The sequence below is a fragment of the Pseudorca crassidens genome, chromosome 9, assembly GCF_039906515.1.
Source record: "Pseudorca crassidens isolate mPseCra1 chromosome 9, mPseCra1.hap1, whole genome shotgun sequence".
Taxonomy (NCBI): Eukaryota; Metazoa; Chordata; class Mammalia; order Artiodactyla; family Delphinidae; genus Pseudorca; species Pseudorca crassidens.
Genome location: NC_090304.1, coordinates 21,036,412 through 21,180,590, shown reverse-complemented (window position 1 = coordinate 21,180,590; position 144,179 = coordinate 21,036,412).

Sequence of the window (144,179 nt, the reverse complement as noted above, 5' to 3'; positions counted from 1 at the left end):
CCCATTGTTGTCACAATAATTTCTGTGGGTCTATTCCTGGCAGTATATGTAACAATAAAATGTAAAATTTCACCACTGTAGAGAAATCACCCATAATAAGGAAGAGAAGACCACAAAGAGAAAAAAGGAACCAGAGACAGATATTTTAATTTGTTAAATTAGGAGCACCGACTCTCTGAGAGATGACATAATAAAGATTTGATATTTATGTTCAAGCAAGAGATTTAGATATAGATATAGATATAGACATAGATATAGATGTAGACATGGACATAGACATAGATATACATATAGACATTTCAAACATATAATTTTCTCCTGATATTTTTAATTGGTGTTACAGTTTTAGTAAACTCCTTTCCCCTTGACATGCACAGACATTTTTTTCCCCAAGTACTTCTTGTTATTTTATTATTGCTAAATAATGAAAGAAAAAATGGTCCTCATTTTTATCTTTTTTTTTTTTTACATTATCATTCTTGCAGTACTCTTTCTTTTTTGGCTAATTTTGTTGTTGTTCAGTCTCCTGTCATGCACAGACTTTTAACCTATCAATAAAACCATACTGGAGATCACATCATCTTGTAATTATGGGGCTAAAGAATTTTGTATCTCACTTTCTTGGCTTGGATATGTCAGGATTTCCTGATGGATCCTGTATGGGAGATGTGTAAGACTTTTGATAATCTAGCCTTAAGCATAAAACACAACTAATAAGTGAAGATGGGGAAGTATATTGGGTTGATTAAATTATAATGCTGTACAGCAATGTATACAGGCAAATAATATGTAGGAGATAAGAAGTGAACTATTCCAAAAGAAATATTCCACAGTCTTCTATTATTTTGATATGAATGTGAATATCAGCTGAGTCTTTTTTTTTTTTGCATGTTGTATGTTTTATAGATAAATACTTAGTTACAAGGGGACATATCGAGAGAGACTCTAATCCTACACATAAATGAAAAATTGTTCACTCACTAATTTTCATAATTTTATAGTTGAGATAAGATTGTTTAGACATCCTTACCTTAAAATTAGCAAGAAGTAATCTGTAGTGGAAATTTAAAAAATACACCAGCAATCTAATTCTAATAATATCAGAACCTAATCAAATACTTTCACAATTTGAAGGAGATGTTTAATTTGAAGCCATTCCAGCTGAGGTTCTGAATGTAATTTGAGCTATAAGAATCTCCCTAGGTTTTTATACTGAAGGCAACTTAAATACTGAGAATCTATATTTTAAAATATAATGTATAATAAAGTTAAATGAAAGTCCTAGGAACAATTTTTATATAATTTAGCAAATTTTATGCTCTCTCAACAGAAAGAAGGAAGTTCACTTTCAGTTTTCTACAAGTATGTACTACTTTTCCTTAATCAAAGGAACATTATAATGTTCAGGTGAGAACCCCCAAAATAATAAGTGGAAAAAGAGAAACTCTAAACTTAGTGCTCTCAAAAAAATAACGCCAATTCCCAGGGAACGTAGCCTGATATAAACTGCCTCTCTGCTAAACCGTATTACCCGTGCTGAGCTCAGCTGTCCGCATCACTGCTCCCTTTAAGAATTCTTGCAATTTAAAAAGAAATAAATAACTGTATGAATTATTTCATACACCAGCAAAATCCAAGTAAATATATTTTACACTTCTATTTTCTGATTTCAGAAATGTGTCTTCTCATATTCTTGCTTTCTTCATTCCATAGAATAAAACTAGTCGTGTGTATGTATTTTTTTTTTTTTTTTTTGCTTATAAGATGTGAATTTATTGTCATCCAGGTTTTTATAAGGGCTTTCTGTCCTGGATGATGGGAATTTAACTGAGCAGTAATTATGGACTGGAATGCCTATGGAGTAACAGAACCTGCTCAGCATTCATGAGATTGAATAGAGCCATAATATTCTAAAATGAATGGATTATTTCATTGACTTACATTCCAATTTATGGTCCAGAGACTCTTATAACACCAAGCATAAACACTTTGATCATTACTAAGTATAAATACTTTGATAAAAACTAGGTAGGAAAACATTGAGCACTTTCATGAACTATTGCGCAGATTTGTTTGGGAGTTTTGGTATATCCAATTGCCTCAAAAATAAATCTAAACCTTTACCTCAGAGAAAGAAAATAAAGTAAAATAAAATGTCTATGTAGAGTTCACTCCCTGCCTTATATTACATATTTCTAGTCATTTGTGTATACAAAAAATGGTATTCAGTCTCAGAAACCTTACCTATTTACACTTGTAAATCAAGATAGTGCATTTGAGTTCAGTTAATCAATCAATAATGTAAAAATAGGTAATGTTTATAAAGGTCCAACAAATAAACCTGCCTTCACCTTGCTTCATGTGAAGTCGGTTAGAATCAGAGTGGTTAGCAATACAAAATGATGTGCATTATGATTTCTTCTTCTCCAGCCTTTGCTGAAAGCTGATCTGGTTGACCAAATTGGATGGAATCTTTTTGTTTTAATGGAGTCTTCCCACCTTCATCAATCTCTGATGTAGTCTCAGGGTATATAGAACAGTCCACTTGTTGACACATTTGTGTTTGGTGAAATTAAGCACTAAGGACTATCTAGGCTAAGCAATACCTCTGCTCACCCTATTCTACCACTTTTCTTCTTGATGTATCCAACGCTTGGGGCTTACTATAGTACTAGTAGTTAGTTCTCTCACTTTGGTCACTAAGCTCTAGCCATACTGCACTTACTTCAAACCCTGCCAACTCTACTCCCCATTTTAGGGCCTTTGTACATCCCTGATTTTTCATCTTCCTAAAATGTGAGCCCCTCCCTCATGGTTTGTTCCTACTCAGTCCTTGAGTAGCAGCTACAGTATCATATTCTCAGATAAAATGTCCTTTGAACGCACCCCTAGCACCTATATTCTTTTCTTACTTCCTCTTATTTATTTCTTTCATAGCAATCAATATGATTTGTAATTATTTATTTAGAATTATGTCTATTTTTTGCTCTTTATATAAAAATACTGCATTTTGTTGAGTGCCTACTATGTATCCAACACTGTAAATTGTTTATATAACTATGCACATTCAATCCTTGTGTAAAAGCTTTATAAAGAAATTATTATTAACCCTTCTTTGAAGATAAGGAAAATAAGTTTAGACAGCACCTGCTCAAAATCTCATAGCTAATAAATAACTGATTGCAGAATTGAACACAAACTGTCTACAAATTTCACAAGGAAGGATGGAATCTGTTTTATTCCCTATTTTATTAATAACCCCTACCATGATGTCTAATTTATATTTGGTACTTGATAAATAAATGAAAGAATGGGAAATTTCATGGTTTTTTAATATCAGGAATCTTCTAAGTAGTGGCTACCCCTTGCCAACTACTAGAGGTATGCCACCAGATAAAAGATTTTCTCTCACTCTATATTTTGTCAAAGAGATATTTGACTTTTTCGTAAATGACTTACTTTGGTAAATAGTCTAATCTTCAGATAAATTATCAGAAAATTCTTCAGATCAAGTGAAGTTACATTTATTAGACTTGCTATAGTAATGGAGAACATCATCTTGAGAGTCTTAGTGGCTTCAGGGAGGAGAGTAAGGGGAAGTTATTTATGGAGTTTTAGGTCTACACTGGGTGATTCTAAGGTGTGTCTTACAAGGTGGGGAACTGATTGATTCTGAGGAAAGTTTATGACGTAAGTGTGATTTAGTCCTTATAGTGGTCCCCCCTTATCAACAAGGAATTCGTTTCAAGACCCCCAGTAGATGCCTGAAAGTGTGCATAGAACTGAACCCTATATATACCAAGTTTTTTTCCTGTACTTACATAACCTATGATAGTTTAATTTATAAATTAGGCATAGTAAGAGGTTAACAAGAATTAATAATAAAATAGAACAATTATAGCAATATACTGTAATAAAAGTTATGTGAATGTGGTCTCTCTCAAAATGTCTTACTGTACAAATTTAATGCCTTTTCCATCTTAACTAAGCACTTATCATGCACAGTGTCTGTAACTTTTGCAGTTTGAGGTGCGGCAGCATAACTAACAGATTTCTTTTTCACCCTTCACAATTTCACAAATAGAAGATTTGTTCTTACCATAGATCTTAGCAACCTCAGCACGGTTTTTTTTTTTCTTTCCTTATTAAGTCGAGAACGTTTACCTTTTCACTTAAAGGAAGCACTTTATGGCTTCCCTTTGACATATCACTAGTTTTGTGCTTTGGGGCTATTACTAAGTAAAATAAGGGTGACTTGAACACAATCACTAAGATACAGTGACAGTAGATCTGATAACTGAGTCACAGCTGCTAAGTGACTAATGGGAGGTACCCTGGACAAACAGATGATTCATGTCCTGGGCAGGATGGGGCAAGACAGTGAGAGATTTCATCATGCTACCTAGGAGAGAGCAATTTAAAACATGAATTTTTTATTTCTGGAATTTTCTATTTCACATTTTCAGATTGCAGTTGACCATGGATAACTGCAACCATGGAAAGGAAAGAAACGTGGATAAGGGAGGACCACTGTACTATAAAGCAAAGGTCTAGTCTTGATGCTAAACGTTAGCAGGATGTTAGACTTTTTAGTTGATTTATACTTTAATTTTCCAGAAACAAGTATTTTCTTGAGCAACTAGGTCAATTATTTTTGTTTGTTCTGAGTATTATTTAACATAGGTATGGGGAAATATACCTGGTCTCATATTGTTTAACGCAGGGATATGAAAGTATGCCTAGTCTCATTATTATTTAGCTTAGCAATTTCAAAATATATTGGTTTCATCTCTCCCCAGGAAATAGTGATATTATATAAAGACCAAAGGTCAAAGTATGGACAGATGCTATTTTTTTTTTCCCGACAAAAACCCAGTGTGGCATTATATTCACATATTTAGGCAGAAACTTATTTACCAGTGTGAGCATTAGGCTGTAGATGTCATACTGCTTCTAATTATATCTGAGGACTGCATGTTTCTAATTTATAAAACCAAATGGAAAAGGACCGCAAAACAAAGGAGCATGCACAGAGAGGTGTGATTCTGAAAACCGTTTCAAGGCAAGGACAATCGAGTTGTCCACTTCCAGTTTTATTGACTATAAGATTTACAAACATGAGGATAAAATGCTTCACAACACACTGAAAACAAAGGTAGTTGGTCTACTTTGAATCTCTTTGCAAAAGAATGTACTATGAATTTTAATTTAATTCAAAGAATGTACTACGCAATTTACCTCAAATTTTCAGATTTTCTGGAAGTTCAGATTGAGTTTCAAAGAAAAAGACCACCATGAAGTTTTCTGTTCGTTGGTTTCAGGGCTATAACTTTGTTTCTGTCCTGAGAGACACGAGTGAACCATAAAAAAGTCATTGCCCTTAGCTATCTTACAAGATTGCTTTCTGAAGGAATTTATTAGGCAAAGCCACAATTTAATTAGGCAGAAAATAATTGCTATGAATTTACTCTTCATAGGGGAAGTGACTAAAATTTATGTTGTGTGTACAAGAAAACTCAGACTATTACTTATTATGAGTATGACATTCAATTGATAGTTGCTTTAAAAAATACACTAATGCTGCTTTGAAGAAAATATTTTTTTAAAAAAAAACCTATTAAAAGGATCCACCAGAACGTATCAATATTATAGTGGCTTCAAGCACAAGCAAAAGGCCTTGCTGTCTGTAAGGTGAAGTTTTGAAAAAAGTTTAACTTCTACAGACAGAAACTTGATTTAAGCAGTTTTTCCATGTTACTACAGGTATAAGGTAGAGTAAATATAATCTTGCCTGTTAGAAAAGTTTTTTGGAAGGCTTCTGATTACTAATCAGGGAAAATAAATATACATTTTCAGGGCCAATAATCTTCAGATTTAGAATATTTTGGCATTTATTTTTATGACCCCTGGTTATTCCTGTAATTTACTTATTATAATGCATATACCCCTTTAAAATCCAGCCAAGCTTATGTCTCATACTTTTTTGTCTAGTCTGTTTATCCCTTTGGCTACGAAGCTCACAAATGGTAAGTAAAACCATGCTTTTCTTAGAGATAACATTGATGCTGTGATAGAAAACAAAGATTTAGAGTGCTGACAGCTTGTAAGACTATTATCTGGGTTGTTTATAACTCACAAGCCCTGTTCCAGAGCCAATGGAGTCATAGATTTTTCTCTAGCATCACTTGCTGTTCAACCATATAATCCTACCCACTAATCTCTAAGCATTTGCCAATCAGGCAAATCAAATTTGAATGAGGTCATGTTAGGAAAACCTGGGTGTTAGATCAAATGGTAATAAGATTTACACAGAAGTTTCTTCAACTAGGGATCATATTTTAACAACACCAAAGTGAAATAAATCATAGTTTCAAATCATACTGACATTTAAACTAGATGCTGGATCATTACAAAAAAATAAAAACATTATAAATGTGTCACACATTCATAAAAGTGACCTGAGAAAGAAACAGGTGGTTTATTTTAGATATGACTTTTAGAATTTATTTTCTGACATTAGTATTGCTATAACTATCATGGAGTAGTCATTAAATGTAATAGTTCACTTGTGCTGACATTTTTTTCCTGAGGGATGGTTATTGTTAATTTTACTGATAAAAGAGGGGAAAGCATGGAATAACGGGAAGAGCAAAGGGACTGAAATCAAACAGCCTGGCTAATTTGAGTCCTAGCTCTGTTTCTTGCTCCTCTGTGAGCTGGGGTTATGCAGTTGAAGTCTCTGGTCTTCAATTCCTGCATCTGTAAAATGAAGACAATATAAATCACAGAAATTGTATAGATGATTTAGTGAGACTACAGGGAAGAGGACATGTGAAAACTGTGAGGTGTGTCATGTATTGTTAAATTTTTATCATTCTTATTATCCTACCACTACTTTTACCAAAGTAAATCTGTAAGATCCCTCAAATCTTAATTTTAAAAAATACAGTGTCTGACACATGACTGTATGACTGAGCACCTTAGTTTCATTATTTCTATTTGTTTCTTTACAAATGCAGGCCAAAAAAAAATATATATATATATACACATATATATATATATATATGTATATATATTTATATATATATTGCCTGCCATTCCAGTAAACAAGGAATGTTGTCCTCCATCAAACCAGCAGCCACTCAGCCACTGGATATTGGCCCTTAGGTAGTTAAGATGCACATCTAAGGAATAATTTCAGTGAACCCAGAATCTTGCATCTTCCCACGTATAGAAAATCATTAACTTGAGATGTCTGCTTTTTGTGATTAGCAGTAATCTTTTGATGTTCCACAACCTGTTTTTTTTTTCCTAACAAAACTCCTACATATCCTGGCTCCTTCCTTACATCTTTAGACAAGTTCCTCAGAGCTGTCTCAGAGGCTGTCTCCTGGGCTATAGTCCTCAATAAGGTTCCTGAATAAAACATAACTCGCAGCTTTTAGGTTGTGCATTTTTCTTCAGTTGACACACACAAAGAAGACCAAAAAAATCCTAAACAGCCCTGATTAGATACTATCAAATCTCCTGTGACTGGATATCAGTGAGAAAGATCTAGAAGCAGCATGCTGGCCATAGAAATAATTAAAGATATGAATGATATCTCTTGATTGCCTATGATTTGAGATATGTGTGGATTTGCAGCTGATTCCAGGAGGTCAAAAGAGATTGTTGATTGGTCAAAATGTCGTACTGTAGAGAGAAAGCAATTATGGTGCCTGAGGCATCAGAGTAAACAGACAAGAAAAAAAGAATTTCGAATGAACAATCTTGTCTTAATAGCTGAGCAGGAGGTACTTAATAAATACTCTTGGTAGGACACAATAAATAATTACTAAATAAAAACATGAATGGGTTGTTATTAAAATCTATGGAAAGGTATTCTGAAAATATACACTATAGTTAAATGAACAATTTTCAAATTGTTTTAGATAAACTGTATAGGAAGATGAAGGAGAAGAAAACATCAAAGAAGAAGAAACACTAAAGGCTGCTCATTTGCCAGGTTATGTTCTAAGAATATTATGTGCATTTTAGTAATTAATCCTATAAAAAGTCATATGAACAAAGTATTATTGTTCTGACTTTACATGTAAGAAAAGTGATCCGAAGAGTTTAAGTAATTTGCTCTAAGTCAGACAGTTATTAAATGGTAGAACAGGGATTTGAATTCAAACAGCCTGACCCCAGTCTATTGTAAAAATATAAATTTTCAAAAGGTTAAAAAACATGATTCTCATGAATCTGTAAACTGAACACAGGTCAAAGTTTAAATTCAACAAATTAATTAGTGAGAGGACCAATAAGATGTTATGACCTGTTCAAAGATTATTTTGTGTATATACCTGAGAGCATGTGTGTGTATACACACATATATATTATATATGTATATATAACATGTTATATAATATATTTGTATATAATGTTTGGATAAAGTCCAATTCAAATAAACTGAAATTATTTGCATATTTTCAGACAAAATCAAGTTAACACATGACTTCACTAAATCTGTGATCTTTAATTAGTAGTAAACAGTTGAAGTAAGAACATTAGTCAGGATGATCCTTGGTTGGATTTTTCCTCAGTATGATATTGAAAGGATATGCTGCCCACCACTCTCTTTTATATTAAAGGTTCAGATCATTTTTCTCATCTACTATAGCAATATAATGCCTGCATATGTATTTCCTTTTAGATCCATACTCACTGGGTTAAGAAATTAATTCCTGTGTTATAATTATTTTCGATTTATAGATAAGGAAACTAATATTCAGAGCAATGAAATAGTTTCAGATCCATATGTTTGAGAGAGGATACAAACTGAAGGTTCTTCTATGAACTTCTATATAATTTCTTATATACTTTCCATATAACATCATATTTCAGCACATTTTAATGCTTTCCATATAGCATAATTCAGCACATTTTAATTATATTTTTCTTCATGAAGTTGTTTCCTTTCATACATTATGTTAGCAAAACAAAACAAAAACAAACAAAAATACCATTTCTTTGAAGTGTTCTTAGCCATAGGGAAAATGAAAGATGGAACAGCCTAGCCCCTGACTCTGAAGAACTCAATGTGCTGTATGCAGTCATTCCACAAAGCCTGTTTCTTTGAGATTAAGTACATAGAAACATAATACATTATTTAAATGATACTTTCTATCTAACCAATACTTAATGAGTATACATTTGTGAAAATTACTGTGCAGATGCTCCTAGGAATACAATGATCAAGAGGAAACATTCTTTGCCGTTAGTGGAATTTGCAGTCTACTGATTTGACATTTTAATATTTTTCTCAAGCATTTCTGTGATTACTGTTCTTGTCATTCAGGTCATTCAACCCTTACTTGGAAAGTGAAAATAAGTTTCTAAATAGTTTCCTTGTCTTAAACTCATCCTCTGCAATATGATGATATTTGGCATTGGCTTTGTGTTCTAAGATACAAGTACCATGCAATATAAACTAAGGTCTATTAATGGTGAGTACAAATTGATATGGAAAAAGATAAGTGTAGAAGACTTATTATGCTAGTGAAGTTAGGGAAAGAAACATAGATGCAAGGGACATTGAAAATAAGTTTGAAGGCAGAGTAGATGTTTGCCAGGCAGAGAATTCAGGAAAGGGCATTTCTGATATTGCAGTTAAGGACCCGAGTAGATATACATGGTAGCCATAGAGGTGTGCCGCTCAGAAAACTCTTCCCTAGAGAACTTGTAACAAGTGGAGCTGTTAGTAGAGCTTCCACATGCATCCCGCATGATCTCTGCTGTAGTGTCTGAGCTGAGGACATGCTCTTCCAAGACAGCCGAAGCGAAGAATTGCATATGGGCAAGGTACTAGGAGCTAGTCAATTTTGCTCAACATAGGTCTCTTCTTCAGGCAAGTTGTGAACTAGCTGAGACTTTCTCCCTTTCCCTGAGTTGTACAATAGTCTGGGGAATTCTTCCAAAATCCTGCCATTTCCTCTTCTTTCATGGCATCATAGTGTGAAGAATTTCCTTTCCTATTCCTGCTCTCCTTTACCTGTCATAGCCATTAACCCCAATAAAGCTCTTGGTCTTCTAACTCTGTTTTGCTATGTGCTTCCCAGAGGACCCAAACTAATACAGTGTATTAAGGTAAAGAACTCTGTAAAAAAGCACATATTTTAAGTGCTTTCCTGTAATTGGAGTGAAAATATCTACGCGCTTCTAATAAGTTCCTTGGATATAATATTTGTTTCAACATTTTTGTCTCTTGAATCTCTTCTCTGAGACAGAACAATTTTTAAGCAAAGGGGATACCTAAGCATGATACCTATGCTTGTGGAGTGCCTAGTGTAATGAATGCGACATTTGAGAGACATTGTTTATACTTTAGAAGTTGCTCCTGCCCTTGAAAAGTCTCCTGTGAATGGGTATGGTAGTCCCCCAAAACAGGTCACTGAGGCAAGAGAGATGTGTTGTTTGGACCCAGGCACCATCTCACCAGGAGTCGATCCCATATGCAAAGTAAGAGAAAATTATTATTAACAGTTATTCGTCTGCTCATCATCAAAGATAATAATATAGGATATTGTTACAGTAAAAGTAAAATGGGTTGAAGGTCCAAGACCTTAGAATATGGGGAAATGGTTAAAATTGTATACAAACACAATAATATTAAACAATTCTTGCTTTTAGCATTGGGAGCAATTCAACTCATCAGAATTTTTTTATTACATCATCAATGTATTATTTAATCAAACTATGATTAAGCATTGAGATTTAAGCAAAAATATGATTAATTTGCTCTCTCACTGTTACAGTTTCTAGTGAGCTTTTTAATATAGTGAAAGCTTCTGATGAATACATTAACATTGGATGAATTTATAAATAAAACCACATAGACTCCTAGAATATTAATGTCACGCCTGTAATAGAAAGCCAAAAATAATTACTAGAGAACATCTTTCAGAAACATGTGCAATGTTGTATGCATTTCTAATAAATTACTTACGGTCCATTACGGGATGATATGCCTTTGAACACTATTTAATCCATCAGCAGACGACTGTGTAATGAAATTACTTGAAGCAAACTTTAAAAACTGTCCTTACATTTTCCTCTGCCCTCCAAGATGCATTATATCTATGGATTGAAAAAAAAAAAAAAAAAGTTGACTCATACCAAATCCTTTTTCCTTTAGTTTAAAATGATTATTCTAAAGAAATATATAACGTAATTGACTTATCATTTGAAGCTTCTCTCCTTCTTCCTGCAAATGGTAAAATGATCCATTTGATAACAATGAAAGCCAATTATGTAGGATATAGATTTCGGTAAATCTATTAAAGATTTGTATGTTTATCCCTGAAAATCCAGAAAACCATTATATATAAATTAAATTAATCTATCCAGCTTTCAGACTTAAAACCTCAGACAGCCCAGATTTTGACCACCAGAGGATCTTAAAGCTATTTGAGTCATGAAACTTGGAAATAAATAATATCACATTTTTTATTGTTATCTTCTCCAAACTATTTTGTTTAATCTTTTTAGACACCAAACAGAAGTAAATTTAAAGCCAAATTGGGCATATGTAAAGGTCAGTATCTGTTTAGATTCCATGTATGTCACAATCATCCTTAAATCATGCTTTCTCTTTCCTAAGAAATTGACTTCCATGAATATAGCTGCTGCAGTGGCCACACAAAACATAGGAACATGATTTAATTCAGGGGGGCTTCTCAGAAAGCCAAACGCTGCAACAAAGACCAACAAAAAGTATATAAAACAATGCTTAGTGGACTTAGGGATGAATATTATCTTTGGGCTGTTTAAAAGTAGATGTAAAGAAATATAGTATATTGATTATTGTAATATATATAGAAATGTTCTGTGGCTCTAAATACTAAGATAGTCTAGTTGATGCATGTACAAAGAGGGTATATGATCAATAATCCAGTTTGACATTGACAGACCTACTCTTTACCTTTAAAAGAAACACATTTATTGATGCAGAAGTAATATAATATATAAATATGTAGTTTAAAGAATAAAAATCTTATTTTAACCCACCCCCAAAAGAATGTGCTCTGCATGTTTATTACTTATATGTTTGGTATGTATTTTTACAGATTTTGTCTTCTCTATCTCTGTCTCTCTTTTTCTCCCTCTCTTTCCCCCAATTTGTAGTATTTAATCTCTATTTTTCCTTTTGTTTTCTAACTTAGATGCTATCAGTTATGTTTGTTTCTTTAACATGATTATTTTGACTTAACAGTATGTCTTAGAAATCATTCTTGTCACTACATATACCCTATTCTTGTACATTTGCACGTGGTATTGTATGTCATGGCTATTCAGTATGTTTGTTTTCCTTCCCTTACTAATAGACCTTTAGGTTTTTTCTACTTCTTCTCTCTTATTTAAAATGTTTAAATCCATATCCTTCTATATGACTCTTGGAGTACATGCTGAGTTTTTTCTATAGAAATAGATTTTGTATTATACAATTAACAACAAAATCAACTATTTTGCAAATCAACTTAAATTGCAACTTTTGATAATTCATATAAATACTCATAAGCTAAGAACATTTTTACCCAATTTTTCTTTACTCCCTCAATGTTTAATCATTATTCACCTCACCACATATTCATTAATTTTTATCATCTCATTATTTTTACATTTCACAAAGTGCCTAAAATAGTGCCACACATAGAATAAACGTGATGTTCTGGAAAGAAAGCCTTTAAAGTCAAAGAAGTGTATAGAATCCCGACTTCATGCCATTAAATTGTCACTGGGTTTTAGCATTTCTAACATATATCTGGCCACCTAGAGTGAGACTTTTTTCAGCTCTGCATCCCCAAACCCCAGATTTGTGATGCCATGGCCCAATTGAGTCAGGTCTTCACCTCTAAACCTAGAACTGCATGTGAGAGTTAGGATGTTATTCAACAAATCAGCTTCTACTGTAGCCAAGTGGATAAAGGTAGAGAAGCTGGAGACAGAAAAGGGTGAGGTTGTGGGCAAATGAGTTCACAGATTCCTACAATATGTCCCAAGTAAAATGGGATATTAATGCCCTTCCTTTAAGATTATTGTAAAGACTAAGACAGAATTACAAAGGAGCCTACCATATATTAGACTATGAGACGCTCAGTATATTTTAGTCCTTTTTGCCCTATCAAGTGATTATTTCATAGGATGGTACTAAATGCATATGTGTGTGTGTTTGTGTATGTGTTTTTTATTCCCCTTTATTTTCAATAGAGAGTATACTACATACATTACGCTGCAACTTGCTATTTTTCACTTAACATTATATCCTGGAGATTTGTTTCCATTATCTGTACTCAGAAAAATGACTCATGAATTATATTTGATATTATTAACAGTGCTGCAATAAAAGGATATTCAACATCCTTAGCCATTAGGTAAATACAAATCAAAACCATAATGAGACACCACTTTACACCCACTAGGATAGCTGTATCGAAAAGACAGACAGTAAGAACTGAAGATATGAAAAAATTGAAACGTTTGTACTTTGCTGACAGGAATGTAAAATCATGTTTTAGAAAACAGTTAAACACAGAGTTATCATATGGCATAGTACTTACACTCCTAGGTATATAGCCAATTTCTGATAAGTTTTTTCAATAAACATTCATGGAAATGTAAAAAGTTGAACATCATAAATACACATACAGATTTCCAAGGGAATTGAAAAGATACCCACATAAAAACTTGCACACAGATGTTCACAGCAGCATTATTTATAGTATCCAGTAAGTGCTCAACACTTAATGAATGGATAAAGTGGCATATATTTATACAATGGAATACTATTTGATCATAAAAAGGAATGAAGTACTAAAACACTCTACAACATGCATGAGTCTTGAAGACATGCTAAGTGAAAGAAGCCTAAATCTAAAGACATACTGTATGATTTCATTTATATGTAATGTCTCAGGCAAACCCATAGAGACAGAAAGCAGATTAGTGTTTGCCTGGAGCTGGGGGGAAAGGGGAGGAGGAAGGAAAGTGGAATGAATATTGATGGTTATGTTTTTTCTTTTTGATTTGATGAAAACATTCTAGAATTAGAGAATGGTTATGGATGCACAATCTTGCGAATGTGCTAAAAAATTAAATCATATACTTTAAAAGGATAAATTTTATGGTATATTATTTATATCTTAATTTTTATAAAGAAATTAAGATTTCTGTTTTGAACATGTTGAGTTTACTCTCTGGATGTAAATGCAAGAAATCAGTTTCATTGATCCATTGGTACCTCTGGTTCATTTCCAGAAGCAATAAAAATAATTTTAACTGATTCTTGCACCAATTCCTCTTTGGCTGTGGTGGTGTTTGGGCTTTGTACCATGACATCTGCAAAGTTCTCCGGGTGCTGTTAGCCAACGGTCCCTAGAGTCTTACCACTGCTTTTACCAGTACTTCCAGAACTACATCATTCACAACCACCAGTACCGCAGTTATGATTAATAGTTTCAAGTAATTTAAATCAACTATGCACCAGGCACTTTACATAAATTAACAATAACCTGCAAAACTCCCTGCAAGTTACCTATTACTGCATTTTACAGATGAGGAAGCTAAGACTCAGAGAGTTGAAATAAGGTTTGCAAGGTTATACAGCTTGTGACTTGTGGGGCTACATCATGCTACATGTAACGTAGCATAGGGACTGTTCTCCTTTGAATAGATTAAACAGTGGTTATCAATCCAGGCATCCCATTAAAATCACTTTGAAAAAGAGTAATAATAGTTAGGTACCTCACCAAACCAATTAAGTCAGAATCTCTGAGGGTGGGGTAGTAATTTAATCTCTCTAGGAGAGTCTAATGTACTAAAACCTATTCTTTAAGAGAGACTTGAGATCTGACAAGTCTATTGAGACTTTCAGAAAATGCATGTTTTAATATGCCCTTAATTTCTATGATAGAAATTATAATATATTCCACTTAACCAGCATGAAACATATCACTAATATATTCCTTAGTGATGGAAGGGGACTCAAAAGATGATATATCTCTCCTCGTGGGTCTCTATGCTGAAAAGAAGCTTTCCTAGCAAAATAAGAAAACTTTCCTATGACTATACAATTGATTTCTTATTGTGGGTCACAGTAGTGTTAATCCTTTAATTCCTTTACTTGTACAGTCATTGCAATATACAAAGGCTCTCACAAATCATACATTAGCTCATTTGATGTGCTCATTAGGAAAAGGAAGAAAGCCACATGTTTAATTGAATTGTTTGATTTATTTTGTTAATTATTGGAATTAAGTTTATATACAGTCAATTTTGAGAAACTACATATTAGAAGTATCAACAGAAGAGTTTGATAAGCTACAAAGTTTTGATTGAAATAGATGTTTAAATAGACTCAAATGTAAAGGATAAAGGTTAATCTGATCTTTTATTGTACCCATTATATCTGTATCTTCACATACTACATAATAGACTTGAAATATATGGGTTGCAGATTAGGCATCTTTAATCACCATAAAAGGGTGTGGCCATATCTTCACGCCATGCTTGGAAAAAGAAATCATTGAATAAGTATTTATTGAGTGAATCTATTACTATGTGCACATATATGTCTATATGCCTATCTATTCTTAACAAAATTATAAATTCCTGGAGAACAGAGAATATCCTTCTATCTTTTTGTATCTACTACTACTACTAGCGTAGATCTGGGTACATCATAAATTGTCTAATAAATATATACAGTTTTCCTTCTAAATGCAATCTAAAATATTATTCGATATTTTACTGGCTTCATTATTCAATGAAACACAATTGGTAAACTATAATATGAAATCAAATTTATTCTTTTTCAAGAAAATATAGAAGTTTTTAAATTTTTTTCATTCTCATTTCTCTCCTCTTCTTTTCCCATAAAATAAATGGTTTGAAATGTATCTCCAAAATTCAGGAATATATTTTTAAGTAATTTGAAAAGGAATATGAGAGTAAAATGTCCATTTTTGGAGAGATCTCCTTGAAATACCTGCAAAATCACATCTTGACCAATAGCCTTGCTACTCAAATTGTGCTCTGCACATCAGCATCAGTGATATCAGCTGAGTGTTTGTTATAACTGCAGAAACTCAGAGCCCACTGTAGACATACTAAACCAGAATCTTCACTTAAATTTGACAAACACTAACATACACTGTATTCTAACTTCTTCTTTGCTTGATTTTGTGTTTCAAAAAATTGGGGGGCGGTGGTTATATGTGTCCTCTCAGAGTGTTTTCTGCCTAGGTCATACTCCCAAGAAATATACTTTAATATTAAAACCTTTGTTTATGCATGAGCTAACAGAGCTTCTAGAAAGTGAACCTGTTGTGACAAATACAAATCATCTGTGTAGGCTGGTGGAGAAAGGCACCATCCTGCTAACAATCTTGGTAGCCATGATTTCTATGATGTGGAGCTTCATAACCTTTCCAGGGAATTTGAAATGTACTTCTCCTGTCTGCTCATCTGATGGCCAAGCAAAAGGCCACCTGCATTCTCTCTAGAGTCATGGAGAACTTTTCTTGAAGCCCAAGTGTTTTCCTCTATTTATTGCCTTGTTTCTTCTATTGATACAACAATGTCCTCCATATTCTTGGTTCTAAAGGAGGGTAAAACAAAAGTAGGACAAAATCAAATATTTAGAGAGACATAACCCTCAGACTTCTTTCTCTTTTTTGTTTCTTTTTAAAATTCTAGTTGCCTTCATTCTTCATTCAGACCCTTAATGTAAAAGTTGTGCTGCAGCAAAGAAACATAATCAGTTGACCAGATATTCTTAAAATCAATATATCAAAACACAATTAATTATGAATTCCTTTCACGTTTTCCTCTATGTTTTTTTTAATGTAGATGTATGTTTTCTTTCTTTTTTATTGAAGTATAGTTGATTTACAATGTTGTGTTAATTTCTGCTGTGCAGCAAAGTGATTCAGCTATACATATATATGTATATGCATTCTTTTTTTACATTCTTTTCCATTATGGTTTATGATAGGATACTGTATATAGTTCTCTGTGCTATACTCTTTCTGTGTTTTAATGTACGATAATTTTCAAGTATTTTTTGTAGTTTGGTATATTGAATGATCTTTGGACTAGAAGTAATTAAGGAACACATGTCCTAATGCCAACCTTGCAATCACTGGACATATGACCCTAAGCAAGTGATCAGTGTCTCTGGGCTCAGATTGTTCTTCTCAGAAATGATGCACTGACATAGACAGTCTCTGGAACCTTCACATTCATGATTCCATGACATCATATCAGCCTCATTTACATAAAGCTGCTGATAAATCTAATTTAAATCCTCTTGCTTATGATACTACATCAGAAAAAAATAACCTTGTTTTACACAGTATACAATCATGAAAAAATAATAAGAACAGTTAAGATGTCTATCCCATTTGCTGAGAAAGTTTGATCTGTACCAATAAACATTTGCAGGGGAGCAGTAACTAATGCACAAATGCAATACTTCTATAAATTAATCATCCTTGCCTCTTCACAGCAGCAGACTGTTCAGTGCTTTATTAGGGCCCCAGCTAGTTCTCACTCATAGACTCTGTTTCTGAGAGTACAGTTGATTTTTGGAATTGACATTCCCAATCCCAGGACATCTAACTGAGCAAGAGGTTATGAATGTTATAGGGAGGTTTTATTTTCCTCAAAGCCTGCTCTGAATTCAGAATTTTACTGAAGGGGAAGAGAGCAGTGAGGTAATGCCAGTTTCAGCCCAATGGGGAGGAAGGAAATGAATAGGAGGCAAGTAAGAATTCCAAGGGGAGCTATAAACAAATCTGTCCCACTTACATTAAATTTGAAAAATCACATTTAACATCTCCAGAGTGCTTCACTGATCTTGATTTCTCAGTTAATTATTGCCTCCAATTGTAGGGTTGAACACCTACTCTAAGTTATGAACTGTATTTGGTAATGAGGATACAAATATGAAAGATATAGTCCTGGATCCTGTGTCACATCTCTGTCTCCAACACTGCTGTCTGAGTCATGGGTTTTCTAAAACATAAATCACTCTGCACTGAACTTTTGTCATCAACTCTCTCATTGCTAAGAATAGAAGTCCAGACATAGAAGGCCCTTAACTATATGGTTACTGCTTACTTTTTTCTGTCCCATCTGTGTCTTTACCTACTCTTATATCTGGATTCTACTGAAATCTCTGCATCCCACTCCAAGTTTGACTTCAGTAGATGGACCATACTCTTAAATTTCATTGTCCTTACCTATTATTCCATCTTGCCAAAGTGGCTTTACTGACTTTCTTCACTTTGTTAGATCCTACTAGGTCTTCAAGTATCAACTGAGCTATCCAGCTTTTTAGGACCCATTCTAATGTCTAGGATTAGTGGTCCATTATTGTATCCATATAGGAAATAGTTCTTTTATCTACTGTAGAATGTTACCATCTATTTACCATTCTAGACCATAAAATTCTTTCAATCAACCTGCCCAGTGTCTGGCCAGTACATGCTCAAGTAAATTTTCATGTAAGATTAAATTATTACATAAATAACCCTAAGAGGTAGGTGATCATATTACTCTCTCCAACTTATAGTTGAAGAAACATTAAAGATCTTATCCCAAACCAAGAATCAGAAGGTAAAGCAAATTCACTTTTCTGACTAAATTACATGCTGTTTTCCACTGGAATGCCTTTTTATCATGCTGAACAAAATCAATGATGGGGAGAAATATCAGGACTACAGAAGCACCAACAGGGGAAAGAGAGGTGAATTTTATGGTTCATGGTTGTCTACCAACACATAGCTTGTTCTCAGGAGAAATGCAAGTGAAGGGGTTTGGGAAGTGGGATGCCCCTAAAAATGAATTTTTAATAAATGAAATGACAAGTCATTTTCTCAAAGGAATAAGAGTGGCAGTACATATTTTGATCAACTTCCATCATTTTGTTGTTGTTGCTGCTTCCAAAAACATGAGATTTGTCCTGGACACTTTGCAGATTAGAAAATAAGTTTGTCTACTGTATCTTTTTCACAGTCCTTTAAAGTTCTTCTTTTTTTAATCTTTAAAAGAAATAAAGCAGCTTAAGTCACAGGTGACTTTGGATAGGGTCATTTGCCATCTGTGTGACTTTCCACATTTGAAATAAATTTTATTTGAGCTGTTTTCTTTTCCTTTTAAAAGCAATTTTACTTCAGTTTTGTCTAGGACATATTAAAGGCCCTTAACTAATAAGAGCTTAGGCAATATCTCATTGGCTTACAATTATCACCAAATATTTTTCCAGCTCTTCATTATTAAAATTTCAAACATACAGAAAAGTTAAAAGAATTTACCACTTAGATTTAACATAAATTTGGTGCTTGTTAACATTTTCCATGTGTGTCTCATGATACTTCACTCCTAAATATTCCAACATTATCTCCTAAAAACAAAAGCATTGTCTTTATGTAACTCCAGTGTTTTTATCCCACCTAAGAAAACTAACCATAACACCCTAACTTCATCTAAGATATACAGTTTACGTTCCAATTTCCTGAGTTGCCTACAATAAGCATGTTGCAATTGCTTTTTCAGATTTGGATTCTCTTAAAGTTTATTAATTACATCTGATTCTCATCGCTTTTTAGCATATTTTCATCTCTAACAGTTCTACTTTCTTATATTTCTTTATTTTTCATAATATTGAATATTTTAAGAATCTGGGTCAGTTATTTTATAGAATATTCCCAATATTTGCCATGTCATTGTTTTCTTATAGCGTCATTTAATTGTTCCTCAATCCCCATGTTTTTTTATAAACAAGGATTTGGAAGTAATGCCTGAATTAGATTCAGGTTAAATGTTTTTGTCAGAACACTTCACAGGTGAGACAATGTACTTCACATTACAGCACACAAAGAAGCACATAATATCAATTGGTCTCCTTAGCAGAGACTGTGTTTGGCTACTTGGTTAAGATTTTGACCAATAGGTATCTTCAGTATAAAGATTAGTTTCCTCTTTGAATTTAGCAAACAGTAGTTGGGGGTGTGTGTGTGTCATACTTTAGCATATGAACATAATCCTCCTAATTTGAATTCAGCTAATGCCTTTTGCCCAACAGTTTTGTTTTATATATTTCTTTCTTTCTTTCTTTCTTTCTTTCTTTCTTTCTTTCTTTCTTTCTTTCTTTCTTTCTTTCTTTCTTTCTTTCTTTCTTTCTTTCTCTTTCTTTATTATAGTGTTAATTTTTTAACATCTTTATTGGATTATAATTGCTTTACAACATTGGGTTAGTTTCTGCTGTATAACAAAGTGAATCAGCTATACGTATACATATATCCCCATATGCCCTCCCTCTTGTGTCTCCATCCCACCCTCCCTATCCCATCCCTCTAAGTGGTCACAAAGCAAGGAGCTAATCTCCCTGTGCTATGCAGCTGCTTCCCACTGGCTAGCTATTTTACATTTGGTAGTGTATATATGTCCATGCCACTCTCTCACTTCATCCCAGCTTACACTTCACCCTCCCCATGTCCTCAAGTCCATTCTCTACGTCTACGTCTTTATTCTGGTCCTGCCCCTAGGTTCTTCAGAAACTTTTTATTTTTTCTTGGATTTAATATATATGTGTTAACATACAGTATTTGTTTTTCTCCTTCTGACTTATACTTCGCTATGTATGACAGTCTCTAGGTCCATCCACCTCACAACAAATAACTCAATTTCGTTTCTTTTTATGGCTGAGTAATATTCCATTGTATATATGTGCCACATCTTCTTTATCCATTCATCTGTCGATGGACAATTAGGTTGCTTCCATGTCCTGGCTATTGTAAATAGAGCTGCAATGAACATTGTGGTACATGACTCTTTTTGAATTATGCTTTTCTCTGGGTACATGCCCAGTAGTGGGATTGCTGGGTCGTATGGTAGTTCTATTTTTAGTTTTTTAAGGAACCTCCATACTGTTCTCCATAGTGGCTGTATCAATTTACATTCCCACCAACAGTGCAACAGAGTTCTCTTTTCTCCACACCCTCTCCAGCATTTATTGTTTGTAGATTTTTCGATGCTGGCCATTCTGACAGTTGTGAGGTGATACCTCATTGTAGTTTTGATTTGGATTTCTCTGATGATTAATGATGTTGAGCATCCTTTCATGTGTTTCTTGGCAACCTGTATATCTTCTTTGGAGAAATGTCTATTTAGGTCTTCCACCCATTTATGGACTGGGTTGTTTATTGTTTTGATATTGAGCTGCATGAGCTGCTTGTAAATTTTGGAGATTAATCCTTTGTCAGTTGCTTCATTTGCAAATATTTTCTCCCATTCTGAGGGCTGTCTTTTCTTCTTCTTTTATGTTTTCCTTTGCTGTGCAAAAGCGTTTAAGTTTCATTAGGTCCCTTTTGTTTATTTTTGTTTTTATTTCCATTTCTCTAGGAGGTGGGTCAAAAGGATCCTGCTGTGGTTTACGTCAGAGTGTTCTGCCTGTGTTTTCCCTGAAGATTTTTATAGTGTCTGGCCTTACATTTTGGTCTTTAATCCATTTTGAGTTTATTTTTGTGTATGGTGTTAAGGAGTGTTCTAATTTCGTTCTTTTGCATGTAGCTGTCCAGTTTTCCCAGCACCACTTATTGAAGAGTTTGTCTTTTCTCCATCATATATTCTTGGCTCCTTTATGAAAAGTAAGGTGACCCTGTGTTCGTGGGTTTATCTCTGGGCTTTCTATCCTGTTCCATTGATCTATATTTCTATTTTTGTGCCAGTACCATACTGTCTTGATTATTGTAACTTTGTAGTAGAGTCTGAAGTCCAGAAGCCTGATTCCTCCAGCTCCATTTTCCTTTCTCAAGATTGCTTTGGCTATTCGGGATCTTTTGTGTTTCCATAAAAATTGTGAAATTTTTTGTTCTAGTTCTGTGAAGAATGCCATTGGTAGTTTGATAGGGATTGCATGAATCTTTAAATTGCTTTGGGTAGTATAGTCATTTTCACAATGTTGATTCTTCCAATCCAAGGACATTGTATATCTCTCCATTGGTTTGTATCATCTTGAATTTCTTTCATCAGTGTCTATAGTTTTCTGCATACAGGTCTTTTGTCTCCTTAGGTAAGTTTATTCCTAGGTATTTTATTCTCTTGTCACAATAGTAAATGGGAGTGTTTCTTTAATTTCTCTTTCAGATTTTTCATCATTAGTCTATAAGAATGCAAGAGATTTCTGTGCATTAATTTTGTGTCCTTCTACTCTACCACATTCATTGATTAGCTCTAGTAGTTTTCTGGTAGCATCTTTAGGGTTCTCTGTGTATAGTATCATGTCATCTGCAAAAGTGTCATGTCATCTGCAAAAGTGACGGCTTTACTTCTTTTTTGAATTGGATTCCTTTTATATCTTTTTCTTATCTGATTGTTATGGTTAAAACTTCCAAAACTATGTTGAATAATAGTGGTGAGAGTGGACAACGTTGTCTTGTTCCTGATCTTAGAGGAAATGGTTTCAATTTTTCACCATTGAAAATGATGTTGGCTATGGGTTTGTCATATATGGCCTCTATTATGTTGAGGTAAGTTCCCTCTATGCCTGCTTTCTGCCCGTTTTTTATCATAAATGAGTGTTGAATTTTGTTGAAAACTTTTTCTACATCTATTGAGATGATCATATGGTTTTTATTCCTTAATTTGTTAATATGTTTTATCACATTTATTGATTTGCATATATTGAAGAATACCTGCATTCCTGGGATAAACCCCACTTGATCAGGGTGTATGATCCTTTTAATGTGCTGTTGGATTCTGTTTGCTAGTATTTTGTTGAGGATTTTTGCATCTATGTTGTCAGTGATATTGCCCTGTAGTTTTCTTTCTTTGTGACATATTTGTCTGGTTTTGATATCAGGGTGATGGTGGCCTCAGAATGAGTTTGGGAATGTTCCTCCCTCTGCTATATTTTGCAAGAGTTTGACAAGGATAGGTGTTAGCTGTTCTCTAAACGTTTGAAAGAATTCACCTGTGAAGCCATCTGGTCCTGGGCTTTTGTTTGTTGGAAGATTTTTCTTTTTCTTTTTTTTTTTTTTTTTGTGGTATGCGGGCCTCTCACTGTTGTGGCCTCTCCCGTTGCGGAGCACAGGCTCCGGACGCGCAGGCTCAGCGGCCATGGCTCACGGGCCTAGCCGCTCTGCGGCATGTGGGATCTTCCCAGACCGGGGCACGAACCCGTGTCCCCTGCATCGGCAGGCGGACCCTCAACCACTTGCGCCACCAGGGAAGCCCTGTTGGAAGATTTTTAATCACAGTCTCAATTTCAGTGTTTGTGATTGGTCTGTTCATATTTTGTATTTCTTCCTGGTTTAGTCTCGGAAGGTTGTACTTTTCTAAGAATTTGTCCATTTCTTCCAGGTTGTCCATTTTATTGACATATAGTTGCTTGTAGTAATCTCTCATGATCCTTTGTATTTCTGCAGTGTTAGTTCTTCTCCTTTTTCATTTCTAATTCTATTAATTTGAGTCTTTTCCCTTTTTTTCTTTATGAGTCTGGCTAATGGTTTATCATTTTGTTTATCTTCTCAAAGAACATGCTTTTAGTTTTATTGATCTTTGCTATTGTTTCCTTCATTCCTTTTTCATTTATTTCTGATCTGATCTTTATGATTGCTTTCCTTCTGCTAATTTTGGGGGGTTTTTTAATTATTCTTCTTTCTCAATTCCTTTAGGTGTAAGGTTTGGCTGTTTATTTGAGATCTTTTTTTGTTTCTTGAGGTAGGATTGTATTAATATAAACTTTCCTCTTAGAACTGCTTTTGCTGAATCTTGTAGGTTTTTGTCATCGTGTTTTCATTGTCATTTGTTTCTACCTATTTTTCGATTTTGTCTTTGATTTCTTCAGTGATCTCTTGGTTATTTAGTAGTGTATTGTTTAGCCTTCATTTGTTTGTATTTTTTACAGATTTCTTCCTGTAATTTATATCTCTTCTCATAGTGTTGTGGTCAGAAAAGATACTTGATACGATTTCAATTTTCTTAAATTTAGCAAGGCTTGATTTGTGACCCAAGATGTGAACCATCGTGGAGAATGTTCCATGAACACTTGAGAAGAAAGTATATTTTGTTGTTTTTGGATGGAGTGTCCTATAAATATCAATTAAGTCCACCTTGTTTAATGTATCATTTAAAGCTTGTGTCTCTTTATTTATTTTCATTTTGGATAATCTGTCCATTGGTGAAAGTGAGGTGTTAAAATTCTCTGATATGACTGTGTTACTGTCGATTTCCCGTTTTATGGCTGTTAGAATTTGCCTTATGTATTGAGGTGCTCCTACGCTGCATGCATAAATACTTACAATTGTTATATCTTCTTCTAGGAATGATCCTTTGATCATTATGTAGTGTCCTTCTTTGTCTCTTGTAATAGTCTTTATTTTAAAGTCTATTTCGTCTGATATGAGAATTGCTACTCCAGCTTTCTTTTGATTTCCATTTGCATGGAATATCTTTTTGCACCCCCTCACTTTCAGTCTGTATGTGTCCCAGGGCTGAAGTGGGTCTCTTGTAGACAGCATGTATTTGAGTCTTGGTTTAGTATCCATTCAGCCTGTCTATATCTTTTGGTTGTAGCAGTCAACCCATTTACATTTAAGGTAGTTATTGATATGTATGTTCCTATTACCATTTTCCTAATTGTTTTTGGTTTGTTATTGTAGGTCTTTTTCTTCTTTTGTTTTTCCTGCCTAGAGAAGTTCCTTTTGCCATTGTTGTAAAGCTGGTATTGTGGTGCTGAATTCTTTCAGCTTTTGCTTGTCTGTAAAGCTTTTAATTTCTCTGTCAAATCTGAATGAGATCCTTGCTGGTAGAGTAATCTTGGTTGTAGGTTTTTCCCTTTCATCACTTTAAATATGTCCTGCCACTCCCTTCTGGTTTGTAGGGTTTCTGCTGAGAGATCAGCTGTTAACCTTATGGGAATTCCCTTGTGTGTTATTTGTTGTTTTTCCCTTGCTGCTTTTAATACTTTTTCTTTGTATTTAATTTTTGAAAGTTTGATTAATATGTGTCTTGGCATTTTTCTCCTTGGATTTATCCTGTATGGGTCTCTCTGAGCTTCCTGGACTTGATTGACTATTTCCTTTCCCATATTAGGGAAGCTTTCAGCTTCAAACTTCAAATATTTTCTCAGTCTCTTTTTTTTTTTATCTTTTTCTTCTGGGACCCCTATTATTTGAATGTTGGTGTGTTTAATGTTGTCTCAGAGGTCTCTGAGACTCTCCTCAATTCTTTTCTTTCTTTTTTCTTTATTCTGCTCTGTGGTAGTTATTTCCACTATTTTATCCTCCAGGTCACTTATCCATTCTTCTGCCTCATTTATTCTGCTCTTGATTCCTTCTAGAGTATTTTAAATTTAATTTATTGTGCTGTTCATCATTGTTTGTTTGCTTTTAGTTCTTCTAGGTCCCTGTTTAATGTTTCTTTTATTTTCTCCATTCTATTTCCAAGATTTTGGATCATCTTTACTATCATTACTCTGAATTCTTTTTCAGGTAGACTACGTATTTCCTCTTCATTTGTTTGGTGTGGTGGGTTTTTACCTTGCTCCTTCATCTGCTGTTTTTCTCTGTCTTCTCATTTTGCTTAACCTACTGTGTTTGGGGACTCCTTTTCACTGGCTGCAGGTTTGTAGTTCCCGTTTTTTTTGGTGTCTGCCCCCAGTGGCTAAGGTTGGTTCAGTGGCTTGTGTAGGCTTCCTGGTGGAGGGGACTGGTGCCTGTGTTCTGGTGTATGAGGCTGGATCTTGTCTTTCTCGTGGGTAGGTCCACGTCTGGTGGTGTGTTTTGGGGTGTCTGTGACCTTATCATGATTTTAAGCAGCCTCTCTGCTAATGGGTGGGATTGTGTTCCTTTCTTACTAGTTGTTTGGCATAGAGTGTCCAGCACTGGAGCTTGCTGGTCGTTGAGTGGAGCTGGGTCTTAGCGTTGAGATGGAGATCTCTCGGAGAGCTTTCACTGTTTGATATTACATGAAGCCTGGGGGTCTCTGTGGACCAATGTCCTGAACTCAACTCTCCCACCTCAGATGCACAGGCCTGACACCCAACCAGAGCACCAAGACCCTGTTATCCAGGCGGTTCAGATGAAAAGGGAGAAAAAAAGAAACAAATAAAATAAAGTTATTAAAATAAAAAATAAATAACAGTTATTAAAAAACTTAAAAAGTAATAAAGGGAAAAAAAAGGACAGACAGAACCCTGGGACAAATGGTAAAAGCAAAGCTATACAGGCAAAATCCCACAAAGAAGCATACACATGCACACTCACAAAAAGAGAAAAAGGAAAAAATATATATATATGTATATATATAAAAAAAGGAAGAGAACAACCAAATCAATAAACAAATCTACCAGTGATAATAAACTCTAAATACCAAATTAATATAAACATAAAACCAGAAACAAATTAGATGAAGAAAGCAAATCCCAAGTCTACACTTGCTCCCAATGTCCACCGCCTAAATTTTGGGATGGTTTGTTGTCTATTCAAGTATTCCAGAGATGCAGGGTACATCAAGTTGATTGTGGAGATTTAATCTGCTGCTCTTGGGGCTGCTGGGAGAAATTTCCCTTTCTCTTCTTTGTTTGCACACCTCCTGTGGTTCAGCTTTGGATTTGGCCCCACCTCTGCATATAGGTCACCTGAGGGCGTCTGTTCTTAGCTCAGACAGGACGGGGTTAAAGTAGCAGCTTATTAGGGGGCTCTGGCTCACTCTGGCCAGGCAGAGGAAAGGGTACAGGATGTGAGGCGAGACTGCGGTGCCTGAGGCCAACATGACGTTGCAACAGCCTGAGGTGCACCGTGTGTTGTCTCTGGGAAGTTGTCCCTGGATCACATGACCCTGGCAGTGGCAGGCTGCACAGGCTCCTGGGAGCGGTGTTGTGGGTAGTGACCTGTGCTTGCACACAGGCTTCTTGGTGGCTGCAGCAGCAGTCTTAGTGTTTCATGCCTGTCTCTGGAGTCCATGCTGATAGCCGAGGCTCACTCCAGTCTCTGGAGCTCGTTTAGGTGGTACTCTGGATCCCCTCTCCTCACACACCCCGAAACAGTGGTCTCTTGCCTCTTAGGCAGGTCCAGACTTTTTCCCAGACTCCTTCCCGGCTGGCTGTGGCACACTAGCCCCCTTCAGGCTGTGTTCACTGAGCCAACCCCATTCCTCTCCCTGGGATCTGACCTCCGAAGCCTGAGCCTCAGCTCCCAGCCCCCACCCATCCCAGCAGGTGAGCAGACAAGCCTCTCAGGCTGGTGAGTGCTGTTTGGCATGGATCCTCTGTGCAGGAATCTCTCCACTTTGCCCTCTGCACCCCTGTTGCTGCGCTCTCCGCCACGGCTCCGAAGCTTCCCCCTCACCAACCCCGTCTCTGCCAGTGAAGGGACTTCCTCTTGTGTGGGAACTTTTCCTCCTTCACAGCTCCCTCCCAGAGGTGCAGGTCCTGTCCCTATTCTTTTGTCTCTGTTTTTTCTTTTTTCTTTTGCCCTACCCAGGTACGTGGGGAGTTTCTTGCCTTTTGGGAGGTCTGAGGTCTTCTGCCAGCATTCAATAGGTGTTCTGTAGGAGTTGTTCCACATGTAGATGTATTTCTGATGTATTTGTGGGGAGGAAGGTGATCTCCAGGTCTTACTCCTCCACCTTCTTGAAGGTCTCCTCTGCCCAACGGTTTTATTGTGCATTGATTGTCTATGCTGCAATCAATTATATCATTGGATTTTGCAAAAAGATGATACTTCTAATTGCATCATTTATTTTATATTTATTTTGCATATTTATTATGCATCATTAATTTGTGAAAAAGAGTTTTCTCTCAACAACCAGTAATGAATTACAGACCTTTGTTAAAAAGACAGAAAAAAAATGGTCAGATCTTCTCTTTTAATTATTACTTTCAGAGTAAAGCATTGACGTGATAGTTACCTCCTAAAATGAAAAAAAAATTTTTTTTTAAATTTAGGGTTAACTTAAGGGTAGATTTTTTTTTCTATAGATATAAAGCTGTACTGCCTCTAAACATAGGGGAGTATAGAGGGGATTAGCTGGAAAACATCAGATTCTGATTTAGGTCTGCAGCTTATAAGTCTTTTTATCAAGAGCAACTGCTTAAACTTCTTCAGCCTCGTTATTTATTTACCCATATATTTTCATGGACATCTAATAAATGGTAGTATGTGAATCAGTTCTTTTTTATGGCTAGAATTCTATTTGGATCCTCACAGAATTTATTAGGTTACAGTGCCTTCTAGGTTTTTGTTTGAGGCTGTTGTTGTTTAAAAATATTAATAAAACTTCCATGATGACTTCAGTGCAGACTGAGTCATATTTTTATTAAAAATTAAATTGTGAGTTTTAATTTTCTATTCTTTGGGAAATGTCACATATATTGGTGAATTTTTTTTTTAAGGGATTTCTCTCCTGTTTCGGCAGCCTTTGAAAAACAACCTTTTTCCTTGCAAATTATGATGTTTTTGATAGACATTTATCAACTGTGGGAAAGTAACCACATGGTTGTTATTTCTTAAAAACAACACACTCGTAGGAAAGAAGACACGTGACTTATGGCAGAAATTTTTTCCAAGGAATTAGGAAAGAGAAATTGTCTATATTTTCAAGTCAGATACATGTGAAGCAAAAAAAGGGATCCCCATGTAGAGTTTTATGAGTTTGCCTTCAAAAAATTTGGCATTCCTTTAAATTATCTCATGGAATTTTTGCTGAAATTCTGTAATACATGAAGTCCACAGTCCACCTTATGTAGATGAAATATGAACACCTGTTTAGCTATTAACATTAACTAAACTGTCTTAACCTAGAATGGCTTCATTAATGCTTACAGCTGGATCTCCACATTTCCCAGAAAAAAGAAGATCACTAACCTTTTTTGAGAAAAGTATTCAAAATATCACAATTTCAGCATCAGTTATCCATGTACAGTGCTCTTGATGCTTATTAATTAAATTTTTCCAATTAACTTTTTGAAAAAAACACTACCCTCTTTTTGCCTAAAGTCTTAATTAATTTGTTCTTTTTATAATGTCATGTGTGAAATGGTCAAACTGCCAGGAAATCAGTCAAAATGGATTTATAAAATTCTAATTATGATAATATTAATTAGTAACTGTACTTTCACTGGCTTCTTGGCAGTCTTCTGGTAAGACTTCCTTCTTTAGTTTTTTTTCTGAAGTATAGACTTCTTCCATCTTAGGAAGAAGGATGAGAGAGATTCAACTTCAATAGAACTTTGTGACTATACTTTGGTCATTGTTTCCCCCACCGAATTTGGTGATCAAGTCTCCCTTTTTTATGTGTGAGAGATTGAACGAATTATTTCCAAGGGACAAACATGCAAAATTATTATGACATATATTTTTTTAAATGTTTAATATATCCTGTGCTTTAGTTTCCTACCCTTGTTGCAACAAATAAATGATGTTTGGGGAATGTAGTCTAAATCATGGAGTATCATGAGCTTCTAGTGGTGTATGTTCAAATCCATCTTTTTCCCTCATGAGAGAAGGATCATCATTTAAAAAAAAAAAAGTCAAGAACTTCCACTTTTCTGAGACAATATTACCCAAAATTCCCCAGGCACAAAATTATATCATGTTTGGATTCCATAAATGTTGGTCAAATTTTATGAGTGAGAGAGTTTAGGGCACATATCTCTCCTTTTGCTTTGACTTGTAATGTATAGGGGTGTCCAGGTCCATCAGCTAAGATCTGTCATAGCTGCAGTGCAAGTTGGGCTCAGGTGGAGATACAAAGGATTAGGTGCAACCCTAGTCAATCTGAAAATACACGAGGCTGAAGTTCGAATGGTAGATCAGCTTATCTACAAACAGCAATCTTGGACCAGTGAGTTTATTCTACTTAAGAATTATCAGGTCAGCTGAAAGAACCAGTTGCTCTCAGGTCAGACTGCAACTGCTAAGCATATTAGGTGTATAGACTCGGGTTTTTCAACTTGGGAATTACCAAATACCCGTAGAGCATAGTGATGTAGGGTATTGATTCTGGACAAATACTACTAGTCGATCAGTTTTTCATCACGTAAACTTTGTGAAATTTGCTTAACTTCTCTGTATGTTCGTTTCCTCATCTGTACCATGGAGGTAATAACAGCACTCCCTTAAGAGCGTCTTATGAGGATTAAATGAGATAATGTTTTTCAAGTGATTAGCAAATGGGCACGTTCAATGAATGTTAGCTATTGCTATTGCTGCTGCTGCTCTAAGGTCTATCAAAAGTAGAATCTACCTAACCTTAAAGGCTACAGTTTGTTAACACCTGAGAATGGTCCCAAGATCAGAAGGTGTCATTTCACTATAACAGTCACTGCACTGTTTTCTGTAAATAATCTCATAACTCCAGGTGAGCTTCTCTTTTGGGGAAGATGCAGGCCTGTTTACAACCATTCCGCTCCTCCTTCTCTGCCCACTGGCTGAACAACCTTTTAATGTTTTGTCTTTCTTGTCCAGGATGCCACAATCCCATTCAGAAACAGAATTTTGTCAGAGTTTCCTGATTCAGGGCAACATGCCTTTCAGTTGATCAGTGAACACCCTTACAAAGCAATCTTGTCAAGATCGCTTGGTGCCTGTGCCTGGAAAGGAATATGAGTTATCATATAAATTGTTTCCTAATTGATTATATGCCCAGCACAATGTGAAAATTACTCTGTTGTTTGAGTTAAAGAAAATATTTCTTCTCATAGGTGGTATTTGCCTGAATTCCTTTTGTCTTCTTCTTTTGTATTGCCCAGTTGAAATAACTCTTGAATTTTCTCTAGACCATACTCAATATTCAAATACAGTAATGTTTTTCTATCTACACTCACTACTGAGCAATATTTACATATCTTTTCAAAGTCTTTGAAGCAGTGTCCAAATGGAAATGATTGTGGGGATTGAGTAACTTCAATATTTTCAATGGGAGGAAAGAAAATGAAATTACTGGCCAGATGTGCAGACAATTTATCATCTTACCAGAGAGAAGCGAGCTTCTCAAAAGAAGCTAATTTCTGCAATCTCTTCTGCATGTCAAACCAAGTTATTCTCTTGGTATTTGTATCCAATAGAGAACTGGAAGAGAATTACCAAGAGATAAATGGAGAAGAAGGTGGGAAATTGTAGTGTGTATACTCAAACTAATATTTTTAAATACCAAATTTAGTATGTAACATTTGGGCCTTTAATATGAAGAGGCAAACTTTAAATGTGTGCTAGTCAGTTTTTACAATGAATAGTTTCTTTTTACCAGAAGCATTAGGCTGTAATATTCTCTCTCTCTCTCTCTTTCTTCCTCTCTCACACACACACAAACAATTTCAGCACATGAACTTTTGAATAGGTAATACCTTTAAACATTACAAAATTTTAAAAAATTTAAAAAGGTAAAAAAAAATAAAAAACTAAGCCTTTCTCCCACTTTTTTCTTCTTAGACCCTAAGGTCCTCTTCAGAGACAACTATTATGAAGTTTCATGGGTATTCTTCTAGGCTATCTGTGCATAAACATATGCTCACACATTATGTGTGGTTCCATTACTGATGTCTGATGTGAGTCCACTATTAAAGTTCCCCTTGTATATCAGAACTGTCTATCCATGTCAATGAATATAAATTTCCATTTAAATCAGCAAATACTATATGTGGGAAGACTAAAACATGGGGAAGGAGGAAAGGAGCTGAAGGAATTTCCCCAGGTCTCCTCTTCCTACTTACAGTAGGAGGATCAGAGGAATCTCAGCTCTTGAGAGTAGACACAGACAGAGACACAGACACACACACACACAATTTGCATAGCTTTAAGATTTCCTTAGTCGCAAAGGCTTGGTTTAGGTTGGCCTCAAGTAAAGCCCAGTTTCCCTCTTCTAGTTAGATTCATAATTTATGGAAAATAGCATCTATTACTATTCCTTCCAATGAAGAACACATTAAATGTATTTTGTATATTTTGTTGCTTTGCCCAAGCCTGCTATTTCCATAGTCTTTATTTTTTCCCTTTTCTTGTCCTTGCACCACTGTAAAATGAGATTCCAGTGAATCAAATTACATCAATAACAAAATCTGATCTTTAGAAATTACAAAGCTTTCCAACGCAGACTTCATGTTTACTTCTTGTTGGCATTACTACCTAAAGCCAAAAATGTCTCACATAAACTTACTGATGTAAATTATTAATAGTGCTAAAAGCAAGACATTCATTTTACAAGCTCTACTAAGGTATAATAGTGGCAAATTGCCATTATTTCATTTACTTAATAATGCATTTATCTAAGATATTTATAGGCATGCTCTCTTGAAAATATGCATTATTTTAGTGATTAAGTTGTCCTGTCATTTCTAAAAATATGAGGCTTAAATAATTCTTTTCACACTCAAGTGAATGATATACTCAATGATTATGTGTGTGTGTGTGATGATATTCTCCAGTCCTGAAAACCACCTCATTTGCAGAGTGAAATCAGTGGACATTCCTGCTCCAATAAATTAACGTTCCCAAAGTGGATGTATCTTAACTCAAACTAGTTTACCAGGATCAAGTGACTCATTTAGCAATACCAACAAGTTCATTTTTAAGTGCAATAAGACAAGGAAAGAAAAAAATGGAGGAGAAAGAGAGAACTATTTGTGAATTTATTAGTGAACATCTATTCATAGTTCTTATCAACAACAAACAACAAACACCAATGAAGTCACTATAGTGTCTATTTATATTTATAAATCATGTTGTGAAAGGTAAAATTACATTGAAAAAATTCTTTTGTCTTTCTGAATATTATCTCATGCAGGTAAATTGTGAATCAGAAAAAAATTATTGTCAAGCATTCACTTTTACTTAATTTAGTCATTCACCCATCAATAAGAGTTACCATGTGCTGCTATCAACAGAACATTTAAGACAAGTGGTGCTAGTGCTATGGAAAATATAAAGCTTTCTCTATAGAAGATGCTATTAGATTACAGGGGGAGAAAGTAGATGAAATAATTCCCAGAAGCTGGCAGTTCTGAATTTTCAAAAATGTAAAGGATAAGAAAGCAGTGTACGCACATACACATAAACACCCACTACAAATAGAATAGACACAGAGCTACTGGACAATTTCATTTCTGCTAAATGGAAAATCTGAAATAAATGGCAACACTTGTTGGAAAACTTTTTTTATAATGTGAAGAATTTAATTTGTTCTAAAAGCTTCAATTTTAAAGTACTTAGAGTTGGACTAAAAATAAAATCTTGAGCTCAAGACCAAGTGCGATCAAAGACACTCATATGAAGTATGAATGTCTAGGAAAACTGTGAAAAAAGGGTTTCTAAACACCCTGAATGCTCTGGAGGTTCCAGACCCAAAGCCAAGGAGGGGTACTGCAGCAATCAGAGTTGCTGGATTACTAACATCTGAAAAACTTAAGAATGATGAAAAACCATGAACTACATCTTTAATGATTCATGTATCTCTAACATAATTTCTTATATAAAAGAATTCCACTTTCTTCTTTTTATAGCAGTTTGTTCTTTTAATGAAACTATCGGAATATCCAATGCAAATTTTGCAGATACAGTAACACTTTTAATAAATATTCCTCCCCCCATGCATAAGAAATTTGTAACAGGTTCACTTTGCTCTTCTTTTTGGTTATATAGTGTTTAATAACTCAAATGTCTTGGTATTTAGAGTAGTGTCTAAAGCACAGTATCTAGTCTCTATTCACAGTCTTTGATATTATGTAAAGTACTGAACTAACCCCTGTTTATCATTCATATTGCAAAGTCCAGTTCATTATCTGTAAAGAATTTTGCATTTGCCTAGGCAGCTCTTTGATGAGAATATATGGGAAACTGAATATGTACCATATGGACCCGAGGTAAGGAGGGCTTTGACTGTTAAGTGGAAACTTCTTGATCAAATTGAAACTAGTATTATATTTATATACAGGATCTCTCTTCTTTACCCATGTATTTCTCTACTCAGAGAATGAATAAATTTTAAAATATTTCAAATATCACAAATTACAATTTCTATAGGCATTTTACTGAGTTTAGAGAAAAATAAATGTCAATCAGCAAACCACATATTTAAAATTCAGAGTCATTTGGACAGGATTATAACTACCTGTTTTAAAGGGAAGAATGAATTGGGACAGGGCCATGATATGGGCAAATGATGTAAAACTATGTATTTCCTTATTAGTGCTGATATTCTTTATAGTGATCACTGAAAAAGAGATCACTTTAAGAGATCACTGAAGAAATCAAAGAAGAAATAAAAAATTACATAGAAACATATGACAATGAAAACACGACGACCCAAAACCTATGAGATGCAGCAAAAGCAGTTCTAAGAGGGAAGTTTATAGAAATTTAATCTCACCTCAAGAAACAAGAAAATCTCAAATAAACAATCTAACCCTACACTTAAAACAACTAGAGAAAAAAGAACAAAGAAAACCGAAAGTCAGTAGTAGGAAAGAAATAAAAATCAGAGCTGAAATAAATAAAATAGAAACTAAGCAAACAATAGCAAAGATCAATAAAACTAAAAGCTGGTGCTATGAGAAGATAAACAAAATTGATAAACCCTTAGCCAGACTCATCAAGAAAAAAAGGGAGAGGATGCAAATCAATAAAATTAGAAATGAAAAAGGAGAAGTCACAACTGATACCACAGAAATACAAAGGATTATAAAAGACTACTACAAACAACTATATGCCAATAAAATGGACAACCACAAAGAAATAGATGGAGTCTTAACAGCAAATTATTCAGTTCAAAGTTATTTCTCCCCCAAAAGGCATCCTCTGATATCTGGAAGTTTAAAATGATTGTAAGATGAATGGTACCATGCATGAGTGGAAACCTTAATCCTCCCATTTCTTGAGGGGTATGTCAGCCTTTACTATGTGCAAAATCAGCAGCTCCCAATCATTTCGCCCTCACCTTGGAAATGGGCACAGCATAAAGAAATTGATCTTTTTTCTATTAGTAAAATTTTAAATGACCATCTTGCTTTGATGTATAACCATGCTCTGCCATAGTTAAGTAGATGTACACTGAAAGCAGGAAGTGGCCTCCCCTTGGTCTTGTATTTTGGGTCCTAATACTCAGAAATTTCCTTCTAAATCCCTGTACACTCACTAAAAGGTGAAGTTTTAAAGTGGATTTAATAGGTTTTTTGAGGGAATGCCAGTCATCGCACATGTTTCTGTTTTAAATTTGTGTAGTGTTTCATTTTATGTTCTGATTTTATAGAATTGTATAATGTATGAGATGTCAGTCCTTTGAGATCAGCTAGTCCAACCTCCTCCATACCCAGATGAGAATATTGAGACATCACAGCCATATAACCAATGGTGGTGTCATGATGCCCTCTATCAAATGGAAAACAATGTCAAGCACCAACCCTTCTCACCATACCCACCATAAATCACTGACTTAGGAGTAAATCTGGCAAAGGCCTCTGAATTACTGATTTAGAGAACGATATCTAGCAGGCTCCCTGGATTTTTAAAGTCATGCAGATTTAAATCCTCTGTATAAAAAAATAGCCAAATATATTAAGAGAATATTTTTAAAATATTTCTAAATCCAAATTCCTAAAATCACATATTTAAAATAAATGAAACAACACCTGAAAATAACATATAGTATGTGGTGTTTGGTGAATGAAACTTGCATTTATTATTATTATTGAACATCAATTCCTTGGGTATAACATTCATTTATATAGGTAATTTTTTTAAAAGGAAATGTTTCTATTTGTTTTCATCACAGATTTTCTTTCTTAATTATATGTAGCTTAGTATTTTATCCATCCTTAATATATTACCCATCCTGACCTGTATTCATACTATCTGAAAACACAGCAGTCAAGTATTTGGATGCATGATCTGAGGTTAAAATGCTTAGTACATGGAAAAAGTAAAGTTCTTTTTTTTAAGGCTTTATGTCTTAAAAAAAAACTCACGAATTGTGTTTTACAATATAATAGCTAAAGAGTCCTATTAGTGACACGTGAAGGTTTATAGTAGCTGCTGCTTGCCAGTGATCATTAAGTGAAAAAATCATCCATCAGTGGTATGGAAATCAACCCTGTTCATAAATCATTCTGCTCAATCTTTTACCAAAGGTGAGCTAAATGAACATTTTAGAAACATCTATAAAAATTTAAGACCAAGAACAGGAATGATTTTCTCAATCTATTTAGTAGTCAGTACTGATAGAAGTCTTTTGGGAGAAATTTTGTCAATTTATTATTTCATTTTGCAGAGCATATGATCTAAACAATTATACTTCCCCTTGCATAGGCCATGACTTTTACACAGAGCAAATTTTCTTTCGTTCAACAGGTTACTTTTATGAGTGAGAAACGTGTTCACCTAGGGAGAAAAATAGCACGTTTCTGTCTCTGTCCTTGGGTTACTTTTCTTCTCCTTATTCATGACGTTTTCCACTCTACCCCCACCCCCATGCTCAGCACCCCAATGCACTCATGCACTTTTAGTTTGCTTAGAAGGCCCTTCTCTGGACCCTGGAAATTTCTATTTAGCGCTGTTTAGCTCTGCCTTGTATCATATTTTATAGAATTTTGGAAATTAAGCTCTTCATGCTTGCCTGGTCTGGATGGTAGAGCATATCTAACTTTGTGGGATAAGAAAGAAAGACAGCCTCCCTAACAGAGTGTCATTTGGAGGACATGGCCCCAGAAAATAAAACAACCCTGTTTAGAAATATTTTCTATTGTTTCCTTAAAAACATTCTTTCCCTTATTTATAGGCTGAAATGTAAAATAAGTGCATTTCAAAATCTGCAACAAGGAAAGAGAAGAGAATGTGGCTACTTTAATTGAAAAGTACTATTCAGCACTTTAAATAATTCACCATTTTCTGCTCTACAAATGGTGATTTTTCTCAACAGTATCAACTACTAATTAACGAGAATTTTATAAGACAAACATTTCCAATATTTTATTACAATGGTAAGGTGAATATGTTGATCCTCCTGGAAGAATCATTCACAGGAATTAGAACTGGGGCCAGTTTTAAATGCTACAGGAGAACTGGTTTCAGTTCAAATTAATAAAGAATTTGAAACAGATCTTTCCAAAGATGGAAAGTGTTGCTCTGGAAGATAGCAAATCTCAATCACTGAAGATATTCTGGCTAGACTAGATATCTATTTGGAAGGGACTTTTGTCATGAGGATTCAAACCATCAACTATATTGATGCTAGGTGTTTATGACAATATTAACAACTTGAGTAATCATCCAACTAGCTGGTTTATGAAGATGCTTGATGCTTTTCAATTATGCTAAGGTTCTAAACTCTACCATGGAGGCATCAAAGGTAATCTTCAGTCTTCTGGACTCAAATCCTCAACAGCTCTAACTGATCAACCTCTGTACCCCCAACTGTGTCTAACAGTGTCAAAAGCTTAGTTGGTATTCAAATAGCTATTTTCATACCACTCAATTCCAATTCCTTGCCAGTCTTACTAGAGGAAAAGGTCATGAAAATATCAAAGAGGTCATTAAAATATATTTGTCTCATAAAGAGTTTTTCTGTCCTTGTTTTAGAATATTAAGAAGTAGTAGTGTTTCTTCTTTGAGATCAACCTCAGGCAGCTGCTCAAGCCAAGTTGCCTGTGATTGGTTTCTGGTTTCACCACCTACCAGCTTGTGGCGCCACAGGAAATTAAATGTATTGGGCTGACCAAAAAGTTTGTTCGGTTAGTGAACACATTATGCAACAAAATTCCTGGTGAAAATGAAAAATGTGTCTTTTCCTTAAAACCAAGTGAACTTTTTGGACAACCCAATACTTGCCCCATCTGTGCTTTTGTTTCTTTTTCTGGAAAGTGGGGTGATATTTGTAATCTACTTTGTAGGGTTTTGAGAGATTTAAATTGTTAATACTTGCAAAGTGCTTAGACTGGTGACGGACATTTGTCGTTAATAAGTGTTAACTCTTATTTTTAGACTACAGACCAAGTATTTTGCAATCAGAAATTAGATACCTCCTTTATTCCCTACTTTATTCCTACTGAGAAGCTACAAGTCCATTTCTTTTTGTTTTGTTTCACTTTTCTGCCACAAAACTTCTGGGTTTCCTTCTTAACTATCTTAAAGACATCTCAAACAGAAACTGGATTAGTCCCAACCATTCTTAGACCATTTCAATGGTGATATAATTTGTTTTCATTTCTTTTCAACCAAACAATCAAAACTTATTCCTTACATTTCTTTTCTCCTATCTTCCATATTCTGTATCTCTTTCCTCCCCAGCTAAATCCCCTATGAGCCTCATCATTTCTGTCCACCAGACTTCAGAAGGAAGGATGAGACATCTTGTCACCAATTCTTAGAGAGCAGAAATCACAGGGTCAGCTAGGTTCTTTCCAATTAACACTCCAAATTACATTTGTGAGGTGTGAGCTTCAGTGCTACGTTCTCTGTTGCCAGACCTGGTTAAAAAAAAAAAAAAAAAAAAAAAACTTCTGTCAAAAATAGCCTGCAGAGATTCACATGACCTTGGGTATCATTGAAGTTGTAAATGCTTTTTAGGGTGTTTAAAAAAGAGTGATAAAACGCTTCTGTGACTAGAGCTGAAACTGGTAAATCATGATTTGATTTGATTTTTTTCATTTTCCTGTTGTGATTTTTTTCTAACTTGGGGAAGGAGGGAGGAAATAGCCCACTCCGAGGACAAGGGAGAAGTGACAACTGTGACTATCATTAATAAATAAATAAATAAAATTCAAGCATGAAGCACCTTTATTTTATGAGAGCAGTTTGGAATCTCAGTTTGAAAGTGAAATGTCTTCCTCACAAATAGGCAAAATGTTTTATGGAGTAATGAAGGGGAGTAGAGTCTCCTGTAGCTGTCGGATTGAATTACATTGCTCTGTTGCTTTACTGCTTTGAGGAAGCAGAAGTCATGTTTCTTATGCATGTCCTTGAAAATTAAGTGTTTTTTTTCCTTTACAATTACTGGAAGGGGGGTGGAAATAGAGAAGAGTGTGTATCCAAACATGGAGAAAAAAACAATATGCATGCATTTATTTAAATCTTATATATCTGTGACTAGGTCGTCCTATCAACCTGCGTGTGGTTTTCCAAGCATGCCTCACTCTCAGGCCCCTCCGTGTCTTTGCAGGTGCTACTCTCTTACTTGACATTGCCTCTTTTCATTGTGTGCCCTGTGTGTACTTTCTCTTTCTTGGAGACTGCACTCATGTATTTTAACATCTGTGAAGCCTTCCTTGCCTCCCTTCAATAAATATCCTGCAGCACTCCTTTTCCTGGACTTCCATAGATTGTTACATTAATCTCTATCAAACTCATTTACTGCACACTGTAATACTTTCGAATGTATTCAACTCCCCACACTGACACAAAGTTCCATGAGACCAGACTATATCATATTTTCCTTTATCCCTTCATAGGATGTTTAGCACATATTATACATATGAAAGATATAACTTATAGATATGTAGATTCAGACATGTCACGTGACCTCTTATATGTATACGCACACACACTTGCATGCAACCATAAAAGGAAGATGCTGAGATAGAGATATTAAAATACAAAAGTATCTTTATATCTAGAGGGATAAGGACAAAAGAAACACATATGAATAATTTTAGGTACATAATACTTGCTTAACTCTACCTTGTAAACATCTATCACAACTCAGAGCAGAATGCTATAGTTCAGAAATTTTGTAGCATCAGGTTGGTATTCTATTTCTTAGAAAATTAAATTTCTTTACATCAAATCAAGGAACTAAACACTTGGTTTTCTACCTCAAACATATATTTCCTCAAGTGCTGGTACTACAGTTTGTTACCACCATCTTTTCATTAACTTCTCTGCCATAAAAACACGTGTCTAACAATCTCCTTAGTAATGAAATCAGTAGAGAGTATGACAAAGAAAGAGCCAACTCAACTACTACTGATCCATGATTTCTTTCCAAATTCCACTTATTCTATAGCTCACTGATTATTTTACATTTGGTTGTATGCTCTGCTCCCTTGAGATGCCTTTATCCTATTTCCTTTGCTTTTAGTAGCTATCAGGACTCTTCATTTATCCCATCAGGTGTACACCTTACATAGAATACATACTGTAAAATTAACCTGGAATGTGTCATATTTCATTCTGAATTAGGAAAAATACCTTTGACCCTTACTCCTGTGTAGTACCTAGTCCATTTATATTAATTTTAATAATTGATGTTTTATCTACCTTTGTTCAAATGACTGTGAGGCAGAATTATTTCAATGGGGATATAAATTTATCAGTTCTAATAGTTGTTCTCATCTTGATTGTAAGGTTGATTCTTTAGGAAAATTGTTCTCAGCTATTTGCTTATGTGGTCTTTTCCTCTTTATCAGAGGATATAGATTGAGTACCTAGTCCAGTATAGGCAGCATGCTAGGAAATAGATGTACTAGCCCAGTTCCTACACTCCAAAAAGCTTTCTCTTCCGAGGGTCACAGGCCCACTGGTAAGTGGCTGTATGTAAAAATGATTATGCCGCTTCAGAGAGAATGTCAGCCAAGACTTCCTAGAGGAATTAATATTTCATCATTATAGTGTTTTTACTTACAGAGCATCTTGTATTTATTACATGGTATTCTTTCCCATACTTACTGTTACACACATACATACATCATGAAGGACAAAAAAAGTCAGTGGAACAATGAAGAAAAGCTAAAATGCTGAGAACTATACCATTAAAATCAGATGCTCTTTCATGCATTTAGTATATGGCTTTTTTATGTAAAGGTCCTCCAAATAACTTCCAAGAGTTTTACATAAATTGTTATTGAAAAACCACCTTTAGAAACTCTGATTAACCCACTGTATCTATATAATATAAAACAATATCTATACACATGTTTATACATATAAACTTATGCACAGATACATAATTATGCAAAGTGTTATTGATTATAAAATAGAAAACTAAATCAACATGTACTTAGGTAAATGTGTTGGCATTGTTACACATTTTTTCTAATGAAGACCAAAGAGTAGAAGAAGAGTCAAAGAATAGCATGAGCACATGTGCGCGTGCGTGCACACACACACACACACACACACACACACACGTACACATACACACATATACGTACATACACATACATACAGTCAATACCTGGGTACGTTCTATTTCTATCCCTGGCCATGCATCAATTTTTTTTTTTTGCCTATTTTTCTTTGTTTATTGTGGTAAAATATATATAACATAAAATTTATCATTTTAAGCGTACAGTTCAATAGCATTAAGTACATTCACATTGTTGTGTTACCATCACACTATCCATCTCCAGAATTTTTTTAGCTTCCCAACGGAAACTTCATACTTGTTAAACAATAACTCCCCATTCTCCTATCCTCCCTCTCTCTGGTAACCAACATTTTATTTTCTGTCCCTATAAATCTAACTACTTGAGGTACTTCATATCAGTGGAATCGTACAATATTTGCCCTTTTGTGACGGGCTTATCTCACTTAGCAAGATGTCCTCAAGGTTTATTCATGTTATAGCATATGTCAGAATTTGCTCCCTTTGTAAGGATAACAGCATTCCTTTGTATGTATATGCCACATTTTTTTAAATCTATTCATCTGTCAATGGACACTAGGATTGCTTCCACCTTTTTGGCTATTGTGAATATTGCTGCTATGAACAAGGATGTACAAATATCTGTTCAAGTCCCTGCTGCAAGTCTTTGGGTAAATACCAAGAAGTGAAGTTGCTGGATCATATGGTAATTCTATTTTTAATTTTTTGGGAAACTGCCATATTGTCTTCCACAGTGGCTGCAACATTTTATGTTCCCAAAAGCAATACGCAAGGCTTCCAATTTCTCCACAGCCCCACTGATGCTTGTTATTTTCTGGATTTTTGATAATGACCATCCTAATGGGTGTGAAGTGGAAACTTACTGTGATTTTGCTTTGAATTTCTATAATTATTACCATGCATCAATTTTGTTACTGATTGATAGAGATCATATTCCAATGCTAAAATGCTCTGATTGCCCTTGGCCTTCGTCAGTTACTATCCAATAATAATTTAATCATAACATGTTATTGGTCCAGTTTAACTTTGTATCATGTTATTGATTAAAGTCAATATTAAACAGATCCAAGGGCAAGGAAAACCTCTTATTGATGTTCTTTCCAATATCTAAGAGAAGTGAAAAGCAAGCTAAAATAATATTGAAAGATTACTGACATATTATACAAATTTATGTGGTTCTGGAAGAAGATTTTCAGGATTTATTGAGTGTGTTCTGTAAGATACCTTGTGCTATATTTGTAAATTATGTTAATGACCAATACTTCGTAAGATGTGCTAGTGTAAACTGTACTATACGGAGTGTAAAATATTTTAATTGTAGTGTTCTGAGCCACTTATGTTAGTTGGGACACATTTAATGGCATTATAAAGGAAATGGTTTGACACAGCTCACACATCTCTATTTTAACTTTGGGGTCCTGTCAGGTTAACTTTCTTCTCACAAAGTGTTTTAGCCCCTTAGCACTGTGATACTTGCTAAGAGAACAGAGGCGGCCTTGCTGAAGAATGGAATTCTTTAAAGAGAGGGCTGTACAGTGACCACATTATGAGGCAGATTTATATCATCAAGTAGCCATTACAGGCATCTTAAATATTCGGTGATCTAAAGATCTACTTTGAGTCAATGTAAAAACAAAATCTAAGGCAAAAGCAAGAAGGGCCTGAACGAATATGCTGACATTTTAGTCAGGCCACATGAAGCAAAAACAGCATGAGAAACAGATTAATATCCAGGGTGGACCACAGTTATCGCCAGACAGTTGAAATATACACCAGAGAGAAATAGCAGAATTGACAAGAAATTCTCTATTGGTAATTATCTATACCTATGGACAGTCAAATGTATAATAAATTTATTTTGTATCAAATGCATGAAGGTTTAACCAAACCTCTTATTTATTATCTCACATATAAATTTTTGCAGTAGATTGTTCCCACTTTCTTATTAGAATTGAGATTCTGGTGCTCATGTAAACAGGTAAGGGGAACCACTTCCAGAATTCTGGCTCAGTACTTCACATTATACCATTAGTTGCAATTAAAGCAAACAGCATGGATTCATGCTAAAGATGGGAATCTTTTCCCTTGTGGCCAAGAAATCTACTATAAATAAGGGAGAAAACTGACTTAAGGTTTAATAATATGACTAAGGAAGAGAGAAAAGCTGATTAGTCTCAATGGAGATCTAAACTAGAACACTTGATTTACCTGCTCTATAAACTAAGACAGCTAAGATAATTAGCAAAACGTATGTTAAAAATGCAAGATTAACGGTAAGAAAGCACATTTCTTTTGCTTATCACGTGGTTAGATTTTGACTGATAATTGATGTACAATAATGGAAATACAAAAAATTAGGTTAAGGGCTAGCATTCAGAGTTTAGGTATATTTCCTAATTAGGGATAATACTTATACTAATGTTATCCTTACATGTTTATGGTCCATATTACATTAGAAAAAATTGTGAAAGGTTTTGAAATGGGGTAAAAGATTACCAGATGTCCCATCTAGTATTCCAGGTTATCTGCATATTTCATTATATTTGAGCTATTTTAAAACCCTCTAGACTTGTAGAAAATTGATAGTAATGCCAGTGATTATTTTTCATAGAAATGCAAATGATGTGTCCAATTGAGGTATGATTGGTCCCCCTCCAGCCAGTTTTATATCCATAACCAATTTATTTCAGCATTCCTGATTTCCCATGTATGGTGCTTACTCTGAATTTTCCTTTGAACTAGCTTTAGCATCTTATTGGCTAACTAAACATTTAAATAAAATCTTTGACATATATTCAATTGATATTAATGAGAGTCAAGATTTACCTTTTTTAAAAATATATCCATTAACAGATAGTTTTTACGATCTGTTTTGAAATCATGCATTCCCTCAACCTTCAACAAATTATGAACAACCACTCAGTGCCAGAAACTTTTACAATTTTATGCTCTCATAGAGCTTATTTTCTAAAGGAGAGACAGACAATAAAAATGTGAATGTATACCACATTTTCATGGAGTAATAAATTCAGTGAGAAAAAGTAAAGGAATAGGAGTATGGCAAGTGTCAGAAAACATCATTAAAGACTTTGAAGTGGAAAAAGGATTACTGAGTTTCCTGTCCAGTGCACTTTTCCAAGGAATCGTTCCTTTCATCGCCTTTAAGCTAATTTACAACTCTAAAATGGAGAAAACTGATAATAACAAAAATTGAATTCATAAAAATTCAAAGAGAATGTGTCTGGTGGAATGTTATTGATCCTTGCCCTGTAGATAGACTGGTTTGGAATCTATTTATAAATTCACTTCAGAATTCCCTATTGCCTAAATATATGTATGAGTCTTTGAATTTTCCTTTGAACTACTTGTAACATTTTACTAGTCTCCCCATTAATTAATGAACTAAATATAACCTTTGACATGTTATTCTTTTATATGTTCTATTTCTGTAAGAGTCTTGATTTTTACCTTTGTAAAAAAGGGTAGTGGAGGGAGGGAGGCATGCACTGAAGATATAGCTGAGCAAGGATTTGAAAGACATGGGTGTGACTGTGAATTTCTAGGGAAAGAACATTCAAGGAAGAGGGGAAAATGCGGAAAGGCTTTAAAACAGAATAAGTTAGGTACATTTGAGGAAGCATCAAGAGAGTCAGTCTGAAGAGATGTAAGCCATAAAAGAAGTGGTAAGAGGTGGGTTTAGAGAGGTAAGTAGCAGGTAGACGGAGTCAGCCACAGTATGCCAAGATGAAGAATTGACATTTTCTAAGTGTGATAGGATAGAGCAAGGGAGGGATTAGATGTTACTTGCCTTTGAAAACAATCACTGAGAATGCTGTGCTGAAAATAGTTTTCAGAGAAGAATAGTGGAAGAAGAAGACCCCTAAGGAGACTATGTTTGTATTTCACAAGCATGGTGATTGTGTCTTAGCCTAGGGTGGTAACAAATGGAAAGAGGTGGTCTGATGGGTAGTATATTTTGAAAGAAGAGCCAACAATACAAGCACAACTTGTTTTATTGGGCTTCACTTTATTATGCTTTGCAGATATTGCATTTTTTTTTTTTTTTACAAATTGAAGGTTGGTGGCAACCCTGCGTTGAGCAAGTCTACAGTGCCATTTTCCAACAGCATTTGCTCACTTTGTGTCACATTTTGGTGATTCTCCCAATAGTTCTAATTTTTCCTTATTATTATATCTGGTATGATGATCTGTGATCAGCGATCTTTGATGTTACCACTACGACTCACTGAATGCTAAGTTGATGGTTAGAATTTTTCAGCTAAGGAATTTTTTGATTAAGCTATGTACGTTGTATTTTAGACATGACGTTGCATACTTAATAAACTACAGAACAGTGTAAATATAAATTTTGTATGCATTGGGAAACAAAAAAATTTGTGTGACTCACTTTATTGTGATTTTTGCTTTATTGTCGTGGTCTGGAACCAAACCCACAATATCTCTAAGGTAAGCTTGTTTTAATAAATCGGATGTGACATGAGAAGGAAAGAAAAAATGTGACAGTGATTCCTAAACATTTAGACTGAGTAGCCAGGTGAATGATGGTGATATTTATTGATTAATAGAAGACTGGTGAAGAACAAAAAAACTTTGAAGGTGCCTACAAGAGATTTCCTGGCTATGTTCAATTTGGGACGTGTGTTAGACTTCCAAAAATAGATGATAGGTAAATAATTGGATGTCTGAGTCTGGACCCCTCAGCAATGATATCCAGGTTGGTGGAAAAAAATGTAATAATCATCAATAGCATGTATCAGAAACATAAAGCTATGGGAACGTACATTTAAAAAGAAAACTTCTAGTCAGTAATTCTTATAGACACTAAATACTATGGGATTTTAGCTAAACTAAAAGCTAAATGCTGTAGAATAAGGACATTTTGTTACTCCAGACATTAAACTGAATTATAGTATTTATAAGCCAATAAGTTTTAAGGCTCCAATCCTAAATTAAAAGCTATTCCTTGCCACTGCTAAGTAAGGATAACAGAGAGGTTTTCTTTAATTGCCAGAATATTTGCTTCTAAAAATCAGAGCATATGCACTTATCAGGTGGTGGAGTTCTTGGGGCTATAATCAAGAAAATATATTCAAGAGCTAAGGCAATTTAGTACGTTGTGTGTCAGTCAAATCAGGACAAAGCATGGAAATGTAAAATATTCCAATGCTAGAGGTGACATAATGTAATTGTCAGGAAAAATTAGATTCCTGATGTGTTTTAGTCCGTTTATCATGCAACCGCATGTGTCTGAATTTAAAAGATCTGAAAACTTACCAAGGGTGGTAAGATTAAGCAAGATGGAAAAAGAATTAATGATATATGAAATGTCAGAAAATTCATCTTGCTAAAGGAGCAGCAGTTTGCGGATTAGGGTCAGAAGCAAAAAAGAGGAAAGTTGTCTCTGTAGGGCATTCCAGTGCTTCCTTGGGCAATGACTTATTGATAAAGTGTTCAGGTATTAATAGGATGTGGAGAGAAAATAATTCTTATAAAGTTCTTTGAAAATATAACTGAATTTTTTTCTCTTAACTCCACATTTTGAGCTTTCTAATGTACAACTATGTGTAGAAAATAAAAGGTCTGATGGTTAAGATTGTGATTTTTTTGTTAGGTAGTAAATTTCTATAGCTAAACAAATTTATTTATGTGAATATATATTTCATAAACTGGCATATTTCTTTATGAGTTATACTTAAGTTTAAAACAATTAGAAATAAAAGTGTATAAACCTGATTCAACAATAAAAATAACGAACTACACCTTATTTTGGATTTTTAACAAACCTGAAATAAATATTACACAATAATTCTATAGAAAATGTACTGGATAGTAAACTATGGAGCACAGAGAGATGTGCTTTTAATTAGATGAAATTAAAAGGAGATGGAGAAATTGAGAACTCGTAAGATTTATCTATGCTCTATATTCCCCAACTTTTCTCATCTAACAATTAACTAGTATTTTAAGAAGTGTTCTCACATTCTTAAGAAAAACACCACCATATTTATGTGTCTAGACATCTTTTCACACTCAATTAAAGATGCAAACTAATTGTGTTCTAAATTAGAAGAAAGTCCTACAACGATTCCCCTTAGCATATGTTGACACATTAAACAAACCACATATTATTTTATAAATATTAACTCCCTCAGTAGTAGCCACAACTGTACAAACTTTATCTATCTATAGTTTCCTTTACTTTTTATTCACTAGTTAATATAATGAGTATTTATTAAACACTCACTAAGTGCTTGGCACTCTTCTAGGCTCCTGCAGTACTTTAGTACAAAGTGAAGATTTCTCCCCTCTCTGTCCTAGATCCTGCATGGAGACGGATGCTTGGGAGTGCAGCCTAATCTGCCTCAGACTGTGACATGACCAGGAAATAAACTTTACTGTGATATTTCAGGGTAGTTTATTATAAAAACTTAGTGTAGCCTACTCTAGTTAATAGATAGATGAAAAATAATTTTTAACCTGTAATTTTATAACCAATAAAATTTTCTTTTAAATGTGAGAGTGTAATAGAAATATTCTCAGGCATCCTAAACTTCTGAATGTTTAGCAAATAGAAATCCATTTTGAAAATACTCTTCAATGAAGTGTTTAAAATGGATGATTAAATTCAGGAAATGTGAAAAGAGGTATGGGATTAAACGTTGATCAAAGAGCTTATAAAAGTTGATTATTGTCCAAAAGGCTCTTATTTCAAAATAAGAAATTATATCCATAACAACTCAGAAAATAAAATGAATGATATTTCAGTATGATAGTTACAAGTGAAATGAGAATGTATTCTAGTAAGTACATGGTTGCACAATACAGATTTTAAGTATAAACAAATCAGTGGGTAAAATGACTATAAGTATTAATTTCAGAAAATAACAGAGAAAAAATAATATGAATCTTAAGACAGGAAAAACTAGCATTAATCAATAGACAAGGGGAGAAAAGCAAGGTAAGGAATGGAAACAAAAATAATATTCAGACATAAGTCTCAATATAGCGTTACTTACAGAAAGATAGAATAAGCAAGTTCATGAAATCAAAATTAAAATGCTCTCCAATTAATTTTAAAAGATTCAACACTATGTTGTCAAAAAATGAAAAAATAAATTCACAGAATAAAATTAGAAAAAACTGAAAATTTGGACATAGGATAAAGATGGAAAATATGAAACAAAACAAAACGAGGTTTCTAATTGTATCATGTGATAATATTCCATTTAGATAAAAAAGAGGGGAAATCAGTGAAAGGAAATGAAACTAAAGAAAGCAAAAACTGAACAAGCATATAAAGCCATTATAAAAGTAAATGCACATTACAAAATTTCATTACTTACCTAAAGTGTCAACTGGCAGAGCTCCACGGAAATGCAGATAAATGAAGAGTTCTGAAATACAGTTGAACAATGTGTGGGTTGGGATGCCGATCTTCCAAGCAGTTGAAAATCTGCCTATAGTTGGCCCTATGTGGTTCTGCCATATCCGTGGTCCTGAATCCATGGATTTAACCAACTGAAGGTTGTTTAGTACTGTAATATTTACTATTTAAAACAAATCCAAGTATAGGTGGACCAGCACAGTTCAAACCCATTTTGTTCAAGGGTCAACTGTAGTTTGAAAATTTTAAAACTCCATTGTAAGAAACTAATGGATGGATGGAGAAGGAAAAAAAAGTAGAGAGGTTAAATTTCTGAATAGCAATACAACATTGAGAATTTAGGGTTTTTTTTTTAGAATTCTATACCTGATAATAGGCCTACTTTTGAATACCCATGGGGCATGGGTAAAAGAAGATCTTAATTAGTCTCTGATAAAATAACAGTTATAAATTGTAAATCAAAAGAAATCTAAAAGTCGCCTGTATTAGAAACCAACATTATACAGTGATGTAGCTTAATTATACAGAAAAATATTTTTAAAAATTAAAAATACGTAGAACTAAATGATAATGAAAACATTGATGTCACAATATTGTGGGATACAGCTAAAGCAGAGTTAGACAGAAATTAATGGTTTATGATATTCATCAGAAACAAGAATAGTCTTTTTTTAGTTGTTTATTTTTTCATAACCTATGCACTAAAATAAAGAAGCTAGGAAAAAAGCAGTATAACAAAAACAAAGAAATGAGAAGGAACAGCATTGGTATTATCTGTATTATTTATATTATCAATGAAATAAAGAACCTCCCACCCCTGAAAAATCGAGAAGATTAATAAAGTTAAACGAATCTGTATAATAAATACTTCAAATACATTAGATGCCAGAAATGAAGAAGAGAGAAAGGAGAAGAAGAAAGAGGTGGTTGAGTAGGAAGAGCACTCAAATAATGTAAAATAAAAATGATTTATTGAGTCACTGAACAAGGAGCCACAAAGCCACTGGAAGGCCATTGATGCAGTAAGATCTTTGAGAATATCCAGGAACAGGGATTCAACTGTCACCAGTATATTTTATCTTCATTTTCTTATTTTTAACCCTTCTCATATTATATTAAATTATTTTTGTAAAAGACAGACTATTTGGGGGAATGCTCTGGTGCTCCAGTGGTTAGGAATCTGTGCTTTCACTGCTGAGGGCCCGGGTTCAATCCTTGGTCAGGGAACTAAGATCCCACAAGATGCCTGGCATGGCCATAAATAAATAAATAAATAAATAAATAAAAATAAGTAAATGATAGACTATTTTGTACTTTTCAGAGAACTTGTATTCCTGATTTTTTTCCCATCCATGAGTCACACACCACAAAGAAAATAACTCCCTCTTTCTATTTTCTAGTTTGAAAAATTAAGTCTGATTGCTCTGGTAAGGTTCTAATAATTACTCCTGATGACTGTGGCCCAGGTTTTATGTACAGGGTGGCCTCTAAGTTAATCAGACATAAAAAATGAGAGAGAAGTTCTCAGAAGAAGAGAAGTAAGGGTGAATGCTGGTAAGATAGTCCTCAGATGTCCACTTGGGGCTTTTCATTTTCTATTACAGAAATTAAATTGGATGAATAAGAATAATAAGGATTATTCTTTGTATAAAACCATCTTGAAATAGCACTATCCACAAGCCTCTCTCATTCTCATTCTAACTCATTCATTTATTCTTTCAAATTGATTGAATATCTATTAAAAACATATTTTCCAAAATAGTTTAAATCATGACCTTATTTGTTCTCTGTTTTTATTTCTCTCAATCATTGAACGAGTTACTCTCTTGCTTGGGATTTAGCAGTCATAAAATTTCCTCACCAGGATGTTTGCTTATTCTCAGTCACCTTGAAAAACGTGCCCAACTCCCAATTATAACTGAAATTAGTCAATCAAGAGCTTTCTAAGATGCTGCAGTGCCTTCTAGCTAGTTCTCCTCCATCCAAAGGCTCTAGAAGCTCCCTGGTCTTGATGAAGACCAGAAAGTTATGAGACCCAAAAGCTTCAAACAGTCTCTTTGGTATCACCTTTGACCTCATAAGCATAAGAAAAAATGCAAAAGAAATGAAATGACAACAACAAAACTTTAAACCTTAGATCAGTTAAAATCCAGACATAAATTGACACAAGAATTGATTGGATTGGTATATCTCTGAAACTGGATGATCACTTTATTTATGGTTATTTTTACCTATTACTTTATTTTAAGCATGAGAATTTTGACATGAGAATTTTAAAGAGAAGTGTAATACAGTACCAAACGGGAGAACAATCATGGAAAAAATACAGCCAGTCAACTAATTTTGCTTTATATTGTTGATTATGTGAAACTAAGTTGCAAGTCACAGATATTTCAGGTAAGCACAAAAGTTGAGTTGGTAAAGTCAGTTTCAAACAAAAGCTAAGTTTAAGACAAATGAAAATGAAATCATATTTTTATCTCAATAAATGAACTCAAGGATCTTAAAAACAGATAGGGATGAGGGTCTTGCAGCTGCAATGTCTAATACTGAACTGAAAGCTAGGGTTGATTTTTCCGATTTAGCCAGTTTAGATAGCTTCTCATTATTCCTACATTCTTGATCCATGGTCCTCAAATTGTGCTCTTAAGTGACAAGAAAAATCCTCCTTCTAAAAACAACCGTGAACATGTTTTAGGATATATGTGGCTATGCTTCCAAAATATATATTGTTAAAATATATAAGGAAGCATGGAAGAGCAAAATACATCCTAAACATTTGTTAGAGAAGCTATAAGAATGAAAAAACTAAAAACACATTTCACAGTTTTTTTCTCTATAGAGGAAAAAATTAGCATTCATGTTTGCATTGTTTCAAGGTTTCTCACCATTTCTTTTCTGTGCTTGTTTTACCAAATAGAATACCACCCCCTCCACACCTCCTTTAAAGTACATGGAAACACACCTACAGACAGTTAGAAATTTCTTTACACCACCATGGAACAGCATCTGTAAACACTGGCTGTTTGAAAACCTCTTGAGCTGTCAGCATTGACCAGAAATTACTGAAGAGAGATGGACTGCAGGTGGGCTGAAGTACTAAAAAAGGAATAACATTTGGGTCACTATAATGTTTAAGTGTAGGGGTTTTGCCTATTTCCTTCAACAGGAATGACCACAATGTATGATTACTTTCTTTCTCTTTGTTGGCTTAGTTACTTACTGTCCCATTTCACACTAAAAATATTTAAGCTCCAGGAGAGTAAGAATTGTAATCCTCACTGGCCACAAAGGTAGGCATTCAATAAATAGTTTGGGAATAAATGTCTCTCTCTTATATGTTGCACTCCCACAGTTTCCTTCTTTTAGTTTGTCTTAAATGCCATTTTAAACACAACACTTTAAAAAATTTTAGAACAGTTTTAGATTTACAGAACTTTTATGAAGAAAGTATAGAGAATTCTCATGTGCCCCGCACCCAGTTTCTTCTATTATTAACATCTTAACATTACTATGGTGCATTTGTTACAATTAATGAACCACTACTGGTACATTATTATCAGCTAAGGTCTGTATTTTATTAAAATTTCCCCCGTTTTCCTCTAATGCCCCTTTTCTGTTCTCAGGATCCAACCCAGGGTTTTTTTTTTTTTAATTAATTAATTTTTTAATTTATTTTTTGCGGTACATGGGACTCTCACTGTTGTGGCCTCTCCCGTTGCGGAGCACAGGCTCCGGACGCACAGGCTCCGGACGCACAGGCTCAGCGGCCATGGCTCACGGGCCCAGCCGCTCCGCGGCATATGGGATCTTCCCGGACCGGGGCACGGACCCGTGTCCCCTGCATCGGCAGGCGGACTCTCAACCACTGCACCACCAGGGAAGCCCCAACCCAGGGTTTTATGTTTCATTAATAGTCACGTCTCTCTAGGTTCCTCTTGGCTGAGACCATTTGTCAGACTTTGCTTGAAAGTTCTGAGGAGTACTAGTCAGGTATTGTGTAGAAGGTCAGTCTGCATTTGTTGTTTTTCTCATGGTTAGTCTGAGGCTCTGGGTGTTTGGGAGCAAAACCACGGAGGTAAGTACCATTTTCTTGACATCATATCGAGTACACACTGTCAATTTAACTTATCCTTGCTGATGTTAAACTTGTTCACCTGGCTTGAGATAGTGTGTGCCATGTTTCTTTACTGAAGAAAGTTAGTCTCTAATTTTATTTTCTTCCCTTTCCATGCTGTAGTCTTTGGAAGTGTTAGGTAGTTAGTCAGACATTAGCAGCAAGGAGGTGACAGAGGCAAAAAGACACACCCCAACCAACTGAGGACCCTCCCCTGACAATAGCAGCAAGAAGGTGACAGTGGTGAAAAGACAAGGGGGGAGTAGTCCAGTTACACTCCAACCATCTGGGGACCCTCCCCTGACCCCACCCAGAATGGGAGAAACTAGGGTTGTGTAGTGAGCAAACTTATCCTGATAAAGAGGGGGCACGATAACATGAGGGAAGTTGCCTTGCTGCACATGCCCAGACCAGACAGACTAGTAAACCCAAACTCATTATACCATCATTATAATAAAATCTACATGTGGTTTTGCCCCCCCCCCCCCCGTGGGCGTTTCTTAGTGAATCAAGGGTGAGAGCACGTACAATAGTGAACTTGTTATGCAGCTCGGCACTGTCAGTCAAATAATGATTCCCCTGTAACTCACCCCGCCACCCCGCAGACTGTTCCTTAAAAATGTCCTTAAGCTTTCACTTCGCAGAAACAGCCCACTCTTTGACTCTGAGAGTATAACTATGCTTTAAATAAATTTTGCTTTGCATTTAAACCAAAAGCAGTCGTCTGTAGTTCTTTGCTTGTTGTCACGAAGACCGAGATTGCTGGTTCCCGGCTTCCGTTGTCCTCCTTGGTTGAAGCTATTTTGATACAAGGCACGCCAACCTGGTAACAGAAGGAGGTCACCTGCACTCAGGGAATGGAGAGTTATGCTTCACCTCCTTAAAAGCAAAGTATCTCCATAAATTATTTGGAATTCTTCTGCATGGGAGATTAGTCTCTCTTTTTTTAAATTTATTTTATTGAGGTATAGTTGATTTGTAATGTTGTGTTAATTTCTGCTGTACAGCAAAGTGATTCAGTTATACATATATATTCTTTTTCATATTCTTTTCCATTATGGTTTATCACAGGATATTGAAAATAGTTCCCTGTGCTATACAGTAGGACCTTGTTGCTTATCCATCCTATATATATACTAGTTTGCATCTGCTAATCCCAAACTCCCAATCCATCCCTCTCTCACCCCTCCTCCCCCTGGGCAACCACAGTCTGTTCTCTATGTCTATGAGTCTGTTTCTCTTTCCTAGATAAGTTCATTTGTGTCATATTTTAGATTCCACATATAAGTGATATCATATGGTATTTGTCTTTTTCTTTCTGACTTACTTCATTTAGTATGATAGTCTCTAGGTCCATCCATGTTGCTGCAAATGGAATTATTCCATTCTTTTTTATGGCTGAGTAGTATTCCATTGTATATATGTACACATCCAGTACATGATGTACCATTCATCTGTTGATGGATATTTGTTTCCATATCTTGACTATTGTGAATAGTGCTGGTATGAACACAGGGGTGCATGAATCTTTTTGAATTATAGTTTTGTCCAGGTATATGCCCAGGAGTGGGATTACTGGATTATATAGCAACTCTATTTTTAGTTTTTTGAGGAACCTCCGTACTGTTTTCCATAGTGGCTGCACCAATTTGCATTTTCATCAACAATGTAGGGAGATTACATTTCTATGCATGGGAGATTAGTCTTTCTTTTTTTCTTTTCTTTCTTTTCTTTCTTTTCTTTCTTTCTTTCTTTCTTTCTTTCTTTCTTTCTTTCTTTCTTTCTTTCTTTCCTTCCTTCCTTCCTTCCTCCTTTCTTTGTCTTTCCTTCATTCTTTCATTTATTCATTCATTCAATCCTTTATTTGTATTGGAAAAGATTAATGGATTTATCATTTGCATTTAAATGCCAATTTAATAAATAAATATATTTATATATATTTACTAAATATATATAATATATATATATATATATTTTTTTTTTCTTCTTGTCCCTGGAACTTTGCATAGGCTCTTGCTTTTGTCTCAGTATCCTGCTTAGTAAACATACAATGTTGAACTCTCTGACCTTAGTTTTCATCTTCTCAGGGAGGCATTTTCTGGATCATAGGATTGCTAAAGAGCCTAAGCTTTAAAATGAATTTGCATTTCAAAATTTTAGAATCAAAATTTTTATTTTCATACTCTTGCAGTAAGGTATGTAGCCCTGAAAAAGTTTGGACCTTTCTGACTAACTGATTTTTATGGCAATGAATAAATTCATAAAAGGCTAAGGAATTCACATATAACTTAAGCAAATACAACTTTTCCTCAAACAATTGCGTATCAACGACTAAATGAGGGATATAATTTGTGGTTTTAAAATGCTCTGGTGTGTATATAGGCATTCCTAGGATAATAATAGAAACATTGTAATTAACAATTGTTTATATCCAGGAAATAAAACCTTTATAGAGCCTTAAATAAGACCTTTTCCAGTCTGGGGTCATAGAATATAAATATTCTCTAAACTTACTTTACTTTTCTTACTGAAATAAATAATTAATCCTCACATCATATTGAATTTTCAGTATCATCTTAACCAACAGCACTCTCAAGATATACCATAATTTTTAAAAGCCCAATTGTTTGGCTCACCTTGTTTTTTCTTCTTATAAACAAGATGTGATTAACATCATTGGACTTACATTCTATGCAAATGAATTTTATGCAAAATTCATTTCAGAATTTCTAAAAATGTAATTTCTTGGTCATAAGTTTATTTATGCTTATGGTCACCATTTCCAAATTTTCAACCAGAAGCTTTTATTTCTATCAGATTGCTTGATAATGTCCTCCACACTGAATTATGCACTCCTCTGAACTCTAAGACTTCAGAGTAAATACATTTGGGGGGTTTCATTCCAGCTTGAATGCCCCACCTTCCCTTTTCCTCACCTGGATGGTCTCCTGTCAGGCATGATTGAGTGAGCCTGGTATTGACACCTGACTTTAACTGGACAAGTGAATTATCACTTTGGATAGCTGGAATTAAGATGAGGAAATTCTAATTCAGTTTGGTATAGTTTCTTGAGGAAACATGGGTAGGCTTCTTTTACCAACTCTGTATAAGAAGAAAAGCAAGGAAAATACATACTCTGGAAGAAACTTTGGAAGCACTGCAAAGAGAGGCAGAGTCAGAGCTAAAGATCCCTCCAATTCCAGTTCTCATTTTTAGGCCTTTGCTGGGATTCTGTTGCCATCCTATTGTTGACCACTAGGAGTCAGTCCCTGTACCCTTAAAATACATTCCTCTTTTCTGCTTCCACTTCATCAAGTTGGTTCCGTTACTTGCATCCAGAGAATCCGTTTAATGCAGACAACTATTTCCCCTTTACCTATGACAAATTTGTAGATTCTAGACCCTTATAAGTAACCCGAGACATATTAGCTTGTGTTCAAAATTCTGCCCCCTGAATACTACTCTGTACTCATCTGGTATTTTAAGACCTGATTTTTAATCCAGGATGAAGAGCTTTGTCTGATTCTGTGTAGTTACAGCTACCAACTGACCCTGCCTTGTTCATCACTGCCCTCAGTGGCTCCTTTTCATAACAAACATCTGTACCTAAAACACACTAGACAGAAAAAGATTTCATTTTCACATGACTGGCAAAAACAAAGCTTATTTACATAAACTGTATTTATATAAATATAGTTGAGTTTTCATAATAAAAAATTGCTGCAGGGCTTCCCTGGTGGCGCAGTGGTTGAGAGCCTGCCTGCCGATGCAGGGGACACGGGTCGTGCCCCGGTCCGGGAAGATCCCACATGCCGCGGAGCGGCTGGACCCGTGAGCCATGGCCGCTGAGCCTGTGCGTCCGGAGCCTGTGCTCCGCAACGGGAGAGGCCACAAGAGTGAGAGGCCTGCGTACCGCAAAAAAAAAAAAATTGCTGCATTAGGATTATTCTTAGGAAAAGATAGAAAATCATGGAGAAAAAAAGTTAAATGACAGAATTCCTGAAAGAAAGATGTGGGAATTAGCCTTTCCCACCAAAGAATTATACATCTTTGACTTTCATGATATTTTAATTTAATTTTTTGAAAATTGAGTCTCTGTTATTGAGTTAAAAATTGAGAAAGAACTGATTAGATTGTTGGTGAATAAACATATGGCACTGGAAAGAGTAAACTAATGTTTATTTGATAATTTGAAAATTTCTATGGTCTGGTTTCATATTCCCAAAGAAGAATACATCTATGATAATATTGAACTGCTAATAAAATATCAATTTAGTGACTTAGATATCATTAGAAAGCAATCACCCATGTTTGTTTTAAAAGTTGTTTACGTATTTTGTTTGACTTTATAAGAAAAATTAAATGATTAAATAAAACTGATGGGTCAATTTGAATAAATGACAAGATTTCTTATTCAAGCATATGGTTTCAGTTGCCCAAGATTCTCAGCCAAGTTTGGAAGTTTCCAATACGAGTAGGACATGTTGTTAAATTAATATGGAAGTAAAGACTAAATGACCTGTGACTTATTTGGAGTTTTCTAGCCAAATTGATCCCATGACATTTACCTTAAATCTTTTTCCTTTTCCTTCCAACTATAAGTGCTTGTTTAGGCATTTATCCACTGAATAGCTGTTTACTGAACATTTCATACAAAGCACTGTGCTGGTCAATTTCAGAGGAAAAACAACCTGAACTGAATCCACTTATCTGAATGCATATTCATAAACAATTATAATGCAGAGAATAAACTGAGATTGTTCTAAGGAATCTGCAGATGCCCGGTTTTAAGAGGTCAGAAGACTGACACTGCTGAGGGGAGATAGAGGCATGTTAGAATTGGTCTTTGAGTATGAAAGAGATTTCCAGGCAGGAATATGTTAAGACAGGAATTCTTGGAAGGCTCAATGTTCAAATACAAGAAAATGCAGTCAATACAAGGATGACATCAAGTACATCCTGTGACTAGAGTATAAGGTCATAGGAAGGAGAACAAGAAAGAAAAATAGGGACTTCCCTGGCAGTCCAGTGGTTAAGACTTTGCCTTCCAATGCAGGGGGTGCAGGTTCAATGCCTGGTTGGGAAGCTAAGATCCCACATGCCTCTGGGTCAAAAACCAGAACATAAAACAGAAGCAATATTGTAACAAATTCAATAGAAGATTTTAAAAATGGTCCACATCAAAAAAAAAATTTTTAAAGAAGGAAAAATAATGCAGATAAACAGATGTAATTTCATCCTAAGAACACTCTTCAGTTTGTAACTAGAATTTTAAAAGACTGTTTTACACTAGGGGTTGATAAAGTATGGCCCTGCCAAATCTAGCCCACTACCTGTTTTTGTAAATAAAGTTTTATTGAAACACAGCTCAGCCTATTAATTTACACATTGTTCATGGCTGGTTGGACACTATAATAGCAGAGTTCAGTGGTTGCAACAGAGACAATTTGGCCTGCAAAGCTTAAAATATTTACTATCTGGCCCTTTACAGAAAAAAGGTTGCTGAACACTGTTCTAGATTTCTGTGCAAATATGAATGATGGGCTTGCTATAGGTGTCAAAATAGCTATGAAGTATGCTAAAGTTAGAGCATATTCAATGCACTACAATAGTATCATATATCCCTCTGCAAGTCTTACTTTTGCAGTACAAAATACAAAGAATGATTTAGAAGAAGAATCACATAATTGTATCCTAATGCATTCTCAACCATATATGAAGGCTGAAAAGATGTCTTCTAAATGAAAGAATGTTGAAGTTTTACTGTCTGGGCTCCAGAAATAATAGAAATGCTATTTATTATAAATAGTTATTTTCTGATTTTTACATTAATTTAAAGGTATTAAATGAATATGTTTAGAAAAATAGCTCCTAGAACTACTCTCTGTCTCCTCACTTACAATTAGGTTAGGACTCTTTTTGAACTCTAGACCCTCTAAGGTATAATTTGTACTGTTCATTTTTACTTATACTTTGAAAATACATCCTTTCCCCAGTGCCATCAACTCTCTTTTATCAGCAATCTCACACTTCTGAAAGCTTCCATTCTCACCTTGTGGCACTGCATCTTATAAGCTTACCACACAGTTTGGGGGCAGCTGCAATGATGCCCTGGGGTTATTTTCTTTGTGATGGAGAGTTATAACTCTTGAGAGTCCATTCCAAGGTGAACTTGACTCCTGTGGTCATCCACCTGCCACCTTTAGAAGTGCTTCTAAGTCATACATATGACTGCTTCTGAATCCTTCTGAAGACCACTATGGGTTCTGCAAAGGGCTGGAAAACTAAAATAATGTTATAGGAAAATTTTTTTTTAGGAAACTTATAAATGCTACATATTCAGCAACGGACAAGAACGTTAAAAGACAAATCAAATGACAAACAAGTAAAAGTATCTGAGAGTGACTTGATGCTAGAGATAAATCTCTCTGAAATCTTAATTTAACAGAGTTAAATGATCCCATTGCTTCACAGGACTGATTTTCAGTATTTTGAGAATTGCTCCTTTGGCATTCTGTAGAATGCAGACAAAGGCTAGTAGGCAAATATTAGAGGCATGTATATGTATTTGGAGGTATATATTTACACATTTGTATATATAAAATGTGTAATATATATGTATAATATATATTAGATATAATATGTGTGTGTAGATCTATATAAAATCATTGGTGTATTTATCTAAAAGCATCTACTTAACTACACATTTAAAAGAAGAAACACAATATTATTAGTTCCTAAAAATACGTAACATCAGTAGTTCTGGCATATTTTACATTTCCTCTTTCTCTCTCTCTCTCTCTCTCTGTCTCTCTCTCTCTCTCTCTCTCTCTATATATATATATATATATGTGTGTGTGTGTGTGTGTGTGTGTGTGTGTATATAAAATAGTATTACACTATTATATATAGTATATTTTACATATATGACACATTTCGTTATTGTTCAGTCAAAAGAGGTGGTATATAGAAATAGTATAGTATGTACTTTTATTCCTTAAGGTATTCTAAGACCATTCCAAGAAATTTAACAAATATGTATTGAGAAATCTAAGTTATCTAAATCTAAATCTAAGTCAGAACTGACGTTAGGCATTTTTAGGGATAAAAAAAATCATGTCTCCTATTTCAAGTTTACAGTCAGGTAGATGAAATTAAATAAATAAACCAATGATTGAGATAATATAAAGTAAGTAATTCAGGAGAGGTTATCAGCCGAGCATTTAGAAGGTTCAAAAGAGGGTTAGATTGTATTTAGTGGTGGAGATCATTAATAGTTCCAGTAATCAATAGTGTTGATTAGAATGAGACTTGAAGGATGGAAGATTTCCACCAACCCTTGAGTAGAGGTGAACATTCAAGTGACATGCCCAGAGAGCTCTGGGAACTGCCTGGCCTCAGAAAAGCTGAGGACTCTGACTTTATTGTTTGTTGTTGGTTTTTTTTTGTTTTGTTTTGTTTTGTTTATGGCTCATAAAATAGTAGTCAAGGGTAGTTGTGAGAAATGACTATGGAAAGAATAGAGATTCAATGGTAGACATTGGAATTCGGCTGAGAGTCATTGAAGGGTTTTGAGCTAAAAAATTCTGAGTTGTACTTTAGAAGGATTACTTGGGTAAAACAAGAGAAAAAAGTGGAGAGGAAGAGGAAATAGCAGGGCTTGTTTAGTGAGTAGTCTATAACAGCACTCCAAGAGAGAAACAGTAATAATAAAAATAACAGTAGCCAAATACTATTGAGTTTTTTATATTATCTAGTTGCTGCTCTAATATTTATACGTATATTGACTTTGTTTATTCTAACATATGAGGATGTTAGAATAGGATGTTATTCTAACATCCTATAACATCCTGAGGATGTTATTCTAACATCCTCATCCTATTTGAGGATGTTAAAATAGTTTTAACTATTTTAACCACATTTTTATGGAGGAGGAATCTAAAGCATAAAACTTACACTGCTTTGCCTAAAGTTAAATAGCTTATAATAAGTATGTAAATTTGAGTGTCTGTTAAGTTATAGGCATCCACTCAATATTTGTGAATTGATTGAATAAAGTGACTAAAAATTGGAGTAACTTAAGCTACCTATTTTCCTCTTGTTGCCACTAAATTGCTCTTATTTATATAAAACCATGTTTTATTAATAAAAAATATTTAGATCACACTATTCTTTAAAATGTAGGGATAAGCTCTCCCTTGCAAAGGGAAAAACACTTTCTTACTTCAGTCTGAAAGAATATTATTGTCTACTTTTGTTCTATAACACTTTTATTGACTTTTTATAAATGTCAAAAATAATAACTTTTTTAAAAAATCCTGCCTATGTGCCCCCTGTAGACCAAAAAAGAACAGTGTCACTCATCATCCATTTAAACAAGGGTTAAGTCATAACCCACTACAACTGCCCACTTATAGTGTGGCCTGAGAAGAATTTAGGATGCAAAAACAGGATGAGGCATTCTGTGCTTTGGATAAAAGGATTCATAGATAGTTGAAAGATGCATATCTCAGGAAGAGTTCGGTGACTCCAGATTCTTGCATCTTCCCATACATAGAAAAGCACTAAAATCATTGACTTGAGATATCTGTCCTTTGTAATTAGCAGTAAGATGTATGCTTGGCTACATGTATTTCCCAGCCAAAAAGAATTCATATATATACTGGCTCCTTCCCTACCTCTGTGGAGCAGTTTACTCAGAGCTACTGAGCGGCTGTCCCCTGGGTGATAATCCTCAGTACAACCCTGAATAAAACTTAAACCCACAACTCTTACATTGTGCCTTTTTCTTTAAGTCAACACCACCATCATGGTGGTGTATTCTTAGCATGGAGGTGTATTTTATTTCATTTATTTAAACATTGAGAGGCGAATAGATTAGGGGAAAGGAAAGCTTTGTGTACAAATGAAATTGTTAACTGGATTTAAAGCAAACAATTTATTTAATAGGAGATTTAAACAGAGATGTGAAAAAGAGCTAGTACATAATCACCATAGACTGTGTTAATTCTCTTTTACTTTCCTCATGAATTAATGTTTGCAAATCCTGAAAGTTACCATGATAGTAAGTTGTTACTTTTTTTCCATTAAATCACTAAGTTCAGTGACTACTTTAGAAAAGCTATGTGATTTTAGTATTTTAATTCTGTTTATGGACTTTTCTAGGAAACTTAGGGATGATTTTCTCTTTTTTGTCAGCTTTATTGAAGTATAATTGACAAATAAAATTGTAAGGTATTTAAAGTGTAAAATGTGATTATTTGATATTAGAGGGGGACAAAATTTGCCACTCCCAAATGTCTCTTTGCCATGTGGATTATTTAGGGCCCCAAACTGCAAGGCTCAAAAGACTGAGAAGAAACTTTGACCTTTCCTCTAACTGCCTAAAGAGTGTAGATAGAGCACCTGTTCCAGGAAGGGAGCTATCACCATAGATAACTATAGTATGAGCCAGGTGTATAGACAGAAATGTACCTAGCAAAATTCATTCTTAAAATTCCATTCTGTATCCCATTGTCTCTGCAAGGTCCAGCAAACATTTATTCACCAAACATTTGCTTTTCCATCTCCATGTCAATTGCCTTCTTACTCTTTGAAGTCCCAAACCACTACCTGCAACATCCTCTTTTGTCTTAGCCTAACTACTTTTGTAGATATGATTTCTTTTCAAAGAGAATGCTGGTGAAGTTAGAGATAGTAATAGGGGGAAAAAAAATCACTGGGCCAAGTAGCATTTTGGTTACAGTTATGTTGTCAAACCGAAGTTTATGTGTATGATGCACAGTGAGGACAGACAAATTAAACATTGTATCAATAATTTGGAGCAGAGAAATGTTTATTACAAGGGCCAAGCAAGGAGAATGGGCAGCTCATGCTTAAATGACCCCAAACTGATGACGGTTTCCAGGCAAGAATTTTTAAAGGCAAAATTTGGGGTAAAGGCAAAAGTTGGGGTAAGGGCTGCAGGGTAAAGTTCTTCTGATTGGTTGATGGTGAGGTAACAGGGTGGTGCTCCACGAATCTCATACTCAGTCTAAAGTTACCATCCTCCCGCTGGGTGGGGGCCTTAGTTCCATAGAAAAACTTAAAGATATGTGTCAAATTGTTTTGTATACCCCTTATGGAGGAACTAGGACTCTGCTTTTTCCTTGCACTATTGTTTCTGACTGCTTTTCCTTTGTTTCTGTCTTCCCTTACTTCCCTAATTATAACTGTTTGAATCTGCCCTTTTAAACTCAGGGAAGGTCTAGGAGACCGAATCCTTTTTCCTACAAATAAGAAATGGGGGACATGGAAAGGCTTTTGTATGTAGGAGGGACCCGCAGGGTCCTGCCAGGTTTCAATGCCCCTTTTCTTTGGTACTACGTAATCTTGAAGGAAACAGATGTGGGACAAGAAAGGGAATAAAGTTTTGGATAGAGAGGTTAATCATAAACTCAGCAGAGGAACTCAGTTTCAGAAAGACTAGGCTTCATTAAGGTAAGTAAATGGTGTGACTTTTATCTGTGGTACTCCTGGTACCTTAACTTTGATCTTTAGCTAGAATAAAGAAGAAATAAAGAAGCACAGATTCAAGAAATGCAAGAATTCAACTTGAATATCAGAGAGAATTGAGATTTAGTAATAAACTCAGTTATCAGATGGATTCCTTTTGATCAATATGAGATTCTCATTTGTAGGTGAAGGAGATGGTATACCTTTGTGAGCCAGCATCAGAGCAGAGAATTTCACTTTGTCTAATTGCTTATTGTTATTTATTTTATGGACATGGACAGTCCTCTCAGAATATATCTCAGTGATGTTGGAAGTGGAAACGTTGCATCTTTATATTCTGACTCACTGAAATGAGCTGTTTACCCAGGGCAACTTCATCACATCTCATGGTAGGTAGAGACTTCCAATCATATTATGTGTTCTGTGATGCATCAAATCTACCCTCTGCTATAGGGATTCCTCTGAAGAGTAAGAGATGCAGGAAACTACCCATGAAAAGCAAAGGACAAGGAACATACATATTGATAAACACCTTGAATGTAAATGGATTAAATGCTCCAACTAAAAAACACAGACTGGCTGAATGGGTACAAAAACAAGACCAGTATATATGCTGTCTACAAGAAGCCCACTTCAGACCTAGGGACACATACAGACTGAAAGTGAGGCGATGGAAAAAGATATTCCATGTAAATGGAAATCACAAGAAAGCTGAGGTAGCAATACTCGTATCAGATAAAATAGACATTAAAATAAAGCCTGTTGTAAGAAATAAGGAAGGACACTACATAATGATCAAGGGATCAATCCAGGAAGAAAATATAACATTTACAAATATTTATGCACCCAACATAGGAGCACCTCAATACATAAGCCAAATGCTAACAGCCATAAAAGGGGATATCGACATTAACACAAAAATATTGGGGGACTTTAACACCTCACTTACACCAATAGACAGATCATCCAGACAGAAAATAAATAAGGAAACACAAGCTTTAAATGACACAATGGACCAGAGAGACTTAATTGATATTTATAGGAAATTCCACCTGAATGTGGAAGAATACACTTTCTTATCAAGTACACATGGGACGTTCTCCAGAATAGATCACATCTTGGGTCACAAATCAAGCCTTGGAAAATGTAAGAAAATTGAATTGTATAGAGCATCTTTTCCGACCACAATGCTATGAGATTAGAAATCCATTACAGGAAATAAACTGTAAAAAACACAAACACATGAAGGCTAAACAGTGTGCTGCTAAATAACCAAGAGATCACTGAAGAAGTCAAAGAAGAAATTAAAAAATACCTAGAAACAAATGACAATGAAAACACGATGATCCAAAACCTATGGGATGCAGCAAAAGCAGTTCTAAGAAGGAAGTTTATAGCAATTCAGGCTCACCTCAAGAAACAAGAAAAATCTCAAATAAACAATCTAACCTTACACCTAAAGCAACTAGAAAAAGAAAAATAAAGAAAACCCCAAGTTAGTGGAAGGAAAGAAATCAAAAAGATCAGAGCAGAAATAAATGAAATAGAAATGAGGAAAACAATAGCAAAGATCAATAAAACTAAAAGTTGGTTCTTTGAGAAAATAAACAAAATTGATAAATCTTTAGCCAGAATCATCAAGAAAAAAAGGGAGAGGACTTAAATCAAAAAAATTAGAAATGAAAAAGGAGAGATTACAACTGACACTGCAAAAAGAAAAAAGATCATAAGAGACTATTACAAGCAACTATATGCCAATAAAATGGACCACCTGGAAGAAATGGTCAAATTTTTGGAAAAGTTCAATTTTCCAAGACTGAACCAGGAAGAATTAGAAAATATAAACAAACCAATTACCAAGTAATAAAATTGAAACTGTAATTTAAAATCCTCCAACAAACAAAAGTCCAGGACCAGATGGCTTCACAGGCGAATTCTATCAAACATTTAGAGAAGAGATAATACCTATCCTTCTCAGACTCTTCCAAAAAATTACAGTGAGAGGAACACTCCCAAACCCGTTCTATGAGGCCACCATCACCCTGATACCAAAACCACACAAAGATATCACAAAAAAAGAAAACTACTGACCAATATCACTGATGAACATAGACCCAAAAATCCTCAACAAAATACTCGCAAACAGAAAGAAGACACATTAAAAAGATCAAACACCATGATCAAGTGGGATTTATCCCAGGTATGAAAGGATTCTTCAATGTAAGCAAATCAATCAATGTGATACACCGTATTAACAAACTGAAGAATAAAAACCATATGATCATCTCAATAGATGCAGAAAAAGCTTCTGACAAAATTCAACACCGATTTAAGATAAAAACTCTCCAGAAAGTGGGCATAGAGGGAATCTACCTCAACATAATAAAGCCAATATATGACAAACCTGCAGCAAACATCATTCTCAATGGTGAAAAACTGAAAGCATTTCCTCTAAGATCAGGAACAAGACAAGGATGTCCACTCTCGCCACTATTATTCAACGTACTTTTGGAAGTTGTAGCCACAGCAATCAGAGAAAAAAAAGAAATAAAAGGAATATAAATTGGAAAAGAAGAAGTAAAACTGTCACTGTTTGCAGATGACATGATACTATATATAGAAAATCCTAAAGATGCCACCAGAAAATTACAAGAACTAATCAATGAATTTGGTAAAGTTGCAGGATACAAAATCAATGCACAGAAATCTCTGGCATTCCTATACACTAACAACGAAAGATCAGAAAGAGAAATTAAGGAAACAATCTCATTTACCACTGCAACAAAAAGAATAAAATACCTAGGAATAAACCTACCTAAGGATGCAAAAGATCTGTACTCAGAATGCTATTAAATACTGATGAAAGAAATCAAAGATGACACAAGCAGATGGAGAGATATACCATGCTCCTGGATGTGAAGACTCAATACTGTGAAAATGACTATATTACCCAAAGCAATCTACAGGTTCAATGCAATTCCTATCAAATTACCAATGGCATTTTTCACAGAATTAGAACAAAAAATTATACAATTTGTATGGAAACACAAAAGACCCCCGATTTCCAAAGCAATCGTGAGAAAGAAAAACGGAGCTGGAGGAAGCAGGCTCCATGACTTCACACTATACTACAAAGCTACAGTAATCAAGACAGTATGGTACTGGCACAGAAACAGAAATCTAGATCAATGGAACAGGATAGAAAGGCCAGAGATAAACCCACACACCTATGGCCACCTAATCTATGACAAAGGAGACAAGAATATACAATGGAGACAAGACAGCCTCTTTAATAAATGGTGCTTGGAATACTGGACAACTACATGTAAAGAATGAAATTAGAACACTACCTAACACCATACACAAAAATATACTCAAAATGGATTAAATACCTAAAAGTCAGACCAGACACAAGAAAATTCTTAGAGAAAAACAGGAAAAACACTCTTTGACGTAGATCACAGCAAGGTCTTTTATGACCCACCTCCTAGAGTAATGAAAATAAAAACAAAAATAAGCTAATGGGATTTAATTAAACATAAAAGCTTTTGCACAGCAAAGGAAACCATAAATAAGATAAAAAGACAACCCACAGAATGGGAGAAAATATTTTCAAACAAAGCAACAAACAAAGGATTAATCTCCAGAATATACAAACAGCTCATGCAGCTCAATAAAAAAAAACAACTCAATCAAAAAATGGGCAGAAGACCTAAATAGACATTTCAGCAAAGAAGACATACAGATGGCCAAGTGGCACGTGAAAAGATGCTCAACATCACTAATTATTAGAGAAATGCAAATCAAAACAGCAAAGAGGTTATCACCTCACACAAGTCAGAATGGCCATCATCAGAAAATCTACAAATAATAAATGCTGGAGAGGGTGAGGAGAAAAGGGAACCCTCTTGCACTGTTGGTGGGAATGTAAATTGATACACCCATTGTGGAGAACAGTGTGGAGGTTCCTTAAAAAACTAAAAATAGAACTACCATATGACCCATCAATCCCACTACTGGGCATATACCCTGAGAAAACCAGAATTCAAAAAGACACATGTACCAAAATGTTCATTGCAGCACTATTTACAATAGCCAGGACATGGAAACAACCTAAATGTCCATCGACAGATGAATGGATAAAGAAGATGTGGTACATATATATAATGGAATATTATTCCGATATAAAAAGAAATGAAATTGGGTCATTTGTAGAGTTGTGGGTGGACCTAGAGTCTATCATACAGAGTGAAGTAACTCAGAAAGAGAAAAATAACTATCATATATTAACGCTTATATGTGGAATCTAGAAAAATGGTACAGATGATCCTATTCGAAGGGCAGGAATAGAAAGGGAGATGTAGAGAACAGACACGTGGACACGGTGGGGAAGGGGAGGGTGGGATGAATTGGGAGATCAGGTTTGACAGAAATACACTACCATGTGTAAAATAGATAGCTAGTGGGAACATGCTGTGTAGCACATGGAGCTCAGCTCCGTGCTCTGTGATGGCCTAATTGGGTGGGGTGGAGTGGGGAGGGAGGTCCAAGAGGGAGGGGATGTATGTATCCGTGTAGGGAGGGGATGTGTGTATCCGTGTGGCTGATTCACTTTGCTCTGCGGCAGAAACAATGCAACATTGTAAAGTAATTATACTCCATTTAAAAAAAAATAATGTCTAAGAGGCACTGTTGCCTTTGCCAACAAGTTTAGAATGAAAGGAAATAGCAGAGGCTGAGTTTGGAAATTTCTCTTGTGATGAGAGTCAGTACTTCCCGTGGGTCTCTCATGTTTCTCTTAGGGAACTATTGACTGAAACCACCCACCCTGTCTAGGCCTGCTTCCCTGAGTTGTCTCACAACAGGAGATCCCAATAAGGACCATGGTGCTGCCACTGAAAACTAACCGGGAGAACCTGGAGGGGCCAAAAGAGGGAGAAGACAACCAACCTCCCAGAGTCTTTCTCGCCGGAATCCATCTTGGCTGAGAGATGCGCATGCCACCTGGAAAGATCCTGAGTCAAACTATGGGCCAAGCAAGATGACTGGCCAGAGACAACCCGGAAACTAACACCATTACCATAAATACTGAGAATGCAAGCCACATGGCAGAGCAGTTCTCCTGGGTTCCCTTACCCTGCTGCTCTGTGCCCAGGCACCCCTTTCCAATAAAATCGCTTGCTTTGTCAGCGTATGTGTCTCCTAGGACAACTCATTTCTGAGTGTTAGACAAGAGCCCACTCTTGGGCCCTGGAAAGGGTCCCCCCTTCCTGCAACATTTCTGCACATAATCTTAGCAAAAGACATTGCTAGCTTTGCTCCAAACTATCTTTTCAAGGATGCTTTTATAGCAAAGAGCCTTGGAAGATAAGAGATAGTATCTCCCTCTGCAGCAGAGAGCAGATTTGTTCCTGAAGGTTATGATAATGTCTCCCTTTAGGGCAAAGGTTGGGAAGGTTTTCCAGGTGCTCCAAAGCTTCCATATTTTTAAACTGGATTCCTAAGCTCCCGTCTAAAAATGTCATTCTCTGCCTCACCACTGTGGAACGCTGGGGGCAAGGGAACCAATGTGAATGTGAAACTCATTGCCTGCGGTGTCATGAGTAATAAAGTCCTTTGCTTCTGACCCAGAATCCTGTCTTCCTATAGCATCTATGAAGCTGTGACAGGATAACAGGCTAATTTTACAAGTAGAACAAAGTCTTAGTTTTGACATTTTGTAGTTATTTTTTTTTAGGTTTTTTTTTTCTAAGAATAAAAATTATTTTCTTAGTGGAGGGAGTTTGAAAAGTAGAGGAGACATGAGGGAAAAAAAATCTATAATCTCTGCACACAGAGAAGGGTAATATTTTGATTGTAGCACGAATTTTAATACTGCTCTCCATGTATATATACATGATATTATATACTCATGCTAATGGCATAAATTGCATTTTGCCTACTGCTTTTGTCCCCTAAAATTATATGACGAATATTTTTGTGTCATTAATTTTTTAAACATGATCTTGAATAACTGCTTAGTATTCTCTTTTATTATAACTAAACCTTTATTTACATAATTATTCTTCTATTGTTGAACATTTAGGTAATTTAGAGCTTTTAACTATTAAAAATTATCCTACAATGATCATCTTTTCATACTCTTATTGTGCTTCTCTTATTTACATGTAAAAGAAAAAAAAATCCACAGGATGGAACTGCTAGGTCTCAACAACTTTTCTTTTTTTCTATGTGTGCTTCGGTTCTCTCACTGTTGAGCTAGAAGTTCCACATAATCAGAATCTGCACAGGAGACAACTTTTGTAATCCTTAACTTCGTTAGACTCTTTATCTGCGTGAATGGCCTTTGTGTTTTAATTCTTCCTGATTGGTTGGTCCAGAGGTGTTGACCTGTTTCACAGATTCCACTGAAGTTGTCCTTTTCACCCTTCAGTTAGGGAATCACCATCAAATGCACATGGGGTAGCAGATTTACTTTAGGGCCCTATCAAAATCTACTCTTTAATTCCTGAGTCTTTCTTAACATCTTTAAATAGCTGTCATTAATAGGTTGACTGTAGCAGTTTGTCTCATTATGGTGTCGAATGAAAAAAAAAAAGCACCAACTAAAAGTTGGGAGTTATATTTTATTCGGCGGACATTCTTAGGACTTCAAGCTCAGGAGGCAGTATCTCAAGTAATCCTGGGAAAAATGCTCCGAAGAGGAAGGGGGGAAGCCAGGAGGCACAGGAGATTTTGCAAAAACACCTGGGAGTCAGGACAAAGGATTACTGTTAATAAAAGAAAACCAAATGTCTCAAGTTAAGGAATTGAGCGCTTTTCTATGTATGGGAAGATGCAAGAGTCTGGGCTCACTGAAATCATTCCTTTGACATGCATCTCAGCTATCTGGGGCCAGTATCCTATGTTTTCACATCCAGAGTTTCCTCAAGCTGCACCTGTGGGGTGGCTGCAGTCTGACGGCTGCTAGATGGCAGGGATCGTTTGTTTCCTTCCTGAGTCCCCTCAGGACTCACCATCCGGGTGTGGGGGTGGAGGTGCAATGGCTGATGACTGTGACGTCCTTTGTCTACTGATACAGAAGGAAATATTTCATTTGTCAGTGGTTTTGCAATGGATTTGTTTGTTATCCTAGAATTAATGTCATGGTGAATGTGCCTTACCAAATTAAATATTTATTTACTCTCCATCAAAAGCTTACCTGGGGAGTGCTCTCATTTTGTACACCTCTTTGATGTCTGCCACATCCTCTACAGTAATGTCCATTACTTCTCTAAGCAAGTTTACCTGCCATTCTGATAACTGATGGGATATTGTGATAACTCAGGTTATATACTCCAGAGATAAGGTCTAGGCTCTAATATACATATCTAAAATATCTAATTTTATGGTTGTATCAAATTCAAAATATCAGTCACTTTGCTTCTTCCCAAATCAGTATGAATGGCCATAGGGTCAGGCGGCCGATGTTTTGGGGTAGCAGACTACTGGTCCATTAACACCCTATGAGGCAGGAGGTAGAGGGGTTCCAGGCTAGGCATTTACAATAGCCTCCTGTTTACATTTCCTGAGGAAGGAGGCAGGTGGGCTCCAGGCTAGATATTTACAACCAACCTCCTGTTTGCACTTCAAGATGGAAATAACAACAAGAACAGAGTAAATAGCTGGACTTTGCCTCCTGTGGACACTTTAATATAACAGTTATGGTAGGGACAGAGAGGGGCTAGACCCTGTCTGAGTAAAAGATCAAGAGGAAACGTATTTCTGATCCTCGGGGCAAGGGAGACACTGCACATGTGCAGAAAGGTTCCTTGGGGATCAAAAATGAGGGGTTGCCACCCCATAATAGGTAATGCCAAGGCCCCCATAGGCCTCTGGGCTGGAATCCATCTTGGAAAAGGGTTGTGCACACATGCTGAGGAGGGCCCTAGGACGGGTCAGGTGTGGAAAAAGAAACCAGGTAATTGGCCAAAGGTAAACAAAGACCTGGAAGAACTGTCCTATATAAATAACTTAACAGCTTCTTCACTGCACTCCTCCTTATTAGGGGGTCGCCCACACCCTTTCTCTCCTGGTGTGTATCTCTGCCTGCCTTCTGCCTTAAATAAACTGTTTCTCTGTGTGCTCCCTCACTTGTTATGCTGTGTTTCTAATAATAAACCTCGCACCTGTTTTTACCTCCTTGAAACGTTCTTGCTTTCAAACGGAGGCAAGAGCCGGGAAAAGTTGCTTCTAGCCTCTAACCCTTGCTGGTCCAGTGGCTAGTATTCCTGGTTTCCATCCAGCTACCCAGGTTCAATTCCTGGGCAGGGAACTAAGATCTCGCTTCAAGCCACTGCTCGCTGCTCCCTCTCCGACATCATTTACACATAAAACTTAAATTAGATCTCCCTCTCTAAGAAGTGATGAGAAGAAAGACAAAGCACCTATTCAGCTTTGTGTGTTTGCATGCTAATAACTTGAAGGAATACAAATGAAGCAAATGATTAAATAACTACAAAAAGAAATGAATCAAAGCTCTTCTACTGGTACCAAAATCATTTGAAAAACAAACAAAAAAACAGTGATCTCAAACTGCAGTTTGCAGCTTTGTTAAGAGGGTTTTGGTTCTTCTCAGGATTCCAAATTAGAGAAGACAACCAAGCAAAACAAATGAGCAAACAAGAGAAATAAACAAAAATAAACAGAAAACTCCTGGGTAGATCTTGAGTCTGGAGATTGGGTAAAAATCTTTCTCTTCCAAAGATATCTTTTCTTTTCACTTTTACTTTGCTAATAGAATCAAAAGATTTTTGATCATTAAAATATAAGGAGCAAAAATATTTCTTCTTTCTATCCCAAAGACCAGCACTTAATATTAAAAACATATTTACAGGATTAATGAATAAATTCATGTTCTGAATCAAGAATGAGTGAATGATGGCTGCATTTTTTTATGAAGATGCAGAATGTGGATGCATGCATGTGTAACCAAAGGCAGGTTCTGTAACTTGCCACTCAACAGCCAATAAATCGAGGGGCAAGCTTCAGTAGAGAAGACAGGTAGTTTATTCAGAAAAGCAGGCAATCTGAGGAGATGGTGGACTTATGTCCAGAGACCAACTCCAAAGATTCTGCTCAGCCATGACAATTTTTGTAGGGAAAAGGGGGAAACAATCTCAGTTAATTATTAAGGCAGGAGGTCAGATTCTTCGTCATTTTTCAGTTGCATGTAGGCCTGCTGACTTCTCCCCATCTCTCCTTGGGACGCTGTCTTGCTCTCATCGTCCACCTGTAATTGGATGTTCTCTTGCCCACGTGGTCTGCCTGTAAATTTACTAAGGGGGGACTTCCCTGGCAGTCCAGTGTTTAAGAATCTGGGCTTCCAATGTAGGGGGCACAGGTTCAATCCCTGGTTGGGGAACTGAGTGGCGCAGCCAAAAAAAAAAAAATTTACTAAGGGGACACTAGGGGTAGAGAGTCAGTCATTCTTTAACTACTTAATTCTTCATTCTTGTTCCTTCTAATCCAGCAAGGATTCAACAGGTTAGGTAAGGTGTTGAGTATACTTAGAAGAGCAGAAATCAGGAGCTAAGTTACACGTTGCCTAATGATCTCACCTTTGTGATTAAGGTCTAAGGAAAACAAGGATGAACAGAGAGAAAAGGGGCAAAGGAGCTGCTTACACATGTGTCAAAACAAACATTGCACTGGACAAAGTTTTAGGCAAGGAAGACTTTATTCAAGGATATTGCAATAGGGGAGAGAGGAGAGAACTCTGAGCTCAACTCCACTGAGAGGAAAAGTGAGAGATTTACACTTCCTTTGTTTTTCTTTTCTTTCTTTTTTCTTTTCCCCTCGCTCTCCCTTTCCCATTTTTTGTTTTTTTTTTAAGGTGGGTGGGTAAGCTAGTAGAATGCTTAGGGTGAGATTGAGCAATGGAATGTGTGGAGCACATTGAGTTATTCCTGAATTTGCAAATGCTTTTCTCTATGATTAGGGCCTTCTGTGTTTGCTAATTTGCACCCATTGAAATTAGATTCTTTAACAGAGACTGGGAGATACAGGCACTAATCTTTCTTGATGATTACCTTTCAAAGAAATTGCTCCTAGGTCCTTAAGAAAGACATTCCTGGTCATAAAACTAGCAAGAGAATTTTTTAAAAGATTTGCATATATATCAAAGAAACAAAAATGAAGATATCAAAGAGGCAGAGAAAGAATTTACAATCAAAAGGTTTCTCAAGTAAATGCTCTAAGACAAGGGAAGTTGGGGACCTGTAGACAGGAAGAAGATTATCTAGAGTTTAGTCCAGCTGAGGAGAATGTTAAGGTCCTCTTTGTCACATGAATCTTTTTTAATTTAATAGAAATTAATAACAAGGTAAAACTACTTCTTCTCCCCATGTACACAGAATTGGTAACTATTTCTATTGTATGAATATTCTTGGAAGTTCAAATATAAGAATATCATTACATACATTTAGCAAGAATTAAAATATAAGTATTAAATAACAAATCACTTTTGTTTTACTTAATAAAATAGGAAGCTTAGTGCCTGTAGTACGCCTCTGTGCTTAATTAGCTGGTTTTAAGTACTAATCCTTTAATCTTTGATTTACTTTATTCTGTTCCATCCCTTCTGTTGGATGATAGCCATTCTGGATGTTAGCTCCTACAAATTTTCCATGATAAAATAACTTTCCTCTGATTTGAAGCCTGAGACATCAGATATAAGTGAGAAATGGGCTGTCATTTATGTCAAAACTCTTCATCTTTGTCACTGTTACATTTCACACTTTGTCAGTTCATGTCCCAAGTTTTCTTGTCATGCTTCTTGCATGGCTGTTGTGCTTTTCTCTTTAACAGGAACCAACTTGTTCCTGTATCTTCCTCTTGGCTATAAGCATACATGCTTAAAAGTATAGTGGCTGAAAGTGAAACAAAACTTGTGATTGTCTCAAACTGGTTACACATTGTGTAGAATATAAGAAAAGGCACTTGAAGAACAAATATACTTTCTAAGGTTATAACTATTCATTGTATGGTTGAGATTTCCATTGTGTTTGAGTAGAACTTTCTTATGTATGTGAAATTAACTTAATTAGCATATGGTTTTGTTTTAAAACTATAATTAATATAAATTTATATTCATCATTTGAACTAGAATGAGGACGCTTTTTAAATTTATGTAAATGAATAAAATTTATTATTTTGGGGACTTCCCTGGTGGTCCAGTGGGTAAGACTTCACACCCCCATTGTAGTGGGCCCGGGTTCGATCCATGGTCGGAGAACTAGATCCCACATGCATGCCGTTCACACACTGCAGCTAAGAAACCCATGTGCCACAAGGAAGATCCTGTGTGCCGAAACTAAGACCCGGTGCAGCCAAAATAAATAAATAAATCATAAATAAATAAATAATTTAAAAAAAATTATTTTAAAAAAGAAAGTCTCTAAAGCCTTATTTTCACTTTCTGTATAATAGGAATAATGTTTATTAAATGTTGCTATAAAAAGGAGTGGATGCCTGGGAGGAAAGAGGAAAAGCATATTAGAAATAGACTTATAATGACATTTTGGAAAGATGAGTATCTTCACTTAAATCTAAACCTTTCATAGTAATATCTTAAAAATAATAATATTAAAAATATAAAAAAGATATCCAAGAGTAACATTTTCAAATACACTTAAATCATCAGTCAGCGGCAGTGTTTATTGCATGATTATGTATGTTTCATCAAAGGAAAAACAGCTTGCCTCCCTCAGATAAAAATATGTGCTCTCTTCATTCCATGGAGACAATTGCTTCTGGCTTTGTTATAAATAATCCTGTGTTACCAGTCTCCTATAATTCAAAAACGTAAGAAATTTTTCCTTTAACAAAGCAACAAACATATAACCTTGATGAAACTGACTTGCAGTTATGAGTTGAACTTGGTTATATTATAGAAAGCTTTTAAGAACAGTTCAATTTGGATAATGGAATCTAATTGGGTATATGCATTACTAACTTTAGCATAAAATGAAAATTTTTATAAAGTCATGGGTGCCAGAATGTGGCCATAATTTCTTGACACATAACCTTACACTGGGTCAGAGAAAGTACATACCTCCTAACATAGCCAAAAAGCAGCATTTACCTGACACAAATTCCAATAAGGACTAGACTATTGCATTACACTCAGAATCAAATTTCTATCAAATCACTTACAAACTGAGTTGAAGTTACTTTGTAATTTTTAATTATGTAGTATATTTAATCTTTAATTAATTTAGTATCTTTGCTCTATAGAAAAATTTATTAAATTATACTCATTCATTCATTCATGTATTCAATCAACAAACAGAACAGAGTTCAAATAGCAGGATTATTAAGACATCATCGTATGATGATGATTAGAGAGTTCTAAGTTTGAATTCTAGCTCTGCCATCTATGAATTGTGCTAGTGGTTTTGTAACAATTAAATGACACAATGCATTGTCCACTGATATCTGCTGAGATGTTATATTCTTGTCATGAAAAAGTCAAGCCTTGCATGTGGTTGAGTGACTCTAGGAAGCAGCCTAGTTTTCAGGATTTCTTGTGTTCTCCTAGGTAGTTGGAATCTATTCTACTATCTTGTCACCTGGTATTATGATAATCCTTCACCATTTCCATGCTGCTTTTGAATACATAGCAGTAATCTTACTTTCTCCACACCTTGCTAGAGCCATAGGGAAACATCAATGAGATTGAACTAGCCATGCAGCCATTTCCACTGTGAGGTCTTCCCTCCTTCCCGGGCTTTGTTGGAGAGAGAGAGAGCAAAGATCTCCTGTCTTTGGATTTCAAAAGCAAGTAGTTTCTACCACTACTTTCCTCCAAGCTTGAGTCAGGATGAAGAGAAGTGTGGGAGAGTAGATGTAGCTTGGGAAACAGAGTCCCTTTTCAGGAACCTGTCAGCATTTATTCACTCCATTTTTCTTTTTACTTGTCTCCCACCTTGTCTAGGACTTCATTTATTTATTTTTTATTAGTCTGGGTAATATTTTATAGACTCTTTTTATGTTTTTCTCTGAATTTTATTCTACTCATGGCCTCAAATTCAAAAGCCCTTCTGCTGCACTTCTGTTAAAACAGTTCTTCCACAGTCAAAGCATAGGAACTAAAAGATTTTCCAATGGGAGGAAATTCAGGAGTACAAACAAAAGTGAAAGGCTGTGTAGGTATGTGTTTGTGTATGTGTGTGCATGTTTGCGTGTATGAGTATCCATGCCTGTGTGTGTGTGTGTGTGTGTGTTTGTAAGCACAGATGTAAATTGCTGGTGGTTAAGAAAGAGGGATAACATTAAATATTTTCTAAACAGTGTTCCATCACATCAGGTGAATCTACACACTCTCCTAACCCAAGGCTTCCCAGTCTTCTCAACAGTGGCGACCTGCAGTCCTGTAAGACTTAGTGTAGACAGTGAAAAACTGAAGAGCCAAACCCATTAATGTTTGTGTTTCTGACTGTATCACTCATAACACCACATTAATTCATGAATCATTCCAAATGCTTAGTCATGAATTGTTCTGGTGGTGGCGAAATCAGTGAAGATCAGGAGATATTGCTTAACCTAATTTCTGCACCTTGTGATTGAGTGATTGTGATTGTGTGTAATGATTACAGAGTAATTCTTAACAAAATAATTAAATTTCTTATTAAAGACGATGTAGAGCAGAATTAATTGCTACTATGAGGAATTACTATAACCTAGCATAATACTCTTGTTTTTTAAAAAAATATTTATTTATATTTTATTTTTGGCTGCTTTGGGGCGTCGTTGCTGCACTCAGACTTTCTTTTAGTTGTGGAGAGTGGGGGCTACTCTCCTTCTCATTGCAGTGGCTTTCCTTGTTGCAGAGCACGGGCTCTAGGCACGTGGGCTTCAATAGCTGTGGCTCGTGGGCTCAGTAGTTGTGGCTTGCGGGCTCTAGAGCGCAGGCTCTTTAGTTGTGACGCACGGGCTTAGTTCCTCTGCAGCATGTGGGATCTTCCCTGACCAGGGCTTGAACCTGTGTCCCCTGCATTGGCAGGTGGATTCTTAACTGCCGCGCCACCAGGGAAGTCTCTAGCATAATATTCTTGGTTTCAGTAAAATACATTTTTCTGTTTGCTCACCATAAAACATAGATGGTTTAACAATCATGTATATAAATGCTAAGAAGTGGACAACCACAGTAATTTTCTATAATTTAGAAAGTTTAGTTTTACTGACCATTATTCTGAATCTTATCGGACTTCACTTTTTGATATATGACTAAATGATTTCTGCAAAGTAGCACAGAGTCTTCCCCTGATGCTAGGCAGACACATAAGCTAATGTGTCAGAATAGTCAAGAAAACAGGTAAGGTAGAAAATTGTTGACGAGGGTATGACGAACTCTGGAGTAGAACTTGTCTAGGGCATTGTGCCATCCTGAAGGAGCTTCCTTGAAGCTGTTTATGCCACCAATTAGACAGCTAAATGGGGGTACAACCACCACCACCCCACCCCACGCCTACTCGATCTACTTTGTCTGGTTACATTATCCATATGCTTCACTACTCACCCCTGCTTTTTCATTAAGGGTCACCTCAGCTGTTGCATCTTTGAACACAGGAGCACATATTACAAAATCTAGGGCCCTGGGGGTGGTGTTAATATGGTTAAGAATTTGAAGTGGGAAAATTTTGAATTGGCATTGTCTGTGTTCATCTCCAACCACCAAAAGAAGCTAACCAACTAGATACAAATTCTTAGTAATACCGGACACAATTATTTGTAAAACATCTAATAGTTTGAAACTTCTTCCTAGAATACCAATATGGACTGCTGCTTGCAGACTTTGAAGGTGATGTTCTGACTTGATTTTGAATCCCCAGGCTTCTTTCTTTTCATCTTCTCCTCATATTATCATTTTTATACTATATGATTTATTTCCCCAGGGTTACATACACACTTTCATTAAAAAAGGTTAGAAAGTGATGAATTGGGAGATTGGGATTGACATATATACACTAATATGTATAAAATGGATAACTAATAAGAAACTGCTATATAAAAAAATTTTTTTAATTAAATAAAAAGGTTAGTAAAACAATAATCAAATCCAAAATCTTTTGACTCTTGGAACATGTACTCAACATATTTTCCAAAACATTAAGGGCTTTATCGTATTAGATTTTGGAAGACAATTTGTGAGATAGGAAAGTAATTATAGACATACTTGTGTATTTCTTCTTCCATTTATATAAGACCCTCAAGTCCATCTTTAAGATTTTAAATTTTTTGAAGGATGATGGAAGACAGATAGGGAATGGCACCTTTTTATCTGAAGGTATAGCCTTGTCATAAAGTTGCACAGACTTTGGAAAGTCAAGGTTAAAGCTAATTTAGTTAACATTAGGAAATGTAGCTTTCATTGAAGTTTCTTGAATTTCAGTCTTGAATTTTCGTTCATATGATCATTTTACAAGTGGGACAGAAAGCTTTGTGACAGTTATGCATGTACTATGTACGTGTTTATGAGTGAGTTACTTATCAGAAGACACTAAACATTTGTTTTATGAGGTAAATATTGCTTTCAAACTAACGTTTAAAAGGAGTAGATTTCTGTGTCTCCTTTTTGCAGCAATGATGTAAACAATGTCCAATTTCTTTCAACCCATGGGTCTGATTTATCAGCATTGCCCTCATTAGTTGTTTTTGTTGTTTTAATAGTTTATTTGGTACAGCTTTCCAACAGCATTTAGGCAACTCTAACAAGGAAAGTGTATCCAAAATAAAGGCATTCAGGGCATTTCTGCAGTCACAAATCTAAGCAAAGCTTTCATATATTTACTGCTAAAAAAAATGGTAATTATTCTGGTTAGACCACAAAACCAATTTGCTTAACTGCCATTAACTACAAAGTTTCAACTCCAGTGGATGTAGTGTCAGCCCTAACGACTGGTTTTCTTTTTTGTAAAGCAAAGTCTGACTTCGGCTCTGTTTGCAGAAGCATTTATTTCAAAGAGGTATCCCATCAATCTCCAGCAAATTCCTTGCCAGCCACAAGACTAGATAAAGAGCCATGCCATCTCCCGACACAAGCTCCTTTGTTTTAGAGTTCTTGGTTGATTTCAATAGCTGTCCATTTGGGCCACTTGTTTTTTCTCTTCCAGCTCTTTAAATTCCCTGATCTTGTGTTTTAAATTCACCAATAAAGAGTGAGCCCAGGGCTTCCCTGGTGGCGTAGTGGTTGAGAGTCTGCCTGCCGATGCAGGGGACACGGGTTCGTGCCCTGGTCCGGGAAGATCCCACATGCCGCGGAGCGGCTGGACCCGTGAGCCATGGCCACTGGGCCTGCGCGTCCGGAGCCTGTGCTCCGCAACGAGAGAGGCCACAACAGTGAGAGGCCCGCGTACCGCAAAAAAAAAAAAAAAAAAAAAAAAAAGGAGTAATAAACCTTTGTTTTTCAAAATTTATTGATGGTAACTGCTGAAGAGCATCTTGCAGTCACAAGAACCCCAAGGTCTGGTCCAGTCATAACACCAGTTATGGTTAGGCTGAGACCAGTATATAACAGTGGGAAACACAGATTGTATTGTTCACATCCCTTGATTCCATCCTCACCCTCTCCATAGAATGCTCCCAACTAAATTTCAGAATAATTCTGAAAGAAAAGAGGTTTGTTTTTGATAACAATAGCCCCATGATATCCATCCAGTTTAAAAAAAATACATACTGTTCATACTTCTATCATGTTAAAGGAAATGAGCTGAAAATAAGAAAAACATCAAGTATTTGCTAAATCTTCTTTCCTGTGTCAATGAAAAATTAATTATTCAAGCTAAGAATGAAATGGAAAATTTTATTGGAGCCAAATGGAGGATTATAACCCAGGAACAGCATCTCAGAATGCTTGGAGAACTGGTCCACCAGTTGGAAGTCAAAGGACAGTTATAAGAGTTTTTTGAGACAGAGGAATATACATCAAATGACATATTATTAACAGTTTACACCATCCAGATCTATAAGTACAAAGTGGTGGGTCATCGTGGACTCTTACAAGATCAAGAAGGAATGTTATCTTTTTTTGGTTCTAGGAAAATGCTGTTGTTTATTGTTGAGCAGGTATTCCTGCCAACAGGGAGGTTTGGTCGATGCATAATGCAGATGCACAATGAATGGTAGTGGGGAGAGAGGAGGCCAAAGGGCAGAGAAGAGTTTTTATGTTTATATTTTCCTTGTCTTGCCATAAAATATGAATTTTATTTCACACCTACATTGTGTAAATTAGCAGCTTCAAATTTTGTTTGTTTTTAAGACACAGCTGAAATATTATTCAAGGCCTATAATTCTCTTCTAGAATACCTATCTTTAGACACATTGTATTTGTTTCATGTTATACTTGTGGAAGTAAGATGCAAGGTAAAATAAAGAGTGGTATGAAACAACTTTTCAAGGGAAAAAATGCTTGAGAATAGTTCTCTAATACAAAAGAATTACATGTGATCAAAGATTCTTAATGATTAAATTAATTTTTATTTGTTATATATCTAGATAAAGAGATTTGCATTTTTTAAATTTATAAAATTTTGAATTAACTCACAGAAAGATTAAAATTTGAGCAATAAAACTCTTGGATATTACTGGCCTTTGACACATTAAAAGGGTACAGTATAAAAATTATTTTAATGGTTTTGATAAAGGAATTATGAATATATACTTTTTACTTTCCAAATAAATCTGACACTGAAAAGTTTTTCATATGGAATGTAAAACACTATATTTATTACAGATTTAATTATAGTTACAGTTTATGTAATACGTTGTAAGATATTTTATTCCTGATGAGCTTGTTTCCTTCCACACCCATAAGGCATGGGGTAGGGCATATGTCCTTGATCCTCATTTTCACTTCCAATTTATTGCCATCTCTTCCATTCCTCAAATAAATAAATAATGATTTCTTTCAACCCCTCAGCATAAAATTATCATCAACTGACCTCCTAGTCACTCTCCTTTATTCATTGAAGAATTTAATACTTTTCACTGTCTTTACCTCAATCACTACTTTTGTCATCATTCTTGTTGAGTTCATGATCCATATAATCTCCATTTTTTATCAGTTTTCATTAATATTTTACCTCCAATAATCTGATTTTCATTTTTGCTCTAGCAAGCACCTCCACAATAGTATTGCCATTACTCCAAATATTGCCATTACTAACAGCTGCACCAATTACTTATTTTCACTTTTTTAACTTATTCTTTGATGGCTACCTGTCCTTTAAGATTACTTCCTCGAATACATCAATCTTATGTTTTGACTCCTCTCCTTTCCTTTTCCCATCTGTAATATATCTTCCCTCTCATCCTCACTTCTCTCCTTACCTAATTTAGAATCCAATATCCATTACTCCGCTCACTTCTTCAATGTCCTGGCCCTACCCTATTGTTGCAGGACCTAACTAGATACCTGTTAAATCCATGCATATCTCCACACGTGTATCCAAGAAGTTGAATATAGCTGGAGAAGAAAAAAAGAGAAAAAAGTAAACCCAGTGATTGATATCTCTTTATTTAACCACAGACCTCAGGTTTTCTCTCAGTACTGTCTGAAATCCAACTACAATTTGCTAGTTTACTCACTTTCCCATTCTCCCAAAGAACTTCCCCAAACCTTCTCTCCACTCAAAAATGCAACACCCCATAATCCATTCTAAACCAGTTTGTGCATTTGTTTCTTACTTACATGATGAACAATTCAAAGACTGTCTTCTCATCTTCCCATTACCTAAATCTAATTACTCACCAGATTTTCTACCCACATAAGTTTTCTATAACACTTTTTTTCTTGTTGTGTTGTACTGACAAGGGATTCGGGCACAATGGTGAACAGAGAAATGATGACAGCGGTTACCCTCGTCTTGCTCCTAATTTAAAATGACTGCATCGGATGTGCCTCTTTTGAGATTTTTATTTCCTGTAATCTTTGTGTAAACACTGTTAATTCAATTAAGGAAATCATTTGAAGGTGACTTATAATCATATCTGGCTGATGTAATTTTTCCTCTCTGAACCTCAGTCAGGTCCTACATGAGCCAATCATAATCATTGATTCATAACATACTCCCTTCATTGGTTCACATAAGACCTACTTTTGTTCATTTATCCAACTAATTGATTATTATGTCTGTTTGGATTCAGTAAGAAATTAAGAGCCACTGCAAGTATGATGGAAATAAGGATTGCATGTAGGAACTGGAGGTTACACAAATATGTTTGGAGTTGAGTTAGAGAATGTCTGGATGGCTGTGGCCAAAAGATCAGAAACAATTTACTCTGATGAAGATCTTAAGCACTGAAGAAGACAAAGACAGTCATGGGGAAATGAGAATCTACTACTACAAGCACAAAGGGAGGTGATGACTGTTCTGAATAGCTGCCAATGTTTGTAGAAGCTTCTGTGTCTTTGGAAGTTGCCCTGTCAATCACCACTTCTTACCCAACAACATCTGACAGCTACAAACAGCTTAGAATCATAAAAGTTGAAGCAAATAATTTCTCACAGTCCATCCCTTTGTCAATGAAGCATTCCTACATGCCCCTTGTAAACATATTTCATTTCTGAATAAAAACACTAATAAAATAATTCTTTGGTTAACTAAATGGAACTATCTCACATAAGACTAAAGACATGCCAATACTCTTCCCAAAAGTGGAGATATAAAGACTCATATTCACTACCAAATGTAAGGTAGATAGCTAGTGGGAAGCAGCCGCATAGCACAGGGAGATCAGCTCGGTGCTTTGTGACCGCCTGGAGGGGTGGGATAGGGAGGGTGGGAGGGAGGGAGATGCAAGAGGGAAGAGATATGGGAACATATGTATATGTATAACTGATTCACTTTGTTATAAAGCAGAAACTAACACACCATTGTAAAGCAATTATACTCCAGTAAAGATGTAAAAAAAAAAAAAAGACTCATAGAATCTCCAGATGATATTCATTCTTTTTCCAGCTAAATCATGCTCCTCCTTTGATACCCTATAATTTAAATACTGATTAAACATCTAATAACAGACATTAGAGTCAGGGGAAGAGAAAAATAATTGGTCAGTATATACCAATGATGTCAAAGCAAAGCATAAAATGTGTAAGTAATATAGCAATTAATAAAATGATAGTGGAGAGTAATTAGTTGTTTGTTTGTTTGTTTTTCCTGCCTGTATCTGGATTGTCTGTAGTCTATTTTTTCTCTTAGTGTTTGTAATATGCTCTTTCTCTTGGCATGCCTAACACTTATTTTTTGAAGAAGAACTTGTAGAGGTTCCAGACAGTGTGACAATATTCCAGAGAGAGCTCATCCTTTGCTAGAGATGGAAAGGTGACTAATCACTAATCAAAAAGTGACAGAACAGCAGTTGAGTATGGGTAGAGGATTTGGTAAGGCTTAGTCTAATTCTGTTTTTTCCCTGTTCTTAGAGCATAAACCTCCAGGGTTACCAAGAATCAAGTTTATTCATCACCCTCTCCTGGCACGTCCTGAACATTTATCTCTTACCTTCCTAGCATGGCGAGACTATCAAAATCTCTACTCTGCTTTTTAGTATGCTTTCACATTAGCATCTCATCTCCTTTCCTAGACAACTGCAGAGTTCAGTCAATGTCTCAAGGGGATAATTGGCCACATGTCAGGCTCAGTTATCTACTCTTCCCTTTTCTCTTGGATGTTGACCACTGACATTCGCATTTTTTTTCTCTTTTTATCCTGATCATAGCATCAAAATTTCACGTGGTTTTCCCGTGCACCTGAAGTAGTTTTCTTCTGGGGCCAGAGCCAGAATCTCCCATCTTGTGTGAGGCCCAGAATCAAAGTCTCCAAGAAAAAGGAAGCTCCAGAAATTTATGTCATTTCCAGATGGTTATCCCTTTCTGGAATCCTGGTCTGTCTAACCCATTGCTTTAGTAGCTCTCTGATGGCTTTGTATAAAATTTTGTTAACTTGTTTCGGGATAGCTTTGCAAATTTACTTTTTTGTGAGGAGTATTTACCTACTACAAACTGCACCAGCAAATAGCCAAGCCTTATATTCATCTTTGATTTTTGATCAATACTTTCAGCACATTTTTCCCAAGTAGGGTCTATATTTATATCCCACTAGCATTACATAAAAGTACCCATTTCCCCCCAAAATAGTCAGAACTATATATTATTAAAATACTATTTTCTACTATTTGCCAAACAAAAAAATGGAATATTGTCTTACAATAGTTTTCATTTGTCTATTTATGCCTCCAAGTGAAGTTGAACATGTTTTAATATTTATCTTTTAATTTTCTTTTTTCTTCCTCCCTTTTTTCTTTCCCTCCCTTCTTTTATAAATCCCTCCTTTTTACCTTTTCTTTCTTTCTTTCTTTCTTTCTTCCTTTCTTTCTTTCTTTCTTTCTTTCTTTCTTTCTTTCTTTCTTTCTTTCTTTCTTTCTTTCTTTCTTTCTTTCTTTCTTTCTTTCTTTCCTTCTTTCCATGCCTTTCCTTTGAAAGACTATGCTGTTTGCCAAAAATTCTTCTCAACTTTGTTTGTTGGTTTGTTTCTTTTGTTTTGGATTTGTTTTAATTAGGTATGTAATTTTTGCTTTTTAATATCAATGTACAGGAGTTTTCTTTATATATTACATATGTTAACAGTTTTCTATACTGTTCACTTATTTTTATTTCAGATAGCTTCCTGCTCTCTCTTTGGATTTTGAATTTGTTAGTGGTATCCCTTTATTCAGAAAATTTAATTTTTCCCAGTTATAGCTTGAAGTGTTTATGTCCCTTAATTCATCAGTAATATTTTGTTACTGTGAGCTGCATTACATATTTTCACCTACTACACAATGACTTCTAAAGTAGAGAATTATGTGTAGATGTGATCAATGTTTCATGGATATTACATGGATCTAGCACAAAAGCAACATTAATTGAGATGAAATGTTTTTGTTATTTTTATTTATTTTTTGGTTTGGAGATTTGAATCTATGCATGAAATTTTCCATTTCTATTTAATGGGATCAAGTGAAATCCATGTACATCATTGCAAAGAAGAATATGGTCCAAAGATGTCATAGAAGTCACATTTCCCTATATCAATTTAACACTTGATGCTCCCATGAAATAAAGTTAATCAAGAAAAAGCATCCACCAATTCTGATCTTTCTGAAATATTCCTTACCCACTTACTACTTGGGAATGGAATCTGGCAGTTTCCGATCATCAGTTTCCCTATAAATAATCAACAAGGGGGTACACTGAACATAATGTCAATCAGAGATAAATTTCAAGGAAGTACATCTCTACACTGAGTCAATATTTTAGATCTAGATTTTGTATTTTGACCGTTTTTTTTTTTTAACTCACTCAGAAATGTAAGTGTTTATTTAAGACAACATCCGTGTATATTAAGGCAGCCTCTTCATAGTTAAAGTAGCTTAGACCTAATTCAGGATAAAATATCTACTTTTACATGATTTTCTTTAGAGAGACATGCCTTGAATCTTGAATCTGAATTGGCAAACATGATTCAAGCAGAGCCATAAAAACTACTTGCCCATTGGGGCTTGCTCTCTTGTTGCTTTAGAGAACTCCACATGAACAACCCAGAACTAGTCTAAAGAATAATGGGACATACATGGTCAAGTCATCTCTTCACTTAGCTGCCATGGAGCCAGTCACCAGACATTGCATGTGCTAATATGAAAGACGCAGGCCCAGCCAAGCTGGCCTAGATGAAAAGAATTTCCAGCCTAGTGAGCAATTATAAATGTCTTTTTTTGTTTGTTTTGTTTTTTGTCACTCAGTTCTGGGGTTCTATCACTCAGTTCTAGTCCCTCTGTATCGAAAACTGACACAATGTTCTTAACAGGCAGTTGCCTGTTTCAGACATATGCAATGTGCACATAGCATCAGAAAATATTCATATATGTTGGGTTTTTGTCTTATTGGAGACATCTTTCCTTTGGAAAAAAGAGTCATTTTGCTCTACAAATAAGATTCTTGTTAATCTCCAAAGCTATTACTTTTCTTCTTATACCCAGGACATGAACTCACTTCATATTTCACTGATAAAATAGAAAATATCTCACTCGAACTTGTTTCAGTATACTTAATTAAAATGCCTTTGTACTTTTCATCTTTTCCACATATCATTAGGTGAGAACCTCAGGTTACATAGCATATATTACATGATCGTGTTTATGAGCATAGATAAAATTCTTAGAAAAAGTTAATAATGATTGTGTTCATGTATTAATATTTATGTGTCTGTTGTTTTAATTTTTAAGTAAAATTTTTAATCACACAAATAATAAACTTTTTGAATTTGGGGAAAAAAAGCCATGGATTACAAGTGACAATTTAAAATTATACAAAGTCCCACATAAAGTTACTCTAATACTTACAATGGAAATAATAATTTATTTTGATCCCTACAATGGCCCTTTGTTCTAAACCCTGGTTCAGTGCTTGGAGCAATGACAAGTCTCTATTGTCACAAAGTTTCAAATATCTTAGTTTTTACCTGTTTGTTATTGGATAGTAAAATTCTTCTCTTTCAGACACTTAAAAAAATAAAGTACATTTAGAACAGACATATCAAGTTGTTTTATAATAAAAATTAAAGACTGGCTTCCCCATCCCTTCTTCATGATCTTTTTCACCTTCACATTTCCTATGATTATCTCTATCAACGACCACACTTTTCTGTCACTGTCATTGACTAACCTTATGGCATGCTGCTTGTGGATTAATTTGCCAAGCCATCTGTCTGATTTCCATAGTCTAAGTATTTCTACATCATACGCCCTGGCAATAAACTGCATTCAGTCAGTCAGGAGCATTAGTTTAATCTGTGAAAGATGCAGCAATTTGTCTGGAAATTCCTGCTGGCATAATGCACACATCAGTACAGGGCAGATGATTTTTGATCCACATAGATGAATGTAATTCTCTTTTTATTATACTTATTTATGCTTTTCCTCCATATTTTATTGCTTTATTACCATTGTACTCTGTTCTCTCTCTTTTTGATAATGCCATAATAGGACAAAACCTTTTATCTTGTGAAATTCTTAGCTATTCCCCTGGATAGAAACTCACTATTTTGATGGGCTAATAAAGGTGTGGGGAAAAAATAGTCTCTGACTTATACTCTCTTTTCCAATAGCTTTGAATTTTGCTCTTTTCATGATAAACTCAATAATTCAATTGATTCAGAGCTTTATAAGCATTACTAATAAACACTGTTCTCAAATGTCAACTATTCTCTTTTCTTCTCAAATTATTTTCAATATATAGCCATTTATTCCATGGGGAAAGGGTTGGAACCCCCCCCCCAAATTATTGCTAGGCCATTCACTCTTCATCATCTATAGCAGGGTTTCCCAACCTTAGAAATATTGAAATTTGGAGCTGGAAAATTTTTGTCACAGTGACATTTGTCCTATGCATAGTACAATGTTTTAGAAGCATGTTTGACTTCTATCCACTGCATGACAGAGGCACCAACAACCCAGTGTGATAAACAAAAATGTTTGAGATATTGCCAATTACCTTTTGACAGAGGGATAAAATCACCTTGGTGTGAGGTGATCCAAAGGGTTGAGAGCTGGTTTAAATGACTGTCAAAGGTAATATTAAATGGGAAAGAAGTAGAGGAACATCGAAGGAAGACAGAGAGGTTGTATGGGTATACATGAGTGTAAGAATGAAAATACACTGAGAATTATTGCTGCAGTTAACTAGCTATGTTACTGAGTCCAAGCTCACACTGCTTACCACACAACAGGTCAATAAATCGAGAGACAAGGTGTTGGGATAAGGAATAGCGACTTTATTTGGAAAGCCAGCAGAAAGAGAAGATGGTGGACTAGTGCCCCAAAGAACCATCTTCCCCAAGTTAGAATTCGGGCTTCTTTTGTACTAAACAGGGAGGGGGTATGGCTGGTTGTTGCAAACTTCTTGGTGTTGGAACCCTTTGTTCTTGCAGCTGTCCACGTAAGTCTGGTCACATCGTTCCTATAAACCTCCAACAAGACGTGTTATTCTCTGTTTCCCAACGTTTAATCTCCATGTGAATGAAAAGTGTTATACCTTTAAAGGTCAAGCCTGGAAGGCAGAGCCTTGAGAACAGGCTATCAGGTATATTTCAGGTTTGTTCTTCTCTATTATGGTTACAGTTATTCTGTCCATGAGATTTAAAGGTAGATGTTTGTATATGCATTCAATATTCCTTTTGAGGACCAGCTTCTTTTTCTCCTATCCGTTTTATTCCACACTTCTTGTGCCCATATTCATTCATTTAAATAGCTTCTGCCTAGCTCATGAGTCCCAGTCTCCACCATGTATCTTGGTGAGGCTAATTCAATTTCTCCTTTATCTTCTCTGAATGACTCTGTCTTTATAATATGCTTCTCACTTCAGGCCATCTATAGCTGAAGAATCTGCCATTATGTGCCTCAAGTCACTGGATTCCTAGAAACTGCCACCAGAATGTCCCTGAATGCCTCTTAAAAATGCCAGTTGTATTTGCTAACCAGCTGATGTTTTTTCAGTCTTATGTGAAGTTTTACATAAAAACATTTCAAGGGCCACAGCACTCTTTGTTGCAAGCAATTGATACACTCAAACCAAGAATTCATTACCTAATGAAACTTGCCCCTGAGTCAGGGAGAGGGAAATTTCCCCCCCTACCCTTCTTGAATTGTTTTGGCTGGTTTAATAATTACATTGACACAGGACAGATTAACAAGAGAAAAAAATTTTTGATTTGTACATACGGAGGGTTCAGAGAAATAGGACCTAAGAAATAGCCAAAGCAGGCAGCTTTTATACTTTTTAGACAAAGAAGTAATAAACTTGTGAGGAATTGCCAGGACAATGAAACTTAGGCTTGGGTGCTAAATTAATGAAGAAACCGAACAGTTTGGGCTTGAGGCAGTAAATTAGTAAAGTAATAACGGTTTATTTATATAGTTTTCTTGGCCCTGGATTTCTTTTCTCTGGCCACAAGGATGCCTTTTTATCTCCTGGTACAAGGAGGGTACCTTTTTCATGGGAGATTTATTTCCTGCTTTCAGGTGGACAGAGGAGGGTCAGAGTTTCCTTCTTTGCATTGGTTATTTCCTAGGTAATTTTAGTTAAAAATAATCAATATGCCTCCATTGTGGCATGTTGGTTGGCCTGCCCTGAGCCCCAGCGTTGACTATATGAATGTTCTTTGTAAAACCCGTGGAGAATATGCCTCACATAAGATTGTCCCATTTCTCTGGACAAGTCTGATGCCAGATTTCAACTTTCAGCAATCCATCAGATCTCCATGTACTTACTTTATTCATGGATGCCTGTGTTCTAAAACATAACATATGAAAGCTAAGTGTTTTGGAAAATGCTATTCTAGTTAAATTATGAAATCAACTCTCTGCTGCAATGTCTAAGTCTTCCCTCCCTCATTTATTTACGTATACATTCCATCAGTCTTTCACGCATTTCAAACTTATTATTGAGATCCTAATATATTTCAGACACTTTGCTGAATACTGTGAAGTATTTAGTGGAAGACACAAGTAAATATGCATTACAGTACAGGATGACTGTAAGCTAGTAGCGGGGATGTAAAGTGTCAGAGAAAAACAGGTGAGGACAGAATAAACAAAACTTGGGCAGAGAAGAATACTTCATTTTCTCCCTGCCCTGTTTTTTTTTTATATCTTACTTGTTTCAAAAGAAAATTGATGTCTAAACTTGGAAAGAAGGATAAATAGGGTGTAGCCAAATAAAGAAACCACAGAACATCATTCTAGCCCCAAGGGGTAGCATACCTAAAGTCTTGAAAATTCTAAAGGGCATGACACATTTTCAAAAACGAAAGAAGTTCAGTAAGACTAGAGCTTCATATGTATTGAAGAAAATTAAGAAGTGCCTGGAAACGGTAAACCACCAAATTATGGGCACTTTATATTTTATGTAGGAGAATTTGGATTTTATCTTGGGGAGGCCAATGAACCATTTAACTGAAATGGGGAAAGGGCATTTTAGAATTATAGCTCTTTTTTTTTTTTTTGGACAGTGGATTGTAGAGCTTATAAAACTGAAGGCATTAAAACCACTAAAAATACTGTTTTAATATTTCTCATTATAGAGCAATTCCAAAAATCTTCTTGGATGGAGTTCCCATTTTTGCAAATCATACCATAATGACCAAGGTTGACACAATTTACTTTCTACCAATTTTAGTCATGTTTTGGATTATCTTGTCAAAAGACCTAATTTTAACAGCATAATGTTTGCAGAGGTGTGAGGTCTTTTTCCCACACCTGCTGTTTCCTCCCATCTGTGGGAAGCTCCACCACATATGACTTCTGGCGCATTTCCTGCCTCACGTGTTGTACTGTGCTCCCTGCTATGAATGTAAAGGGGGTCAAATTCTGGACTTCTGTGCTAGAGAGCACATTTTCCTCAGATTTAATCCAAATTCTCAGCTACCAGTTTCAGTAGAAATGAAGGTGGCATTTTCATCTCCCTTTTGCAATATTTCTCTAGGTTTTTAACCCTGATCATTTATATATACTTGTTTCAAAGCTCAGATGGTGTCTTTTAAACCACCCCCCAAATAATACTTTCCAATAAAACCTAAGGTAGAATTTTGTTGGATGTTAAGTTTTCAAATAATTGACGTTATCTTCATTCACAAACGCTCAAAACACATCAAACAGTTTCTGAATTAATCTCATGACTGAAAAGCTTTATTTATATCAACCACTCTCCCTAATCCCAGGCTGCCCAACAGAAAAAAAAAAAAAGTCACCAGACTTATTTATTTTTATTTGTTCTGTAAATAAATGAAATTTAGTATATTAGAAAATATAAAACATTCACAAATCATTAAAATACGCAGTGTTGGGAACTATATTTTCCTTAATCATTTTCAGGGAAATTTTATTTGATTTTAATGCTCTACATGAAAAGTCCAATTTTTTTTTTTAAGACAGAACAAAGTCACTTTTACTATCCAAATAAAACTGCATGACCATCACATAAATGCACTTAATTCTGAAAATGTAATTATGAGAACCTAATGAGAAGAAAGTCAAATTAATTGCTTTTCTGTTTCTTTCTTCCCCCCGATGTCCTTGAGAGACCATATTTTGATATTGATGACATTCAGTAGAGACTAATTCCTACAATTGAAAGCTATTATTCATTATCTTTTTTTTATGCAAAAGCGTTTTCTTTAAATTCATTTTTTTTGTTGTTTGGAATAAAAGATCAACGTTCTAAACTTAGTATATGTGAATTGAAGCTTGATCCATAGTAATTTGCTGTATTACATCTTTATGCACTCATCTTTTCACATGCTGTGATTCTGCTGGGGAAGGTAGATGGTGAACTACATTTGAGAAAATTGTGTTTTCTTTTATTCTTACAACTAGAGCCTCCTGCCTGTGATTACTTGTTCTACCTAAGAATTAAGCTCCCATCATAGGCCTCTCAAACATTTTTGCTAAAACAAAATGTATAAATATATAACATACATGCCGTAGTCTAAATGCAAACTTTCAAGTATCATGACCATCCCTAAGTTTTGTAATAAACAATTCACTGGTCCCCTATACTTTTGCTCCTGGGCTCTCTTGCCCTTGCTGTAATACAAGTTGTCTACTTTTAGATGCTGAGGGATCCTATATTCACATTAGATTTGTCATAAACTCTGAACCCAGCAGAACTTTCCAGTTTGACTGTTCATCATCTCATTCCAAGACGAATAAAGCACATGTAGAATGTTTGTATCTCTTCCCTCCTCTGCCAAGAGTATCCTTCAAATCTCATGTTCCAGGTTGTTTCTACTCATTGTTCATGTCCTGACATAAATGTTGACTCCTTTGTGAATTCGTCCTAGAATTTCAGTCCTACACTCACGGCTTTTCCACTACCGTTTCTACGTTGGTCTATTAATAATGCTCTCACAATACAGTGCAATAATTTCCTCACAGGTCTGTCTTTTTTAAGCAATTAACTTTGTAGAGTATGGATAGTTCCCTATTCAATTTTGAATTCAAATAGCTTGGTATCTAATATGCATAGACACTGTTAGTTGAAATTTTGAAAAGTACTTGGCCTGCTACTTTCTACCAAATATCTGGCATTGGGCATTGTGTGCTTCAGAATGAATACGCTACCACTCTCAGGGATACTTAAGTTTGAAACCAAAGCCTTATACATAGTTAATATTATAATCTAGTCTTAGAAATATTATTCTTAATGGTTGTCTTGTAACCTTTAGAGATTATTTTAAATGTCAATATTAAACTTAGAGTCAGTTTATAACTGGTTCTCATGAACAGGTCTCACTGACAGTAAATTCTTTTCCTTTATATTTACTCCTTTATATTAAAGCTTTTTTAAAAAATGTTATTTTATCATCTAACACTGAGTAAAAAACATTCCCCAAATTGAATGTTATAATTAAATATATATATATGCACATATTTATACAGTGTTGTGTATATGTAATTTTTATCAGTTAAAATTAGTAGAAATCAGCAGTTCTCAGCCCCTGTGCATTGCACACCGTGTGTGCTCTCAGAATTGCTGATACACTAAAATCCATCTCATCACCTGCTGTTGTGTTGAGATCATAGGTGAAGCTACTTAAATTCCAATCCTAGCTCTGCTGCTTACAGGGGGTCTGAATGAGGAAATCACTTAACTTCTTGTGCAGCCTCCATTTTCTGAACAATCAAATGGGGACAGAAATAGTACTTCTCTCATGTAAGTGTTGTAAGAATTAAGCAAGGGAATGAATGCAATGTGCTTAAATAGTAGTTTATTATTAGCAAGCCTTCACCTCTGCCATGACCAGAGTTTTGTACCAGTATTTTATTATTGTCATTATTATTTTTTTATTACAACTCAATTAACATTTACATAAAGACAGTGAAGCCAAAAATTAGATTGGAAACCACTGGACAAAATCCTTATTTAACCTATTCTTTTCTAGAGTGAACGATCATCATTGAATATGTTCAGTAAGAGGTATGTTTGCATGATTAAATTTACTTTTGTATATTTTGTTATTCATTTGTATATTTTATTATTCCCACCTTCTCATATGATATAATGTTAATCATATCCATTTTATTCTCTTTTATTCCACCTTTATTGAGATTAGTTGACAAATTACTATTATATATATTTAAGGTGCATGACTTGATGATTTGATACGCATATACATTGTGAAATGATTATCACAATCCACTTTATTCTTTAGTGTTTCTTTAAAACTTCCTATTTGCCATCTCGATTATCTTGTGTTCAGATCATAACTAGCATTAAAATGATTTTCAAACATGGCTGACATTTTGGAGCACCTCTTCCCCATGTTCCCATTTTTTTCCCCTGAATTTCAACCTGGCTTGACTGATCTTTTGTCTTGACCTTGGGGAAAACCATTAACTCTCTAAGAATCATCCTTGTCTGCAAAAGTTGGAAGTGAAGCTGGATCTCTACTGTTCCATTAACCTCTAACAGTCAGATTTCTTTTGTTAGTGGATCATGTGTAGGTCATGCTCTCTATGGAGTGCAAAGATATATCTTGGAAAGTTAATAAAATATGGAATCAGAAATAACTAATGAAAGGCAAAGTGAATTATAAAGTTTAACTCTGCAAGGTACAGATATGTCACTCCCAAATGAATGATCCCTTGTGACAGCTTATTATTAGCTTTAGCGTCGATGGAAGGAGAGCTATATATTCATTATTGAAAAAACATTTAATCAACTTGGAAACTAAATTACATGAAAATTAACGTATATAAAGATAACTTAAGGAAATATTTTAACAGATAAATAGAACATATTTAAGTAAAAGATGTTATTACTCTGGCTCACCAAGATTACATATTAAAAGATTAAAATATTAATCTTTCCATTTTACATTTATCTCTCATTTGAATTTTGGGATAAAAATAGTTGTTTAAGGTAGAGAATTGTTTTAGTCTCTTACGTTGAAGCATATTTTCAACATAACTATTATTTTAAATGAATTGCTTTTCCCTTTTACATGTGACAAGACATGTTTTCTCACCATTAAATATGATTTTGACGTATTTTGAAACAAAATTTCCATTGAAACTTTATTCTTAGTTTTTTTCTTTATCATTTGGAAAGAAAGATAAGAAGGGAAGAACAGAGGAGGAGGGAGAGAGGGGGAGATGGGAGAGAGGGAGGAGTGCAGGGAAGGAGGGAAGGGGAGAGAGAGAGAGAATGGAACACTGTGATGAAGAGACCTAGAAATAAAGCTTTGTCTCAGAAGCTTCAGTATCTAGAAAAAGAAAAGCACTTATATCATTTCTAATGATAAAGAAGTTCATTGGTCTTTAAAAATGCAAATACTTATTGGCTTTTAGGTGGTCTTCTTTGAAAGGAAATTTAAAGGGTGACAGGTAGGAGAAGATGGTAACCAAAGAAAAATGCACTTTGCTCTTACATTTAGGATGTAAATTAGGGAGGGGGTGCTATGAATTTGTAGGAGAAACTTCAGATCAAAGTAAAGTATCAGTCAGGCAGAATTTTCTTGCTATTTAGGAAATGAACTCTCTTCATCCTTCATCTGTACTTTGCTTTACAGAGACCAAGTCTTTGCACTTTGCCCAGTCCACATTAAGTATCTCATTAGCGAAGAAGCAGATAACTCACTTCCGTATATGCTCTGCTCTGACTTGAAGTTGATTGCTTATGATTTATTAAAAAAATTAAGCGAATAGATGAAAACATGTTTTGGCTAATTGGTTTTAAAAAATGCGTTTAATGTGCAAATAAGGATGTTTCTCCTAATCTGACACTTTGTCTTTTTTGTGCAAAGCCACATTTGAAGTTGACTTAATTACCTGTCTTATTAAAACTAGAGAACTATATTTCAAGGTCATCAGTATTCAGCAAACACAGTAGCTGTTGAGGTAAAAAACAAATATTCGTTTGGTGTTTCCATGTGAGTTAGTAAATCTTTCTAGTCTCTATAAATTCAACGTCTACTTTTCTATGATGTGAATGAGAAATAATTGCCACTATTAAAAAAGGTCATTTTTACAGTTTCTTTTATTCCTAACATATCAACTAATATTTATTTATTATACTGTGAGTGTTATAAAAGGAATATAAAATAATCTTTGCAAAGTATATTTTCTAGCTGGGAAAGTGAAGGTACCCTATAGGTATATACAAAATGAAAATTCTCTGTAAACTGCAGTCAGGAAAATCCTCACGGAAGTACCAATATTTGTTCTGCATAGCAAAGGAAACTCATAGTTTACATAAAAGAGATGATTATAAAACAAACACAGGAATAAATTTCATATGTATGGTATAGAGGAGTACTGTGGAGGTGGTCTGTGATGACGTAGATGGCGGGGGGGAGGGAGACCCAAGAGGGAGGGGATATAGGTACACATATAGCTGATTCACTTCACTGTACAGCAGAAACTAACACAACATTGTAAAGCAATTTTACTCCAAAAAAAAACGTACTTCCTAACTCCATGTCCATTAAGTCGTTGTATCACACAACTCCACATGGCTGCATCTGATGACAAAGGTGCATTGATGATTCCATTTGCCGCTCTGGTGAGCATTTGATGTCATGTAATTAAAAATATTATAGTAAAAAAGGTGAATACTGTGTAGACTAGACCATGATTAGAAAAGTAATTGCATTACAGTACAAAATAGCACTTTTGTTTCTTTTTTTTTCTTTCTCTTTTTTATCTTTCTTTTTTCTGTTGTGGTTCTGTTTTACCTTGTTGTAGTTGTTTCAATTATATTTTTATTTTTCCTCATATTTTTTTATCTTTCTAATTTTATTTTATTTTTTATTCTTTGTTATCGTACTGCTCCATTTTTTTTTTCTTTTCTTTTGCTGTGCCACGTGGCTTGCAGGATCTTGGTTCCCAGGCTGGGAGTCGGGCCTGAGCTCCTGTGGTGGGAGCTCTGAGCTCAAGCCACTGGACTAACAGAGAACCTCAGACCCCAGGGAATATTAATCAGAGTGAGGTCTCCCAGAGGTCCTCATCTCAGCACCCGGCTCTATCCAACTGCCTGCAAACTCCAGTGCTTGACGCCTCAGGCCAAACAACCAGTAAGACAGCAATACAGCCCCATCCATCAAAAAAAATGAGATGACAAAAAATTATGTTACAGATGAAGGAGCAAGGTAAAAACCTGCAAGACCAGATAAATGAAGAGGAAATTAGACAACCTCCCTGAAAAAGAATTCAGAGTAATGACAGTAAAGATGATCCAAAATCTCAGAAACAGAATGGAGAAAATAGAAGAAATGTTTAACAAGGACCTAGAAAAACTAAAGAGCAAACAAACAGTGATGAGCAACACAATAACTGAAATTACAAATACTCTAGAAGGGATCAATAGCGGAATAACTGAACCCTAATAAGAAAAGAGACCTAAAGGAAGTGAATTCAGCTAACCTAATATCACTGTTTGCCAAAATAGTGTTCATAAAGTGTAAGCAGCATTCCTTACAGAATTGGATCAGAAGAGATCCCGGTTTAAATGAAGTTTAAATACAGTAATGTACATACATTCCTTGGCCTGTACTCTCAGCTGAGGTAGAAGTTTGTATTTCATGTGCTAAATCTTACCTGACTAAGTACAATATTCTAATTTCCTACACACCCCCAAATAACAGAAAGAAAGGCCATGTGCATTTATAATAAATGCTTTAAAGTATTATTATCATGTAGAATTTAAATGAGGAGCTCTTAACTTCCATTCTTGCAATGTGAGTACCAAAACACTGAATTTGGCAAGTACATGAATTTTCTTCAAATGATGGATGCAATTAGTTAGACTGCTTTTCCCTACATATTTTTTAAAAAACATAATGCACCTTTTATTTGTCACATACATTTTTGGGATCCAGAAATGCAGCAGAATTCATGAAATTGTACTATCTAAACAAGAGAGTCTGTACATTCCTTTTTGGGATTTCATTCACTGAGGAAATCAAGGGAAGACCATGAAAATTATTTAGACTTTTACCTCTACTCTTAATAAAGACCCCCAATAAAGATCAAAACCATAACCCATGATTTCACTTATTAAATTTTAGGTGACACAGGTGATAATTAGAGGACTGGGACATTAAAGACAAATTGAATTAAAAGAAACAGATGAAGGAACTGAGTACAGATATGCTGACAGTTAATACTTTTCACAAAGCATTAACAGAACAGCAGTTTCTTTTCTAAATGTCACCTAAAGGAACAGATTTCTGGGAGGAGTAAGAAATGGCAGGGAGAGCACCTTCCCTTTCTGCTAACCTTCTATGTAGCAACAAGAAATGATATTCCAAGGAGCAGCTGATTTATACTATGGTGAATAGCTGTGCTGTAGCTCATCCTCAACCAAAGCATGCATATTCATAGGTTTGACAGTGACAAATGCCTTTGCAAAGGCTTTGAAAAGACACAGAGAGTAGGTGATCTTCTCCATACCCATAAGCCATGATCTCAGTAACATTATTGTCTATTCCAGGAACTTGACTTAGCAACATAGCCAAGGCAGGGGAATGGGGGAGGAGAATGGTGCTTTATGTATATGTATATCTTTCTTGAGGAATGCCATTTGATTTGATTTAATTTTTCTGACATTTTCTTCATCAAATTATAATCAGTAGAAAATTTGGTTGTGTAAAAAGCTCATAATCATCACAGTGAAATGAGGAAATGATTCCTAGCTTCATTCATAGAGAAAATAAATATGTTTTAGGTGGATTGTGAATGCAAAGTAGGTTGCATTACTCATTTTTTTTCAACATCTCAATACAGATTATCTAAATCATCCAGTGTTTTAATCTTCTAAGGCATATGATGGAAAGACAAGCTGTCTTTTCTGTCCAAATATGCTGTTGAAATAAAGCATCACTAGATGGCTGTACTGTGGGTGGGGTATTAATAGAAATCTATTTCAATTTTCTAAGTAGAACTTTTTTAGAAAAGCGCAGTAAAAATCAGAGGAAAATCCACTTGCTGCAAAGTGGATAATGATATGATTTTCCTGTATGAAAGAGAACCATGCCAATATAGAAAATAGGTATTTTTAAAATTTTGCTCTTCTCCTTGTTAATTTTATAAGTACTCATAAGAAGATGCAATAGACAGAAGAAAATGGTGATATTCTCCAGTCTGTTCAACTCTGAAATTTCATCAGTGGGTGACAAATAGACTATATTCAGAGATCTTTGCTTGTTGGTAAAAGTAATCCATAATTCAGAGTGTATCCAAATCAGGTAATGTAACCTTATTGGTTGCTGTAGTTAGGATATAAGAGTATGAATTTGTTACAGTCAGAATTAAGGCTCTATCTTATCACAGTGTAGCATTGCATAGGCACTTTAAATAAAGGTAATATTGGGAATGTATAAAAATGTGAACATAAACAGTACACAAATACCTCTTATCTTTCTGGTTTCTATTATAGAAGGTCAGGTCGATCTACTACCTGAAATACAATTAGAGGTTTTAGCACTTCTGATATTAAAGCGAGAGTGTTACATCAAATTACTTTCCTAAACACATTTGGTATCTCATAAATTTCACGGACAGGGAAAATAGAAAAGTTTTATAAAGTGTAAGCTTAACTGTCATTGCTAATGAAATTATGTCCCTTGAAGATTCTGCTTACAGAGTTGTCTTGGGGAGAGAAAGAAAAATAACAGGGATTATGGCTCATTATATATGGTGATTCTTCCAGTATTTATTGAGTTTCCCAGATGTACCAAACTGTACAGGAAAGAGAGTAGACCATGCAATCTTCCAAAGAGAGGAATAGAAAAATGTATAAGGCTTGAAAATAAGCATTCACTAGTCAACAGTATAGATTAGTAAATGAGAAAAAAAAGGAAATTAAAATAATCATCCAAATTATTAGGCATCTAGTTCTACTTTAGTCATGTGTAGAATTATCCATGTAATTTGACCCATCCAGAGCTCTTAGCCATTCTACTAGGTTGCATACCATCTATTGAATGCCTCCGATATTCTAGCTCTCTGTATAGTTTGTGGAAATATGAAGAAAAGTTTCCCAGTTTGTGTTCTCAAAAGCTTGTTATAGGGTTTCCCTGGTGGTGCAGTGGTTGAGAGTCCGCCTGCCGATGCAGGGGACACGGGTTTGTGCCCCGGTCCGGGAGGATCCCACATGCCGTGGAGCAGCTGGGCCTGTGGGCCATGGCCGCTGAGCCTGCGCGTCTGGAGCCTGTGCTCCGCAATGGGAGAGGCCACAACAGTGAGAGGCCCGCATACCGCAAAAAAAAAAAGCTTGTGATATTCTAGTCAAACAAATAGGTAAACATAATAAAATGGATTTATTGGTAGAAATCTCTACAGGAATATGGAACTGAGTAGGACTAATGTTATCCCAGTCAATCAAAGAAGGCATCCTATAGCAGATGAGAACTAATTTTTGAAAAGGTGTTTACCAATATGAAAGACTATAGAGACAGAGGGTATATACAAAGGCATGGACAGAGATATTAATATTTCAATATTCTGCGGGAAAAAGCACTACAGAGATAAAATGGATATTTATAAGATTTCAGAGATAATATTATAGACTAATGAAGGTATTCTTTATTAGATTATGGCAACCTCAATAGTTGGATTAAAAATATCTAATATGCTTGGTTAGACAGAGTAAAGAGCCATTCTTATTTTAGATGGATGGATACATGGGTGGATGAAAGGAAGAATGACTAGATGCATATATCGATATTTATACATAAATAAATGGAGTAGAAATATGATTTTATAAATTAAGTGATGTCAGTCACTGAAAGTATTTAAGGAGGGCAAAGAGATGAATAGACATGCTATTTTGAAAATGGTCATTCTGTTTGTCAGTGATGGAAAAAAAAAAAGGAAGAAGATGAGACCTGAGCCAGGAACACCAAAGTTAAAGCCATCAAAATAATTTAAGTTTAGAGATTACAGAAGCCTAAACATAGAGTGACATGAAGGAAACAGAGAAGACATGTGCAGAAACTTTAGGCGGTAACATGCTTTGGAATTGGAGATCAAATTGAAGTGAAGTGAAGAATGAGGGAAAATGACTAACCTATTACTGGCTTGAGAAATTGAGAAAGAAATACTGGTGCTATTAACAAACATTAAGAATAAAAACAGGTATGTTTGGGAAGATAGCAAAACGTAAACATTTTAGATGATTTCATTTAAAATGACCTATGTTTCTTTTATAAATGAGGAGTCTAATGCCCTCAAAGTCAAAACTTAAACAGTAATAGAAAAATGATTTGAAGCCTGTTTGATCTAACTCCACATCCATTTTCTTTTCCTAATGTCTCTTATAATGTATGTGGAATAGATAATTCCCTTTTTTATAATTTAGAATTTCTTCATAATTTGTAACTGTATGTTTGTTGCAAAAATTTATCATAAATATGACATAGTGTATAAAACCTGTAGGTAGAGTGGAAGGAGCTATTACATAGTAAACACTTAGATAATAATTAGCCTGGTTTGTAAAAGAATATTGCCAATACCTTAGAAGCCCTCTGTCTGCCTCTTCCAAATTACTTGGCCCCAGCCAAAGTAAAATAATCATCTTCCTGACTTTTGTGATAACAGTATTTCTAAAATTACATTATTTATTACTGCCTGTTTTGAACTTTATACATATAAAATCATGCCTGATTATTTCATTTATTCTTGTAAGATTCATCATGTTGTTTTAGGAAATCCTATGTTTTGAATATAACCAACATTCTACTACTGATTGATACTTGGATTGCTGTGGATGCCTTGTACATTTCTTGTGGCACAAATATGCAAGATATCCCTAAGTGTGCACAGTTAAGAATGAAATTACTGAGTGATAGGATACTGAGTGATATGCATATTTAACTTCATGAAATGTGTCTTAGTGTTTTCCACAGTGGTGTACAGATTTACAACACTAACAGCTGTCAAGGAAGTTCTTGTGGATCTATAATCTCACCAGCACTTCCTTTTTTTTTCAGTGTATCATTTTATTTAATTGTCACAAGAATCCTATGAGGTTTAATTAACTTACTTAACTTTTAAAAAAGAGGCAAATGAAGCACAGAGAAGTAAAGAAACTTTTCTAAAGCCACAGAATATTTCCGTTAGTATGCTTTTGATGACAAGAAAAGAAAACAAAACAATATCACCAGCAGTTCTTATTTTATGTTTTAAAATTTTATTTTGGCTAAATTGTGCAATACTATTTCATTTGGATTTTATGTTGTCTATACCTGATTATTAATATATTGGCACAACTTTTTCTTTCTATTTTAATAAAGGAACTTTTTTTTTACAACTTTATTGGAGAATAATTGCTCTACAATGGTGTGTTAGTTTCTGCTGTATAACAAAGTGAATCAGCTGTACATATACATATGTCCCCATATCCCCTCCTTCTTGCGACTCCCTCCCACCCTCCCTATCCCACCCCTCTAGGTCGTCACAAGGCACCGAGCTGATCTCCCTGTGCTACGTGGCTGCTTCCCACTAGCTATCGATTTTACATTTGCTAGTGCATATATGTCCATACCACTCTCTCATTTCACCCCAGCTTACCCTTCCCCCTCCCTGTGCCCTCAGGTCCATTCTCTACATCTGCATCTTTATTCCTGTTCCTGCCCCTAGGTTCTTCAGAACCATATATATATATATATATATATATATATATATATATTTAGATTCCATATATATGTGTTAGCATATAGTATTTGTTTTTCTCTTTCTGACTTACTTCACTATGTGTGACAGACTCTAGGTCCATCCACCTCACTACAAATAACTCTATTTCGTTTCTTTTTATGGCTGAGTAATATTCCATTGTATATATGTGCCACATCTTCTTTATCCATTCATCTGTGGATGGACACTTAGGTTGCTTCAATGTCCTGGCTATTGTAAATAGAGCTGCAATGAACATTGTGGTAAATGACTCTTTTTGAATTATGGTTTTCTCAGGGTATATGCCCAGAAGTGGGATTGCTGGGTTGTATGGTAGTTCTATTTTTAGTTTTTTAGAAACCACCATACTGTTCTCCGTAGCGGCTGTATCAATTTACATTCTCACCAACAGTGCAAGAGGGTTCCCTTTACTCCACACCCTCTCCAGCATTTATTGTTTGTAGATTTTTTGATGATGGCTGATGTGACGTGTTACCTCATTGTAGTTTTGATTTGCATTTCTCTAATAATTAGTGATGTTGAGCAGCTTTTCATGTGCTTCTTGACCATCTGTATGTCCTCTTTGGAGAAATGTCTATTTAGATCTTCTGCCCATTTTTTGATTGGGTTGTTTGTTTTTTTGATATTGAGCTGCATGAACTGCTTGTAAATTTTGGAGATTAACCCTTTGTCAGTTGCTTCATTTGCAAATATTTTCTCCCATTCTGAGGGTTGTCTTTTCATCTTGTTTATGGTTTCCTTTGCTGTGCAAAAGCTTTGAAGTTTCATTAGGTCCCATTTGTTTATTTTTGTTTTTATTTCCATTTCTCTGAGGAGTGGGTCAAAAAGGATTTTGCTGTGATTTATGCCGTAGAGTGTTCTGCCTCTGTTTTCCTCTAAGAGTTTGATAGTATCTGGCCTTATATTTAGGTCTTTAATCCATTTTGAGTTTATTTTTGTGTATGGTGTTAGGGAGTGTTCTCATTTCATTCTTTTCATGTAACTATCCAATTTTCCCAGCACCACTTATTGAAGAGGCTGTGTTTTCTCCATTGTATATTCTTGCCTCCTTTATCAAAGGTAAGGTGACCCTGTGTGTGTGGGTTTATCTCTGGGCTTTCTATCCTGTTCCATTGATGTATATTTCTGTTTTTGTGCCAGTACCATACTGTCTTGATTACTGTAGCTTTGTAGTATAGTCTGAAGTCAAGGAGCCTTATTCCTCCAGCTCCATTTTTCTTTCTCAAGATTGTTTTGGCTATTCATGGTCTTTTGTGTTTCCATACCAACTGTGACATTTTTTGTTCTAGTTCTGTGAAAAATGCCATTGGTAGTTTGACCAACCTGCTGTAGCGGGGGCTACTCTTTGTTGCGGTGTGCAGGCTTCTCATTGTGGTGCCTTCTCTTGTTGCAGAGCACAGGCTCTAGGCACGTGGGCTTCAGTAGTTGTGGGCTCAGTAGTTGTGGCTTGTGGGCTCAGTAGTTGTGGCTTGTGGGCTTAGTTTCTCCATGGCATGTGGGATCTTCCCAGCCAGGGCTCGAACCTGTGTCCCCTGCATTGGCAGGCAGATTCTTAACCACTGTGACACCAGGGAAGCCCTGTCCCTAAACTTTTGAAGTTCTAAGTTTTTCTCAGGTGTTTTAAATGGCCATTTGGAACCAATAAAAAGTTTTCTTCAAGGTGATATTTTGTTTCAAGGTGATATTTGCCTAATTATTGGATGAGACTGTTTGTTATTTTTTCCTGTTTGAGACTCTTACCAAATTTTCAGTAGGTCACTGGATACATATTTATAATAAACGTGCCCTGTGTTAGTTTGTCTTGCATTTATAAAGATCATATTGGAACACCAAATTTTTGAAGTAAAATTAGCTTCATATTAATTGTGAAACATGAAATGTAGTAGTTTTTGTTAGAAATGTCAATTATGCCTTTATATATTTTTTGATATTTCTGTTCAGAAATAGACCTTTTTGTACCACATATATGTTATGGAACGGTGAAAGTAAATAATAATAATTTTTAAAAAAGTAGCATTCAGTTAATTTCCAAGACTCAGCTGTGGCTTAATACACTTACTCTCTACTATTCCTTTACTGATGAAGGTAACTTATTGGTAAAGACAAGTTGAAGGTACTCTGAATGTTTTCTGAAATACCCCTTCCCCTAACTCTTCTCCCTATGTTTTTAGCTGATTCTCAGTTCGGTCCAGTAATAAAACATTGGTTTAATTTGTCTGTCCCTCCAGGACTACAATTTGTTCTTGTCCTTGTCTCATTCCAATTTTCTTGTTTCAGAGAAAATGCCCTACCTTGTAGTTAATCAACAAATATTATCAGCTATCAAATTTTCAGAGTAAGCAAAAGTAAACAACTCTCTTCAAGTCTATGAATTACATATGTAAAGCTTTTTTCTTCATTTGCCATTTTTATTAAAAATTCATATTATGATATTTCATCTGGTTTCATGTAATTTGACCCTGTTGGATATCTTGACAATAGCACATATTGAAAAATATCTAAGATCCCAAATGTTATAAAATAAAGTGTGTTCCTTTATTACAGTTCTATTATAGAAGTCACTAGCCATATATGTATATTTAAATTTTAAATTAATTAAAATTAAATAACATAATAAATGAATTCCCATTTTTACTAAATACATCCTAAGTGCTTATATCACTAGAGGCTACCATCTTGGACAGTCTCGGGAACATTTCCATCATCACAGAAAGTTCTATTGAATAGCAGTGCTCTAGATGAACCAGTTGATATAGAGATGAAATAATGTCAACTAAGCTAGGATTTTATTATTTACATGAGGAACTCAGGCCCATTTTCTGGAAAATGTAGTATTAGAACTTCCATTTGAAAAGGGAGAAGATGTGGTCAAAATAAGTCTCTTCTACTTGACAAATTCTAACAAATGGAGCATAATGTGTTATAACCATAAGACAGTTATTTTAAATAGTGTATGAATCTACCACTTTTTCTAGGAAATTTTAAGAAACTCACAAAAAAACACAACGTGAGCAAAGATAAGGTTCTGTGCAAGTGCTTTAAGTTTTCAATTAATTTTTCTGGCAACAGAATTTAAGAGATCATTCTTATTATTAAGCATAATTGCACAAACCTAACACCTTGCCCTTATTTTTTGAGGTACATAATAACATTGAGTAAATGGCTTCAATGATCAAGTATGATTAAAACTTTCTACTGTAAATAATAATGTGAAAAACTATAATTTTACTCACCTGATTCAAACTGAGAGACTGCAGACAATCTAAAATCACCATTAGACTTTTATTTAATAATATGAAAGGAAAATTTAGAATTAAATTGAAAATAGAATGATATCTTCACCAATGATTAACTGTTGTGAAATTTAACCAGATGTGCAAGTGCAAACAGAAGATGGAATAGAGTAATATCAACTCAAAGATTTGAATTAAAAAATAAGTATATTTATACAAATACTGTAATAACAGAATTTCTGACTAAAATAACATGAGAAGAATTTAGCAAGAATAATTCACTCAAATCACTGTTAAAAAGATGACGTTAAGAGTAAAACTCTAAAAATATTGTTTCAGTCAAAACATTGATAAGTAAATGCCAAAAGGCATAAAATGATGTTAAGCTGTTTTCTCTAGAAGAAAGTTTGTGTGTGTGCATCTGTGTATACACTGAACTGAACAAACAAAAATGAAAATCAAGTATATGAAATCAGGAAAACACTATATTGTAAAGTAATATTACCAGAATCAGAACCTTAGAAAATCAAATTGAAAGTAATATAAATAGATGAGAAATAAACAAGGGTAATTGAATTCAAGATAACAGGAAATAAAAGAAAATAATTAAATTGGATGCACACTGACAAGTGCCTGCTTCAGAATGATATGAATTGAATTTGAGATGATGGAAAGGTAACCCATAATGACCAAAATGAAGTGAAAGATGACATAACATGATGTTGTAGTGAGATCAAAACACAGAAATGAAGTAAATTGAGCAATGAACTAATGCAGGAAGCTTCATAAGAAAGGGTGAATGGGTTTGAACAGAAGGCACAAGGATGACTCTACATTGAAATAACAGAAATGGATGATATATTTTGAAAATTACACCTATGGATAGAGTATTGTATCTAAATAATGAAAATTTTATGCTAAAAGTGTGTCTGATGGCAATAAAACTAGAATAAAATACTATTTACACTGAAATAAACCATTATCACAATTACATTTTTAAGTATAAAATCTGATTAACCAAATACAGGAAAGAGCATTCAACCTAAAATTATTTATGCTGACACAGAGCCTCACTTGAATTGAATATAATAAATTGCCTTGGGAAAATATGAATTATTGGATTAAAATATCAACATAAGCAATTTAGTAAAACAAGGAAAATTGTGGTAAATCACAGAAAGTAATGTTTCAATATTCTATAGTGATATTATACAGCTGTTAGTATAAATTCTGTTCTGTTAGCTAAGCAGACACATGTGTTTTTGCTTGTTGATCTAGATTAGCTTTGAATTCACAACATTTTTACTTTCCCTTTACAGTGTAAACCAAAATACAGAAAAAGAAATAAAGAGAAAGGGGGCAGAAGTGTGAAAATGTGAGGGAGAAAGAGAGGGGTATAAAAAGGAAGGAAGAAAGGAAGGGAGAAAAGACTTTTTTTTTCTTAAAGTAAAATGTATCCATGGAGTTCAGCTGTGTGAATCTTCCTTCCAAGAGCTTTGTTAAATGTATCTGAATTCAGTTTCCAAACTGTCAAAGCTGCCAGAATATTGTTATATATATAAAAATATGCATGTTCCCCCTCCCCCCTCCCCCAAGATATCTCTCTTGGATTCTTCCAACCCACTTCTAGACTTTTCACCCGGCTACACTGAGACTCTCCCTTGCTTTCATTCTCCTGTATTGGATGTCTTTTTTCTGGACCACATTAATTCATCTTTTAGTTGTCCATCTCTCTCTCGCTCTCTGGAGAACATCCTCCAGTACTTTCCTGAGTGTGTCTATACAGGAAATAAGTTTTGACATTTTTAATGCTTACTTTTAGAAATATCAAATCCTCTATAAGTTTTGCACTCATGAACTAACCTGGTGTTAAGTTTGCATATTGAGTAATGGAATATTGGTCATTTATTTATTCTTCAATTTTGAATCTGCCTTTAATCGCAGACTCTCTGGATTGAAAGAGCACTTAGAAATCTCATGGTAATAGTCTCACAGTTAAAAAAAAAAAAGACGGACTTGAAAGAAAGGAAGAGGATTACTTTGGAAAACTACCTTGCCATTTCTTGAAGTTATTGCTAAATAACTAAGTAATAAATAAGTATAATATTGATGATTAGATGCATTACTGCTGATTGAGTGATGTGATGTGACAGGCACAGCCCATGTTGTTTTCCCTGTATCACTGCCTCTATCACTTCTCCTCTCTGTTAACTAACTAAGCCAAATAATTCCAAGGAGCTTCTCAAAGTGACTCATATCACCAGAAGCAACCTTAAATTTGGCCAGGATTGGAGGAGGAGTTGTGAGTAGTGAGTCCAGTTAATATCAGTGGAAAGGTAATATAAGTATTGCTGCAGGGAGGTGAATATCATGTCATATCAGACCAATGGTCATCACAGAAGCTTTAGGATAACCACAGGATATGGCTCCAGCCCTAAAATAAAAAGCAAAATGAGGAGCTTACACACAATTTTATTTTAAAAAAATCAGCTTTACAGGTTTCTTCTGAAGAGATAAATTTAATGGAGTATCAGTTTTGGACAATCATGTTTAAATCGTGAGTCATAGAAGAAATGACTTAAGCTATCTAAGGGCCAAACCTGGTTTCTCCAACTGAAAAATGTAGGTAATATATGTTTGTCCTCAGCACCATGTAAACACCCAGTACATGCTACTAGATGTTATTTATCTGTTTATTTTTATACCTTGATTTCTTCCAATTAGATGCCATAATTATGACTTTATGATTCAAATTTCATTAAAGAATTGCCTTTAAGTTCAGAATACCAAGTTTATACTATCCAAAATATATATGGGACCTCAGCAATAACAATTTTAAGGCCTCTAAATATTTATGTAACATTATAAAACTTGTTTAAGTGGAAATTCTTTCTTTCTTTTTTTTTTTTGCGGACGTGGGCCTCTCACTGTTGTGGCCTCTCCCGTTGCGGAGCACAGGCTCTGGACGTGCAGGCTCAGCGGCCGTGGCTCACGGACCCAGCCACTCCGCAGTACGTGGGATCTTCCCGGACCGGGGCACGAACCCATGTCCCCTGCATCGGCAGGCGGACTCTCAACCACTGCGCCACAAGGGAAGCCCTGGAAATGATTTCTTAAATTACTTTTATAATTTAGAACTTTTTATGAATTATCTATAAAAATGTAAGTAATTTATTAACATAAAAATCCTTTGTTCTTCTAAGTTATATGGTGAGTATACATATCTATATTAATACACACACAAGTATTTATATAAATAAATGTTTCACTCTATAAATGAGACCAATAATAGAGAATTTGGACTAATTTTTATGTGTGTATTATTGATGAGTAAAGCTATTCTTGATTAAATTGTATAAACCCAATAATGAAAGGAATTATCTATTCACAAAGAAAATATGCTACTTTAATTATTAGTATTTTAGAAAAAATAAATTATTAAAGAAAAATAAATAATCTATTTACTCAGATTAACAGTTTGCAAATTCCCTTATTGGGCAGGTCCTTATCTTGCTTGAAATTACTTTATATCATAAGCAATGCAATACATCTGCACTTCTATACTTGAACATTTCATTAACATAGATTTTTATTTCCCTGAAAAATATAAATGATAATATTTAATGAATGATAAAAAATTTACAGATATCTGGAAGCTCTTTCAACATCCATGAACTTTAAAGGTACAAATGGACCAAAATACATTCAAAGCCATATTTTCTTAGGATATTTGTTTGTTGTCCGAGTACCTGGGTACCATGCAGTAAGGCGCAGCTACCTGCCACCTTGCTTTCATGTACTTTCTACCATTGCAGTATATCATGATCCATCCTGCTACCTTGATAATCAGGGGTGATCAGGGAAGGGTCAGCCTTGACCCTTCACAGGGATCCTCCTATGAAGGATCCTCTTGTCTCAATTCAGAGATGTATATTTGAGAATTTCAATATTATCCTTGTACTTTAACCCTGTTTTCAACTTTTGCTGCCTAGAAACATCCTATATGACATTATTCTATTTTGCTATTTTCTAATAACCATTATCAAAAGGTCAGGCAGGGCTTCCCTGGTGGCGCAGTGGTTGAGAGTCCTCCTGCCGATGCAGGGGACACGGGTTTGTGCCCCGGTCTGGGAACATCCCATATGCCGCGGAGCGGCTGGGCCCGTGAGCCATGGCCGCTGAGCCTGCGCGTCTGAAGCCTGTGCTCCGCAATGGGAGAGGCCACAACAGTGAGAGGCCTGCGTATCGTAAAAGAAAAAACGATCAGGCAAATGTTTATAATTTTATACATCTCACAACACAATTAGGAGAAATAGAAATATATAGGAAGACAGTAAAGTGAATACATGTTGTCACTTTTCTTTGCCATTCTTCCCATTGAGAGTTAGAGTCGAATTCCTCTCCTCTTGCTTATGGTAGTCTAATTATTCTCCTCTTGACCGTCAACTGCTTAACTTCTAATAGGTGTGCCAGAAGTGATGCTTTGTGATTTCCAGGGTAAAATGATACATGGTCATACCTCTTCCATCTCACTCTACTGGAACACTTGTTTTGGGGACCCAGCTGCTGTGCTATGACAAAACTTATTTCACCAGTAAAGTCTGAATACAGATGTCTTGGCCAACAGATAAGTCAGAAGCCCCAGCTGAGAGCCAGCATCGGAAGCCTTGTGTAAGCACGGAAGCCTTTGAGATTATCCAGCCCCAGTTACTGTCTGACTGTAATCACATGAAAGACTCTCAAGCAGAAACTGACTAGCTGGGTCCAGTCCACCCTCAAAACCTTGAGAGATAATAATAAAAAGCCACTGTTGTTGTATGCCACTAAGTTAAGGGTTGCAGTGTTTTGTTTTCAACATGTTAAAACCTGGCTACTGTTCAGGAGATATAAAACGCGGGGTGAATATCAAATGTTAAGTGAAATAAAACAGTCACAAAAAGAAAAATGCTGTATGAGTCCACTTATACGATATATGTAGAGTAGTCAAACGCATAGAAATAGGAAGTAGAATTGTATACATACTCCCATGTTCATTGCAGTATTAGTCACAATAGTCAAGATACAGAAACAACTTAAACATCCAACAACAGGTGAATGGATAGAGAAAATGTGTTATATACATACAATGGAATATTATTCAGTTTTTTTTTAAAAGAAGGAAACCGCGCCATATGCAACAATATGGATGCCCATGAAAGACATTACATTAAGTGAAATAAGCCAGTCACATAAATACTGCAAGACTACACTTATATGAGGTATCTAAAGTAGTCAAACTCAAAGAAACAGACAGTAGAACACTGGTTGCCAGGGATTGGGAGGGAGAGGGAAATGCGGAGTTGCTGCTCAAGGGATATAAATTTTCAGTTATACAAGATGAAAAAGTTCTAGCGATCTGCTGTACAACATTGTGCCTGTAGTTAACAATACTGTACTGTGCACTTAAAAATTTGTTAGGAAGGTAGATCTCATGTTAAGTGCTATTACGATAATCATAATCATAGAAGTAGAAGGTGGCTGCAAGGGAGGGAGGAGTGGGGAGTCATTGTTTAATGGACATAGAGTTTCAGTTTTGCAAGGTGAAAAGTTTCTGGAGGTTGGTTGCACATCAATGTGAATATACTAGACACTTCTGAACTATACACTTAAAAATGGTTAAAATGGTAAATTTGATGCTATGTATATTTTACCACAATTTTAATAATAATAATGTTAGAAGAGGGATTTGATATTACTTAATCTGAGAGAATAATAGTGTAGAAATAAGAATAACATCAAATTCTGATGGATTCAATCATTAGAATTTAGTATTTGAGTAAAATGAAAACTAAATAGAGCCTTAGCCTATTAGAACTAGAGGAAATCTTAAGGATTGGGCTCCCACTTTTTATATTTAAGGAAAACAAAGTGTAGATTGAATTAAGAACTTTGCTAGAGACTAAAGTCTGACCACAAGATCTATTTTTTTTTCCAATAAGTAGTTACAGGAACGCATTTATGATATATTTAGCAGATAGCTTTTACCTACAAGTGCAAGTGATTGATTGCTATTCAGAACAGTAAACAATCCAAAAGACAAATTTTTCTACTCTTTACATCAATGAGACTGTGAAACTTTGCTTTGAATCATGTTCTGCTGTCACTTTCCCCCACGTTATGGCAAAGCAGTCAGACCATATTTCGGCAGCATGATTGTGGAAGGAATGAAAAAGAAACCTTGATGAAGTTGTTCACATGGATGTCTCTTTTTCCATTCTACTCCGGTCATTCCACCTGCTGTGGACTGCAATAAAATGAAACCTTCAGTTCCAGGCTTTAGTGATACTCTTAACAAAAAAAGTGCTGCAAAAGAACAATGAAAACAGTAACAAAAATCTTGGACAATGTTGTTACAGCCTTGTTTTATCATATGACGGTGGCTACTTAAAGCATTCGCTAATCTCTTTTGCACTTATTAACAGAAGATTTTTTTTAACATCTTTATTGGAGTATAATTGTTTTACAATGGTGTGTTAGTTTCTGCTTGATAACAAAGTGAATCAGCTATACATATACATATACTCCATATCTCCTCCCTCTTGTGTCTCCCTCCTGCCCTCCCTATCCCACCCCTCTAGGTGGTCACAAAGCACCGAGCTGATCTCCCTGTGCTATGTGGCTGCTTCCCACTAGCTATCTATTTTACATTTAGTAGTGTATATATGTCAATGCCACTCTCTCACTTCATCCCAGCTTACCCGTCCTCCTCCCTGTGTCCTCAAGTCCATTCTCTATGTCTTTTTTTTTTTTTGCGGTACGCGGGCCTCTCACTGTTGTGGCCTCTCCCGCTGTGGAGCACAGGCTCTGGATGCGCAGGCTCAGTGGCCACGGCCCATTGGCCCAGCCGCTCCGCAGCACGTGGGATCCTTCCAGACCGGGGCATGAACCCGCGGCCCCCGCATCGGCAGGCGGACTCTCAACCACTGTGCCACCAGGGAAGCCCTATGTCTGTGTCTTTAACAGAAGATTGAAAATGTGGATATACGATGAAAAACAATCAATTAAAATGATCACTCTAGTACTTGTTGTTTTAATAATCTCAAAGAATTTCCTGACTCTCATAAGATGGTACCTTTCCCAGGTAAATTTTATTTCTCTTTTCCTTTTGCAACAGATTAAATAATCCTCTAATAACAATACTTGGAGAGTTCCATTTCAGTATACTGTTAACTCTGTTGCTTTGCCCAATTTCTAATTAAATGTGGCCAAGTAAGAAGTAATTCATTTAATTTCAAATATATTTACACACACACACACACTACTTTGACAAAATGTTCCTAGAAGTCCCCTTTGGTTTAACGACTCTTGGATTTGGAACTTTCTTCTAGCTGCACATGCCTGACATTAGAGTATCTGCCAGAAGATGGATTTCCAGATTCTGTAGGTGGGTTGAGCTCTTGTTGTAGACACTGGTGGACGAGAGGACCAAGATAAACACTCAAAAATAGCTCTTTGCTTGTTGTTTTCAAATATGCATCATATATATGTGTGTATATGTATACATCTATATGTAATTAAGTCTGATCCAATAAATATGTGCTGTGTAGAAAAACCACAATAAAATAAATTATTTGAAGCATCTACTTACAATGGAGTATATCCTAGTTATTTTCAAGTGATTCTACATTCCCAACTTTGTCTAATATTAACTGCTATTTCCTTTGTTTTAGTGTCCTTGATGTTTATTAAGAACACCTGAAATATACATTCAAGGACAGGTTTGACTTGATAACCTGGGTGATCATAAAAACATGATACTGGCATCAATTACTTGTAAACTAGAAGAGAAAGTTCACAGAAGTATAAGAACTGACATGTAGTTAGAAGACTGGAATATAAAATCCACCTCTCATACTTAATAGGTACATTTTCTTGGCTAAAAATATAAAGTTATTTTAGCTTCAATAACCCTACTTGTGAAATGTCATTAGCTACTCTACCTGACATGTTTGTGATAAAGACAATGTCTATAAATAGGCATTTAACTCATAAAAAATGCCACAAAATGTAAGTGCTCTTATAGAACAAATGCTGAGGATATTCTCCCTTATTTCATGAGTGGAGAGTATAGTAGACCTATCTCTAAGTGCTTTCCTTTTTAGAACAAGTGACCAATACTCCTGCAAGCTGTCCCTATAGTGTCTTTTAATTGTACAGAAAAATACCATCTGAGATGTGTTTGATATAACCTCTATTAACTTTTGCAAAATCAGAGAAAACATATAACCTTAAGTGTGGGGACGCTTCAATCACCTCCTGTTTCTAAGATCTCCTTAGACTCTGCTTCTTATTTTCTTATACTCTTGATATTTCTATAAATTCTGTGGTAACTTCACTATCAGCAATTGTCTCTAAACAGGAGCCATTTCTCTTTTTATTCCTTTTTTTTAAAAAAATTATTGAAATATATTTGATTTACAATGTTGTGTTAGCTTCAGGTGAACAGCAAAGTGATTCAGTTACTTTTATGTACATATATGAATTTATTTTTACATTCTCTTCCATTATAGGTTATTGCAAGATATTGAGTATAGTTCACTATGCTATACAGTAAGTACTTGTTGGTTATCTATTTTATATACAGTAGTGTGTATATTTTATTTTATTTTATTTATTTATTTTACATCTTTATTGGAGTATAATTGCTTTACAATGGTGTGTTAGCTTCTGCTTTATAACAAAGTGAATCAGCTATACATATACATATGTCCCCATATCTCTTCCCTCTTGCATCTCCCTCCCTCCCACCCTCCCTATCCCAGCCCCCTACGTGGTCACAAAGCACCCTGATGACCTCCCTGTGCTATGTGGCTGCTTCCCACTAGCAATCTATTTTATGTTTGGTAGTGTATATATGTCCATGCCACTCTCTCACTTTGTCCCATCTTACCCTTCCCCCTCCCCATATCCTCAAGTCTATTCTCTAGTGGGTCCACATCTTTATTCCCATCATGCACCTAGATTCTTCATGACCATTTTTTGTTTTTTTAGATTCCATATATATGTGTTAACATACAGTATTTGTTTTTCTCTTCCTGACATACTTCACTCTGAATTACAGTCTCTAGGTCCATCTACCTCACTACAAATAACTCAGGTTCATTCCTTTTTATGGCTGAGTAATATTCCATTGTATATATGTGCCACATCTTCTTTATCCATTCATCTGTGGATGGACACTTAGGTTGCTTCCATGTCCTGGATACTGTATACAGAGCTGCAACGAACATTTTTGTACATGACTCTTTTTGAATTATGGTTTCCTCAGGGTATATGCCCAGTAGTGGGATTGCTGAGTCATATGGTAACTCTATTTTTAGTTTTTTAAGGAACTTCCATACTGTTCTCCATAGTGGCTGTATCACTTTACATTCCCAACAACAGTGCAAGAGGGTTCCCTTTTCTCCACACCCTCTCCAGCATTTATTGTTTGTAGATATTTTGATGATGGCCATTCTGACTGGTGTGAGATGATACCTCATTGTAGTTTTGATTTGCATTTCTCTAATGATTAATGATGTTGAGCATCCTTTCATGTGTTTGTTGGCAATCTGTATATCTTCTTTGGAGAAATGTCTATTTAGTTCTTCTGCCCATTTTTGGACTGGGTTGTTTGTTTTTTTGCTATTGAGCTGCATGAGCAGCTTGTAAATTTTGGAGATTAATCCTTTGTCAGCTGCTTCATTTGCAAATATTTTCTCCTATTCTGAGGGTTGTCTTTTCATCTTGTTTATGGCTTCCTTTGCTGTGCAAAAGCTTTTAAGTTTCATTAGGTCCCATTTGTTTATTTTTGTTTTTATTTCCATTTCTCTAGGAGGTGGGTCAAAAGGATATTGCTGTGATTTATGTCATAGAGTGTTCTGCCTATGTTTTCCTCTAAGAGTTTGATGGTGTCTGGCCTTATATTTAGGTCTTTAATCCATTTTGAGTTTATTTTTCTGTATGGTGTTAGGAGGTGCTCTAATTTCATTCTTTTATATATAGTTGTCCAGTTTTGCCAGCACCACTTATTGAAGAGGCTGTCTTTTCTCCATTGTATATTCTTGCCTCCTTTATCAAAGATAAGGTGACCATATGTGCATGGGTTTATCTCTGGGTTTTCTTTCCTGTTCCATTGATCTAGATTTCTATTTCTGTGCCAGTACCATACTTTCTTGATTACTGTAGCTTTGTAGTATAGTCTGAAGTCAGGGAGCCTGATTCCTCCAGGTCCGTTTTTCTTTCTCAAGATTGCTTTGGCTATTCGGGGTCTTTTGTATTTCCATACAAATTGTGAATTTTTTTGTTCTAGTTCTGTGAAAAATGCCAGTGGTAGTTTGATAGGAATTGCATTGAATCTGTAGATTGCTTTGGGTGGTAGAGTCATTTTCACAATGTTGATTCTTCCAATCCAAGAACATGGTATATCTCTCCATTTATTTATACCATCTTTAATTTCTTTCATCAGTGTCTTATAATTTTCTGCATACAAGTCTTTTGTCTCCTTAGGTAGGTTTATTCCTAGATATTTTATTCTTTTTGTTGCAATGGTAAATGAGAGTGTATTCTTAATTTCACTTTCAGATTTTTCATCATAAGTGTATAGGAATGCAAGAGATTTCTGTGCATTAATTTTGTATCCTGCTACTTTACCAAATTCATTGATTAGCTCTAGTAGTTTTCTGGTAGAATCTTTAGGATTCTCTGCGTATAGTATCATGTCATCTGCAAACAGTAGCTGCTTTACTTCTGCTTTTCCAATTTGGATTCCTTTTATTTCTTTTTCTTCTCTGATTGCTGTGGCTAAAACTTTCAAAACTCTGTTGAATAATAGTGGTGAGAGTGGGCAACCTTGTCTTATTCCTGATCTTAGTGGAAATGGTTTTAGTATTTCACCATTGAGGATGAGGTTGGTTCTGCATTTGTCATATATGACCTTTATTATGTTGAGGTAAGTTCCCTCTATGCCTGCTTTCTGGAGGGTTTTTATCATAAATCAGTGTTGAATTTTGTTATAAGCTTTCTCTGCATCTATTGAAAGGATTATAAGGTTTTTCTCCTTCAATTTGTTAATATGGTGTATCACGTTGATAGATTTGCATATATTGAAGAATACTTGCATTCCTGGGATAAACCCCACTTGATCATAGTGTATGATAGTTTTAATGTGCTGTTGGATTCTGTTTGCTAGTATTTTTTTTTTTTTTTTTTTTTGCCGTACACGGGCCTCTCACTGCTGTGGCCTCTCCCATTGCGGAGCACAGGCTCTGGATGCGCAGGCTCAGCAGCCATGACTCATGGGCACAACCACTCCGTGGCATGTGAGATCTTCCCAGACCGGGGCACGAACCTGCATCCCCTGCACCGGCAGGTGGACTCTCAACCACTGTGCCACCAGGGAAGCCCTGTTTGCTAGTATTTTGTTGAGGATCTTTGCATCTATATTCATCAGTGATATTGTCCTGTAGTTTTCTTTCTTTGTGACATCTTTGTCTGGTTTTGGAATCAGTGTGATGGTGGCCTCATAGAATGAGATTGGGAGTGTTCCTCTGTCTGCCATATTTTGGAAGAATTTGAGAAGTATAGGTGTTAGCTCTTCTCTAAATGTTTGCTAGAATTCACCTGTGAAGCCATCTGGTCCTGGGCTTTTGTTTGCTGGAAGATTTTAAATCACAGTTTCAATTTCAATGCTTCTGATTGGTCTGCTCATATTTTCTATTTCTTCTTGGTTCAGACTCAGAAGGTTGTGCATTTCTAAGAATTTGTCCATTGTTCCAGGTTGTCCTTTTTATTTGCGTATAGTTGTTTGTAGTAATCTCTCATGATTCTTTGTATTTCTGCAGTGTCAGTTGTTTCTTCTTCTTTTACATTTCTAATTCTATTGATTTGGGTCTTTTCCCTTTTTATCTTGATGAGTCTGGATAATGGTTTATCAATTTTGTTTATCTTCTCAAAGAACCAGCTTTGAGATTTATTGATCTTTGCTATCATTTCCTTCATTTCTTTTTCATTTATTTCTGATCTGATCTTTATGATTTCTTTCCTTTGGCTAACTTTGGGGTGTTTTGTTCTTCTTTCTCTAATTGCTTTAGGTGTAAGGTTAGGGTGTTTACTTGAGCTGTTTCTTGTTTCTTAAGGTAGGATTGTATTGCTATAAACTTCCCTCTTAGAACTGCTTTTGCTGCATCCCATAGGTTTTGGGTCATCGTGTTTTCATTGTCATTTGTTTCTAGGTATTTTTTGATTTCCTCTTTGATTTCTTCAGTGATCTCTTCATTATTAAGTAGTGTATTGTTTAGCCTCCATGTGTTTGTATTTCTTACAGATTTTTTCCCATAATTGATATCTAGTCTCATAGCGTTGTGGTCAGAAAAGATACTTGATATGATTTCAGTTTTCTTAAATCTACCAAGGCTTGGTTTGTGACCCAAGATATGATCTATCCTGGAGAATGTTCCATGAACACTTGAGAAGAATGTGCATTCTGTTGTTTTTGGATGGAATGTCCAATAAATATCAATTAAGTCTATCTTGTTTAAGGTATCATTTAAAGCTTGTGTTTCCTTATTTATTTTCATTTTGGATGATCTGTCCATTGGTGAAAGTGGGGTGTTAAAGTCCCCTACTATGATTGTGTTACTGTCGATTTCCCCTTTTATGGCTGTTAGTATTTTCCTTACGAATTGAGGTGCTCCTATGTTGGGTGCATAAATATTTATAATTGTTATATCTTCTTCTTGGATTGATCCCTTGATCATTATGTAGTGTCCTTCTTTGTCTCTTGTAATAGTGTTTGTTTTAAAGTCTATTTTGTCTGATATGAGAATTGCTACTCCAGCTTTCTTTTGATTTCCATTTGCATGGAATATCTTTTTCCATCCCCTTACTTTCAGTGTGTATGTGTCCCTAGGTCTGAAGTGGGTCTCTTGTAGACAGCATATATACAGGTCTTGTTTTTGTATCCATTCAGCCAATCTATGTCTTTTGGTTGGAGCATTTAATCCATTTACATTTAAGGTAATTATCAATATGTATATTCCTATTACCATTTTCTTAATTGTTTTGGGTTTATTATTGTAGGTCTTTTCCTTCTCTTGTGTTTCCTGCCTAGAGAAGTTCTTTTAGCATTTGTCGTAAAGCTGGTATTGTGGTGCTGAATTCTCTTGGCTTTTGCTGTCTGTAAAGGTTTTAATTTCTCTGTCAAATCTGAATGAGATCCTTGCTGGGTAGAGTAATCTTGGTTGTAGGTTTTTCTCTTTCATCACTTTAAGTATGTCCTGCCACTCCCTTCTGGCTTGCAGAGTTTCTGCTGAAAGATCAGCTGTTAACCTTATGGGGATTCCCTTATGTGCTGTTTGTTGTTTTTCTCTTGCTGCTTTTAATATGTTTTCTTTGTATTTAATTTTTGATAGTTTGATTAATATGTGTCTTGGCGTGTTTCTACTTGGATTTATGCTGTATGGGAGTCTCTGTGCTTCCTGGACTTGATTAACTATTTCCTTTCCCATATTAGGGAAGTTTTCAACTATAATCTCTTCAAATATTTTCTCAGTCCCTTTCTTTTTCTCTTTTTTTTGGGACCCCTATAATTCGAATGTTGGTGCGTTTAATGTTTTCCCAGAGGTCTCTGAGACTGTCCTCAATTCTTTTCGTTCTTTTTTTTTTTTCCCTTTGGTACGCAGGCCTCTCACTGTTGTGTCCTCTCCCGTTGCGGAGCACAGGCTCCGGATGCAGAGACTCAGCGGCCATGGCTCACAGGCCCAGCCGCTCCACGGCATGTGGGATCTTCCCGGACCGGGGAATGAACCCGCATCCCCTCCAATGGCAGGCAGACTCTCAACCACTGCGCCACAAGGGAAGCCCGTTCTTTTTTCTTTATTCTGCTCTGCAGTAGTTATTTCCAGTATTTTATCTTCCAGGTCACTTATCCATTCTTCTGCCTCAGTTATTCTGCTACTGATCCCTTCTAGTGAATTTTTAATTTCATTTATTGTGTTGTTCATCAGTGTTTGTTTGCACTTTAGTTCTTCTAGGTCCTGTTAAACGTTTCTTGTATTTTCTCCATTCTATTTCCAAGATTTTGGATCATCTTTACCATCATTATTCTGAATTCTTTTTCAGGTAGACTGCCTATTGCCTCTTCATTTGTTAGGCTTGGTGGGTTTTTGCCTTGCTCCTTTATCTGCTGTGTGTTTCTCTGTCTTCTCATTTTGCTTAACTTTTACTGTTTTTGGGGTCTCCTTTTCGCAGGCTGCAAATTCGTAGTTTCTGTTGTTTTTGATGTCTGTCCACAGTGGCTGAGGTTGGTTCAGTGTGTTGTGTAGGCCTCCTGGTGGAGGGGACTAGTGCCTGTGTTCTGGTGGATGAGGCTGGATCTTTTCTTTCTGGTGGGCAGGTCCACGTCTGGTGGTGTGTTTTGTGGTGTCTCTGGCCTTATTATGATTTTAGGCAGCCTCTCTGCTAATGGATGGGGTTGTGTTCCTGTCTTGCTAGTTGTTTGTCATAGGGTGTCCAGCACTGGAGCTTGCTGGTCGTTGAGTGGAGCTGGGTCTTGGCGTTGAGATGGAGATCCCTAGCAGATTTTCTCCGTTTGATGTGATGTGGATCCATGTGGTCTCTGGTGGACCAGTGTCCTGAACTTGGCTCTCCCACCTCAGTGGCACAGCCCTGACACCTGGCTGGAACACCAAGAGCCTCTCCTCCACGTGGCTCCAAATAAAAGGGACAAAAGAAAGAACAAAAGAAAGAAGATAAAATAAAATAAATTAAAAAAATAAAATAAAGTTATTAAAAAATAATTATTAAGAATAAAACTTTTTAAGTAATAAAAAAAAAACACACACACACAAAAACCGGACAGATAGAACCCTAGGACAAATGGTAAAAGCAAAGCTATACAGACAAAATCACACACAGAAGCATACACATACACACTCACAAAAAGAGAAAAAGGGAAAAAAATATATATATCGTTGCTCCCTAAGTCCACCTCTTCAGTTTGGGGTGATTCGTTGTCTATTCAGGTATTCCACAGATGCAGTGTACATCAAGTTGATTGTGGAGATTTAATCCGCTGCCCCTGAGGTTGCTGGGAAAATTTTCCCTTTCTCTTCTTTGTTCGCTCAGCTCCTGGGTTTCAGCTTGGGATTTGGACCTGCCTCTGCATGTAGGTCACCTGAGGGCGTCTGTTCTTCACTCAGATAGGACGGGGTTAAAGGAGCAGCTGCTTTGGGGGCTCTGTCTCACTCAGGCCAGAGTGAGGGAGGGGTACGGATGTGGTGCAAGCCTGTGGAGGCAGAGGCTGGTGTAATGTTGCACCAGCCTGAGGCACACCGTGCGTTCTCCCAGGGAAGTTATCCCTGGATCACGGGACCCTGGCAGTGGCGGGTGCCTAGGCTCCTGGGAGGAGAGGTATGGAGAGTGACCTGTGCTCGCACACAGGGTTCTTGGTGGCGGCAGCAGCAGCCTTAGCGTCTCATGCCCGTCTCTGGGGTCCTTGCTGATAGCCGCGGCTCGCGCCCGTCTCTGGAGCTACTTTAAGCAGCGTTCTGAATCCCTTCTCCTTGCTCACCAAAAAAGCAAAGAGGCAAGAAAAAGTCTCTTGCCTCTTCGGCAGTTCCAGACTTTTTCCCGGACTCCCTCCCGACTAGCTGTGGTGCGCTAGCTCCCTTCAGGCTGTGTTCACAGGACCAACCCCAGTCCTCTCCCTGGGATCCGACCTCCGAAGCCTAAGCCTCAGCTCCCAGCCACGCCCGCCCCGGTGGGTGAGCAGACAAGCCTCTCGGGCTGGTGAGTGCTGGTCGGCACTGATCCTCTGTGCGGGAATCTCTCCACTTTGCCCTCTGCACCCCTGTTGCTGCGCTCTCCTCTGTGGCTCCAAATCTCCCCCCCCCCCCCCCCCCCGCCACCCGCAGTCTCCACCCACGAAGGGGTTTCCTAGTGTGTGGAAACATTTCCTCCTTCATGGCTCCCTCCCACTGGTCCAGGTCCCATCCCTATTCTTTTGTCTCTGTTTTTCCTTTTTTCTTTTGCCCTACCCAGGTACATGGGGAGTTTCTTGCCTTTTGGGAGGTCTGAGGTCTTCTGCCAGCGTTCAGTAGGTGTTCTGTAGGAGTTGTTCCACCTGTAGATGTATTTCTGATGTATCTGTGGGGAGGAAGGTGATCCCAGCGTCTTCCTCTTCTGCCATCTTGAAGCTCCTCCTCAGTGTGTATATGTTAATCCCAAACTCCTATTTTATCCCTCCCCCTTCCACTCTGGTAAACATAAGTTTGTTTTCTATGTCTGTGAGTCTATTTCTGTTTTGTAAATAAGTTAATTTTTATAATTTTTTAAGATTCCACATGTAAGCAATATCATATGATATTTTTCTATCTCTGTATGGCTTATTTCACTTATTATGATAATCCCCAGGTCCATCCATGTTGCTGCAAATGGCATTATTTCATTCTCTTTTATGGCTGAGTAATATTCCATTATATATATATAGATAGATAGATTGATAGCTCTATCTATCAATCTATCTGTCTATATATCTCACATCTTCTTTATCCGTTTATCTGTCCATTGATGCTTAGGTCATTTCCATGTCTTGGCTATTTTAAATAGTGCTGCTATGAACACTGGGGTGCATGTATCCATTCAAATTATGTTTTCTCTAGATATATGCCCAGGAGCGGGACTGCAGGATAATATGGTAGCTCTATTTTTAGTTTTTTAAGGAACCTCCATACTGTTCTCCATAGTGGCTGTACCAATTTACATTCCCACCAATAGTGTAGGAGGGTTCCCTTTTCTCCACACCCTTCCTAGCATTTATTATTTGTAAACTTTTTGATGATAGCCATTCTGACCAGTATGAGGTGATACCTCATTGTAGTTTTGCTTTGCATTTCTCTAATAATTAGTGAAGCTGAGTATCTTTTCATGTGCCTTTTGGCCATTTTTATGTCTTCTTTGGAGAAATGTCTTTTTTAGGTTTTCTGCCTATTTTTTTGATTTGGTTCTTTTTTTTTGATATTGAGCTATATGAGCTGTTTGCATATTTTGGAGATTAATCCCTTGTCAGTCACATCATTTGCAAATATTTTCTCCCATTCTGTAAGTTGTCTTTTTGTTTTGTTTATGGTTTTCTTTGCTGTGCAGAAGCTCTTAAGTTAAATTATGTCCCATTTGTTTATTTTTGTTTTTATTTCCATTACTCTAGGAGATGGATCCAAAACGATTTCACTTCAATTTATGTCAAAGAGTGTTCTGCCACAGTTGTTTAAAATATCATCTTTTTTTTCTTAACTATGAACCGTTTAAACTTTAAACAAAAACTACTAAGGTTTAAGTTACTTAATATCTTAATGAAATAACCAATTCCCTAACCTATGTGACTTTAGTCATTCTGAACATTTTGGAAAATGCCTCTGATATGATCCCAAGTCCTGACTGTGGTTTTATTTTATTCATTCATTCATTTGATAAATATTTATGGGGCTTCTAATATGTCAAAGTGTTGTTATGGGTCTTAGAAACTGAATAGTGAACCAGAAAATTCCCTGCCCTCTTGTAACTTTTATCCTAAGTGAGGATATGGATAATGTATGAGGATTAAGAAAGAAAGAAAGAAACTTTTGAAAATGCAAGAATATTGACATTGTAGCCCTCATTAACACTTTTTAAGATACAGAAAAAAAAAATCCAAACCGAACTAAACAAAAACAGCTCTAACAAAACAATCTGGGCAAAAGGATATAAATAACAAAGATCTCAGTAACAAAGTCATCAAGGTAAGAAGACAGCTGTTAAGTGTTTTATTCATATAAGTGTAGAGCTGAAATTAAACAACTAGGGAATTATGGTTACAAAAGCACATTCAAACAGGACACAGTAATATAACTGACAGGAAATGGGTTGTTTGTGAAGAAGGGGAAGGCAGATTTGTAGTACCTAAAATTTAAAACTGCAGTTCAAAATCCATGACAACAGCCATATCTTTAGAAAAATTTCTTAGAGTCTCAGATCTTTTTCAAATTCATTAAATTTTCTTCATCTTTGGTTAAACTCATGTGTATTTAAATTCAATAATATTTTCTAAAATGTAATGTGTAGTATGATTGTACTTTTCTCAAATTATTTCCCTGGTATAAATTTATGTATATATTCATCTATATATCACCTCTCTGTTTATCTATCTATTTTATACCAATAGGGAGGTGACTACTAGCAAATATTAATTATGTTCATTTTCAAGACTGGGTTTTTATGTAGTATAAAGAAGTATTTGCACATAATCTGAGGGTATATTTGAGGTTAATAATTGTGAATTTATAGTTACACTAAATTTTTGACTTTCCTAATAGCTCCTGTTATTTAAACACATACATAAAGGAAGTATAGAAGGGTTGAATATTATTTTGGCATTTTGCTAGATGGGTATAAAAGTAAAAAATATATATCAAGATGATTTATAGTATTGGCAAAGGTCTTAATAAAGTATAGGCCATGTGATCTGGGCTGATAAAATAAGGAATTTAAGAAAGGTGAGGAATCATAGAACACAAGGAAAAATTGATTTCCCAAAACTATGAACCCTGTAGATATGGATGAACAGTCAAAACAGTTGTGGAATAATAATTAGAAGAAGAAATATAATAATAATAATAATAGAAGAAATATAGCTTGTGGTCAGAAACTCACATGACTTAGTTATTATGCAGGTTAAAAAATTTTCAAGTGATGACAAGATCCAGATGAGGACAGAATGAAATGTGGCTGGTCTGTAGTGACAAAGAAGGTGATTACTGATGTTGGGAATGAGGGGCAAGAATGCAGTTTGAGATTTCTATATCAAAGGTGAAGTCACTAAGGATGATGGGAGGACTTCGAGTGGAGGGAAAACTGAACAGGTGCCGATATGTTCAATGAAAGCACACTTAGAAGACGTTATAAATTAGACGATCTCTAATTTGTAGATAAACAAGTTGAGGTTCAAAGGAGACATGTAACTTATTCTGAGTAACTTAGCTAGTAACTCACTAACCCTCATATTCTAATTTCTTCTCTCTCTCATATCCAGAAAACTTAGAATTTCAGTATTTCTTTATACTAAGACCTATTATTATGTGAAAAGTTCTTTATATATTTAAAAAGTTAATTATACATTTAAATTATCATTGGCTGTCACTCACATAGAGTGATTCAGGGTGTTGGATGGACTTGGAGAACAAATACAGCATATTCTCCTCTCTTTGACTCTTTAAGTCCCTTCCCCCATAAAATATAATAATGAATTCGAAGTTAACTTTATAAAGCAATGAATTTTAATTGTATTAAGTAAGAGCTGCTTAATATTACAATATAATTTCTCTGTAGTTCAGAACAAATAGTAGGGCTCTGGAGGATAGGAGGATAAAACAAGGACTTTGAATAAACGTGCCTACCTTGTAGAGGAGTGGAGAGGAGCAGAGAAAGATTTTATGAAACATGGTCACAATGCATTAGCACAAAATCCACACATACAAACACTCAGGGGCAGCCTCAGGCTTTGGGATCTAGAAATCAATGTCAGAAAGTTCTCAGGGTGTAATGGGTCAATTGCGTATTATCATTCACTCTAAATTCTCCAGGATATTAATAGAGATTGAGTTAAAGAAAAAGAAAATGAGATTAACTAATATTTATTGAGCCTCTTCAATGTGTCAGGCACCATTCTAACCATTTTATTGATTATCTTATTTAATTTTCAACCATTATAAGATGTAGTTAATATCCCACAGATGAAGAAACTGAAGCTTGGAAAGTTAAGGAGCTTTTCCAGTCACACAGTTAGTAAAGGTCAGAATCAGGCTGTCAGACTCCATGTGTGCACTACTGTACACCAAGTAGTCCTCTGGACTTGATGCTTTACACAAATATGACATGATTTCATCTTCTTCAACCCCTGACAAGTTAGGTATTACAACGTTCTTTTTATATTTAGAGAAACAGAGGTCCACAAAACTAATAACAAGTCATAATTTAAGATCGACAGTAAGTGTCTTTGTTGCCCCCTTTTATGGATAATGGATGTCATGATTCATTTAAATTTTAGCTTCATTTACAGAAATTAAACATAATCTTATACAGGAGATTGTTCTATCACATCCTTCTTACATGCAGATGCAATTTGAATTAGAAAATACACTTGTCAGTTCTAGTTAGGTCTCTGGACAGCGTTTTGGCTGCTGGAGGCTTACACTGAGTTTGACTGTATACATCGTAGGTAATAGTAAGATAAGTGACTGGAAGTGATTACTTTATTATGGAGCATATAAAAGTAAAATGGTTGCCAGTATAATTTGGATTATCAAACAGCAGGAATCTTACTCATTGCATCCAGAATAATAAAAAAAAAATTGGCTCAATGTAGAAAAAGTGAAACTTGGTGTTTTAATTATTGTTTAGGTTTATATGGTGCATGCTTTTAAAAAAGAAAAAGAACAGGTGATAAATAATTCATTGTCATGCTATTAACTGCATTACCTACCTGTCTAGTGTATCACTCAGACAAAATAAAGAATTGGGGTGAGAGTTAACCAGACCTGGCTTTCAGAATTGATACCATTTTCCCCTTAATTCTGTGGTTTGAGTTGAGAGATTTCTCCAAAAGCAAGGGAGATATAGCTCCCTTTTCTCCACCTTAAAAGGCTGCAACCAGGCATCCACAACAACAGAGGCATAGTTAATCAGTAGCTTCCTACAATATTTAGAAGGAAGTGTCAGAAGCTTATAACTGAACATATTGAACTTTCCAAGGAAATAAATATCACCTTCAGAAATGGCCCACCAAGTCTAATGACAGAGTTTTTTTTTTGCTTTCCTTTTCGACACTCCTTATCTCCCGACTCCATCAAAATAACTCTTACCTTCCTAATTTTTCCCATGCCAGTTCTGCCAAACATGTTTATCTTTTCTTTGTTTTTCTTATTTTTTCCTTTCTTCTCTTTTTTTAATGACAGAAACTCCAATAGAGTGCATTTCATTATAATCCATGTAACAGGCAACATACGCCTTTTCAATCATTTTTTTTAAATGAATTTTGTTTAAATTTACATTCCCAGATAATAGTTCAGAGAGGGTTTTGGTATGCTCTCTATGCTTCCCTGAGAACTGCGAAGAGAGTAAATAACATAAGCTTGGCACTTAGGAGACAGAGCGGATTTTGCAGCTGAAGCATTTTCCCAATTATGATGGCTATGGCTACATTTGTCAATGGAAAAGCAAACTAACTCCTCACATCTGCTCCCTATTTGTCTTCAGGTCACATCTGCTGACTTTACCAATAAAAACTAGTTGTTATGCTTTTTTCCCCTTGCAGTTAGCATGGCAGAGATGGTACAGATGGGGCCAGCTCTGAAGTGTTGCCTTTTCTTTTCTCTCATCATCAGCAACATCTTCACATAAACCCAATTACAACTTTCCTTATAAGACTGAGTGACCAGGAAGATAGTAGGGGAAATTGCATTTTAAACTGCATTCTGTTTGGAGGAATTATTACTCTTTTTTAAAAGAAATCACCATTACTCCTGAAACTTCTGAAAAATTCACAATTGCACATGTAATTAGATAACTCTGGGATATCGCTTACTTTTAATCTTGTCCAACATCTGAAATATCAATGTTAAAGAGAACATTAGTTTGGGGGATATTCCTAGATAGTATCTTTGAGATGTAAAAAAAAAAAAAAAAAAATTCCTAATGGTGTTGTTTTATATATATTTTCCCTAAAACTAACAGTTGCTAAAAATACTACTACTTCAATTGTGGGAAAATGCTATATATTTTTGATAGAATTTCCTTTTTTGAAAATTTGAAATTTCTATTTCCACCATATTCTTTAAATTATTAGGACATTTGTAATGTTTTAGTTTTATAGTGTTTATGCTGTGTAAATTGCACAAATGCACACACAATAATTTGTGTTTGCAAAACAATATTAGAAGGTGATTATTTTCTCTGTGTTGTGGGAAAATGTCAGGCTTAGAAAAGGTGAAGTATGTAGACATAGATTATAAACTAGGTGGTAAAACTAGCCTTTTGCTTCAATTTTCTGAACCTAATAAGTCAGTGTTCTCTTTTGCTTTGCCATATTTACTTTTAATTTTGTACAGTTACCTTGTTGTGAAACCAAGTCACCCTAAAACTGAATTCCTCTGCAGAGTTATAATAAACCTCTCTAGCCAAAACTTTATTCCCTTTCTTGTCCCACCCCTGTTTCCCTCTGGATGGAGGTGTATCAAAGAAAAGGGGTGACTGAAACTGAGCAGGACCTGGCAGATGCAATCCCCTCCATGCCTTCTGCTTCTTGTTTGGCCTTCCCCAAGTCCCAAAGAGCAGACTCAAGCAGTTAATGATTAGATCATTAGAGTCACAGGACCTCAATCTGAGGTATATCTTTGAGTTGTTCTGCGGAAACTAAGACACTCCTATCCAGTGGAGGATGGTGACAACATGCTGACTGCAAGCACATAGGTCTCAGACTGGTTGGAACCAGAAGATTGATGATTAAGATTCTGGAAACATCACCCTGTTACCTCACCACCAACCAATCAGAAAAATGTCCAGGAGCTGATCATGCACTCTGCAACTCTCACTCTTAATGATGCCTTTAAAAACCTTTGCCTGAAAGCCATAGGGGAGTTTGGGTCTTTTGAGCACTAGCTACCCATTCTCCTTGCTTGGTTCCCTGCAATAAATGCTGTACTTTCCTTCACCACAATCTGGCGTCAGTAGATTGGCTTTGCTGCACGTTGAGTTCAGTTCAGTAACAGCTGTGCCAAATATTATACAATAGTGGTATCAAGTGAAAATATAGTTGCATTTTGTTTGTTCTATTGAGAAAGAAAATTCCAGGCCCTAAATTTCATTTAGGAAAAGAAATTTTTAAATATCTTAATACAATTAGATTTAACCTAAAATTTTTTATTTTGGGAATTTCAGGATTATGGCATCACTGAGAAGAAAAAGAAATTATATCAAACATTATGTGTGATACATCAGTAGCTGTAGTTAAAATGTGTAGCTATTACCACAGGAAATTGGCAAACTTCAAAAATATGAGCTCTCTTATTATTTCTGTAGTTTTTTTTTTTCATTAGTGGGTTTTTACAGTTTTGTATACAGAGGACTATTTCACTATGATATTGTGAAATAAAATTTATATTTTATGGCAAGACAAGAAAAATTTAAACATAAAATATCTTCTCTGACCTTTAGCCTCCTCTTTCCCCTCTACTGAGCATTGTGTATCTGCCTTATGCATCAACCAAACCTCCCCCATTGGCAAAAATACCTGCTCAGCCATAAAAAGCAACATTCTCCTAGCATCAACAAGACAACTCCTTGAAAGATAACATTTCTTCTTGATCTTGTAAGGGGTCACAATGGCCCACCACTTTGTATTTATAGATGTGGATAGTGCAAACTGTCAATAACACATCACTTTTTAAAAATTAAATTAAATTAAGTTAAATTAAATTTTATTTTATACAGCAGGTTATTCTTAGTGATCTATTTTATACAAATTAATGTATCTATGTCAATCCCAATCTCCTAATTCATCCCCCTACCCCGCCACTTTCCCTTGGTGTCCATACATTTGTTCTCTACATCTGTGTCTCCATTTCTGCCTTGCAAACCTGTTCATCTGTACCAGTTTTCTAGATTCCACATATATGCAATAACACATTATTTAATGTACATCCCTCTGTCTCCAAAACTTATATAACTTTGAGCTCTAACTGGTAGAACAGTTCTCAGAGCTTTCTGAGGGGCTGTTCCTGGATTATAATCCTCAATTTGCAATTGCAATAAAATTTTCCACTTCTTTCTTTGATTGATTGATTAATTTTTCATCAATACTATAGACTTTAAGTCAGGCAACTGATGAAGTACAAACTAAATATATGTAAGTTATAAGAAAGTCAACTAACCCTCAGTTCTATTTTCCTTATCCTACACACACACACACACACACACACACACACACACTCCTGTTTCATATCTAACCTGATTAACTTCCTCCAAAATCTGTCCCTCCTTTTAATCTAACACATTTTCATTTGATAAGTAATCATTAATTACTTGCAGTACATGTACACAGACCTTTTATTTTAGAAGAAACTTGCTCCTGTGTCTGGCATTTGTTTTGTCCTTTTAAAAAAAAAATTTTACAAAGTAGAGTACTTAGCACATTTTGAGAAATAGCACATTACTTATTTATTTATATTTTAAAAGCAGATGCACAAATATATAAATTTGAATGGGACATATTGGTGGAATGTAGAAACTTGCATTCTGTCTTAGTTTATAAGAGGCTTATTTTTTCTCTTCAGTAAATGGTCAACATTGAGAGTTCAAGCAGACCTTTCATAAAAGTCCATTTTTGTGACTAGTGGCCTGATTTTATATAGTTAAACAAGTGATATTTTATCTAAATATATAAAAATAATTCAAAATAGGTGTAACACAAAATTTGACTCAAAACACTGTCACTGAACAGTATCTAACACCACACAATCTATTCTCCCAGACATTTTTGAGAGTGAAAGCTTATTCTTTTTTTTTTAACATTCTTTTTTTTAATATTCTTTTCCACTATGGTTATCACAGCATATTGAGTATAGCTACTTGTCCTATGTGGAATCTAAAATATGGCACAAATGAACCTATCTACAAAACAGAAACAGACTCATAGACATAGAGAACCAACTTGTGGTTGCCAAGGGGGAGGGGAGAGGGAGAGGAATGGACTGGGAGCTTGGAGTTGGTAGATGCAAACTATTACATTTAGAATGAAAGCTTATTCTTAAAATAAATAAAAGAATATAATTTTAGAAAAAAACTATTTATTGACCAACAAAATATTTTTGTTATGTGATGGCTCCCTAGAATAGTTATTTTCAAAAATTATTTTCCAAATAATATACAACTTAAAATAAAACATACAACCACATATATTAAATGCCAAGATTTATTGATAACTTGAATGTTTAAAACAGGTGAAATATTATTCTTATGTTTTTTTAATGATTGAAAATAGGTTTAATTATTATTTCCACATTTTTTTAAAGCTGTGTCATCTGATACTGAATCACTGGTACTTTTCTCAAGAATGAATTTTTTTGTTCCTTTTATTATTAAAAGTTTAATTTGCTGTAAAAAGTTGCACTTACTTTTAGTTAGCCAATTTAAAATGCTTGATATTTTCAATTGCATCTCCCCATGGACAATAATATTTTGACTTAAGGAAATATTCCTTTAACAGATACTGAAGTGCTTGATACCCTTACCCCAAAATCTGCACATTGTAAGATATACTTAGTCCAACTTATTTCCATTTTGGAATATATATACATATATATATATATATAATTATACACACACAGACAAATAATTACAAACTTTGTCAACTACAGCTGCTATTTGAATTGATAGACTATTGTAGAATCAATTATGAGATTATTTTACTATACTCTCTTGGAGCTCAGTTTGGCTTAGTGATTATGTTCTGGCAGATGAAATAAGCAGAAGGTTGTTTTGTTTGTTTGTGATTTCCAACATGAGTCCTTAAAGAGAGAGAGCACATGATTCTTCATCTTTATTCTTTTTGCTGTCTATCAGTTCCAAAGTCATATTTAGCCACATGGTAGCTTCCAGTGTAGCAGTGAGTGATATTAAAAAGGAAAGTCACTGTTGATATTGTTGGGCTGCTAGGCCAATCCCTGATTGCCAATCACCTATGAGAGAGAAATAAAATTTCATTTTGTTTATTTTGGAGTTTTCTAATACACGCAGGCAAACCTAATCTTTATTTACATACTGGCATTCACTGACAAAACAAATAAATACATAAAACCCTTTTCTCAAAAACAAGTCAAACTAAAATTAAATTAAGCAAAACACACATATACATGGGAATAAAATGGTTCAGGTGAGAAGGGAAGTGGATTCTTGGTGTCAAATTTTCAGAGATAAAAACCTGAAATATTGGCAGGAGCAGCAGTAACAAGAAGATGGTATACCACCATTGGTTTCGGGTTGGCAAATAATAGCCAAATCTTATTCCAATAGCTAGGTACGTATGGAAGGGTCAAGTACAACCCTGCCAGATTTACCATGTTCAATTCTAACTCTCCCCTGTCTCACAGACCACTATAGAGTTGGCTCTTGTAACAGCAATAGGATCAGAATAGGACCAAAATTTCTGTGAATCTTCTTGTGGGACTGAGCAGAGAAATACCAGTTTTATTCTGGTTTGGTAGCACTAATAGAGTCATATCCTGACAATACTTGACAGAATTGCTGACTGCCAGCCTTATCTCAAATGCTTATCTCTTAGTGACTTGAGGAGGAAGAAGAGGAAAAACTGGGAGGTGGAAGGAAGATGAGGAGTACGGGGGGAAGGAAGAAGGAGGAGAAGACAGTAGACAGGAAGAAACACAGTTTTACAAGTCTGATGAAGTTCACAATTCTGTGATTTCTCATTACTTCCAGGGGAATATAACTATAAGAATGTATTCTGCAGAATGAATGTAGTGATGAGCATGTGGAAATACTATGTTAATGCATTTTAATTAAAAGAGCTTACTTCGAGCTGAAACTTTGCCATATGGTAGCCATATAGCCTTTTGCCTGTAATTTCAGTTTTCTTAGCTATAAAATATGCATAATTATATGGTGACCCAACAACAACTTGATTTTTTTCCCTCTCTTTTATTTTTGTGGCAAAAAAATACACTATGATAGACCATATACTCTGATTATAGAGTTATAAGAACTCATAAAACATAATTGAATCAAATTACATATTGACATGTATAACTCTCTCTGGGGCTGAATATACAGCTGAGAATGTAATAAAGAATCTCATAAGATTGTTGCAAAATAATTAAAAATACCTATATAAATTGTATGAGAAAATTTACTTAAATGTGCCTTATCATTTTAATTGTTCTTTATCAGTCGTTCTTGCGCTAACTCAGACAAATTTGTTTACAAAAAGAATAGTTCTGTTTTACAGCAAATCTTTGTAATATATCCATGAAGGCTTTATTGGGTTATTAGGGGAATGTTAAAGTCACATATAAATATTTTTAAATGTTTTATAAAAGTTTTTCAGAAGTATCAATACATGGCATTGATAAATAGGGCTATTTCTCTCTATTTCGATTTGGAAAACTATAATACATGGAACAATCAAGGTAATCAAGTATCAGAATAAAATGGGTGCAACCCATCTGTATCTTTAAAAGACTTATTAATGCTTTCTATCATGGTAGAATATTTTGCTTTTCTCTGTGCGTTTTGTATCATGTTCAGAACATAAATGGGTGAGAGAATTTTACCATCAAGTAAAAGCATGCAACACCTAAACAATTCCAAGTCATGTTGCGTTTAATGTTACTGCTTCACTTTATCTTGTAACATCAATCTTCTGGGGAAAGATCTGGCTTCCTCTGGGATCTGTAAATGAGATTTTAGAATGTGATTATCATAAAAGTCACTCCATGTGCTGAATCATTTAAAAGTGTTTACATGAATTCCCTGTTTTCATTGAAGTTTTTATACAGACATCATAAAGCCGTGTGGAACACTGGAATTAAAAAAAAGGGGGGGGATAAAATTAAAAAGACAAAACCAAGTATTGGTGAAAATATAGGACAAATAAAACTTTCATTCATTACTGAACAGGTTGTAATTTGTTATATTATCTTATATAAAATTTAAAGCCAAAACTATTTTATGCTATTAGAAGACAGTATAGGGGTTACTCTGGGGAGAAGAGATGGAGTAGTTTTTGAAGGAGCTGTAAGGCATACTTCTAGGTGGCTGATATTGTTCTATTTTTTGATGTGTGTGGTAGTTGAATGGATGTGCTCACTTTGTGGTGACTTATTGAGATGTATATTTATAATTCCTGTATTTCCTTAAATACATAATATCCCTCCATAGAAAAGTATATAAAATATATATTAAAACATAACATTGTGTTATTTATGAATATTTAGGATATTATTTTTTTCATTTTGAAATAATTTTATATTTGTTGAATCTTACAGATGACTACAAGGTCATACTGAGAGTTCCCATATACCATTTTCCCAGTATCCCTGACATTAATATATATAACTATAATGTGGTTATTGAAACCATAAAAGCAATATTTGTACAATCATATTAATTAAACTACAGCTCCAATTCACATTTTACTAGTTTTTCTACTAATGTTATTTTCTACAAATGTCAAACTCACATTTATGTTTTATCTACTAATGTCCTTTTTTGTTTCTGAGAATCCTACATTGCTTTTAATTGTCATGTCTCCTCTGTCTCCTCTACTTTATGACAGATTCTCAGTTCTTTATATCTTTCAAGACTGTCACATTTTGAAAACTACTGGTCAGGTATCATACAGAATGTGAGTGTGTCTGGTAGTCTCATGATTAGGTTGAATATCATGGAAGTGTTACGCCCTTTTCAGTGCCTCATATCAGGGGACACATAACGTCTCTATGTCTTACTACTGTTGATATTAACCTCGATCATTTGGTTAAAATGATGATTGCTGGCTTTCACTACTATAAAGCTGCCATTTTGTTTTCTTTGTAATTAATACATATCTTGGAGGAGATACTATGAGAGCACGCAGTGTACTTTTCTATTGGAATGTTCACCCGTAGATTTGAGCTTTCACAGATCTTTCCTGCGTTGATCTTGCCAGATCAATCTTGCCTGCAACAATTATTACGGTAGTGTTTTCCTAATGGTGATTTTGTATATCCATCATTTTTATGAGGTTTTTAAAAATGAGATGAAAAATATGAGAAACATGTGTCTTTTTTCCCATGGAGATAGCTGTTGGGGTTCAGGATGGGCTGCCTGAAAATGTGCCTCCGTGGAATATTGATTATTTTAAATTAAAGTTACTTAAGAAATGGTCAAACCAAGATGGACACCCACCCTCCCTTCTGTCCCCCTGAAAACAGGAAATAAATCTTCCATGTGAACTGTACCCGGACATAAAGAGACATCCTCATCACCAGATAGGGAATTCAGGTCAAGGAGCCTGTATTAACAAGCCTTGTTACTTTTTTCATTTACTACCCCAAGGCCAAACTCTGTTTAGATTCTTCATTAATTGGGCACCCAAAACCTGAGTTTGTCCTGTCAATTTGTCACAAAAGTTTTTTTCTTTCTCTAAAAAACTATAAAAGCTTCCTGCTTTGACCACTTTTTAGGTCCCGCTTCCATGAGACACCCCCCATGCACATGAATCAAAATCTGTTTTTTTTCCTCCTATTAATCTGTCTTGTGTCAATGTTATTACTAGTTCAGCCACAAGATTTAAAGAGGGGTAGAGGAGGAAATTACCCCGCCCCAATATATACAATCCGTATATTCCTAACTTTACCTACTGTGAGTTCAAAAAACTGGTGTTTTGGGCTTCCCTGGTGGCGCAGTGGTTGCGAGTCTGCCTGCTGATGCAGGGGACACGGGTTCGTGCCCCGGTCCGGGAAGATCCCACATGCCGCGGAGCGGCTGGGCCCGTGAGCCATGGCCGCTGAGCCTGCACATCCGGAGCCTGTGCTCCGAAACGGGAGAGGCTGCAACAGTGAGAGGCCCGCGTATCGAAAAAACAAAACAACAACTGGTGTTTTCATTTTTAGACCAGCCTGCATTTTTAGGGTGTGAATCCCACTGGACTCATTACTAGAAATGAATCGCCTTCAAGTGATTCACAGAAACATCAGAGGGTTCCACGACACATCACTATATATGTGTCCTAGAACAAGCCATCTATCTTTTGTCCTAGTCTCTCCATCTCTATATCTGGGTATCCTAATGAAATTGGCTTTCACTTTGAGCACACCTGCGTTTTTCAATTTTAATGCCTACTGATAAACCTATTCCAATATTAGCCTACACCTTCCGAAGTATGAGCAAGGGTTTCTAACTGCTACTAGAGACTGAAATGAGACAAAAATGAAAAACCGTCTTGATTGGATCTTGAGAACTTTCATGATCAAAAGGGGGATGAAGGAAGAAATGCCTTTAAGATGCAAAACAATTTAATGATTTTGAAATATCTGAAATAGGTGATTTTTGTGATGAGTATATGATAAAATGTGTGGTTTAATGTGTGTTGGGGTTACTGTATTTGCAGCCTTTTGCCTTTGTACTGATATATCTGTGGCTCTCTGCAGCGGGGATTTGCAAGACTGAGAAAAAGGAGTAGAGGGAAAAATGACTAGCACAGGGTTATTTGTCCTATGGACCCTTTAATTCTTTTAAAAGTTTCTTAGCACCTTGAATTCTACTTCATCTCAGAACCATAAGTATAGTCCTTACTTCTAAACTCAATACCAGAACTTCTAGACCCACTTGCTTCCAATGATAAGTATAAGTTAATTCAAGTTGACTTTAAAGGATTTGTACATAAGAACTTAGCATGAGTTATAAATTTTACTTATACAGTCAGATTAACAAATGATGAAAACATTTACAAGACTAAATTTTTTCTTTAACAGAAGTAGAAACCTGAAGTACTGAGGATACTACAGGCTAGAATTTGGCTTGCTGGAAACCTGAGTTAGATTAAGGACTTAGGGCATTACTGGCCCATATGCTGAAATGGGTGGAGCTAAGAGAAAAAGTTAAAAAGCATCAATCCAAATCAAATGTCAGTGAAGATGGTCTGGATGAAAATGCACCTTGCAAAGAATGGGAGAGAATAGAAAGGTAAACTAAAATGGCTAAAAATATTTGCCTCTGAGGAACAAAACTAGCATGTGGGGCTTCAAGGGACTGTGATTTTCAATGTTAAGACTTATTGGTGCTATTTGATACTTTTTAACCTTGACCTTGAAAATATCTGCTATTTTAAAATTTAGTTTATTGAAAAAAAATCAATTTGTGTTTATGTGTGCATGTATATCTAATATTAAAAATATATGGAACTAAACTTGATTATTTAATGTGAACTATCAGAAGAGAATTACCATTATCCCTTGAGATAGAGAAATAGAATACAATAGCATGAGCTATTGGACCCAGGTTCAAGTTCAAATTCTATCATCAACTAGCTCCAGATGAGTATTCTTTACCTGAAAATGGTGATAATAAGAAGCTACAAAGCTGTCGCTTGACAATACAGCATCCTTGTGTGGATCAAATGTGATAATGCAGATCTTTATACTGGAAAGTGTAAGAACTACTGTGAATTATCATTCTAGCCCACACTCTATAGAATTTTTAAAGTTATGCAAATGTTAAGTTATGATGACGGCCATTGCTGGAAGTCATTACATTCCTACCTCTTGCTGAGTTTATTCATGTTGCCTATATGATTGATGTCTGAATTGTCCTTTCTTTGAATAAAACCATTAATTCTATACTACTTAATTTTCAGAATAATATGGTAATAGCTCAAATATATTGCTTACCTTTGATTTTCTTTAGATAGTAATTATTATATATATGCTGAAACATTTTGGTCAGTCTCTTGTAACTTACAAATGAGTCCTGCTATCTTTGATTTCTGGAAAATTTCTCTATGATAGTGAACCAAAATATACAGTATCTTTTTCCTTAAATGTTTAAAAGCCAACATTGTTTCAAAATCCCATAAAAGGTTCAAAATGGCACACTACACTTTACCTTTCAAAAAAAAAAAAACTCTCCTCTGCCAATGAAGCAATCAGCTGCCTTTGTAGAAAATGTGATTTGCTAATCCATGATTTGGTTTGCAAATCCAAGTTTTCTTGCCTAGCTCATATCCCTCACCTATCAGAACTTACATGGAAGTAGTGTTCCGATAAGTATTAAATCTAAAGTTTACACATTACTAACTACAAATCATACAATTGCCACAGAATAGAATAGCACAGCTTGGATACTATGAAGAAAAGCGAGCAGGAGATCAATCTCCATTTCCTGACTTTGTTATGATCTACACACATCTGGGAAAAATAGAAAGTGCAGTGAAGCCACTGGAAATCTCAATAAGTTGAGGGAATATACTTTAAATGTTCTTAGGGACTCAAGCTTTGAAGAGCTAAGCCCATGGGTCAAAAATATAATATGAACTTTTTAAGGGCCTTTCTTCTTTTTCCATTTCCCATAGTTTTTATGCATGGGAACAACCAACACCTGGAAAGTGTTTATAGACTTTGAAATGAAAATGACCAATTTACTATAGAAAAGCATGGCTGACCTGATGCTAGAATCCCAAGACAAAACCTTCCAAGACCACAAAACCATAAAATAAGCTTAAATAACTCATCTTTCATATTTATTTTGATAGCTGTCTTGATCAATGCTACATGTTACTGCAAATGTATTTCCTTTGGATTTTAGAAATATGTTTTAATCACCATGATATACCATTATAAATTGTCATTAAATAGGGTTTCTGGTGCTAGAAAATGTTATTAGATATAAGATAGTACAAAATTACCTGAAATTAGTTAAAATCTATTAGCACAATTTTCATATATTCTCATAACTAGTTGTATACATTTGCATGAGTCAATTAACTTATCTACTTCTTCATGTCTAAAATAATGAAGTTGAGTGAGATGATACTTGATACATCTCCTAGTGTCAACACATGACATAATGGGTAAAAAAAAAGTCCATTTTACTACAGTTATGGCATAAGTAATAAATATCTCACCTTTACTGTACCAACCTTTCAAACCAAATAGTACCTCTGTAACAACTGAGAACCATAAAGAAAACAACATCAAAGGCATACTCGTTGCAAAATTAGATGCCCCAAAGATTATACTATAAAACTCATGCTCGTGGCCTATTTATATGTGAATATTTAAATCCAGAATCAGTATAATATATTATAGGCAATACTTTCAAGATTGATAATCTGCTCTCTACGTGTAGAACAGATTAAAAGAAACAAGTGATCACAAAGAGCAAAGACTAAAATATGCAGGCACATCAGTACCACAAAGAGAAGTGCTGTAATAGCAAATAGTGAGAGAAAAGACCAGAGCAAAACAAAAAGCAGGCAAAAGAATCAAAGATCTCTTGAGCATGGAGGTAGGCAACATATTTTTAAAAAGATAGACTTTCACAAAAGACTAGAGAAATTGCTAAGGGGATTCATTAAGTTCAATGTACTGCCTATAAAAAGTAGGGGAATGCTTAATACACCTTAGCAGCTTTAAAATGGTTAACAACTTTTAAATTTGTGGTCCTTGATTTTATAAATATCTGCTGCAAAAGTTGCTCTTGTCCTCAGATAGTTCACAGACCAGTTGAGGAGAAAAATAAGTGAACAATTACAATGCAATGTGTTAAGTTCTTTAATAGAGGTGATGTGATATTAGTTACATATTTTGTGCTTATGATGTGCTGGTTTCCATGCTCTTGTTTTATGCATTATATCATCCTCTGAACAGCCCTATAAAATGGATGCAAATTTTCCCGTTATAAATGTAAGGATACTTAGGCTGAAAGAGGTTAAATATCCTGCCAAATCACACAGGTAATCAGAATTCAAGTAGGGTTTGTACTTGTTTCTCTCTAATTCAACAGCCCATGAATTAGTCACCTATTCATAACTCAAGAAGCAGAAAATATGTAGATTAAAAAAAACCCAGGGGGCTTCCCTGGTGGCGCAGTGGTTGAGGGTCGGCTTGCCGATGCAGGGGACGCAGTTCGTGCCCTGGTCCGGAAGGATCCCACATGCCGCGGAGCAGCTGGGCCCGTGAGCCGTGGCCGCTGAGCCTGCGCGTCCGGAGACTGTGCTCCGCGGCGGGAGAGGCCACAACGGTGAGAGGCCCGCTTACCGCGAAAAACAAACAAAGAAAAACCAGAAAAACTTCCTCCAAACTTTGACAACTGAAATTATGTGAAAATATACCTGTTTGCAACAGTGAACAGAATTGTGCTGTGGAATCAAAAACTCATTAATATTTCAGCCAAATGTGCATTATAAGAGAAGGACTAACAATGTGTTAAGTGTATGTGGGTACAGGAAGTTTGTAAGTTGATGACATGCGTTTATAAAATAATGTTAAAAATTATCCAGATCATAAAACCTGCATTTCTTCATGTCATTCTACAATATGATTCCCTTTAATAATGAACGTTCCATGTTTTCCTCAAAGTATTTTTTTAATTAATTGCTAGAATACTTAGTATGTTCCTAGTCCCATTTGTATCAAGACTGTTTGAGGACTCTAGTTGAGCCTTATTTGGAAAAGCCCTAAAACTGTATCACTTAAAGGCCTGTGCATATTTAACTGTACCAGTATAATTGTATACACCATATCAGTTCTCTTTCCTTAACCTTCACTGATTGCTAAGATGAGGCCACGACCATAAAAATAGAACAGTGGCTTATATATCACAATGCATGGAGCTCACTTTCATGTTTGTGCATCTCAAACAAGTTTTGATATAATAACAGAATACTATCATATTCTGACACAATAATAAAATTTTAATATGATATGTATTATGAACAATAGACCAGAAAGTCGTATTTTAAGCAGTTTTACATATGACAGAGTGATATGTATCCTCCCACATATCCTTGTGAATCAAGTATTATTATCATCCTCATTTATCAAGCAAGGCAACTGAAAAACAGAAAGATTCAACAATAAAACACAAGGACACACAGCCAGTAACTGGCAGAGCTAGTATCCAAATATAGCCATAGCAGCTCCAAAATCTCTGCTCTTAGCTACTAGGTGAAGCTGACTCAGATACAGGCAATGTGGTATCCTCCACACATAATATTAAGTACTGTGTTTCCCATTACTTGTTACATAGTGTTCCTTTATGTGTTGACACCAAGCCATTATTGAATGAACTATGTGATATTGGATTAGAATTAGAGACATCAGCATAAACTCATATTTAGCTCTTAATAGAGACACTGATAGAAATATATAGAAAATATACAGATATAACCTTAAATATTTGTATATACAAAGGTTAGTATGCATGCATATATTTCCTAGCTCTGAATGCTAAGAGAGCCAATGAGATGACATTCCTATAGCAATGAGCATACCCAGAACCCAGAGCTTAGTTTCTAATATCATTCTGCAATGATATTAGAACCAATGAAGGGAACAAAGGCTCCTTAAAGAAATGGCCAATTTCACAAGTGGATGAAGGGAACTATGCATCTTGTAGTTTCAGAAGATATGAAAGTTCTCCAAAAGTAAAACGATGTGGAAATGACAAAGGGACACAGGAGCCAACTGAAAGGACTCCCAATGCTCAAATTTCGAACTTTTTAGGCAAAAAAATAATGAGTGTAGTATTGAATTGTAGATTATAAAATAAATATGCATAAATACATACTTGTATAAAAATATTCAATTAATAAATGGAGACAGGGGAAGCAAATCTTCCACATAGAAAATTTTCAAATAATTTGTGTAGCTACTCTGTTCTCAGTGAGGTGGAGCATGGTCTCCTACTCTTTAAGTGTGAACTACACGTAGTGACTTTCTTTCAAAGTATACAGTACAGAAAGAGTGGGGAAATGAGCAACACTACAGTAAAGGAACCTGACAGTGTCTTTGCCAGGTGGTCAAGGCTAACATCATCGGTGACAAGTCGAGCTGATAAAGGAATCCTTGCTATATTGTTCTGAGAATGACATTTGACCTCCCCAAAAGTCATAATCCTAGGCGTAACCATGAAAAAAGTACCAGACAAATCTAGGTTTTGAGCTACAAAATTCCTTTTTCAGGAAGACAAAAAGTTTTTCTCAAGACTGTCAAGGTCATGAAAGACAAGGGAAGTCTGAGCAACTATTACATCCAAGAGGAGCCAAAGGAGATACAGCGGCTGAAAGTACTATGGGATCCTGGAACAATTAAAACGAAAAGATATTAGGGAAAAACTAAGGAAATACAAACAAAGTATGGAGTTTAGTTAATAACCATGTACCAATTTCAGTTCATTGGTTGTGACAGATACACCATAATGGTATAAGACGTTAACAAGAGGAGAAGTTGGGTCTAAAGTACATAGGAAACCTCTGTACTATCTTTACAGGTTTTCTAAAATTAAAAAAAAAAGTTTAAGTTCTTTGTAGCACAGCAGGTCACCAAAGTGACACTTCTGGGGAAAGAATCATCTTCCCATAAATTAACATGCTTAGACCACAAATGAAGATATTCCATTGAATATTTCTAAACAAGTAGAAGTTTAAGAACATGTGGAAAAACAAACAAAAATGAAACAAAAACTCAGCTTTTAGGTAGTCTTTTGCTCTTCAAATGATTTGCTTTTGCTGAAAAATAAGGAAATGGTTTTTGGGTTGCAAAACTTCATATCTTGATGAATTTTGAGCTTATAAAACAAATTTGGAAGAAGAGATGAGGTGCCAGGTTATGCTGGCCTCAGCCTCAGTGACAATTTCAGTTGATATCAGTGAAGAAGTGGGAGGAGAATTAAAGAACTTAGATGCTGGTTGTTCACCAGGCTCTTCTTTCTAGAAAGCCCTAGGGATGGTGGTGAGAAACACACACACACACATAGGTTTGGAAGCTTAAGAACAGAACTGGGCCACCATAGGATTGCATGATATAACCTGAAAAAAACACGTGATCCCATAGTAGAAATGGCTGTCTGGTGAACAGTTTAAGAGTTATTGGGAGTGTTGCCACCAGATCACATTCACCATTGAGAGACCCAGTTTTGTCAAATGATTAATGCAATTCAAATAACATTGAGATACTCAGCATCAGGTGAGGAGCAGGAAGATTTAGGAGAAACCTTCATGGACCAATTAGTGAAGACAAGATGGAAAGAGAATGTCCCTTCTTCCAATTCAGCACACCTTTGACCTCACACCTCCGCAACTTCCACTCCTGCCCCTCCCCAGTACCATGAGTCAGCTACTGTACCCTGTATGTTATTCAGAGAATGGGTAGAAATATTCAAGTGACCAAGATTGGATTTTCACTACGTGTCAGAATTGAGGTTCTTAACAAAAATTGTCATCAATTATAATAAATCGTATTTCTTGCATGTCTAAATTTATGTACTATGATTTGTATCCAAAGCTCTTCCCAACATCTGAAATTTTCAAAAACCCTCAGCAACGTGCGAGGTGGAGATGATTGATTTTTGTGCTTTTCTAAACCCTGCTATTCTTAACCTCAGAGTCACAATGGCAAAGAAGCTGTTGTTCAAAACCTGGAAGGAATGGCAACTAGTGCAGTGGAAGGAAGTAAAGATGTTTTTGGATCTGCCTCAGCCCCAAAGATGATCCTATATTCTTTTTTTATTTTTTATTTCTTTTATTTTTTAACATCTTTATTGGAGTATAATTGCTTTACAATGGTGTGTGAGTTTCTGCTTTGTAACAAACTGAATCAGCTATATATGTACATATATCCCCATATCTCCTCTCTCTTGCGTCTCCCACTCTCCCTATCCCACCCCTCTACATGGTCACAAAGCACTGAGCTGATCTCCCTGTGCTATGCGGCTTCTTCCCACTACCTATCTATTTTACATTTGGTAGTATATATAAGTCCATGCCACTCTCTCACTTCATCACAGCTTACCCTTCCCCCTCCTCATGTTCTCAAGTCTGTTCTCTACATCTGCGTCTTTACTCCGGTCCTGCCCCTAGGTTCTTCAGAACCATTTTCTTTTCTTTTCTTTTTTTTAGATTCTATATATATGTGTTAGCATATGGCATTTGTTTTTCTCTTTCTGACTTACTTCACTGTGTATGACAGACTCTATGTCCATCGACCTCACTACAAATAACTCAATTTCATTTCTTTTTATGGCTGAGTAATATTCCATTGTGTATATGTGCCACAAAGAATGAAATTAGAACATTCCCTAACACTATGCAAAAAAATAAACTCAAAATGGATTAAAGACCTAAATGTAAGGCCAGACACTATCAAACTCTCAGAAGAAAACATAGGCAGAACACTCTATGACATAAATCACAGCAAGATCCTTTTTGACCCACCTCCTAGAGAAATGGAAATAAAAACAAAAATAAACAAATGGCACCTAATGCAACTTAAAAGCTTTTGCACAGCAAAGGAAAATGTAAAAGAAGATGAAAAGACAACCCTTAGAATGGGAGAAAATATTTGCAAATGAAGCAACTGACAAAGGGTTAATCTCCAAAATTTACAAGGCAGCTCAATATCAAAAAAACAATCAACCCAATACAAAAATGGGCAGAAGACCTAAATAGACATCTCTCCAAAGAAGATATACAGATCCTATATTCTTAAACTCTGAAGAGACCTCCCTTAGGCCCTCAGAGATTTTTTTTTTTTTTTTGCCTGGAGCAAGGATTATAACTCTAATTAAGCAACTGTGTCACCAAAAGTCAGCCAGGCTCAGTAGGAACTCACTCATGAAATGGCTGTTCCATCAGATAGAAATGCATGCTGGGTCAATCAGTGTGTTCACTATGGGGCCTCCGGTCTGGAGACTTGAGTTCAAGTTCCACATCTGTCCCTAATTATCTGTATAACTTTGAGAGACTGATATAACTTTCATGAACTTCAGTTTCTTCTTCTGTAAAATTGAGACTAGATGGACCGTAAATTTCCTTTTATCTCAAAAAACACTCAGATGCTATTTCTTCTCCAAATGCAACTACCATATTCAGTCAAAATCTATTATAACACATTGATCTCCTAACACGGTTAGCGGCTGCTACTTATCTGGCTGGAACATCCTTACCTCAAGCACCAGCATTATAAAGGGATTTATATACAGTGTTCTTCCTGAGAAGTGTGCCTTTGGTAGAGGGGAATAGAAACTGCAAAGCAAAATTCGGTTTGTGCATATTTTTTCTGGAGAAAGAACACCTCTCTTCCCCTGTGTCCTAGCTTTTAAAATTTAATTTTTGCCTCCACTAGCCAAAGAAAACTAAACATGGTACAATTATTCAGTGAAAAGACAAGGGTTGAATAGAAAAACCTGGACAGTGCCATGATTTCATAAA